The sequence below is a fragment of the Mytilus galloprovincialis genome, chromosome 11 (genome assembly GCF_965363235.1).
Source record: "Mytilus galloprovincialis chromosome 11, xbMytGall1.hap1.1, whole genome shotgun sequence".
NCBI classification, from domain to species: domain Eukaryota; kingdom Metazoa; phylum Mollusca; class Bivalvia; order Mytilida; family Mytilidae; genus Mytilus; species Mytilus galloprovincialis.
Window position 1 is genome coordinate 22,954,484 of NC_134848.1, and position 144,179 is coordinate 23,098,662.

The following is a 144,179-nucleotide window of genomic DNA, read 5'->3' on the forward strand; positions in this document are numbered from 1 at the left end:
AATTTGGGATTCACTGTTGACATTATAAACATTTTGAGGAAGTATGAGTTATCAACCTATTTTAACGATTTCTGTGAAACAGGTCTTTTTCCAGCACCTCTAATATGGAAGCGTATTGTGAAAACAGCAGTGGCCGCTTTCGAGATCCTTAATTGGACAAGACGTATTAACAATGATGATGATTTTGTTGCTTTTAAAATGATAAAAAAGAATTTGCACCTCACCCTGCATGGACTATATAGCATTGAAGCATCCAAACCAAAGAAAACAAGCACATTATTTAATTTCTGTTTGCTTTTTAGTAAGAGACAATGACAATGGGCAATACATTTTCTGTGACAGATGTGGTAAAATGTTCTTGGATCCATTAGTTCACGCTATTGCTTCATGTGACTATCTTGACGAAACACGTGTTTACTTTTGGTGTGAAATTATAAACATCAATCCAATTACTTTTAGTATCTTCCTAGCAAACATGTCTGATGAAAAACTATTTTATTACTTATTTTCTTGCAATTCGGACAATTTTCCACTAGAAACCGACCAATTAGAGACATTTCAAGCTATATGCGTTCGATATATCCATAAATTTGGAACTTTACTACAAGATTAATGTATCTGTAATATCCGTTACTGACAATTACTCACTTCAACTGATCATGACATTTTCTGATTTAATTTGCCTATGTTGTTCAATTGTTTATTTTTTTTTGTGTTTATCATGTTTATTATTTTCACTCTCCTCCTGGAGGCAATAAATTATTTCTTGATATTGGAGATCAACATCTGGAATTATTTGATTTTTTCGACTGTAACTTAATATTTATTAAGTGCAAAATTTTTGCTCACCTGACCAAAGGGCCAGTTGAAGTTTTAATACATGTGTCACTTGGTGTCAATGATTGATGTTTATGTTGTTTTAAACTGGATAATTTGATAGGATGCATGCATTCGGCAATCCTCGGTTGAATCCGCTAGATGAGTGTACGGAATCGGCCGAGTTGAGACGAATGAGGATGTATGTCATGTAATTTCATTTCATCAATGTTTTCTGTTGTCAAGATATGCAATGTCCAATAAGGACTCTGATGCATTAATGTCAGTTTGCACAACAGTTTGTATGAAATAATTATGCATTTTAAGCCTCAGGGACACAAAAGTGTGTGAGGGATGTGTATGAGTAACTTGTGAAATAATTGCTGTCTCTCTATTTTTTATTTGTTTTTCAGTCACATTATTTTTATACATTTAGTTGTAAAATGTCAATAAAACATGTCAATTGACAATTGTTATTTTGACAGTTTTTGACAATTTTAACAGTTACAGCTCATGATCAATAATTATGCCATTAGCTTTATTTAAAAATTTTAAAAGAAGTATGATTGTTTGCAATGATGAATTGACCAGTTTGACAAAATCTTCTTGGATTTAAGCAAATTTATTGTAAACCAAAAAATAAAGGTCAAGGTTTCGGCATTTTTAATGCAAGAAATGACTTGCTGATGGTAATATTAATTGTGTATCACTAGATAATATTATTGTACTTTTTACTGTGTTGTAGTTGATATATTTGGCAAAATATTGTATTTTTACATGTATTAAATTGTACTTACCATCAATTACTCGTATTTCTTGTTTAGTTGATTTACTTGTTTTTCTGGTTGGTGTTTTCTTTTGATGTGGGAACAGAGTAGGTGGTAACCTTTTTCTGTTGATGATGTGGGAACAGAGTAGGTGTGTAACCCTTTTCTGTTGATGATGTGGGAACAGAGTAGGTGTGTAACTTTTTTCTGTTGATGATGTGGGAATAGAGTAGGTGTGTAACCTTTTTCTGTTGATGATGTGGGAACAGAGTAGGTGTGTAACATTTTTCTGTTGATGATGTGGGAACAGAGTAGGTGTGTAACCGATGTGGGAATAGAGTAGGTGTGTAACATTTTTCTGTTGATGATGTGGGAACAGACAAGGTGTTGGCGTCTGTTTTATGCCTATAAGATATGCAACAATCCGTACTTTAGAAACAAATAGATAACTTCCTGTTAGACTTGAAACTGACATCCCTTAATGAAAAGGTATCACTAAGTGTACGTCCTTGTACTAAGAAGGCTTTCTTAAAAAAAAACAAGTACTTTACTGTTGCAATCTCTAGCATGTCTAGTTATGAGGAAAATATATTTGATATATTGCCTCCACAAGTTACAATCTGGTATGGAAAATTATGCACTGATCTATATTATTGTTCAAAGATATCAAAAGACTTTCTATACTAATGGGACTGGTCACTTATAACGATGTCTTTACAAATTATCTAACTGATCTCGGCCGTAGCTGATAGTATAGAAAGTCGCTGTATAAAGCTATTCAAGGTTAACAAGCTGGCTGGTCCTATAGTTTTGTTATTATTAAATGAAAAACAAACAATAAACCAAACAATTGACAAATCATCAGTAAGAAAATAAGTCACCATTTAGTTGTGTTACTCAGATCTCATTTGTTTATAACTTCCCATATAATCATAAAATTAGCAAGTGGTCAAGACTATTTGTAAGTCTGAATTCAATCACTCATCAGCTATTAAACCCTGTCTGAAAACTATGTGTCGCTGCAATTAATTTTATATTGTTGGTATACAAACGTAACTTGCCTCCTTCAAAATGATTGGAACAAATCCGATCAAAGGGTCTTCGTTCCCAATGATCTCTCCTAATTGTTTTGGTCCAGGTACTTTTTGTTTCTCGTTTTTGGGAAACCTGTAGTACGACCTTTCTACGTCACTGTCCTTGCCTTTTCCCCCTTTGATTGCTGCATCCAGGGACACAACAATAATCTTCATAATTAATCTGTTTCTTCCCGCATAATTTGGGTTGCAAATTCTCAGACTCGGAGAACTGGGCGTTTTCCTTAAGATATCTATAAACCGGAACTCCGCCACTACGCAGCGGTCTATGGGTAACAGTGAAAGACAGTATTAGTCTTTTCAACTCGATTGCTTTTCTCGCTTTCGCTGTACTGTTAATTACGTTTGATAAAATATGTTGATTTGTGAATCTTGTTATAAAAATTGAGATGGTATTTGCGCCTTAAAGTACCTAAATATGTATTTAGTTTTCTAGTATGGCTATCGTATAAAGGTACGTGTTGTACTTGTCTGACTGTGCTCAGATATGTACAGGTATGCCATACAAAAATCTAGGGAGATTTAGCACATAAATACTTTATGTTCGTTTGAACACAGTGAATTTAGAACATAAGGTTCCATATACAACTTAATAAGTTTTCTCAAAACATGGAAATCATAGATGATGAATTCTAATGCAATTATTTTGTATCAATAGTTCCGATAGGATGACAGTATTCGTAAAATTATGCGTCGCCAGGTAAACTAAATTTGCGACAGTAAAACTACCAATGGACGTCCACAAAGCTTCAAATACAATACATTGATCTCTTAAATATTTCTTTTGAGACCAAAATATAGAAGTCAATGAAACATTGAGGAGAAAAATATGTAAAAATACAATTTTAGAACAATTACAAGAATGTGTCCATAGTACATAAATGCCCCAATGGCACTATCATTTTCTATGTTCTGAGCACCGTGAGTGAAGTTGAACAGATCGATCGAAGGCTAAGCTGTTAACCAACCAATGTTTAGTACAATAAACTTTCTTGTTTTTCATTAACAAATTCTACTACTGGATACTATCTAATGATCATAGACAGGCTTTTGCCCAAGTTTGATACAAATCCAGGATAGTTTAAGAAAACACAGTGAATATGTACGTTTCATGTGTTTCCTCAGAGTTTAGTACTTTGTAGTGTGATTTTACTTTTTTCGTATTGTCAGAGAGATGGAATGTTTTTGAATCATTAACGTAGGCCTAACTACAATTTACTGTCACCTTCATGTTTAAAATACAAGTTTTGAGTGGTGTTTCTCTCAAACGTACATTTTGCGTGAACCCATTGAAGGGCAAAAACAAATTCAGCAACATTATGTTGGTGACTAGTCAGCGGACTTGAGTTCAGGCATTGCTTCTCTTTTTTGTTTTTAAAGAAAGTAACTTGTTTCTTGTTTATTGTCCAGTTAAGGGAAAACTTATGATTTAGCCGAATTGTGCTCATGATTCAAGATTCTGTAAGATAGGTGAACGATACCAAAGGGACATAACTCATTATTCGAGAATAAACTTCATTTTTTTTATATAAATAAGGCCGTTAGTTTTCTCGTTTGAATTGTTTTACATTGTCTTATCGAGGCCAATTATAGCTGACTATGCGGTATAGGCTTTACTCATTGTTGAAGTCCGTACAGTGACTTATAGTTTTTAATGTCTGTGTCATTTTGGTTTCTTGTGGACAGTTGTCGCATTGGCAATCATACCACTTCTTCTTTTTTATATTACAATCACGCTGTTGTAAAATAGAGAATGGATATGGTTTTTTTCTTGTTATCTCTTTATGTAGACGGTACGTTTTTCCAAAATTCATTCCCGCCGAATTCTAGTCCTCTAAATACAACGAAAATATGATGCACGATGGACGTACCACTATCGTACGACAGACAACCAATGCTGTGCGATCATCGTACGAAATTTAGTATTCGTGAGACAATCGTGCGACTGTATAACGAGTGTTTTGCGATAGTCGTGAGATTATCGTACGACAGCCATGCGATGGTTGTTTGAATAAAATGCATTATATTGATAACCACGACAATGTGTTTATCGCACGACTGTCGCACGACGATTGTGAGACACTTTCACGACAGCCACAAGACAGTGACACGATTAAAAATCTCACAGCAAAAAAGGTGCATGTCCAATTTTCGTCCCACGACACACGACAGCGCCACGATGCTCAAAATATCGTGCGACTGTCGTGCGATTGTTGTACGACGATCACCGATGACCTGCGATTTGACCAAATTTCATGTGGTGGCGCTGTATAGATGTGTCGAAGGTTTGTTGTGACCAGGGCTTTAGGGAGAAAATTACAATTTAGCCGGGTTGTGCTCATGATTTAAGATCGTGAAAGATAGGCGAACGATACCAAAAGAACATTGAAACTCATCAGCTGAGAAAAAAAGCGACAACGCGATGGCAAAGCATAGAAAAAGTAAAGTGGTCAATAGTTCATTTGGTCTCAGGTGAATACTTGTTATATCGACAATTATACCACATCTCCTTGATCATATATTTTATGCTTTTGAAAAGCATGTTAAACGCAGTGTATCCACCTTTTTTACGACATATTGGTGTAAATGTTTATATTCTCAAGTTTATTCGTTTAATCGCAATTTCGGTGTACAGTAGTTGTCGTTTGTTTTTTGTTTATGTAATCAATACGTGTTTCTCGTTTCTCGTTTTTATATAGACCGTTGGTTTTCCCGTTTCAATGGTTTTACACTAGTAATTTTGGGATCCTTTATAGCGTGTTGTTCGGGGTGAGCCAAGGCTCCGTGTTGAAAGCCGTAATTTGACCTATAATGGTTTACTTTTATAAACTGTTATTTGGATGGAGAGTTGTCTCATTGGCATTCATATCACATCTTCCCATATCTATTTTAAACCAACCGGTTTATCAGAAACATTACACTGTTTAGTTATATAGCAGTTTGACAAACACTAATTTTGATCATTGAGAAGTTTACAGAGTTATCTCCTTATAGTGTTATGTACCACCTTTTAAACAGTCTAGTGATATTTATTTATTGTTGTATAGAAATATGATACTTTACATTCATACAATGGACAAAGCCTCAACTTTTTACACGTTTTTTAAGTGTTAACCAGAGATAAGCTTCTGACACATATATACGTATATATCATGTATATCATAGATTAAGATTTATACTCTTGTTAGTCGTTATTGATCTAATCGCAATATGACAATATTATATATTATATTAGAAAAGAAATGGATGTAGGCTATCCATCCGTGACACAAAATCAGTATATGAACAGTTAAAAGAAAAGCATAGGAGCAGTGCTTGTATTGAGGTTCTTCATCTCAACATTATGTATCCTTATTAACATGCTAAGAATCATACACTTCAAATTTTCCTTATATTGTGAAAGCCTCGATTCTCATTTTGACTGACTAGAATTGTCAGTTTTCCTAGCGACGGTTGGTGGTTCTTTCTGGGCACTCCGGCGTCCTCCAATAAAAACTTACCGAATTTCATTATAGTGCTGTATGTGGCGTTAAACTCCAATTAATAAATCATTCTGTTTATTTTAAACAACTTTCATTTAGATAAAAAAAAAATTCTTCATTGGACTTGACCATCAGACGAAAAGTGTTAGAATGTGTTATAAATGAAATTACAAGACATTTAACAGTGTTGTTCGGATAGGCGGAAGTAGGAAAATCGCCCCATTAACAAATCGCCCTATTAACAAATTGCCCCACATCAAGTCATGGATTCTGATCAGCGAATGAAGCCTTTGATTACAGATTAATCATCGCATAACTATATTATATCACACTTCAGTACTGGCGGGTTCAGGCATTTTCATAAGCGGGACCCACTGCCTGTTAAAAAGGAGACCCGCTCCAGTCATGCTTCAATAATTCCCCAAATAATCAATATCATCTTCTAACAAAAGGGGACGGGCCCACTAGCTCCCTCCTACATCCGCCGCTGCATTTAAAATAAATATCTAGGAACATATTGCTGTTTGTCCCTCCACAGGTATTTGACTTGTAACCCTCTAACTTGGCAATGTGATTTAACGCCTTAGATTATCATGGCCGCATGCGTGCCCTTCTACGGAGCCATTCTATAAAATTATGTTTAAACGACTTTTAAATATTACATTTAATTCTTTGCAACTATTTCAAAATTCATAATAAGGGCGCATCATACATTCTGGGCGAATTTCAGTGCTGATTCCATTAGTCGCGTACTAGATGAGCAACATATATATTAAAACTTCTTTTATTTAAAGTGGTATCAAACAACTTGACTTAAAAAAAGCTGATGTTTATAGAGTTATCTCCCTGTAGTGTTAGGTACCACCTTAAGAAGCTAATGTTTATAGAGTTATCTCCCTGTAGTGTTAGGTACCACCTTAAGAAGCTGATGTTTATAGAGTTATCTCCCTGTAGTGTTAGGTACCACCTTAAGAAGCTGATGTTTATAGAGTTATCTCCCTGTAGTGTTAGGTACCACCTTAAGAAGCTGATGTTTATAGAGTTATCTCCCTGTAGTGTTAGGTACCACCTTGAGAAGCTAATGTTTATAGAGTTATCTCCCTGTAGTGTTAGGTACCACCTTGAGAAGCTAATGTTTATAGAGTTATCTCCCTGTAGTGTTAGGTACCACCTTAAGAAGCTGTTGTTTATAGAGTTATCTCCCTGTAGTGTTAGGTACCACCTTAAGAAGCTGATGTTTATAGAGTTATCTCCCTGTAGTGTTAGGTACCACCTTAAGAAGCTGATGTTTATAGAGTTATCTCCCTGTAGTGTTAGGTACCACCTTAAGAAGCTGATGTTTATAGAGTTATCTCCCTGTAGTGTTAGGTACCACCTTAAGAAGCTGATGTTTATAGAGTTATCTCCCTGTAGTGTTAGGTACCACCTTAAGAAGCTGATGTTTATAGAGTTATCTCCCTGTAGTGTTAGGTACCACCTTAAGAAGCTGATGTTTATAGAGTTATCTCCCTGTAGTGTTAGGTACCACCTTAAGAAGCTAATGTTTATAGAGTTATCTCCCTGTAGTGTTAGGTACCACCTTAAGAAGCTAATGTTTATAGAGTTATCTCCCTGTAGTGTTAGGTACCACCTTAAGAAGCTAATGTTTATAGAGTTATCTCCCTGTAGTGTTAGGTACCACCTTAAGAAGCTGATGTTTATAGAGTTATCTCCCTGTAGTGTTAGGTACCACCTTAAGAAGCTGATGTTTATAGAGTTATCTCCCTGTAGTGTTAGGTACCACCTTGAGAAGCTAATGTTTATAGAGTTATCTCCCTGTAGTGTTAGGTACCACCTTAAGAAGCTGATGTTTATAGAGTTATCTCCCTGTAGTGTTAGGTACCACCTTAAGAAGCTAATGTTTATAGAGTTATCTCCCTGTAGTGTTAGGTAGTGTTAGGTACCACCTTGAGAAGCTGTTGTTTATAGAGTTATCTCCCTGTAGTGTTAGGTAGTGTTAGGTACCACCTTGAGAAGCTGTTGTTTATAGAGTTATCTCCCTGTAGTGTTAGGTACCACCTTAAGAAGCTAATGTTTATAGAGTTATCTCCCTGTAGTGTTAGGTACCACCTTAAGAAGCTGATGTTTATAGAGTTATCTCCCTGTAGTGTTAGGTACCACCTTGAGAAGCTGATGTTTATAGAGTTATCTCCCTGTAGTGTTAGGTACCACCTTAAGAAGCTAATGTTTATAGAGTTATCTCCCTGTAGTGTTAGGTACCACCTTGAGAAGCTGTTGTTTATAGAGTTATCTCCCTGTAGTGTTAGGTACCACCTTAAGAAGCTAATGTTTATAGAGTTATCTCCCTGTAGTGTTAGGTACCACCTTAAGAAGCTAATGTTTATAGAGTTATCTCCCTGTAGTGTTAGGTACCACCTTGAGAAGCTAATGTTTATAGAGTTATCTCCCTGTAGTGTTAGGTACCACCTTGAGAAGCTAATGTTTATAGAGTTATCTCCCTGTAGTGTTAGGTACCACCTTGAGAAGCTGTTGTTTATAGAGTTATCTCCCTGTAGTGTTAGGTACCACCTTAAGAAGCTAATGTTTATAGAGTTATCTCCCTGTAGTGTTAGGTACCACCTTAAGAAGCTGATGTTTATAGAGTTATCTCCCTGTAGTGTTAGGTACCACCTTAAGAAGCTAATGTTTATAGAGTTATCTCCCTGTAGTGTTAGGTACCACCTTAAGAAGCTGATGTTTATAGAGTTATCTCCCTGTAGTGTTAGGTACCACCTTGAGAAGCTGTTGTTTATAGAGTTATCTCCCTGTAGTGTTAGGTACCACCTTAAGAAGCTAATGTTTATAGAGTTATCTCCCTGTAGTGTTAGGTACCACCTTAAGAAGCTAATGTTTATAGAGTTATCTCCCTGTAGTGTTAGGTACCACCTTAAGAAGCTGATGTTTATAGAGTTATCTCCCTGTAGTGTTAGGTAGTGTTAGGTACCACCTTGAGAAGCTGTTGTTTATAGAGTTATCTCCCTGTAGTGTTAGGTACCACCTTAAGAAGCTAATGTTTATAGAGTTATCTCCCTGTAGTGTTAGGTACCACCTTAAGAAGCTAATGTTTATAGAGTTATCTCCCTGTAGTGTTAGGTACCACCTTAAGAAGCTGATGTTTATAGAGTTATCTCCCTGTAGTGTTAGGTAGTGTTAGGTACCACCTTGAGAAGCTGTTGTTTATAGAGTTATCTCCCTGTAGTGTTAGGTACCACCTTAAGAAGCTAATGTTTATAGAGTTATCTCCCTGTAGTGTTAGGTACCACCTTAAGAAGCTAATGTTTATAGAGTTATCTCCCTGTAGTGTTAGGTACCACCTTAAGAAGCTGATGTTTATAGAGTTATCTCCCTGTAGTGTTAGGTAGTGTTAGGTACCACCTTAAGAAGCTAATGTTTATAGAGTTATCTCCCTGTAGTGTTAGGTACCACCTTAAGAAGCTAATGTTTATAGAGTTATCTCCCTGTAGTGTTAGGTACCACCTTAAGAAGCTAATGTTTATAGAGTTATCTCCCTGTAGTGTTAGGTACCACCTTAAGAAGCTGATGTTTATAGAGTTATCTCCCTGTAGTGTTAGGTACCACCTTAAGAAGCTGATGTTTATAGAGTTATCTCCCTGTAGTGTTAGGTACCACCTTGAGAAGCTGATGTTTATAGAGTTATCTCCCTGTAGTGTTAGGTACCACCTTAAGAAGCTGATGTTTATAGAGTTATCTCCCTGTAGTGTTAGGTACCACCTTGAGAAGCTGATGTTTATAGAGTTATCTCCCTGTAGTGTTAGGTACCACCTTAAGAAGCTAATGTTTATAGAGTTATCTCCCTGTAGTGTTAGGTACCACCTTAAGAAGCTGATGTTTATAGAGTTATCTCCCTGTAGTGTTAGGTACCACCTTGAGAAGCTGTTGTTTATAGAGTTATCTCCCTGTAGTGTTAGGTACCACCTTAAGAAGCTGATGTTTATAGAGTTATCTCCCTGTAGTGTTAGGTACCACCTTGAGAAGCTAATGTTTATAGAGTTATCTCCCTGTAGTGTTAGGTACCACCTTAAGAAGCTAATGTTTATAGAGTTATCTCCCTGTAGTGTTAGGTACCACCTTAAGAAGCTGATGTTTATAGAGTTATCTCCCTGTAGTGTTAGGTACCACCTTAAGAAGCTGATGTTTATAGAGTTATCTCCCTGTAGTGTTAGGTAGTGTTAGGTACCACCTTGAGAAGCTGTTGTTTATAGAGTTATCTCCCTGTAGTGTTAGGTAGTGTTAGGTACCACCTTGAGAAGCTGATGTTTATAGAGTTATCTCCCTGTAGTGTTAGGTACCACCTTAAGAAGCTAATGTTTATAGAGTTATCTCCCTGTAGTGTTAGGTACCACCTTGAGAAGCTGTTGTTTATAGAGTTATCTCCCTGTAGTGTTAGGTACCACCTTAAGAAGCTAATGTTTATAGAGTTATCTCCCTGTAGTGTTAGGTACCACCTTGAGAAGCTAATGTTTATAGAGTTATCTCCCTGTAGTGTTAGGTACCACCTTAAGAAGCTGATGTTTATAGAGTTATCTCCCTGTAGTGTTAGGTACCACCTTAAGAAGCTGATGTTTATAGAGTTATCTCCCTGTAGTGTTAGGTACCACCTTGAGAAGCTAATGTTTATAGAGTTATCTCCCTGTAGTGTTAGGTACCACCTTAAGAAGCTGTTGTTTATAGAGTTATCTCCCTGTAGTGTTAGGTACCACCTTAAGAAGCTAATGTTTATAGAGTTATCTCCCTGTAGTGTTAGGTACCACCTTGAGAAGCTAATGTTTATAGAGTTATCTCCCTGTAGTGTTAGGTACCACCTTAAGAAGCTGATGTTTATAGAGTTATCTCCCTGTAGTGTTAGGTACCACCTTAAGAAGCTGATGTTTATAGAGTTATCTCCCTGTAGTGTTAGGTACCACCTTAAGAAGCTGATGTTTATAGAGTTATCTCCCTGTAGTGTTAGGTACCACCTTAAGAAGCTAATGTTTATAGAGTTATCTCCCTGTAGTGTTAGGTACCACCTTGAGAAGCTGTTGTTTATAGAGTTATCTCCCTGTAGTGTTAGGTACCACCTTAAGAAGCTGATGTTTATAGAGTTATCTCCATATTGTAACAGCACAATCTAACATTGAACGCTACATGTATGAGGGTCTGGATGGGAGGGGTCTGTTATTCTGTAAACATTCAATTTTCACCCCTTTTTTCTCTAATTCTCAAAAAATTAACCCCTTTTTTTTCTCTGATCTTCATTTTTTTGCCCGTTATTCTCTAATCTTCATTTCTAAGGGCATTATTCTTTAATTATTTAACCCCATCCAAACCCTCATGTATGTACAGGCGATGACAGAGAAACTGTACTTTCGTCCGAAGAATGATGAACTAATATATTTGTTTTCATACAACCGAGGCATGGCATCGGTACAAAGATAAAACAACAATACATATTAACAATATATACAGAGATGTGTTGTTAATAGCAAGAACATAATTAACCAAAATTATGAATCTAATTGAAAATATCTGTAACACGAAAAAGGTGTATCTAACCTTGTGGAGGAGGCGACATCTACCTGTTTTTTTTTTTTTGGTCTTGTCTTGGTGGATCCAGAGGTTATAATCCCTCTTTTTCTCGATTTTCGTTTATCTTTTGTTTGTTAAAAAGTTTTCACACTCGGGTATAATTATAAAACTATTTAAAAAATATGAGAAAATAGATCATATCTATTTTGAAAGAAAAAACAAATTAATTCCTTGATTTTCCGACCGATAATTTTCATCTGTATACATGTGATTTCACGCTTTGGGTTTCATAGGACATGCGCAAGTATCAATGATCGGTCACCCAATGATCGTATACTTAGTAAGATTACACCTTGTGAAGTCCGTTAACGGTTTATAATTTCACAAGTTTCATAGATTTAGATACTGAAAAATTGCAGCACTTTCAAGTACGGTAAGATATTTTTTTTGTTTTATATTTTTTTCTTCTTCATATGTTATATCTGAATATATTCAAGGGAATACCCAACACTTGGATTAAACTACATTAAGCAAGTTTAATTTTCAAAAAATTTTGACAAAATATTTGCTAAGATATGTTGATAAAAAGGTAAAAAAAAATTAAAATAACTTAAATCACATACTGGAATAATGTTTGGCTTTATAGCAGTTTTACACACGCGAATTTTATATTTGAAAAACTTTATTATCTTTACTAATTAAAAGAGTTAACTCTCTTAGGTGTTCTATAACACATTGCAGAAAATATAGTCAGTCATATTTTAGCTATGTTTCTTAATTGAAAGAACGAAACAATAAGTAATTGGTTTATTATTTCAAAATAACTGCGAAAAAAGAGTGTATTGCAGTTCTTTATCTCCGTTCCTTTGAGGCCGTTTATGGTAATTTTTAATAACGAATATCGCGAAATTAGTCATTTTACAGTATCACCACCAAACGTTAACGTAAAAAAATTAGAACAGTAAAGATTGACAAGAGAACAGTCACTTTAAAAATATTTTGTATTAATTTTTGCTATTTTCCTCCAGATCAATCAAATCAAATACAGACGTAATAATGATGTGTGTTCTGCCTGTGATGTTGTTGTTTATCTCTGTTGATATGGTGATTGGCTGTCCAGAATTATGTGAGTGTGTCGATTACAGGGTCTACTGTAATAAAACTGGGTTATCTACCATACCAGATGATTTACCGCCAACAACAAAAGTTCTGTAAGATTTTACTTATATGTATTAGGCGTAGATTTAGACAAAATTATTGTATTCAAGGGGATCCTGGAATAGTCCGCCCGGGATCTTCATGTTGTCCTGATGGGGTTTATCAATTTTGTATTCTTTTTTTCTTATGCCACTTTTCTCTATCCTTTATATATCAGCGGCCTATTATTCTCTATTTCTTATTGCCAGATCTGCGTGAGGGTTTGAATGGGGTCTCTTTATCTATACTATTAAACGAGAAGACCTCATTTTGGGTGTCGCTTCTCTTCCTTCCACAATAAATTTTTAATTTGATTCGACTTTTACCAAACAAAAAGCATTGTAGCAAAGCAGAAGAATAATTGTGGTCTGAGGCCAGAAACACATAAATAATTGAATTTAACAGAAAGGAAACAAATATTGGACTTTGGAAAAAGGGACAGGGCTTTTGATACCTTTTATGAAATTCTCCATACATAACATCTTTTACAAAAATTCTCCTACAACAGTTCACAAGCTGTATATGCCCGCGATTTCGCGGGTGTGTTCCAGTTCTTTATATTTCAGCACCCCATTATTCCATATTCTTTATTTATAGCCTTATCTGCGCTTATGTCTCATTATTCTATGTACACCCCATCCAGACATCCTCCATAAATGAAGTCAGGACGACGTTCACACTTCTATTTGAGATTTCCGCAATTCGATTTCGAGATAAATTTACCTTAAGTATTTATAAATATTTTGACTAAATTCGCGCCTCACATGTTTGCACAAATAAACAAATTTATTTATTGTACATTGTTTTTAATTAAATTTTATTTGAGATAAGCAATCATTGGTGGATCCAGGGGGGGTCGGGGGGTTGGAACCCCCTTTTTTTGACGACCAATGCATTTGAATGGGAGCATACAGTTGGACCCCCCCTTCCCCCTTTACTCTGGGTTGCAACCGCGGCTGATGCATGAAACCGAGGCTGATGCAACTTACACTAAACATGAATATTGTTTTTTTTTTATTTAAGTCTATGGTTGAATGTGTTTTAGTTGTCTTTAAACAAGATACCAATAGTATTGATAGAAAGAAAACATCATAGAATTTATAGGAGAAACACACAATATAACTTAAAGTAAGGATGTTCGCAACTCTATTTCAAAATAACAATTTTTTTAAAAGACTGTTATAAATTGATAGTATAAATACAAAGGAGCTTAGATAACCAAAATAAAAAAAAGGGTCATGCTGAGTGCTTGTTCAAGAGATATGAGCCATTAAAAATTTAGCGGGAACTAATTCTCTCTAGACTTTTCTTACATGTAACATTGGCACCATTTTTCTTTCAAAATTAGGAAACATAACAAGGATTTAATAGCATTTTCAAATTTGACTTTCTAAACTATATGTAATAAAAATATAAAAAAAAAGTAGGGGGTAGCAGGGAAATCTCTTTAACGGCACAACATGGATAAAACCAGATGATTCCGAATATCTGGCGAATATTCACACAAACAAGAGGAGAGAACATCCTTTATTCATTAAAGATTTTCAAACTGAAAGCACAGTGGCGGATCTAGAAATTTTCATAAGTGGGGCCAACTGGCTGCCTAAGAGGGGACCCACTCCCGTCACGCTTCAGTGATTCCCTATAAAATCAACCAATTTTTTTTCTCAAAAGGGGGGGCCCGGGTCCCCTGATAAATCCGCCTCTGAAGCAAACTACTAAGAGGATATAATTTTACAAAGCAGTTTAATGAAATACTTTTGGAAATAAGATACAATACAAATAATCTCGAGAGATTTAGAAAGTGAGATTGTGGAGAGATCAGTATCACTCTAATCACTTTACTGTCAATCACCGATGTGTTTATCTGTAAATGTAAAATGAGACAATTTTTACACATAAAAATAGCCAGAGGTTTAAAATTTATTAAATAGTATTTTTGGAACAGTTAATGGACCTAAACTCCTCACTACTGATTTTGGTCTTATTTTAAAGATTATTAAATTTTCGTTGAATAAAGCCTGTTGCAGATTTTTAAAAATTGTGATTAAGCCCCAGTCCCACTAGACCACGATCGCACCACGCTCACCGCGATCTAAAATAAATTTAGATCGTGGTGAAGTCGCGGTATGAGCGGCATGAAAATGTAAATTTTCGTTGCTTTCACGATGCTACTACGTCCTCTCTACGCTTCTACAAAGATCCCACTACGATTATACCACGTTCTCACCGCGCTTATTCTGCGACCTCACTACGCTTATCAAGATCTTTCTACGCTCTTCACGTTCTCACTACGACCATACCACGAGTTATCCGATTGCAACACGATCTTACTGCGATTATTACACGTTCTTACCACGATTATACTACGTTCATAGCGCGATCTTACTACGTTCTCAGCAATAACGTCAACATCGTGTTCCATATCAATACAGTTCAATTCCTTCTATTTCTGATTAAATCGTAAATTTCTCGGAAATAATACAGTCATGCCACCAAAATCTACCAGAACACGTGGGCATAGTGGTAGGAGTTGATGTAGAGGCAGAGGGAGCAAAGTAACGAATCCTGATCAAGCAGAGATGTCGGACCGACCAATCCAACCTAAATTACAACCTATTGCTGGTCCATGAAGCTCAATGACGATATTTTAGTGAACGATAGCAGAGATGACATAGATGTATCAATATATATATATATAGGAAGATGTGGTATGAGAGCCAATGAGACAACTCTCCATCCAAGTAACAATTTATAAAAGTAAACCATTATAGGCCAAGGTACGGCCTTCAACACGGAGCCTTAATTGGCTCACATCAATCAGAACGTTATAAAGGACCCAAAATATTACCAGTGTTAAACCATTTAAACGGGAAAACCAACGGTCTAATCTATATAAAAACGAGAATCATGGTTGAGCCGTTAGAGCAAATGGATAATTACATTCAAACAAACAAAATCTATGGAGCTTTTTTTATATATTTTATGTGAAAATGACAATGAGAATGATGGTCGTAGTGTGAACGTAGTCAGGTCGTAAGAAGAGCGTGATGAGGACGGCAAGGGCGTGCTAGAATCGTACTATGGTCTTGAAAAGCGTGGTATAGTCGTAGTGGAAGCGTAGTTGGGTCGCAGTGAGAACGTGATGGTCGTAGTGAGGTCGTGATCACGTCGCTGTGCGATCGTAGCGCAGTCTCTCCGAATAGAATCACGCTTTCGCTACGCTCTCGCTACGCTCTCGCTACGATTGTACAGCGACCTTTGCGATCTTACTACGATCTCAGTGCGCTCTCACTACGCTTCTACTACGACCTGATTTCGCCACGACCGCACCACGATTGTTTTGAACATGTTCAAAGTTGGCCACGCTCTTCACGATCTTGAAGACCTCACCACGACCGTGATACGACCTTACTGCGATCTACACGATCGCACTACGATCATCAAAATTTGCATTTTTTTCACAGATCGTAGTGCGATCGTGGCCTAGTGGGACTGGTCAGAAGGTTTTTTTTTCCAAAATCGCATTTTTTTAATCATTTTGACAATTTTTTCAGAAACCCGTCATTCTGATTTATAAAAAAATTAAATGAAATCATGGTCTGGTAATGTTGATTTAAATAAGCTTATAAAAAGAAGATGTGGTATAATTTCCAATGAGACAACTCTTCACAAGAGACTTATAACAACGAAGTTAACAAATATAGGTCACGGTACGGCTTTCAACAACGAGCCAAGCCCGTGACGCATAGCCATGGCAGCTATAAAAGGTCCCGAAGTTACACATATAAAAAAAAAATCAAACGATAAAAATAACTGCATACCTGTTTTAATTTAAAATAATGAAAGAAAAACAAATATGTAACACAGCAACAATCGTCAAACACTGATTTACAGGGCTTGGAACTGACACATACATAACGTGGCGGGGTTAAACAAGTTAGAAACCCCCCCCCCTCCTTTTTTTACTCGAGACAGAGGTGTAATTTTGTTACGTTAATTAACAACTGGTTATCATATTATTATTGTACAACCCCCACACCCCCACCCGCTCCTTACATGTGAGAAATTTCGAAAAAAGATATCTACAGAAATTTTAAATCAAATTTTATAAATCTTAGATTTAGATATTATATAATGCAATGATTCTAGGCATCATGAATTAAAAAAGAACTCAAAGATACACCTATTCATTTTATACTTGGTAGTAAATACAGATAAATTGTATGTGTAACGTGGTCAGCGGCAATCGTGCTGTATCGTGTCAAATAAACATATTCTACGTGAGGTATATAATAAAGTGTATATGATATTATCAGATTATTACATGGCATTTTTCATATCGCATGTATTATCAGCCCTAGATTTAATATCAGCCCAAGAGCCGCATGTCTCGAGGGATGATAATACATGCGATATGAAAAATGACATGTTGCGATCTTTTTATCATATGCTTCAACATTGGAGAAAAATGAAAAATTAATGCATTGATCCTTTTGCGTTTTTCTCAAGTAGAAGTTCAAAAAGTTCACGGACGTCGGACCCCAAATGCATTAAATTCGATACGAAATATTTCTAGCATATGTCTTCACAGAAAAGAAAAACAGCAGTATGATATATTTTAATATGGACGATAAATAAAGATAATTCAACAATATATATGAATATTGAACACTGTTTGGAAAAGTCAACATTTTTAAAATAACTTTCTAGATTATGTTTGAAACTTTTAAAAATGCATTTATTTTATCCTTTGTTTGTTGGTTTTTTTCACATTTTACACAATATACTTTCCAGTATCTCAATAATTTTGTACCATACTTTGTAATGTTTTTTCACTGAAAACGTACCATTGAGGTGTATTTTCCGGAATTTGCCGACTATCGCCAGAATGCCATGTGATAACGTTACGGAAAGGCATGTGATAATTTTTTCATATCAGCCCGCTAAAAACCAATTCGGAAACATATGGAGTTTACGTTAATTTGATGCTTTTATCATACAGTAAAATCATATGTTATTTTCTCTAAGTATATGATCAGGCTTTTTCTTCAATATTACCCACCGTATCAATGCACAACTATTATAATCCCTCGAGCAAAGCTCTCGCGATTAAAATGGTGTCTCGGGTTGATAAAGGTGTGATATTGAAAAAGTCCATATCACATTGTTTTATAAATATAGGTGTTCATATTAAATGTATTGTTTGATATGCGAGAAAAATGTTTAATACAAAAGGTATTAAATGGGTTTGAAAACCCCGACCGTGCAAGGGCTGTATAGTCAGTCAAGGTCGTTAAAAATTTCCATCGTTGAAAACCCCGAACAATGTCTAGTTCGGAGACGACAGGCAGTTTTGAATTTTAGAGAGACAATTAGTTCAAACCTATCACTATCAAGTCGAGGCCACAATAACAAAAAAGTTGAAATGTTAAGAATTGTGTCTTCTGTGTATCAATTAACCGGAACAATCTTTTAAAACAATTTCTTAGTTTAAACATATCTTATTTGCTTAAATATGCCAAAAGGATGTGACACAAGATGATAAATAAGTATAGTCTCCTCCCAATTTGTTGAGTAAGCTGTTCAAGTATGCTCACTTCATTATGTATGACCTTTAATTTACAGTTATATAAGAATTAAAAAAAGAAGATGTGGTATGATTGTTATTGAGACAACTCTCCACAAGAGACATAAATAATACAGAAATTAACAGCTATAGATCACCGTACGGTCTTAAATATTAAGCAAAGATCATACCGCATAGTCAGCTATAAAAGGCCCCGAAATGACAATGTATTACATGATTGTCACCACTACATAATTTAAGGTAACATTATGCGTTTTTAGTCATTGTGTATTAACATTGTTTCAGGAGTGTTGCAAGCAATCAGATGACTAAGATAAACAGTAATGCACTCAACAATTTGTCAAGTCTACTTCTTTTGTAAGTATGTATGTGTTTTGGAAAGATTTAAGTCGAGTTAAAGTGTTTTATAAATATTCATGTATTTTAGTAACAAGTTTATATCATCTCTACGTGTTTTTTAAGTTTGTTTTTTTTAAAGTTAATGCCAAAACTACGTGTTCTGTAAGTATTTACGGGTTTTTGTTGACAAGTTTATGTTAAGACTTCTTGTTTTGTAAGTATTTATGTTTTTGGACAAGTTGGTTCAAAGCTTTCTTGTTTTGTAAGTATTTGTGGGTTTTTTAACAAGTTTAGTTCAAGCCTTCTTGTTTTGTAAGTATTTATGTATTTTAACAAGTTTAGTTCAAGCCTTCTTGTTTTGTAAGTATTTATGTATTTGGACGAGTTTATGTAATAAAGCTTTCTTGTTTTGTAAGTATTTATGTTTTTGAACAAGTTTATGTAAAACCGTCTTGTTTTGTAAGTATTTATGTTTTTTTGACAAGTTTATGTTAAGCCTTCTTGTTTTGTAAGTATTTATGTTTTTGGACAAGTTTATGTTATAGATCTTTCTTGTTTTGTAAGTTTAATGTTTTTGGACAAGTTTATGTCAAGCCTACGTGTTTTGTTAGTATTTATGTTTCGGAAAAGTTTAAGTTACCTACGTATTTGTAAGTATTTATGTTTGTTTGACAAGTTTATGTTATAGAGCTTCTTTGTTTTGTAAGTATTTATGTCTTTTTGGGGTCAAATTAATATCAAGCCTACGTGTTTTGTAAGTATTTAAGTTTTGGACAAGTTTATGTAAAGCCATCTTGTTTTGTAAGTCTTTATGCTTTTTGGCAATTTTATGTAAAGCTTTCTTGTTTTGTAAGTATTTAATGTTTTTTTGGACACGTTTATGTAAAGCTCTCTTGCTTTGTAAGTATTTAACATTTTTTGGACAGGTTTATGTCAGTAAAAAAGCTTTCTTGTTTTGTAAGTATTTATGTTTTTGGACAAGTTTATGTTAAGCATTCTTGCTTTGTAAGTATTTATGTTTTTGGGCAAGTTTATGTCAAGTCTTCTTGTTTAGTAAGTACTAGAACACACCCGTGATATCGCGGGTCCGTGACTGAATTAAAGTATATAACTATGCGCAAGCCTTATTTTAGTATTAGTATTGTCATCTGATAAAGTCATGCCGATTATAAGATACACAATTTTCTCTGCTTTCAAATCTTTCTGTTTGAACCCGTCGAACTGGAACTTATCAATTATTGGTAATATTAATTATTTGGAAAACAAAAGGTCCTGGAATGGAGTATTTTTTAATCAACAGCATTGTCCTATATTAGTTATGAATAAAGTTGAATTCTTTGATTCGCTGTTTTACGTCATGCCCGCTAACAACTTGAAACTTATTTTTAGTCCAGATTTTTAGTATTCGTATTGTTATCTTAGAAAGTCTTACGGATTAAAATACTACAATAGGTAACAATTTGACAATTTAGTAGTGTCAACCCTGTGATTATGACCCGTGTATATAGCATATTAATCCTGAATACACCGTTTGGTGGTGCGCCTGTCAGATGCGGAACGTACAGATAAGGTAATAGGTAACAGGTGATTATACTATTGGTATCGGTATCGGACTCGACCCGGAACTTCCTAATTATTGGCAATATTAATTACGTGGAAAATAAAAGGGCCTGGAGTGGTGTAATTTTTAATCTACACCTTTGTACTATATTAGTTGTATATAAAGTTGAATTCTCTGATTCGTCGTTTTTACGTGATGACGGCTGACAAATTGGACTCCGTAATTTTAGTATTATAGATTTAAGTGTTTCTGACAAGTTTATGTTAAGCTTACGTACTTTGTAAGTATATGCTTTTTAGACATGAATAGATTTTGTCAGTAACAGTAATTTATAAATAATCAAAATTGATAAGCAAGACAATATATGACAAAAATAATCATTAGAGTCCCTATGGAAACATCATTTTAATTAATTTTTTTGTCAATTTGGCTGTTATAAATGATAATAAGGGACGCTCTCAATAATTCAAATCATTTATTCGTCTTTTATTCGTTCGTTCGTCCGTCCGTTCGTTCGTTCGTTCGTACGTTCGTTCGTCCGTCCGTCCGTTCGTTCGTTCGTTTGTTCGTCCGTCCGTTCGACCGTGCGTTCGTTACGTTCGTTCGTTCGTTCGTTCGTTCGTTCGTTCGTTCGTTCGTTCATTCGTCCGTCCGTTCGGTTATTCGTTCGTTCGTTCGTTCGTTCGTTCGTTCGTTCGTTCATTATTTATTCATGTATTCATTCATCTATGTGTCCATCTTCTTGTTTATTCGTTTATTTAATTTTCTTATTCATTCATTTGTTCGTATTTTTGTAATTTGATTGTGACTTAAATTCACTTTTTATGTTAAAATTAATAGACCTCTATAATCATATTTCAGGGACTTGTCAGATAATTTGATCTCAGTTATAAATGGATCAATGTTCGAAGGCCTCAACAACTTATCGACCTTGTATGTACTTCTATACACTACATATATGTTTAAAAATATTCTAATTTGTTAAATGTTGGAAATGATTAAACAATAGATATATGAAGATGTGGTATGAATGCCAATACGACAACTCTTTATCCAAGTCACTATGTTTAAAAGAAAAACTACTAAAGGGTAAAATGCAGTCTTCAACACAGAGCCTTGGCTCACACCGAACATTAAGCAATAACGGGCCTAAAAAATGACTAGTGTACAACCATGCATTCAAACGGGAAATCTAACGGTCTAATCTATATAAAAAAAATCAGAAACAAGAAACATCTTTAGATATAAGAAATAAAGTAGCATGAGCATGTTTTCTAGCTGGTAACAGATGTAGATTAACATTGTTGCTTATAACCTTTAGTTGTAATGGTCGCTTCGTAGTCAAGAGTGGCATTCAGTTTGTGAATTGTCCGTCTATCCGTCTGACATTACCACTATACGTTTCGGAATATGTTTAACTCAACCAAATGTTATGAAACTTATACACAATGATTCTAACCACAAAACTCAGACGCAGTTTGAATTTGAATGGCGTCATTTTTAATTTTCAAGAGTTATGCCACTTCATTTTCTTTCTACAAGAATTATCACACATCGTGAATTCTAGCGACAACCTATTTGGAAAATCAAAGGACTAATGATGGGTATTTTATTGATCAAAACATAAAATGTCAATGCAAAACTGACCCCAGTTAAATAAATTAGTTTATGTATGTAATGATAAAGGACTTTCCGTTTTGAATGGACTAATTTTCATTTTAAGAACTTTTGCTTCCGCTAGTCCGAATTATACAATTTTTCAACAGGTTACATATTCTGTGGTAAGGCATCCTGGTTCCAAGACTAGTGAGAACAACGTAAAGAGGTAAAAATCCAGCTTTTAATCGGTACAATTTTTGGGGGTAATTAACTGAGTTACAACATATAAATTCCGAGTCAAACGTCGGTGATGTTTTACTTTTTTGTATATTTCAGGAGGATGGACTCCAACAAATTGACGACTATTGACGAATATACATTTATAGCTTTGACTGAATTGGACGTTTTGTATGTAGATTGTTTTTATATATATATAAAAAGAAGATATGGTATGATTGCCGATGATACAATTCTCCACAAGAGACCAAATGACAAATAAATTAACAGCTATAAGTCAACGTACGGTCTTCAACAATGAGCAAAGCCGATACTGTATAGTCATTATGAAAGGCTGCGAAATCACAGATGTAATGCAATTTAAACGAGAAAAATATTGAACGAAAACCAAATGTGTCATATAACAACAAGCGACTACCATTGAATTACAGGTTTGGGACAGACACATACATACAGAATGTGACGGGGTTAAACATGTTAGGGGGATGTTTGGTTACATCAGAAAACCATGTCCCAGTTCAATCTATGTATCATATGTATTCAATGGTTTAAAATCTAGCTGTATCACAGTATAGTTGTTATTTTTGGTTTTTTTTGGGGGCTGCTTTTAAAGAAAATATTAATGAATTAACTGAATTAGAGTATACCGCTGTTCACAAGTTACAAATCAATTTAACCGAAACAAATCCGTGTCACAAACCAACTGAGGTCAGCACACCAACTATAAGAGGAAAAAAACGGAAACACAGAAATACCGAACTGCTAAACAAACAAACGTCAACATACATAGAAACGGACTATTTGATAAATTCCTTCCTTGGAACAGGACATTTTAAGAAAAAATGGTGGGCTGAACTTTGTTTTATGGCTACCCAAACCTCCCTCTAATATATTGCAATGTTAAAAATACCTATTAAAAATCAACATTGCGGAACAGAAATAGAGTTCAGATTAATGCAAGACTAAGGACAGAAGAAGACAGAGAAATATGTAAATAAATAATATAAAAGTACATTTCAACATGTAAACCACATATTAACATCGAACACGTAAAATTAATCTACGACAGAACACAGTTACAGCACAATACGTGTATGAACTGTGCGTCACACAAATGTACTAGCTAGTTATCTATGCTACTGGTAAATTATTGTATTATTATGACTTTTTTTTAATTTTAGGCGCCTTGAAAAGAACAAACTGTCAGAAATTAGTCCTTTTGCATTTAAGAATCTGATAAGTCTGAGAACATTGTAAGACATTTATGGTGTTTCTTTCATATGTTTAGGGAAATTAATGCAGAATTAGATATGATTCGTTGAAAGTTAACGATTATTGATCACAGAAAATTGAACTGTATTTTTCATGAGTATATAAAATAACTAGATTTCTCATGAGTATATAAAATAACTAGACTTATCATTAGTATTACTATATAAAATAACTAGATTTCTCATGAGTATATAAAATAATCAGATTTCTCATGAGTATATAAAATAATTTAATTTATCATGAGTATATAAAATAACTAGACTTATCATGAATATTACTTTATAAAATAACTAGATTTCTCATGAGTATATAAAATAATTAGATTTATCATGAGTATATAAAATAACTAGACTTATCATGAGTATTACTATATGAAATAACTAGATTTCTCATGAGTATATAAAATAATTAGATTTATCATGAGTATTACTATAGAAAATAACTAGACTTATTATGAGTATATAAAATAATTAGACTTATCATGAGTATTACTATATAAAATAACTAGACTTATCATGAGTATATGAAATAATTAGGCATATCATGAGTATTACTATATAAAATGACTAGACTGATCATGAGTATTACCATATAAAATAACTAGATTTCTCATGAGTATATAAAATAATTAGATTTATCATGAATATATAAAATAACTAGACTTATCATAACTATTACTATATAAAATAACTAGATTTCTCATTAGTATATAAAATAATTAGATTTATCATGAGTATATAAAATAACTAGATTTATCATGAGTATTACCATATAAAATAACTAGATTTATCATGAGTATATGAAATAATTAGATTTATCATGAGTATATAAAATAACTAGACTTATCATGAGTATTACTATATAAAATAACTAGACTTATCATGAGTATTACTATATAAAATAACTAGATTTCTCGTGAGTATATAAAATAATTAGATTTATCATGAGTATATAAAATAACTAGATTTATCATGAGTATTACCATATAAAATAACTAGATATCTCATGAGTATATAAAATAATTAGATTTATCATGAGTATATAAAATAACTAGATTTATCATGAGTATTACCATATAAAATAACTAGATTTATCATGAGTATTACCATATAAAATAACTAGATTTATCATGAGTATTACTATATAAAATTACTAGATTTCTCATTAGTATATAAAATAACTAGACTTATCATGAGTATATAAAATAACTAGACTTATCATGAGTATATAACATAACTAGATTTCTCATGAGTATATAAAATAACTGTTCTTCCATTGAGATTCTAACATAACTTCTTATGACGATACAAAAATGTAGATAGACCGTTTCTGTAGTAACGTTCTGGATTACAATGAACAAAATCGAAGTAAAAGTTTACTAATTTCTTACTTAGATACTACGATTTGATTGAAAGCGTTGCTGCACATAAACATTTTTATAACAAACCTAGCAGCACATCTGAACCTTTACGATTATGGTGTTTATGCAGGTCGTAAATTTAGACAATCCGAACCTTCAAATACTAGTAAACTTAGTTCAGAAGAATACTAATTAAAACTGTTGATACATTTTTATGCCCCATTTATGGGCATTATGTTTTCTGGTCTGTGCGTCCGTCCGTTCGTTCGTTCGTCAGTTCGTCCGTCTGCTTCGCTTCAGGATAAAGTTTTTGGCCGAGGTAGTTTTGGATGAAGTTGAAGTTCAATCAACTTGAAACTTAGTAAACATGTTCCTTATGATATGATCTTTCTAATTATAATGCCAATAAGAGATTTTACCCCACTTTCACGGTTTACTGAACATAGAAAATGATAGTGCGGAAAGGACATCCGTGTACTTTGGACACATTCTTGTTAATATTTTTTTTATCAGTATACATATTAATTTTGTTATCAATAAACTAAATTATATTGTTGTACATTCACGGTCCTATAATGTTTCGATACCTATATTTTGACAAAGCAAAATTGCATATAGCTGCAAGTACTCCTATATCTGTACTTTGTGTATTTTGTGTTTGTTCTTTAAAGTGACACAATATCCAACATTATGTCTTAATATGGAAACAAGAAATAAATTTCCTTGTCAATTTCCACAAGTATATTGTCAAAATGGCGCCAATTTGCTTTCATAGTCTTTTGTGATTATATCCTTGTAAAATGTATTATGTTCTATGGTTGGGTTGTTGTCGCTTTGACGCATTCCCCATTTCTATCCTCAATTTAATTATTGTATATGGGACGGCCCAAGCTCGTTTCCGGATGAAGGATCTCCTCACTTTGTTGATTTGATTTTGATTTTTGGTGTTTTAACGCCACTTTTAAGCACTGCATTTAGGCTATTTCGTGGCGGCCAGTTTTTATTGGTGGAGGAAGCCGGAGTGCCCGAAGAAAACCACCGACCTTCGATAGGAAAACTGACATTCCTAGTCAATTAAGATGGGAGTCGAGTGCACCCACACGAGCGGGGTTCGAACCCACAACCTCGGTGTTGACTGGCTAGTGATTACTGTAGTAACTACTTAGACCACTCGGCCACCGAGGCCCCCTCTCACTATGTTGAAGAATCATGTATGGCATTTGGAAATTATCTTCACTTTAGAGACATTCGTCATTTTCATTCTCTATAATGAGGATATTTAAACCTCGAAAGTTTAGCTCTGTTTCAAAAAAGTAAAATCACAAAAATACTGAACTCCGATGAAAAATTCAGTCGTAAAGTCCATAATCAAATGACAAAACACATGGAAAATGTTGGATTGAACCTGGTTTATAGCGCTAAACTTGTACGACAGTTGCATCAAATTACATTGAATTGACAAATGTTACAAATAGGGGCACAACAACAACACGGAGCCCACCAAAACTAGGGGAGATTTCAAATTATTTCATTTTGTTCTACTTGTGCTAGAGATTACAAAAATCCCAATCCAGTTATAAAACTCAAAGTCTCATTCAATAACATAAACGGTACCATTTTATTCTGCACCATATGCGCATTTCGACAATCAATGTCTCTTCAGTGATGCCTGAGGCCATGGTGTTTGAAAATCCAAAGCTTATTTTAACAATAACCCGGTTAATCTAGTCTCTCCCTATAATCGATATATCTCACTTGTATGGACCTGCACTTTGATTATACCAAAAACTTTTTCAAAAAAGTTTTGGCTTGAAGTCATAATACTTTGCTCAGTGCTTGGAGCACAAAAATCATGCTCCAAACATGAAATTCCTCATTTTGATTGGTTGATTTTCGAGGACGAATACAAAAACCGACTCGTAATTTTTATGACTTCGGGGCCATGTGTGCAGAAATAAAAAAAAAAAGGTATCTTTGATGTGTTTGTTTATTTGTATATTTCAGGCGAATTGATTTCAACATGTGGACAACAATTGGCGATTTCACTTTTGAGTCTCTGACCGCATTACAGATTTTGTAAGTATGCTCTGAAAACTGCATTACATATTTCGTGCAGAATTGCTGTGCCAATCAGTCTTGTAAGAACATTAAAACATATTTTTATAAAAATCAGTTTAAAATGATATTTTGTATAAAAAAAATGAAATGGTAGGCAAGTGACACAATCTTCATTCAGAAGGCAACACACAATCTCATACCAATAGCTGAAAGGACATGAGTAATGAAAACATTGCGAATAAACAATCAAAGCACTAGCATCACTTCTTTTTTGCAATAAAGAAAAGATGAAGTTATGACATACCGGTACAACAACTACATACAAGTAGTTTGGCTTGGGACAATGTGGCAGTGTTAAACATTTTTTTAAACAAAAGAGCAGGCTAATGCCGCTACAAGGCAGCACTCGCACCCTCAAAGTGGAAAGGGGTTAATATAAGTTGCAAAACTTGTTTCCCAATCCACTATAAATAAATATGTTTAAACTAAACAATTTTTTATGAGATCTATACTCTTTCTTTTTATTCTTTTTAGAGAATGGCAGTTTAAAAAATTGAATCATGGGATTTTATTCGTCAGTTTTTGTATTTATAACTCTACTGTATTGAATTATACCATACTGGTTTGACTCCTCCTATACTGTATTGACTCCGCCTTTACTATATTGACTCCGCCTTTACTGTGTTGACTCCAACTTTACTGTGTTGACTCCTCATATATATACTACTAGAACACACCTGTCATATCGCGGGTCCGTGACTGATATATAACTATGCGTATGCCTTATTTTAGTATTGGTATTGTCATCTGATAAAGTCATGCCGATTATAACATGTATAAGGTGCACAGTTTTCTCTGCTTTCAAAATCTTTCTGTTTGAACCCGTCGACCTGGAACCTATCAATTATTAGTAATATTAATAATTTGGAAAACAAAAGGGCCTGGAATGGAGTATTTTTTACTCAACAGTATACAGCAAAATTCTAAATACACTGTTTGGTAGTGCGCCTGTCAGATGTGGAACGTACAGATAAGGTAATAGGTAACAGATGAATATACTATTGGTATCGGTGTCGGACTCGATCCGGAACTTCTTAATTATTGGCAATATTAATTACGTGGAAAACAAATGGGCCTAGAGTGGTGTAATTTTTAATCAACAGCATTGTACTATATTAGTTATATATAAAGTTGAATTCTTTGATTCATCGTTTTTACGTGATGACGGCTGACAAAGTGGACCTCGTAATTTTAGTATTATAGATGTTGACTCCTCTTATATAAGGTTGACTCCAACTTTACTAATTTCAATCCTCCTATACTGTGTCGAATTCTACTATACTGTGTTGACCCCTCCCTGACTATAAACTCCGTCTTAACTGTATTTACTTCGCCTTTACTATGTTGACTCCTCTTATACTAGGTCGACTACACCTATACTGTGTTAAATCCTCCTATACTAGGTTGACTCCACCTATACTAATTTGAATCCTCCTATACTGTATTGACTCTGCCTGTACTGTGTTGATTCTTATACTAGTTTGACTCCTCCTATATTGTGTTGAATTATACTGTATTGACTCCTCCTATATGGTGTTGACGCCTATACTATGTTGACTCCTCATATATTGTGTTGACTCCTCCTTTACTGTGATGATTCCTCCTATACTGCGTTGACTCTGCCTATTTTATGTTTACTCCTCCTATACTGGTTTGACTCCTTCTTATATGTTTTGACTCCTTCTTATATGTTTTGACTCCTCCTATATGTTGTTGACTTCTTTACTATGTTGACTCTTCATATATTGTGTTAACTTTTTATATATTGTCATGACATCTTTTAGATAGTGCTGAGCGAACTGGAACAATCAGCCAACATCTTGTTTGTAGAGGATTTTTCTCTGTGATAATATGTAGAACTTTTTTGTATATGTTTGAGTTACTATTAGTTGATCTGGCAGAAGTAGTTAACAAAAAACAGAAAACAAAGAACTTTTTCGGACCTTTTGGATTATAGCTCTTCATCTTTTATATAAGCTTTGGATTTCAAATATTTTGGCCACGAGCATCACTGAAGAGACATGTATTGTCGAAATGCGCATCTGGTGCAAGAAAATTGGTACCGTTAATTTTATTATTATTGTTCAAAGTTTAAACTATTAATAGATGTGTTTCGTCTTATTTTTTCATTTTATTTTACAGACGATTAGACAACAATCGGCTTTCCAGAATTGCCGAAACTGCCTTTAACGATCTATCAAGTTTGAGAATCTTGTAAGATTATAACACTGTTTTTTAATTGACCTTTATTGTTTTAATACAATATTTTTTAAAAGGATAAGACGCAAATATGATCAGTTTCTTTTAATGGACAATGTCTTAATATGTGTATTGTTTCAATACATGCATATAAGACATTAGCAAGAAAAGATATGTCTATGCCTTTATGCATCATCTCAATACATAAACTGATCATAGATATAAGGATAAATATTGTTTTTATAAAAGACTCATCGTGCAGTGACGCTAGAATGAAAAAGGGGAACGTCCCAATAAAGTTCAAAGTTAAATTGAAGGTAATTGAATACCCAAATTTCGGAAAGGTTTTTCGAATGCAGCTAATGTAGTCCATTCCTGGGGTAGAAAATAAACATATTTGTTTTAAATTCCATGTTTTTAAACAGTTAATTTCAAATTATTAACATATCAATGATAATCCATGTCAACACGCAAGTGGGTGTAACATTGTCTAAATTAACATGTACCAATTCAGGAATATTACAATTGTTAGCCTTTTGTTTGTTGTGTTTGAACTTTTAATTTTGCTATATGTTTATAGACTTTTAGAATGATCCTTGGAGTTCGTTATGTTTCTTATTACTTTTTTAGTAGTTTCTTTTGCGTAATGATGTTTTATGGATCCTCAATGCTCTTCAACTTTGTACTTGTTTGGTTTTATAACTATTTTGATCAGAGCGTCACTGATAAGTCTTATATAGACGAAACGCGCGTCTGGCATATTAAATTATAATTCTGGTACCTTCGATAACTATTTTATGTTTTTATAAAAAAAAATGTTATTCTGATAATCGGACAAGATATTTGTAAATATTGACTCCGCCTTTACTGTATTGACTCCGCCTTTACTGCATTGACTCCGCCTTTACTGTATTGACCCCGCCTTTACATGTCATTGCAATTGAGATTTGATTATCAATTCTGATAATACAAAATACAATTTCTTCGAAAAGTCCTCTTGATTCTGAATAAAGACTTCAGTCACTGCATATAAATTTTGTACAAAACACAATTAAAATAGTGTAGCCAACATTGAAAAAAAATCAGATAAAATACCTATAAAATACAATTAAAGAAAAACCAGAAATTGAAGCAAGACATCATACAATGTTGGGTCGCTAGATATCTATTGTGATAGAAATTCAATAGTTCTTTTTAATCACGATTATATGTAAATTATCAAAGCTTTAGTTATATATCATTTATTCTGGTATCACCTAAGTTGGACAAAGGTATACAGAAAAACACATTAGTTTACATTACATTACATATAAGTATATTTGTGAAACGCTCAAAGATGTGTTATGCCAAAATTAGACACATTTGTGCTAATTTGAATAATTATGAAAGAGAAAAAAATCATAAGTTGAACACGGAAAACATGAAAAACAAAAACACACATGGAGACTTATAAATAAGTCAACATTACAGTTTATCATGATCACACATGGACAAAACAGTCAGTTTTTGTTGAGTTCTTATTTTCTAATGTTAATGTTTATTAAAGGTACCAGGATTATAATTTAGTACACCAGACGCGTGTTTCGTCTACATAAGACTCATCAGTGACGCTCATATTAAAATATTTATAAAGCCAAACAAGTACCAAATGGGAGAGTATTAAGGATCCAGAATTCCAAGAATATATATTGAACAAGTTTCCTCGAATTATACAGTTAAGAAATTTATTAAAACAACACATGCATTGTATACAACTGTTTACATCTATAGATTGTTATTTTCTGTTGTAGACGGTTAGATAACAATTTGCTTACTTCAACCAGTGGCCTTCAAAATTTGACAGCACTGCAAGTACTGTATGTATATAATGCTTTCATATTAACATTAACATCAAGTCTATGCTGCTAGGGATTTTTTTTATGGCGGCCAAATGCTAATGATTATCAAATTAACATATTGTATCTGGCTGTTTTGCTTATCAATGTGACAATAAACTATCTAGTAAACCAAGTTCTATTACTGCAATCACTAGATATTCAACACTGAGGTTGTGATTTCGAACCCCGATCATGCGGGTGCAATCGACTCCAATCTAAAATTACTAGGATTGTCGATTTGCCTATCGAAGGTCGGTGGTTTTCTCGGCACACTGCGTCTTCATCTACCCGTAAAAAATTACCATTACAAAGTAAATTGGCGCTTAAAAGTGGCTTTAAACACCAACAATCAATCAATCAATCAATTATATGCAAATCAAGATTTTGATGATTATAATTTCATTCATGCATAGCTGGAAACACTTAGTTTACAAAATATTAGAAATTATTATAAATTAAGGAATGTATCTCCCTCATGCAAAGCTCTGATTCCTTTTACGGATTTGGCTATACTTTTTGGACCTTTTGGATTATAGCTCTTCATCTTTTATATAAGCTTTGGATTTCAAATATTTTGACAACGAGCATCACTGAAGAGACATGTATTGTCGAAATGCGCATCTGGTGCAAGAAAATTGGTACCGTTAATTTTATTAGTCTATCAACTCATCCGGTCGCGATCCTTCTGAGGTTCTAGCGATTACATTATTCTAAATTATTACCTTGATTATAGTGCTAACTAACTTACAAAAGTGGCCTCGTTGTCCATGAAGTCTAAGTAGTCCAACGAATGTAGTGTTGCCTTTAATGATATTTATCCAATTACAGCTGCTTGAATGGTAACAAATTGACAGCCATTGACCAGTTTTCCTTCAAGAATTGTGTTAATCTGGAAACACTGTAAGTTTTGAAGTAGTACATAACTTGTTACACAACAACGACCATACAAGTGAGAGGTTCAGCTAGCTATAAAACCTGGTTTTATCTACTATTTCTTGTTTAGAAAATGCCTGTACCAATTCAAGTCAGGAAAATGACAGTTGTTGTCCATTCGCTTGATGTGTTTGAGCTTTTGATTTTGCCATTTGATTAGGGACTTTCCGTTTTAAATTTTCCTAGGCGATTAGTATTTAAGTGAATTTACTTGTAATAATACTATATACAACATGTGTAATTGAATAAGCCAGATAACATAATATTGTTCATTTCTTTGTATGATAGAACAATATTTTACTATCTGTCACTGTCATATTTTCCACGATCGATAACAAAGTAAGGCGAAGGATAACAAACGAACGTTCAAACTTACAAGATCGTATATTCGAAAACAAACTGACAATACCAATGCGAAAAGACAAATAGAAAAGCAACGACATAGTAAAACCAAATACTGAGTTACACACACTCCACCGAAAACTAGTGGTAAATGAGATTATATGATATATGATTGACAAGGCGACAACTGTATTTACAGGTACATACTAAATGTCTTTGTGAGCGCTCGATCCTCTCCTAACCAGGAACAACGGTCTAACAGCACAACACAAGAATAAAACCTGTAAAATCCAGTTGTAATTGGCATAACACATATGATCGATACGAGACACACAAACAACTTACACAAAGACACAAAGCGCCGCAATAAAAATACACGCGGATAATGAAAGTTCTAAGCCAATGACTAACTAATAATTTAGGTTAAATAAAGTAAAATTTGTTGATTTTTTTCAGGCGGTTGGAAAAAAATCTTATTACATCAATTCACAAGAGATCTTTTGAGAGTTTAGTCAAATTAAAAATTCTGTAAGTATTGAGTTTTTGTGTTCCTGTTGTCCCTTTGTTTTCCACTCATAGATGATCATGTTGATGTGTTATCCTGGGTTTTAGTTTGTGGCCCGGATTTATGATTTTGATTATTGGTATACTGCTGATGCTTTCATGGAAGTGAACTGTTCAATGACCACCTACAAGTTCCACAAACGGAAATACCAAAATACTGTATCTACATTACTGTATATTCATGAACACCGTATGATAATTGATATCAATTTGTTTGATGTGCTTAAGTTTTTGATTTTGCGATTTGATTACGGACTTTGCGTTTTGAACTTTTCTCGATATTTGGTATTTTTGTGATTTTACTTAACATTATTATTCGTTGTATATTGATGTGCGTGTGTTTAGTGGGTAAAGTTAAGACGAATGAAAATGTCCATCAATGTACTAATATGCTTAATTATCTGTATTGGCCAAAATGACGATTTCATTTCAATATCTTTTCCTTTTTTATGTTGCTTTTATACTAGAAAGTGATTAAAGATTTATTAATCGGCCTATACTACCATGAAATTCAGCATCAGCAACCGAGGTTAATGTTTAATAATAAGGTAGTTAAATGTATCTGATAAATACAAATCAGGCGCCTATAGCGATTGTCAATTTTATTCATGTATTTCATATTTGTTTCTTGTAAATTGATTTGCTATAGATAAGGCTGTTGAACACTATTCGTTCACATCGAAAGTCTGGTTAATCATTGAAAAAACGCGTTTAACAAATGTCACAAATTCGTTGTAAACAGTTAAACAAGAACATCAACATGTTTAAAATTGTTGTCTCATTTTCACATCTAAGTGTCTGTGTATTGTAAATAAAACCACAACCGATTGTTTGTTTTAAGGAATTTCTTGTCACAAACCTTTTATATAAAAACTGAATGGAACAAACATGTATCAAATCATTTGTAAACTTTTTTAAATGTTTCAGGCGAATAGAAAACAACAAGTTAACATCAATTGAGACCCCTACATTTACGTACCTGGTCAATTTGAAAACTCTGTAAGTTTGTATGTTAACTTAGGTAAACATGTGAAACACCACGACATTCTGTATGGTATGTCGTAAAACTGTGGGTTTATGGTTGTCGTTAGTTATATGGCATATTAGTTTTTCGTAAATTGTTTTATTATAATTTAGATTGTTATTTCTGTCAATTAAATTGTCCTTGTTAATATGGTTACCTATAATTGCATTGGAACTTGGGTGTTTAGTTGTCTCATTGACAATCGTACAAAATATGATAGGTTGAGTATTTTGAAGAAACGTTTTAATGTTTCATTTGTTAGAAAATTTTCCCATCTTATCAAAAGAGAGGCAAAAATACCGACTGAGAACACCATTGCAAAAAAAAAAAATACGACACAAAAAACAAAAAATAGAAAACTAAAGACTGAGCAACATGAACCTTAAAAATTAAGGATTGATCTCAAGTGCTCCGGAGGAGTAAGCAGAAATTGCTACACATAGTGCAACCAGCATTTTCTTGATGCAAGTACAAACCCGATGATAAGTTGTTCTGTAGGTCACATTCTATGAGAGGAGGACGAACTTGTAGTTACGACAAGTGTATCATTTCCGTCCATATCTGTGAATCTAATATTTTAAAACGGTCAACCAACTTTGATGGTGTTCGTCAACTTTTCAAAGATATGACTTCAACTTCACCAATTCGAACTCTTAGTTCAATATATTCTTAGTAAGAAGAAATCTATTATCATGGAAGTCATGATAGGAAATGAAAGCTATGTAAAATCGTTTTAACAGGTAGATAGATACGCCATATACAGGCGCTGCAGGAATGTTGCTAAAAGGAGGATGAAACTAATTCTTAGATATAAGATGATACTTTTAATTTAATACTTTACATTAACACAACTTGACCATGTGAATATTTCGTCAGCTCTTCGAGTTTTTTTCAAAAACATGGGTGTTATAGTTGTGTTTTCCTCCGTTTGAGTTTGTAGTCCGGATTTGTTTTCTCTTTATCGATTTGCGACCTTTGAACAGCGGTAAGTATAAAGGCCAAAGTAGTTTACCACTGTTCGAAAGTCATAAATCGATTGAGAGAAAGCATATCCGAGTTACAATCTAAAATTGCGAGAAACACGTCAAATAAAAGAGGAAAACAACAAAACAACAGAAACCTCAAAGTGCAACAGAAAAAAACACAACGAAACACAGACGGAAACAAACTATAAGAAAACAATTGTCATTTCCCTGACTTGGTACAGGACAATTTAAGAAAATTGGTGGGTTGAGCTTGGTTTCTTGTCTATCCAAACCTCCCGCTTTTATGGCAATGTTAAATATAACACTAAAATAACAACATTACATGACAGGACTACAATACATATAAATAAGAACATTCAGGACAATTCAATGCACAAATTAACAATACAATAGAGCATTACGACGTATATATTTTTAAATTGTCGAAATGCAGATTTGATGCATTTAGATGATTGCTATCATTATGGGAGTTCTCTTCTTAGTTTCAAAATAAGTAACTTTTCAAAACACTAGTTTATATTGATAGGTGATTAATAAAGGAATCAAAAGAGAAAAAAAATATATATATAGCGAACTTCCTAAATGTTATCAGTAAATAGTTATCAAAGTATCAGGATTATAATTTTGTACGCCAGACGCGCGTTTCGTCTACATAATACTCATCAGTGACGCTCACAAATTGAATACAATTTCGTGAATTGATCATGGCAGTAACTAGCTGTTTGAGAACAATTATTTTGAGCTTGAACATCACTTCCTACCGAAAATTACAATTTAAAGCAAGATAACTATTCTAGTGTAATGGCATAAACGGTACCAATTTCTGTGCCCCAGATGCGCATTTCGACAATGTGTCTTCAGTGATGTTCGAGGCAAAAATATTTGAGAATCCCAAGTTTAATGTGAGTTGCTTAAATTTGTATATTTCCAGGTATTTTTTCGACAATAGGTTGGAAACAATAGACGAAGATGCTTTCTCAAATATGGAAAAATTAGAAATCTTGTATGTATTCAAGTATGCTATAATCTTTAGTTATTTCGCATAAATTTTAAATCTGTATGAGATAGTATTCAAACGGAAATCTATCTATATGTATGCTATACTATTCCAAATTATTCTCATCTGTCCTCTGCAATCATGTTTTGAATAGCGACAGGACGCATATAAAAAATCATGTATACCACCGTCATTGTTGGCTTATTATTATGGTTCAGCAATGGCTAAAATAATGTTCAGTTATTCTTAATATGATTTTGTCACTTATAAGGCTTAATGAAAATGAAAAGAAAAAATGGGGTTACCGTTCTTGTGTTCTTGCGACATGTAAAACAATTATAATTCACTATCATTCGAGTATAAAAAAAAACTACTATAAGAGTTATCTTCCTTTGCATTGCTAAGTTGAAATGAAAAATAGCATCAGATTTTTGTTATTTGTTTAAACATTTTGGATAATGTTATGAATAATTTATTTTCTTTATACAAATAAACAGTCAAACACAAAATTGCAAATTTTTCGGAATATTTTCCGATTAAGGTGGTACCTAACACTACAGGGAGATAACTCTGTAAAATCAGCTAAACGTTTTAATTACGTTGGCTTGTTAAGGTAATTTTAAGCTTCTCAATGATCAAAATAAGTGTTTATCAAACTGCTATATAACCAGTGTATTTTTTCTGATAAAACGGTTGGTTCAAAATTTTTGAATTTTTTATATTTTTGTAAAAGGGTCAAAGTAAATACTTTGTCAAAATTTTAAGAAAATTAAACGAGCCAAATTAATTTTAGTTATTAAAGTGTTGGGTACCACCTTAAGGCCGAGGACTTGACTGATAGTGTACTGCTATTGTTCAATTTAGGGTAGCGATATATAGTTAAACTACCTATAGGAAGGGTGATGTTCTAATCAAAACCTATAGATTTAATACTTATACTGTATTTTAGACGTTTGACTGGCAATAAGTTAGTGACTTTAGAAGAGAATACCTTTCTGTCCCTGAAATCACTACGAATTTTGTAAGTTTTGAATAGTTAAACCTATTTCAAATCATATATATATTTATATCGGTTTCTCTGAATTTATAAATTTTACTTTCTTTTGAATTCCTCAATCGTTAATTATAAAAATGGACAAAAGACACCTTTTCTATGTAATAAAATGTACTGCTTATTGTCCGACATGTGACACTGCCTATAGACATTCGTATAAACAATTGAAACGTTTCAGTCCTCTTTTAAATAATTAAAGTTTTAATAAGTGACAGGCATAAACATGATGGTGACGGAATTCAAGAAATCAGTTTCTTTATTTTTTACCTCATTGTGTGTTTATATAATAAAATAAAAAAGATAGATATACATACAATATGAACTTTCTATGATCAACAGAATTGAACGGCCATGCCCATACAGATACAAAATTTACTTGTTATTTTAATGAAAGGGGACGACTATTTGAATTTCCATGGAGAGATAAGGACTTTTAGCAAACAGAAAGTTTCTTTATTATTATATGAATTATGAATAAACCCAGGCAAAATGTTTGTTTTTCAAATTAGTTTGTAACCACATTTCCGATATTTAATTCATACCTCAGTTCTCATTGTATTGTAAAACATGGTCAGGATATTAATTTTATTTATCCGCTAAATTCCTCAGGCATGAAAATATCTACTAGTATTCATTTTTTTATACTTTCAAAATTTCTAATTATATGATAATTATCATTTATGTATTTGGGACGACATCAAAAGATCGATGTAGGATATAAAAAAAAACTTAAATCAAATACTTGGGGGTGGGGGTTAAAATTTTGCATGTTTTATATATCTTAAATCGATTTTTACATATATTCCTATTGGTAAATCAATTTTTCCCAAATTAAGTTAAGTGGGATGGCGGGTCAGTGAAAAAACTATGTGAATTGAGTTTTTTTTTTATCCTACATTGAACTTTTGATGTCGTCCCGAAGTGTGTGTTGGAAAGATCTTTCTTCATCATTTGTGTTACTGTTTGTTTGGACAATTTGGTTTATTTAAGGGAGTAGACCTTGGTTCAGGGAGACAACTCTTGAAATCAGTTAAGCGTTTGTATAAGTCAAGTTCATCAATGTATTTTAAGCATTTACCTGAAACAGATTGAAATTAATCTATGTAACCTAGAAGCTTAGAATATGTTTTTGGAAATGGTTGACACAAACGTACTGATGATTTTTAGAGTTATTTCCCTTAACCTAGGTCTACCTCCTTAAGTTATTTTTTTTCAGGCATTTGCATACCAATCAACTGACAAAATTGGGCGGCAACACTTTCCAGCCTCTGACTAATCTAGAGGTATTGTACGTATTTGAATAATTATTTATTACATTTATATTTCTCATAACATACTCGTATGTTTTTCAATATTTAATATATATATAACAGAATTGTAAAGAGATATTTTTATATTTCCTTGATTATGTGTGTTAAAATTGAAGGTTTAAATGAAATAACAGATGATGCTAGAATAAAAGTAATATTTTATTACAATCTACGTCCCTTAGGGCTGTGGTGAATACTTGTCTTACTGGCAATATAACTCCATCTCCTTATGTTCGGCAATACGCTTTGGAAAATAGTATTGTTTATTGCGTTTACGCCATGCACAGCCGCTCTTCTAGTCTGCAGCACAATATTTCGAACTGGAAATGAGTCGAATCATTTTTAGGGTGTTGTTCTATATTTGTAAGCATAACATTCTTGCTAACACATCGTTGTCAATACAGCTTTTGATTTAGTCATTTCGTAAAGTATATTCCGTTTTGAATTTTTCTTAGAGTTTTTTTGGTATTCTTATTAAAAAAAATGTTTATGTATTGATGTCATATTTCAGGACATTATACAATAACCTGTTGGTTTGTGAATGCAGTCTTCATCCATTTGTCGAGTGGTTGAATCAGACAAAAAGTAATGTGATCGGTGCCACCTGTAATGATACAAATATTCAGGTCACAGATTTTCCGTACAGCAAATGCTATGGTATGTTTTATGCTTTTGTTTTGCTGTTTTTATGCCCCATTTATGGGCTTTATTTTTTCTTGTGTGTACGTCCGTTAGTCCGTCCGTCCGTTAGTCCGTCCGTCCGTTAGTCCGTCCGTTCGTTCGTTCGTTCGTTCGTCCGTCCGTTAGTTCGTTCGTCCGTCCGTTCGTTCGTTTGTTCGTCCGTTCGTTTGTCTGTCCGTTCGTTTGTTCGTTCGTCCGTCCATCCGTCCGTCCGTCTGTCCCGCTTCAGGTTGAAAATTTTGATCGAGGTAGTTTTTGATGAAGTTGAGGTCCAATCAACTTGTAACTTAGTACACATGTTACTTATGATATGATCTTTCAAATTTTATGCCAAATAAGATATTTTCCCCCATTTTCACGGTCCACTGAACATTGAAAGTGATAGTGCGGATGGGACATCCGTGTATTATGGACACATTGTATGTGTTTTACATGTTCGTTTTTATTCTGTGGTTAGCGTGTCGAAGTGTACAATTGTATTGTTTATTTGTGTATTTATCTGTGCTGAATGTTCTTACATTTTTACATTTTTTGTACTGTATTCCTGTCATTTTTTTGTTTATTTAACATTGCTATAAAAATGCCAGGTTTGGCTAACCACAAAACCAGGTTGAGCCCATTATTTTTTCATAAAATGTGTGCGTTGAATTGATTGTTGTTTATTTTTGTTGCACTTCAGTGTTTCTGTTGTGTCGTTGTTTTTCACTTAAAAGTTGATGTGTCCATCCGTTTTAGTTTGTAACCCGTAATGGTTTTCTCTTAATCGATTTTGACTTGCGAACAACGGTATATTACTGTTGTCTTTATTTACCAGATGAACTTTTTATTCTGTTAGCAACTTATCAATTCTATAAATAGGTTTTGAATGGCGTAATTTACTACGGGTTATTTCCCTTATTGGAGTACCCAAATTGTAACATGAGATACATACAAGCCTTTTAAAAAAATATCTTACTAGTGGTGAATCAAGCAAGGACAAAAAAACATGTACAGAAAGACCCAAGTTTAGCAATCAGTAATACAAGTGAATTTACCTGAACTATAAAGGAGTTTGATGACTTTGTCCTCCAACATGGCGACAAAATATAAGTAACTCTTGGTCAAAATATGTCAACCGATTTTTTTAATTTTTTTTTATGATAAAAATATTTCTTGTTTATATTCGGTAGTCTAACTTGTTAAATTCAGGTCTGATCAGATAAAAAGAAATAACATACAGCATATTATCACACATTGTATTCTTCAATGAATTATAGTTTTTAGCAAATTATCATTTATATCGGTTTAAGACTAACCACCTGCTATGGATACAGTAGTTCGATTACCTAAACCGTCGGCCACCAATGTCCCATCCTTTATTTATTACTCCTCAACAGTAAAATAACTCCTTCTGATGAACCATATAATTTCAAAATACTAGTATTTAAACATTTTAACTATTTCTTTCAACAGGTCCATTAAATATTTGTGTGTGCGTGTATATACTAGTATATAAACGCACACACACAAATTTAATAAACATGTTTAAAGAAATGTACTATATTTTCATATTTTTATCTGTTTTTATTTATATAATTTGTTTTAGGTAAACAAAAGTTTTCACATCTAAAATTTTGTTTGCATGTTTTTAACTTCTGCAAGTCTTGTGCTTGCATTAGTTTATGAGATTAACTGTATATTGGTATTATAATCATAATTATGTTGATTTTTGTTTTAGATGAAGGCGTGAATGCCACAGAGATAACAGAATTTGTTCCCGTAGCTGGTATGTTGAAAACATAGCTTGAAAAAACTAGAGTTATCTAACTTTGAACATATTATAACCATGGAAGAGTTTCTTGAAGTTTTCATTAATTTTATCAATTATAAAGGATATAAATCAACTTATCATATACTTATTTATTTTTTAAATAGGGAATGTGTAAATAGTTACAAAAATTACCAGGGTTATTATTTAGTACGCCAGAGACAATCCGACCATAGAGCCGAAAAGAGAGTCGAGATTCAGCTGACCCTTACATAAAAATGTGTACTAGTTTAGTCGTATTATTAAACAAAATCAAAATCATAAAAGACTTAGAAATGAGTGAGGATCCTGACTTGGGACAGGCGCAAAAATGCTGTAGGGTCCAACATGTTTAGTGAGTTCTCAACCTTCCCCTATAACTACCTAATGTAGAAAAAAACCAAACACACAACAAAAGGATATTTATTAAATGCGAATAAACTCATCATAGATACCAGAATTGAATTTTTTATCATCTATAAGTTTTGGATGGCAAAGGGGAATGTGTCAAATAGACAACAACCCGACCATAGAACGGGACATTATTATCTGCGTGTATATAACTGTAACATCAGACAGACTTAAATAATTTCAAAAAAGGTACATAAATAGAGAGCATTATAGAATGTTTTTCTTTTATCAACTTTTAAAACTTTTCATAATCTGGAAACAAAAATATCTGTAAAACGCTATTTGCCTTAAAAATGTTATATCTTACATATCCTGGGTAACTTTTTTGGATTCGAGCGTCACTGATGAGTCTTTTGTAGACGAAACGCGTGTCTGACGTAAAAACAAAATTTAGTCCTGGTATCTATGATGAGTTTATTTACATATCCTGAGTATGTCTTGATTTATTTAACATATGTTATCATTGTTCTAGATGATGATAGCATTGGAATAGTTTTACTTACTATGATCATGGCTGGATGTGTGTTGTTTATTATAGCAGTGTGTTTGTGTATCAAGTGCAGAACAAACCGTGAGTACTTTTTTATACAGAATAATAAGTTGATAAGATTTGTCACCTCATATTGTACTTGAATGAAATCTCCCTTTATCATTAAACATTTTCATGACACTAATAGAAAGATTTTTTTTTAATTTTATTTCAGGAAAAGATATGTTCGACCATAGCGAATTAACAAATTCCAAAAGCTTGGACAGGAGTTTAAGTGGTACTCGTAAGTAATATAGCTTATGTCCATTTTTGTCAACACAGGGTTGCTCTGTTTGGTGGGATGAAAGAATGACAAACAAACATTATGTATGATAAATACAATTTCAGTTCCATTTTTTCCCTGCCACTTTCTATCTGCACTAAAGCGCCTTCTGTGATCAGATTACACGATCAGGGGAAAGAACTAAGTATTAGCATTTCTCCAATATAAAGTCAAAGAGTTATTCCGCTTTCTATAGTACCACCAAGTTTGCCAAAAAATCATTTTTAATAAAAAAAAATAGCATTTATTTAAGAGCTTAAGTGGTACTCATAGTAAAATAAATTGTTATCAAAGGTACCAGGATTATAATTTAGTACGCCAGACGCGCGTTTTGTCTGCATAAGACTCATCAGTGACGTTCATATCAAAATATTTATAAAGCCAAACAAGTACAAAGTTGAAGAGCATTGAGGATCTTATGTTCAGTTATGTAATTGGTTTTGTTGATTTAAAGACTCTTTTTAATGAATTGGATTCAGGATTTTGCTTTCATCATTTTTCATGGTCTGATATAAAAGGCGAAAGATACGAAAGGGATATTCAAACTCCTAAGTCGAAAAAAAGTAAAATCACAAAAATACTGAACTCAGAGGAAAATCAATTCGGAAAGTCCATAATTACATGGCAAAATCAAATAACAAAACGCATCAAAAACGAATGGACAAGAACTGTCATATTCCTGACTTGGTACAGGCATTTTCAAATGTAGAAAATGGTGGATTTAACCTGGTTTTATAGCTAGCTAAACCTCTCACTTGTATGACACTTGCATCAAATTCCATTATATTGTCACCGATGCGTGAACAAAACAAACATACACAATAGGTAAAAATGTCAAAAATAGGGGTACAGCAGTCAACATTGTGTTATCATCTTAATCACTATAAAAACAACAAATGTAACGAAGAAGCACAAAAAGGCATACATCAAATTTAACATCCTCATTTTGCTTATATTATACGATTTTATTTATCTATGCAAAATATACCCATAAAGGATGGAGAAAATAAACTGACAAAGCGATGGCTAAAATATTAAAAGACCAACAAACAACAGTAAACAAAACAGTATATAAAAAACTAGAAGTTGCACTTCTGTTTATACATAGGAACTCCTTTTACGGCTAGAAATGAGACACTTAAGTTTAACTATGAAGTTTCATAAAAATTTATATCCTGAAATGTACTTATGTATTTCTTAATTTTCTTAAAGATCAAAACTTGAACTGTGTGGCATATTTTCAACATTTTCAACATGTTAATGCCCTGAACTTCTAAAAGTGCGTGGAATAAAATTATGTACATTCTCTCTTCACTTTGGGTCTTTCTTAGAATTCAATTTGGCCGCTATTCATGTGAATTTATACTGGTTACATTTCCAAGTTCTTTCTCTATGAAATGCAGAGATCACATCTGGAAACCAGCATGTAAACAAACAAAAGAACCTATGAATTTTTATATATAAATAGGCGCTTAGTCATTTAACGAGCTTTATTTACAAAGTGCAATATATACGACTGAGCAACCAGAACCCAACCGAAAACTGGAGGTCATCTGTTGTGTCTTTTTGTTTTGTTCCCAATCCTTGTCAAGATAATGAAATTTTATGCGACTGTCATACAAGTGAGAGGTTTAGCAGGCTTTAAAACCAGGTTAAATCCACAATTTTCTACACCAGCAAATGCATGTACCAAGGCAGGAACATGACAGTTGTAATCCATTCGTTTGAGATATTTGAGCTTTTGAATTATCCATTTGATTAGGGACTTTTATTTCAATTTTTTCCTCGAAGTTCAGTAGTTTTGTGATTTTACTTCTCACTGTATTATCTTGTTTCCCGTACATGCTCATAGTGGTTGTACAAATGCTTATCCGTTTTACACTTTAAAAGTAGAGGTACTCTCCTGCGTTATTGATCTATTTGGTTATTTTAGCGCTTATCTTCTATGTTTTACCCAAATACTTGCAAAAGTCAATGCAGTGCAACACATAATGTAAGAAATCAATTAAAATTTTCTATCATATTGACAAATTCGCAGATATTTTCTCGTTCATTATTTTTGCTATTCAAAATTTGATTTATCTAGATTTATCTAGCTGTAAAATCCGCTTTAACTAACCAAATGCCTGTACGAAGTCAGGAATATGGTAGTTGTTTTTCAATTACTCCGTTGATTGATTGCATTTTGTAAAGTTTTATGGACTTCTGCATTCCGAATTTGCCTTCTGTCTTTTTAACCTTTTTTTTATCTAATAATCTTTTACCCAGTATACAAAAGTTGAGAAAATCATCCGGTAAAGAATTATAAATTGTCTGAGATTATACATGATATATTATGATAAACTCCTTTTTTAATTGCAGAGTCAAAATCAGCATCGTGAGATGGATTATACGGGAAGCTGAAAAAGTTGATAAACACATATATTAAATGTTTTGTAATATATTTTATTTTGTCATTAAAGAAATGAAGTGCTGTCTTATCTGTTGTTATATTTTATTCTAAAGAAAGACATGGTGTATCAAAATGTTTTTCCTGACATATATATTTTTAGTATCAATCTTCTTTTAAAAGACTAATTCTTTGTTATCACCAAAATGTTATGAAACACACCAAAAAATATTTCGCAGAAACTAGAATTATATGAAACAACTTCCTACACAGAGCAAAAGATTTTGGTTCACGTTACCAATTCATTTTCTCTTTTCAGTCGAAACGGTGTATCACTCTTATAAGCAATGTTTTAAAACAATGTAGGCTTTCACACTGTGGTTAATATCCGATCGTATGTTGTTTTCTGACTTACCTTTAATAACATACAATCAATACACTTGCCCCGCACTGAGGCATTTATTTTATAATAAATATTTTTTACCTCATTTTCTCACATAAATTGCTACTAAATGAATACTAGTACATCATTACAAGCTATTTTAAACATAAATTGGAATGTCAATGAGACAACTCTTTAAAAATAAAAAGTCACAAAAACACTGAACGCCGAGGAAAATTCAAAATGTACCTAATCAAATTTGCTATATCAAAAGCCAAGTAAGAAATATGACAGTTGTTATCCATTCTTTTTTATGCGTTTTAACTTAAGATTTTTCCTTTTTCCGTTTTAAATTTTTCATAGAGTTCGATATTTTTGTGATTTTACTTTATTCTAAAAGAAAAAAAGAAACTCGAATACAAAAGTTATAATAGCCAATAAAGTACAAGGTTGATTATCATTGAGGAACAAAATTCCTAAAGGTTTTGGAAAATATAGCTACGGTAATTTAAACTATTCTTGGAGTAGAAAATCCTTAGTCTTTCGAAAAAATTCAAACTTGTAATTCATAATTGTGTTCTTATGAATAATAATTCAAGTCAGACTACTAGGCTGTTGTTACTCTCCGGAATAAACCTTCACTAACAGTGGCAAGAACAAAGTAAAAGCAGAGGAAAATCCAGAGCGGAAAGTCCCCAATCAAATGGCAAAATCAAAAGCTCAGATACATCAAATGAATTGACATCAATTGTAATATTCTTGACTTGGTAAAGGCATTTTCTTATGTAGATAAACCCATCATATACCAAGATATAGATTTTGTGCACCAGACCCGCGAAGACTCATCAGTGACGCTCGAAAGAAAAAAAAATAACCACTTAGAAGTAAGAAAACAATATTATGTCAACGTTAAGTATTCAAAATTGATAAATATACTCGTCATGTCAAATATGTGTCAAGATTGAAAATATATATGACTTTAACATCCATGATACCTTTTCTTGTTACAAATGACAACCTTGCTTTAAAATACTTAAAAGATAAACTGTTCCTGTACTAGCGAGGACAAATGTATACTTCTAAAGCTAAAGGAGGAAGTGAACTGTTGACTTAACAGTATTCCAACATATCAGATATTTCATGTTTAACTTTTATGTTGCATGCAGTCTATATGGCATTCTTTTTTTCTGTTTTCTTAGGTGCATGTATTTCAATGCGTGTTTTAATATCTATAAATATAAACCTGCCACCTTCTTAATATTTACATCTGGTTTCACAAGAAACAAGTGTTTGTTTACCCATAGCGGAAATGATGTCTGTTTTATCATTTAAGAGAGGCAAAAATTACCAGAGATATTCAAATTCATAAATCGTAAACAAACTGACATTGTCATAGTAAAACGACCAAAAGACAAATAGTTTACACAACAAAGTAAAGTAAAGACTGGTGAACCACATCAACAACTGTGGGTGATATCAAGTGCTCCGGAAGGGCAAGCATATAAATAAAGGCAACAATAGTATACCGCTGTTCAAAACTCATAAATCTATGGACAAACAAGAGGCTCTCAAGAGCCTGAATCGCTCACCTTAATTCTTTTGGTTAAATCTCTCATCAATGATTATTTTGGCTTTTCAATTTATTTTTAAATGTTTTTTGGATCGTCCTATTTTCTTCAAAAGCCAAAAAAAATAATCATTTTCTCCTATGTTCTATTTTAGCCATAGGAGCTATGTTTCTTGAAATACAAGGAAATAAAATATAAAATTTATACTAGATACTCTGAAACTCATTTAGCCTAAGTTTGGCTGAAATTGATACAGCAGTTTCAAAGGAGAAGATTTTTTAAAGTAAGTCAACATGATGAACAAATTGTGAAAAAAGTCTTTAAAGGGCAATAACTCCTTAAGGGGTCAATTGACAATTTTGGTCAAATTGACTTAATTGAAGATCTTACTTTGCTGAACATCATTGCTGTTTACAGTTTATTTCTATCTATAATTATATTCAAGATAATAAACAAAAACAGCAAAATTTCCTTAAAATTATCAATTCAGGGGCAGCAACCCAACAACAGGTTGTCTGATTCATCTGAAAATTTCAGGGCAGATAGATCTTGACCTGATAAACAATATTACCCAACGTCAGATTTGCTCTAAATGCTTTGGTTTTTGAGTTATAAGCCAAAAACTGCATTTGACCCCTATGTTCTATTTTTAGCAATGGCGACCATGTTTGTTGATAGATCATAACTTCGGATACAATTTACAAACTAGATACCCTAAGGAACATTCAGTTAAAGTTTGGAAGTATTTGGCCCAGTAGTTTCAGAGGAGAAGATTTTTGTAAAAGATTACTAAGATTTACGAAAAATGGTTAAAAATTGACTATAAAGGGCTATAACTCCTAAAGGGGTCAACTGACCATTTCCGTCATGTTGACTTATTTGTAAATCTTACTTTGCTGAACATTATTGCTGTTTACAGTTTATCTCTATCTATAATAATATTCAAGATAATAACCAAAAACAGCAAAATTTCTTTAAAATTACCAATTCAGGGGCAGTAACCCAACAACAGGTTGTCTGATTCATCTGAAAATTTCAGGGCAGATAGATCTTGACCTGATAAACAATATTATTCCATGTCAGATTTGCTCTAAATGCTTTGGTTTTTGAGTTATAAGCCAAAAACTGCATTTGACCCCTATGTTCTATTTTTAGCAATGGCGACCATGTTTGTTGATAGATCATAATTTCGGATACAATTTACAAACTAGATACCCTAAGGAACATTCAATTAAAGTTTGGAGGTATTTGGCCCAGTAGTTTCAGAGGAGAAGATTTTTGTAAAAGATTACTAAGATTTACGAAAAATGGTTAAAAATTGACTATAAAGGGCAATAACTCCTAAAGGGGGTCAACTGACCATTTCCGTCATGTTGACTTATTTGTAAATGTTACTTTGCTGAACATTATTCCTGTTTACAGTTTATCTCTATCTATAATAATATTCAATATAATAACCAAAAACAGCAAAATTTCCTTAAAATTACCAATTCAGGGGCAGCAACCCAACAACGGGTTGTCTGATTCATCTGAAAATTTCAGGGCAGATAGATCTTGACCTGATAAACAATATTACCCATGTCAGATTTGCTCTAAATGCTTTGGTTTTTGAGTTATAAGCCAAAAACTGCATTTGACCCCTATGTTCTATTTTTAGCAATGGCGACCATGTTTGTTGATAGATCAAAACTTCGGATACAATTTATAAATAAGATACCCTAAGGAACATTCAGTTAAAGTTTGAAAGTATTTGGCCCAGTAGTTTCAGAGGAGAAGATTCTTGAAATAGTTTACGACGACAGACGACGACAGACGACGGACGACAGACGACGGACGACGACGGACACCAAGTGATGGCATAAGCTCACTTGTCCCTTCGGGACAGGTGAGCTAAAAACAAAATCGGGATAACAAACTAAAACTGAGGGAAACGCATTAAATATTAGAGGAGAACAACGACACAGCATTAAATGTAACACTCACATCAACGGACTAAGCATTAGACAAAATCCGATGAGAATAACCAATATAACATCAAAACCAAATACATGAATTTGGGATAGAAAAAAACCGTGACACGTCTATATATATATATATATATATTGCATTGTTTCATATCCTTGGAACTGTTTTTGAGTTCAGTGGTGATATCGGATATGGACGTTTCACTATCAATGACAATTAGGTGTGATACGTCAAAGGTCATCTTTTAATCAAGTTTGCTACAAAATTGTGTCTTTTAATAATACGTGTTAAAATGATGACAACTGAAATTTACGTTAACCATCTTAATATGTTTTAAATGAATGTGTTCAAACAAATAATATCGAAGATAATTCAATTTGATACTACAGGAAACCTGCTGTTGATGTTGATTTGGAATTGTATTTTACTGAAATCAGACTAGTTGCTATTTACCTGAGGCAATTAGAGATGTGTTGGTCTGTCAAACAACGTGACAAGAGAAACCTAAGGTTATTTAAAGATGTGTTGGCTTGTCTTGAAAAAGAAACAACATATTTATTCACTGTTATAGTCAGTATAATGGCAACAATGAATAGGTTTGGCATGCCATTAAACAAGGTTCAACCAAAACTTTTTTTGAAAATTTCCATTTCCTTGCATGTGGCATTTTTTCGTTTGTTTTTTGGTAGATGTGTTTCCCTCGGTTTTAGTTTATATTCCAGATTTGATTTCTCTCTATCGATTTATGACTTTTGAACATCGGTATACTGCCGTTACCTTTATCTGTCTTAAGTCAAGAGTATGGCAGTTGTTATCAATGTTTCTTTCTATGTTAGCGTTTGTTTTTGTTGCACATCGATGTTCCTGTTGTTCCTTGGTTTTCCTCTTATGGTTAATGCATTTCCCTCAGTTTTGGTTTGTAACCAAGATTTGTTTTTTGCTCAGTCGATTTATGAGTTTTGAACACCAGTATATTGCTGTTGCCCTAATCTATTATGACAAATATTTCTGATTTGATGAGGTTAGCCTGAGGCACATAGAGATGTGTTAATCTGTAGGTCAGCGTGACACATAAAATAACAACATATTGATTCACTGTTATAGTGAGTATTTTATAACAAGTATTTCTGATTTGCTGAGGTTAGCCTGAGGTAGATAGAGATGTGTTAATCTGTCGGTCGTGAAATAAAAATAACAACATATTGATTCACTGTTATTGTGAGCATTTTATTATTACAAGTATTTCTGCTTTGTTGAGGTTGACCTGAGGTAGATAGAGATGCGTTAATCTGTTGGTCAGCGTTACATAAAAATAACGACATATTGATTCACTGATAATAGCTGTATTGGGCAACTTTTAGGAATTTTGCTCTTCAACTTCGTACTTTATTTGGCCTTTTTAACTTTTTTGGATTCGAGCGTCACTGATGAGTCTTTTGTAGACGAAACGCGCGTATGGCGTATACTAAATTTAGTCAAGGTATCTATGATGAGTTTATTTATAGTGAGTATTTTATTTCCAGTATTTCTGCTTTGTTGAGGTTGACCTAAGGTAGCTAGAGATACTTTTGGTCTGACGGTGTGACTTGAGGTAAGTTGCTTGGTCTGAGAGGCTACTTTAGAAAGAAACAACATATTGATTTACTGTTATAGTGAGTATTTTATTATTACAAGTATGTCTGCTTTGTTGAGGTTGACCTGAGGAAGATAATGTGTTGGTCTGACGGTGTGTCTTGAGGTTAGATGCTTGGTCTAAGAGAGCTACTTGAGAAAGAAACAAGATATTGTTTCACTGTTATAGTGAGTTTTTTTTATTATTACAAGTGTTTCTGATTTGTTGAAGTTGACCTGTATTATGTGTTTTCTTCTGTACAATAGAATAATGGATATGTGTTGGTCTGAGAGGGCTACTTGAGAAAGAAACAATATATTGATTCACTGTTATAGTGAGTATTTTATTATTACAAGTATTTCTGATTTGTTAAGGTTGACCTCAGGAAGATAGAGATGTGTTGGTCTGAGAGGGCTACTTGAGAAAGAAACAAGATATTGATTCACTGTTATAGTGAGTATTTTATTATTACAAGTATTTCTGATTTGTTGAGGTTGACCTGAGGTAATGTGTTTTCTTCTGTACAATAAAATAATGGTACACCTCAACAAACTAGACAAAGAGGTACATGTATAATGATCTACCACTTTACAAACAAGGGGGCATCATGAAGGGACTGGAGAATGACCAAGCCTTTCATCATACTGCTTCTGTTCACTATGGTATATTAGGTGATGATGTGAAATGACTTTTTAACAAACAAAAAGGATAAAATCATAATTTAAGCATTTTGAATTCTCCAGATTCCCTTCAAATGGGCCCCCACTGATTTTGACAATTAAAAAAAGCAAAACATGATGGAAATAAAAAACAAGATGCAAAAGAAGAGACACATAAAAATATTGTGTATTTTGACTCCTGAATCCAGTGACCTTGATTCTTGAATCAGTCACCTTGACTCTTGAATCAGTTACCTTGACTCCAGAATCAGTGACCTTGACTCCTGAATCCAGTGACCTCAGTAAATACAACCTACTTTCCCTGTATATCATTCGGTCATTGTACAATAAAATTGTTCTCTAATAACATTCTGATATATTTATATATATAATGTGATAAACAGTGGTTTGTGATAAAAGTAACTATTTAAAATGTTTGGGGTCATTAATAGCTGACCTAGCACTTTTTTTTTAAACTACATACGTTTTTCCCTACAGCACCTCATTGCTTTTTCCTTTATATTTGTCATTTAGTTCCACAAATTGAATACTATGATCTTATTTATTATTAACTATCTTGATGAAAATATACACTAAACAAGAAAATAACCAAAAATATCAGGTTTTGTATGAGGTAAAACAGAAAGTTGGTTTTACACGAGGTAAAAAGGTTAATTACTTTTACAGGTTTTATGAGAGGTAAACAAAAAGGTTTATTGGTGTTATGAAAAGTTTGTATAGAATCTACCAATAGGGTGCTGCATAAAAATCATTCAATAAATTATTTCATACAAATGTTAAAAGACCATTCACAAGAAACCTTCCTCTTAATTTTAAAAAAACATTGTTTTATAAAAGTTAGTAAATTCTACAAATTTAATGGTAAAATTTGAAGACTTTGAATTGCTCAATTCTAGTATATATAATTTATTTCTGTCTCTTAAAATTTTCAAGGAAATATGCAAAATTGCATAAAAAAGTAAGGGTAACATCTCCTGTTAAATATCAATTGATATTTTTGGTGAAATATCTGTCTTAATAACATAAAGGCTATCTGCTCCTCATAACTCTAGTTACTACTTTACTATCAAAGTAGTAACGATTGAAAGTTCAAAAGTGGAAGAAATTTTGAATAGATTTTTTGGTACAGTCTTGTATCAGAATACAACTGTATAACGAGAAAGAGAAATTCTGTTGAATGTTTGAAGAGAGAGAAGATTTCCGAATGGTCTTTCATTAATAATGAAATTATCAGATCTAAAATCCACAACATTTAATAGCACTATCTTGCTTTGGGGATTTCAACAAAAAAATAGATCTATCTTCAAAAGGAACTTTCCCTTAATGTAACACAAGTTTCCTAAACAAAAATGAGAATTCAAAATTTAGTACATAGAAAAAACTGAAATACACTATTTATAAACAGGTTTCTTGGACATGATTCATTAAACTGTTATGTTAAAAGCAATGTGTCCAAAAAAAACCAGAGATTTTTAACCATACAAAGTGTTTATTTTACAGATCTTATTTATGACAAGTGTAAATAGATTAAAGGTCAGCTGCAACTGATGCACAGTATAATTTTCTGACCAAAAAAAAAAACAACAAATATAATTATCATGCCACTTTTTAACAATTCACTATTTTGCTTCCTTAATTTTTATAAATTGATTGAAAAATACAATAAAAGAAATATTAAGGTTCCATTTTTTACCAAAACAGATTATTTCTTATATAATGAAACGATCCTAAATTTTAATACATATTGCATGTGACAAAAATTTTGAACAAAAGAATATTGTAATTCATAATAATGCTATTAGATATGATAAACAATCATGTATAAATATTTACATCAAAGCAGATCTTTACTATCCTGATATAAATACAAAATTTTTCACTGAAATGATATTGGTCAGATTAGAGTTGTAAAATGAGGCATTTAATAGTGTAGACCTTAGTTCAGGGAGATAACTCTTTAATTCAGTGTTGCGTTTGTAAAAGTCAAGTTTCATCAATGTATTTTAAGCATTAACCTGAAACAGATTGGAAATAACCTGTTACCAAGAAGCTTACAATATATTGATGAAGATGGTGGGCATAAACATACTGATGATTTTAATAGTTATCTCCCTTAACCTAGGTCTAGTTCCTTAAGTTTATATTAATTGTATACAAGCACCTGCGAGAAAAAGAACAATTAAAATAAATTGGATTTTAAGATTACATGTCTAAGATTAAACAAAATCACTGAAGAAAAACAAAAAAGAGGTAGATAAGTAAAAAAAACCACTCCACACAGTTTGTGTATAGAAAACAGGCATGGTTGTCTCTCTTATAATCATCTCCATTCCATCCTACTAGATTTTGTATACCTGATTTTTTATTATAGATTTCGATTCCACTAAAAACTTTTCTCATTTTGACAAATTAACAACAATTCAGATTCTCTTTGCCTAACTCAAATAACATCTCATTCTGACAAATTAACGACAATTTTGATCATCTTTGCCAAACTCAAATAACTTTTCTCAATCTGACAAATAAACGACAGTTCTGATCCTCTTTGCCAAAGTCAAATAACTTTTCTCAATCTGACAAATTAATTGCCATCTAATTTATCATTGCCAGACTGTATGAATCCTGTTTTCTATACACAAAAGTTTCTAATGATAACAGAAAAAACAAAAATGATCTATGATTTCTGTAACAACATCCCTACGGTATGATTTCAAATGAACACATATGCATAATATATAGTAAATACCAATCTATACAAATAAACAGCTCCAGGACTGACAAACTAGTCGTAGCCTTGGCCAAAACCTGTCTTCAGCTCCAGGGCTGACAAACTAGTCGTAGCCTTGGCCCAAACCTGTCTCAATAGGCGTGAAATGTCCACAACAATCTCTGACCAAGCTTGACCAAAACAATGCATATCTCTCTGACCAATCATGTGACAAAAATTTCTCTTTATAATTCTAAAGCGTTGTTACAAATCAACCCCTTAACACTTTATATACTTTTTGTCGAGCCTTCGACTTTAGTCGAAAAAGCGAGACATAGCGATCCTACATTCCGTCGGCGTCGGCGTCGTCGTCGTCGGCGGCGTCCACAAAAATTCACTCTGTGGTTAAAGTTTTTGAAATTTTAATAACTTTCTTAAACTATCCTTGAATTGTACGAAACTTGGACAGAAGCTTGTTTATGTTCATAAGATAGTATCCAGAAGTAAATTTTGTAAAAATAAAATTCCATTTTTTCCGTATTTTACTTATAAATGGACTTAGTTTTTTCTGCCAGGAAACATTACATTCACTCTGTGGTTAAAGTTTTTAAAATTTTAATAACTTTCTTAAACTATCCTGGAAATGTACAAAACTTGGCCAGAAGCTTGTTTATGATCAGGAGATAGTATCCAGAAGTAAATTTTGTAAAAATAAAATTCCATTTTTTCCGTATTTTACTTATAAATGGACTTAGTTTTTTCTGCCAGCAAACATTACATTCACTCTGTGGTTAAAGTTTTTAAAATTTTAATAACTTTCTTAAACTATCCTGGAATTGTAAGAAACTTGGCCAGAAGCTTGTTTATGATCAGGAGATAGTATCCAGAAGTAAATTTTGTAAAAATAAAATTCCATTTTTCCCGTATTTTACTTATAAATGGACTTAGTTTTTCTTCCAGTTAACATTACATACAGTCTGCAGTTAAAGTATTTAAAACATTTTTAAGATTCTTAAACTAGCCTGGATTTTTACCAAACTTGGACAGAAGCTTCTCACAATCAAAAGATAGTATCGAGAGGAATAATTTTATTGATTTTTTTCATCATTTTTGATGAGTGTTTGATTAACAGCAAAAGTAGGCGAGACACTGGGTTCCATGGAACCCTTACAAATTTTTTATAAGGATGTTTGCTTCTTTGGTTTTATTTTACTATTATGTCTAATATTTGGAATCCTCTGGTTTTGTCAATGTAATACCAATAAAAAATTCCCCACTAACCCATATTTTTCTTTCATAATTTTATAGTGTTCAAAGCTATTCTTAAATATTTTGTATAATCGGGATTATTTTTTTAGTCAGATGGAAAAAAATTGCCAATGTTAAATGTATGAAAAATCTAGAGAGGATTATGTCCCACCAGATTTTCAATTCATTGTATTTTAAAAACTAGGACACAGGCATATCATTTTTTTCTACTTCTTAAGGTGGTACATAACACAACAGGAAGAACACTCTGTAAAATCAGCTAAACGTTTTAATCATTCTGTATTGTTAAGGTAATATTAAGCTTCTCACTGATCAAATTTAAAAAAAAAAAAAAAATTTTCTAAGGGTCAAAATTTCATGAAAATTAAATGAGCCAAACAAATTTTAGCCAGGGTATTGGGTACTACCCTAAGTTCCTTTATAAAAATCTTGTTATTTTGGAACAGAAGAGCAAACATCCTTATACATACAATAACCTTATTGTACGAATCACAAATGGAGAAGTTGAAAATTTAAACATATCTGTATACTTTGGTTGTTTCAATGTTCATTTTATACAAATAATGATAAGAAATAAGTTCCTACAAAAATGTTCTTAAGATATAAATAGTGTGTTCTATTTCCCCTCGTAATTTACTTGTGAATAACCAGCTTCTAGCATGATTTAATTCTGTTCTGGATTTCACACGAAAATTGTCACAAAATAAGTTTCAAAAAGGATTCACAACTAAAACATACACTGGTGAACAACAATCAAATATCAAGAGTATACATACATTAAAAGGGAGATAACTCTGTAAATTATCTAGCATTTTAATGAAATCTCTAATAATGAGATATTTTTTTTAAAAAGATTTTTTTTTTTTCAAATCTGAAAGAAAAATAAATCACTCGACTTATCTCCCCTTTTTTACAATTTCCTAAGATGGGCTTATAAAAAGATAATACATCGATTTCGTTCAAAAAACAATCACCGGGTTTAATGTCCATAACAACCAAAATGAATTGCCATGGCAACAATCATGTCAACATGCAATAAAAATTTCAATCACAGTCTCTCGCAGGTAGTAATCAGAAATTGATAAATATCATATAACAAACAATAGACGTAGACTTTGTCCTGGTTATTAACCTTTCTAATCCTGATAGAGCATGCAAGAGCATACATAAAATATACTGTTTCAAACAAATAGGCATTTTATAATCATGGTTTTGATCAATAAATCTAAACAAATAAATAATAAATATATGGAGAAAATAAGTGCATTTAATCCTCGATGAAACAAAAAGGTTTTTAACATCATAAGCAGTGACAAATTTTGAGTAGGGTCTTTCCATGTTTCTTAAAAAAAAAAAGTTTATGGTTTGAAGTTTCAATGATAAATGAATTTCGCCTGTTTATCTAACATCAATAAATGTCACATATTTTAATAGCTGTGATAGAAAAATGTCACTTTTTTATCTCATCTTTTATAAGAACTTTGATTGTTGATATAGACTAGAGCAAGATAATATTGATAACACAGTCTTAACTTCAGCCACAAGTTTTGTCAGTTTTCACTTTTAACAATCTTTTCAGAGGTTTTCTCTAAATGGTAGAGCAGTTTGCATTGAAGATATCTTTTTATCAAATTATCTTCGAACATGTCTTTTTGAGGTGAAAGTGTTCTAGCAATGGAATCCATTAGACAATTTATTCAGTAATAAGTTATTTACTAACAACATCATTAACAAAGATAAAAATAGATTAACCATGATGCAACATAAAATAAGAAATCTGATTACTTATGACATGATAAATACCCATTCTCACATATCGACCTCAACCTTCTATATAAAATCCTCATAGTTATATTGGCCACAATATTCTCAACTACCGTATCAAGAGGAGTATAATCTGCATTTTGATGGGTTAGAAAAATGCAGACTATACATGATACGGTATAAGAGGTTGTTTTGAATTCAGAGACAAAATGACTGTGAATATATACTAATCATAACAACAATTTATATGTATACACAACAATTACATTAAAAATATGATACACATAAAAATATGACCCGCATTGTTTGAAAAATGTCATTTCCTAAAATTAATGCCTCTTAACCGAAGTGAATTGAAAAAATTTAACCAGTGCCTGTATGTTATATAAAAATTTGTCATCATTTTTCAGGATGACTTCTTTCATTATCGTTTCTCTAGTTAAAACTCCCATGGACATAGCAATTCAAATCCTGTCAAAAGTATGACTCGGCTACTTAAAGAATTCATCAATGAAAAATTCTAACAAAAATAGTTTATCAGACTAAAGAATATAAATTTCAATTTGTTTATTAATGCAAAAATGATGCTCCCCATTTAATTCACTCTATGGTGAAAAGGAATAAAATTACATAAAATATTATCAAATTTGTACAAAATTTTAAAATATGCCACTAAACATGAAAACCAGCAGGTCCATGTGGCAAAAAGGGGGTATATATTTTGTTATAAATTTAGAAGTTGATTATTATCTACAGGAGATTAAAAGCTTAACAAAAGTGTCTGTTCAAAACAAGATTTTCCGTCTCATTGTAATTGAATTGTGTATAATTTGTTAATATTTGTCATCTCTTTCAGCATTCAGAATGATAAGACAAATTTATATATTTTGAATAAATAATGGAGGTTAACTTTATTATAATTCATCAACTGCTTGGTGTTTGGTACCAGTCAACAGGCCGTAACTCTATAAATAGTTCTCAGAATCATGAAAAAAATCTTAAAGTTTAGAACAAATATTCTGGCAAGAACAGACTGTTAATTTTTAAAATAGAATTTAAAATAATTTTGTGATTGAAATAGCATAAGTACAGGACAGGAAAACAGCAATTTTTTAAATCACAACATTTATGCTCATAAAAATGACGGCTCCCTGAGTAGACAAACATTAGGCAACTTGGCCCTGTCTTAACAAAGTGCCTCCCTCAAATATCATATCAACTCAATAAAGATTCTATCAGATGACAATAATAGCTTTTACTGGGAAATGACAAAAAAATGAAAAAATGTTAACTTTGCATTGGAAAAAGTTGTGTGTAACAAAACATTTTTGAAGATAGTTTTAATTTCTGGAAAAAAGTTTTATGTTATCAAAATTTTATGGAAAAAAGCCTGGAATAATTTACACCCACCCTGTGCACAAAGATCTTAATATAAAAAAGAAATTGTTTGTTGCTTTTTTAAAAGGTAATCGTGTAAGTTTTATTTTCTCATCAAAAAGTTTAAGTACCACATTACACTGTATATACATGTAAGTCATATAAGTCCCCCAGGGAAATTTTATATACAATTCTCAAAAAACATAATGCTGTGATGTGTATCTACGGGAAATCACTTATTCTTATAAAAAGAGGGAGTGTGAACTAGAACCAAGATGATGCCAGTAATTGTTCCCCTATCAAAAATGAATAAAATTCCCCATCGATAATGGAAATTAGTATAACACAATTTAGTGAAAGAGGTAGTTATAATAAAATGAGGTATTATCTTGGAAAATAAGGTCATTGTGACCTATTTACTTCGTCTGTAGATTAATGCCCTACACAGGTATTTTTTTTAATAAATTTGTTTTGAAAGTTTTTCTTTTTTCTTAAATGAGTAATGTGTATTGCACAATTACTCAAAGGAACTCAGAAAATCAAATCAAGTAACTAAAACACCAACAACATCTTATATATACATTTTTAAAAGAAAACAAATGTTTGTCAAATGGTAGAGAAGTTTAAAGTGAAACAGAAGGACATTTAAGGGGAGATAATTCTTTAAATCAGTTATGTGTTTGTAGAAGTCAATTTGCATCAATGCATTCTAAGCATTTACCTGAAACAGATTGAAAATAATCTATGTAACCCAGAAGCTTAGAATATGCTTATGAAAATGGTTGATGCAAACGTACTGATGATTTTTAAGAGTTACCTCCCTTAACCTAGGTCTACATCCTTAACTTGAGGTGGCCATGATAGATAACCTCTATCCTGCATACATTGAACTCAGCTGCCTTGAATGTGATGAGAAAAAGTGGAATTAATGACACGTCCATCATTCAATTGAAACATTAAATCATCACTTTAACACAGAGGGATAAAAACATCAGATCCACACTTTAGTACAAAAACAGATTTACAGCTAATTTCTGAATGCTTGTAGAATAAAACTGTAGCTGGCTTGCTTGCTTTGTTTGAATAAATGTTAGCTCAAGCAGTGTAATTAAGATTGACATCTGCACACAATATAGACAGGCATTATTACACCAGTATATATTAAATTTGATAGAAAGTTATCCAAATTACATGTCATTATACAAATAAAAGTAAGCAGGTTAACCAAAGTCTTACCCTACATGAAATGGGAAATTAGCTGTAACATCAGTTTCTATTTCCTTCTTAAATATTGAGGCTTTCGCATCAAACAAATCTGGTTTTGAAAAATGTCATTATTCTAGATCTTTTTTCAACTTACGAATTCACTATTTCATATAACATATATAAAAATGAGCAACAAATTAAATGGGGCCAAATATATATTTAGAAATTATTAAATTGAATTGTGAAATTAACACGTCTTTCACAGTCTTATGAAAATTACGATTCATTCCGATTGATTTACAAATAGCACTATGAAACAATAAATATAATAATTTAAATATCTCAAAATCATAAGTCATAGTACAAAATATCAGATGGTTTTGCTACTATTTCCAATAGTAAAAAAGAAAACTATAATTTTAAATGATATAAAATTCCATATACATAATACTAGCCACAGGTCAGTTATTTCTAGCATACTACTAATAATAATTTATCAGTTTATTTATACATTTGAGGCATTGGTGAACATAAGTTTATCTAAAGCTTTTAAAACGAATCCCTGATTATCCAGACTTACAACAAATACATATATTGCTGGTCTCAACCCCTAAAAGCTGAGCAAAAACTTAATGTTTGATCAAATTTTTTTTTTTCCTTCAAGCCTTTTAGAAGGGTTAGCTAAACTTTTTAGTAAGGATAATATCATCGAAAATCTATTAGAACCTCTCTTGATGTTTACAAAAGAAAAACTTGTTTCTTTTAATTAAAAACTGCAATTTCTAAAAATAATCAAATCTTTAACAGAATAAACTCATCAAAAAGTTATTAAAATTTTTTCAGTTTTCAATAACCACTGAGAGTGCCACTGACAGTGGTAAAATGTTTCCCAAAAACTGATAATACACATTAGAAAAAAGACTTGTGGTAATTTTGAAAATATTACAACTGGACACCAAAGTGTCAAAAGTAAAATCTACAAAATTAGTCTTCAACAAAAACAATTCTACAAGTTGAGTTAAATATGAAATACAGTCCATAATAAAATAAACAAAATATTTCAAATAATTCATAAAATATTTTCTATCTTAAAGTTATTGGCTAAAATAAATTTTTGGGCTCTTGTATAATTTAGCTTTATATAGTGATGGTCATTTAATACCAAGTGTAATGCTAATATAAAATTTTAATATAACATTAAAAGACAATTGAGGCAATATAATAATTTGTATGCTGGACCAAAAATCACCGGTTATCTTTTGTCCACAGCTCACTTGTTTTACCCTGTAATTCTTTTTCCTGCTTCATATGTTTTCACTTCCTTGTTCTACTTTCACTTTCACTTAACATCACTGCGAGGTCATGTGACTCATCTGAAGCTACTTTCACTTTTCCTCCTCCAAACTGATTATAATGTGGGATGATAATTAAATAGTCACGTGACACCTGAGGTATTTCACTATTTCGATCACATGATCGAGTCATGTGATCCTTGAGGTATATAAATGAATAATAACAACGATTATTCATAAAAAATGCAGTCTTTGTCTGCTAATAATAATATATAGGTAGATAAACGTCAGTGAGGTATCCTGTTTTTACGTATTCGACCAGGGAACAAAAATTATCAAGAGCTTATGTGTAAAACAAAGAGTTTACCCGCATCATACCGAAAATATCATATAATAATATTCCTAAAATAACACACTATGCCAACCAACTTAAAAAATATGTCGTTAAAAACTTTTTTAAAATCGTTTTGAAAAAAAGAGAAAAAAAATGCATGTTAAAAAGCTTAACATACAAAACCGCTAAAAAATTTGTTCATAAAATCTCTGAGTTGTCTGCAAACAACTGTTTTTACTTAAAAACAAATAATTAAAAAAAAACATTAACCAGTCTTAACAAAAGTTTGAAAAAATCAAAAATCATAAATATAATAATATGAAATTCATGCATCAATTACTTGTTGTGAGTTGACACGATGTTCCTGAGGCGATGTGTTGGCATAGCAACGCTTTTTCCCTGGGTATGGCGGAGGAGGCGGTTGATAAGTGTACGGCAACACGACCTCCTCCGGAGCCCTGATTCTACCATTCCGTAATGATGGAATTAAAGAGTCTGAGGTATTAGATTGAGGTTTGTCCTCGTTTAGTGAGGTATGGTGGTTGCTGCCGACATCCGAACAGTCCTCCACGCTGCTAACGGACCCCTCTGTCTCCACTGGCGATGGAGGATCCTGACATGACGGGGGACAGGAGGTAGACTGTTGATTAGGGGCAGAAATCCTGAGAGATGATGGAGGGAGACAACTCCGTGAACTACTTGAGTTATTTCCCTTTGGTACATCCTCTTCAGATGTGTCGGGAGAGGTATGTTCTTCACTGTTTTGTAAAATGTCTGAGTTCTGAGGTAGATCCTGGCCCACGAGGCTCTTATCATCTAAAGAACTTGTTTTGAGTCCTTTAGATGAATCTTCTGATGTATGGCTTCCATCACTTGACGCTAACATGGAGGCTATAAGCCCTCTTGTTTCCTGAAATATTGATCAAAAAGATTAGCATGGAGGCTATAAGCCCTCTTGTTTCCTGAAATATTGATCAAAAAGATTAGCATGGAGGCTATAAGCCCTCTTGTTTCCTGAAATATTGATCAAAAAGATTAGCATGGAGGCTATAAGCCCTCGTTTCCTGAAATATTGATCAAAAAGATTAACATGGAGGCTATATGCCCTCGCGTTTCCTGAAATATTAACCATAAGTTTAACATGGAGGCTTTAAGCCCTCGAGTTTCCGGAAATATTGATCATAAAGATTGAACCAGGTCTCATTTTTATTAATAGATAAGGATGTTCTGTGGTTGTCAATTGTTAATATGGTTCATACTGATTATGTGTTTCTCCTTTTTTATATAAATTAGACCAATGGTTTTTCTGTTTTTAATGGTTTTACACAAGTCATTATTGGGGTCCTTTTATAGATTACTGTTTGGTTTGAGCCTAGACTCTGTGCTCATACATTATTGGGGCCTTTTATAGATTGTTGTTTGGTTTGAGCCTAGACTCTGTGCTCATACATTATTGGGGCCTTTTATAGATTGTTGTTTGGTATGAGCCTAGACTCTGTGCTCATACATTATTGGGGCCTTTTATAGATTGTTGTTTGGTTTGAGCCTAGACTCTGTGCTCATACATTATTGGGGCCCTTTATAGATTACTGTTTGGTTTGAGCCTAGACTCTGTGCTCATACATTATCGGGGCCCTTTATAGATTGCTGTTTGGTTTGAGCCTAGACTCTGTGCTCATACATTATTGGGGCCCTTTATAGATTGCTGTTTGAGCCTAGACTCTGTGCTCATACATTATTGGGGCCCTTTATAGATTGCTGTTTGAGCCTAGACTCTGTGCTCATACATTATTGGGGCCTTTTATAGATTGCTGTTTGAGCCTAGACTCTGTGCTCAAACTTTATCTCCTTCTACAGGATACAGACAAAATACAAATATTATGTACAATTATAAAGTTTTGAAATCACAAAATTAGAAATGTCAATAGCTTAATGTTTTTAATGGAAGAGTGAGTATTTACAGTTTACAGTATTTTAGGAAGGAAAATCCTTCATTAATGAATTTCAAACAATCTTCTGGTATCAAAATGTCACAGAGATCTTCATGACTGCCAAGCAAAAGATCTGAGATCAAACTCAACTAACTTGTCATTATTTTCTCTGACTTTTAATGAACTCTTTAAACTAAATTTGTTGTCCCATGTTCGGGGAAGGTTTTCTGCCTTCAAACCTCTTTAACCTGTCACATTCGTTAAGTCACAATCCTGTAGCTCAGTGGTTGTTGTTTGTTCATGTTTTTCATAAATAGTTTTGCTATAAGTTAGTTTCCTCAATTGAATTGTTTCATATTTTTCATGTCAGGGTTTTTATATCTGACTATATGGAAGGTTTTTTTTTTCTCATTGTTAAAGGTTGTTCAATTGCCAAAAATTGCTTATATCCACTTCATTTGAACTTTGGTGTAAAGTCGTTTGACTGGCACTCAAACCACATTTTTTAATTGCTACAAGAATTTGTGTATAAAATAAATCCTTTACACAGATCAATAGTTTGCATTCATTCCATTAAAAAATAAAAGGGTATATATTTACGATAGTGATTGTCTTTCCATCCTTATTTTCGAATTAAATGATTCAGATGCTTAATTATAATGTTAAAATCGGTGTCAGGAATCAAAAGTTGTTATGAAATTGTAATACACAGAAACGAATGCGGCATATAGAGAATCAATGATTTTAAAGTCGGCACCATTGGCCTTCAGAAGACTTGAAGTCTTCTTCCACCAAAAAGAGCAAATATGTAAAAGGATAAATCACCATGATCAAATGTGTGATTCTATAGATTAACAAGGATGTGTCAATAGTAGTAGTAGTAGTACATGGATGCCCCACTCACACTATCATTTTCTATGTTCAGTGGACAGTGAAATAGGGGTAAAAAATCTTATTTAGCATTAAATTAGAAAGATCATATCATAGTAAACATGAGTACTAAGTTTCAAGTTGATTGGATTTTAACTTCATCAAAAACTTTGATCTGAAGCGGGACAAATGGATGGACGAAGAAACGGAGGCACAGACTAGAAACATAACTCCCATAAATGAGCATAAAAAGAACAAAAATACAGATCTCTGTATTAGTTCCTAATCAAATGGCAAAATCATAACCTCAGCTTATCAAACTAATGGATAACAACTGTCGTATTCCTGACTTGATACATGTATTTTCTCATGTAGAAAATGGTAAATTAAACCTGGTTAAACTTAAAATACAAACCTCTGGATTGGCTATTTCCCCTCGTCCAGGGAAAGCTGTGACACGTCCATTCGGCACATGACCATTTCTCATGCCATTCTTAAATGGAACATAGCCATTGATTCTTGTTCCATTAGGTGTGACGATCAAATTCCCACTGCCACATCCCTATAAAACATATCATACAACACATTAGGTGTGACGATCAAATTCCCACTGCCACATCCCTATAAAACACATTGTTTCATACAACACTGTAGATTATTCAGCTAGTACCAAATTCTGAGGCAGAATTAGTCTTTACTATTTATAGAAAACTCCACTTTGTATCTTTTGTGTTTTTTTTTTAGTGTTTTAGGGTTTTAATGTCATATCTTGGCATTGCAATAGGTCAGGTTTGTCTCTGTTTGAAACGTTTTTATCCTAAATCTATTGAATGTTGGATGTGTACTGATTGATACTATAGTCTTAGATGCATAATTTTTTTTTTTATTAGTTGTTATTGGTTTTGAACAAGCTGTCAGTAACTGTTAGTACTCTCAGATCTGTGTATTTTTGTTTTTTTTTGGGGATGTACAAGTACATGACCATGTCCACTCTGTTTGTATCCATCTGATGAGTTGAGCCTTTTTCAACTTATTATTATAGTTTATTATTATGTAGTACTGTTACAGCACTGTCCTATGTTAGGGGAGGATTTGCTGCTAACAAACCATGTTTTACCTGGCCACATTCTGTTTGTCCCTATTATCCTTTCCAGTCTTTTATACCTTATTATGCAATATGAGCTTTGCTGAAGGTTGCCTATAGCTGTTAATTTCTGTGTCATTTAGTCTCTTGTTAAGAATTGTCTCATTGGCAATCATACCACATCTTCTTTTTTATATTTGTATCTTTTGTATTTTTGTTTTCATGTCAACAGTGCTTTGTATGAATTAAGCCGTTTTCCGCTGGTTTTCATACTTTGTTTTTATGTTGTATTTTTATACCAATGTTCAATCTGTTTTTGCCAGGTGACCTCAAACTTTTTTTTTCTTTATGTAGTTGTTGAAATATATTCTATGTAAACTGACCTTTGAGTCACAATTTTGATTCTCTGTCAGAATTGGTGTGAACTGCTCCATCTGGTGGTGATCCAATAAACTCTGTTCTGCTGGACCAGTCACATGACCGTTACCATGGTTTGGTATGTGGCCATTACCATGGTAACAAGTTGTTTGTGTCTGTGGATAACTATTCTTAAAACATCTAAAAATAAACAAATAAATGAGGAATGTGTCCATGGTAGAGGCCAACTAAAGTTAGAGAACAGAAACTAATCAAAGTGATGGAAATCACTCATGGAAAGATTAGAAGAGTAGTTTGGATTATTTCATATTAAGGTATGGTGGGGAAACATGAACATTTATAAAGCACTATTGCTGAAAATTGCATTTACAGCAGGTCTTTAGAACGAAACTTGTTTTTCCAGTATGAGGATAAAATGAGCTCAAATTAAATAATATGGGTCTCTTAATTTGCACAATTTTATTTAAACTGCAATTTATATCTTATCGAAATTAAGTTGCTGGTTCTGAACATGTTTCAAAAAAACAAAAAAATGCAAAAATTCTTCTAGTAAATGTTACCAACTATCCTTGTAAGACATAAATCTGGACCAACAGCTTAAAACTTTAAAGTGTCAACAACAAAAATTGAAAAATGTTGTTTTGGGGCATTTTGTAAGTTGAAACAGAGGTTATATGGCAGATTTTACAATAAGAAGGAATTATTGTTTTTTGTATCCATCAAAAAAGCAATTGCTGAAACTGTGAAACAGACTGTGTAATGGAGTAATGCATTATGTTATTGAATAAAATGTGTCTTTCTGAGTAAATAAAAATAAAAATTACTCTGTGTTTGTGTTTTATGTTAGAATTAGAGGGTTTTCAATTTCAAAATATTGGACATGGAATAGACATCATGACCTACTTTACTGACATCCAGCTTATTTGGAGTGGAATTTTGAAGTATTATTTATAAGTGGAGCCTAATAACATGGACTTATATTTTAATAAAAAGTCTTCTTTTGTGTTTTAATCATAACTTTAAGGCAGATTTTTATTGGTAAAGGCTAAAAAAGGTAATTTAATAATATTGTTGCTAACGTCACGTCTTTTCCGTCCATTGTGGTATGTCACGATCGCAATTTTCTTGTTAGTTCTCAGACAGCCCATTGTAGTTATTTTTATCCCGGGTTTTATAAATAATTGAAAATAGCAATCATATTAAATTTGGATGACGTAAGGGGGTCAAAGGACTTGAGGAATCAATATCATTGGCTGTTTTATTTTTTGCGAACGTTACTGTTCGAGGTTTCCGTCCAAATCAGTGTCACGTGAGCAACATATATTTATATCTGTAACTCTCCTGTATAGGAGTTACAATATCGCCCTTTGCAGAAATAGATTCGGAGTCAGTTCCTTCACATGATGGGGAAGCAAAGAAGGTAAGTTGTATGTAATATCGTTACAAGAGGACCTTAAATGTATTCCGTCCATCAAAAAGACGTTCGCAACAAAACATAATGTCATGATAGTAGATGTTGCTAATGTTACTATTACGAATTGGTTTCTTGTGTATTCATTTGATATAAAGTACACCTGCAAATGACATTCTGTATATTTAGAAATTCTAAACCAGACTGTACAATTTTATTACTCCAGGCATATTTTAAACATCACTGTGTGCATACATTTTAACTTTTAAAGATGTTGTTGCTCATGTGACATGTCCAAATGTCGCTAACGTTACTAATTTTTTGGTTTCTTGTGTATTCATTTGATATAAAGTACACCTGCAAATGACATTCTGTATATTTAGAAATTCTAAACCAGACTGTACAATTTTATTACTCCAGGCATATATTAAACATCACTGTGTGCATACATTTTAACTTTTAAAGATGTTGTTGCTCATGTGACATGTCCAAATGTCGCTAACGTTACTCATTTTTGTCTCCGTCACATTAGCAACATGAAAGTAGGAGACAGAACACAATACTGTAAAATCTGCCATATGGCATTGAAGATAAAAAGTTTTAGAGTGCCATTTGATCAATTTTTAAAGTATTTTTCAACACAGGGCATTGAAAATGTACTTTTTCAACGTAAACCAATTAAAAAACTTATCTTATTGAAATGTGGATTCTTTCTTGATTGCAAAAATATATATTCACTTCTAATAAAAATTCAAATGACTAAAATAGACATAATGATTGATGGGAAATAAGCTAATAAACAATGGTTTGTTATAATTAAAAGTTTGAAAATTTTAAAACTGTTTCAAGCCAATTCCTGATAAAAAAAAAAGTGTACTAATTTAATTGTTGATTAATTACAGATGATAATTGGAAATTTATCAAGTAAATTATAGGACTTACTTGAATACCTTTTATTTATTCATATTTCGTTTTTTTTTTAAGATCTTGTTAATCCATTAATCATTTATCTTTCAGATATAATTTACAGAATCACTTTATGTAATGTAGATCAAAAGTAATTGGCAATAAATAAATCTATCATCCTTATAAATATCAAACATCTAATATACACATTTGTATATTCAATTATGAGGTCAAATACTTGTGTATTAAGAATTATATGTATATAGAGTGGTCTGTATAATTATGTAAGACTGAGGTTGATAGGTAATGTGGTCAATTTGATTGGCAGTTTAGGAGGTGGGGCATTGTAATTAAAGGTTCACCTTGTCTATAATTGTTTAGTGATAATGACAGTTGTCAATCATACTAGTTAAAATCAATACCCAGTTACCTAATCAAAATGTTTTTTAAAAAGCCTGCACATCAACACACCTTAATGGCATACATTCTTGAATGAACTGGTCCAATATATACCCAGTTTTTTTCAGTTTATATGTGTATTATGTGCACATACATGAGAACCATAGGGAACTATATTTCAGTGTGAATACATTTAGTAACAGTAGCTAACCTGTCCTGTTGTTAGGGAAGGCGGTGCCTAAGTAAAGATTTAGAACAAGTTCTAATCGTTCCAAAAATTCAGCAATTTTTATGTTTATAATGGACATAATTCAAGAATGGTAAAAGTAAAAAAGACTGAATTTCAAACTTGACTTTATGTAGTAGTAAGCATTCTGTACAAGATTCATAACATTAGGTTGCAGCAAACTTAAGTTAGAGAACAGAAACCAAATTTGGGATGTACTGGAGTACAAACAACAGTCTATAGTACAGACCTACCTTTAGGGTATAACATATGCTCCCTCTGCTACAGCAGGGGCATAAAAACAAATAGACAAGCATTTACTTACAAACAAGAATGTGTCCCAAGTACATGGATGCCCCATCCGCACTATCATTTTCTATGTTCAATGGACCGTGAAAATGGGATAAAATCCCTAATTTGGCATAAAAATTAGAAAGATCATATCATAGGGAACATGTTTACTAAGTTTCAAGTTGATTGGATTTCAACTTCATCAAGAACTACCTCGACCAAAAACTTAAACCTGAAGCGGGACAGACAGATGGAAGGACAGACGGATGGATGCAGACCAGAAAACATAATACAAGCCTTTCAGACCTTTTGGATTATAGCTCTTCATCTTTTATATAAGCTTTGGATTTCAAATATTTTGGCCACGAGCATCACTGAAGAGACATGTTTTGTCGAAATGCGCATCTGGTGCAGGAAAATTGGTACCCTTAATGTTATTTCAAAGGTACACATAAGAGAAATTGTACTAAAAATGCATGTGTAATGTTTCCCAACTCCAGGTGAGGGATTTTTGCTGTGTTGAAGACAAATTTTTGCATTGAGCTAGCATTTTCTGCTCTTTGGTCAGGTTGTTGTCTCTTAGACACATTCCCCATTTCCACTCTCAATTTTATCATTAACCCTGATAACAAATCAGAAAGTTATATGTTTTTGTTCCCTAGAAATAGTTCATAAACATTTCATACATGGCTTTGATGAGTGATGTAACTAGATATCATTGAGATGAGAGCCATCTCTGTGGGCCCCGCTGTGAATAATGTGCATTAAAAAATTGTATCTTTACCATAGGACATGGGTTTGTCAACTGAAATCAAAGTTTTTGACCTTGACCTTTGACCTAGGAAGTTGCACATAAATTATGACACACCCTTTGGTGTTGGTTTATACACATGTCAAGTATAAACTTTGAAATGATAACTGTTCTCAAGATATAGAGCGGACACAATCTTTACCATAGGACATGGGGTTGTCAACTGAAACCAAAGTTTTTGACCTTGAACTTTGCCCTAGGCAGTCGTTCATAAATTATGACACACCCTCTGGTGTTGGTTCATATACATGTCAAGTATAAACTTTGAAATGATAACTGTTCTCAAGATATAGAGCGGACACAATCTTTACCATAGGACATGGGGTTGTCAACTGAAACCAAAGTTTTTGACCTTGAACTTTGCCCTAGGCAGTCGTTCATAAATTATGACACACCCTCTGGTGTTGGTTCATATACATGTCAAGTATAAACTTTGAAATCATAACGGTTCTCAAGATATAGAGCGGACACAATCTTCACCACAGGACACAGGGTTGTCAACTGGGTTGTCAACTGAAACCAAAGTTTTTTTACCTTGACCTTTGACCTAGAAAGTTGTACATACATCATGACACGCCCTCTGGTGGTGGTTAATAAACATGTAAAGTATAAAGTATGAAATCATAATGGTTCTCTAGATATGGAGCGGACACAAAGTGTTACAGACAGACGGACGGACAGACTGATCACTATAGGGGACCCGCCTTTGGCGGGGCCCTAATTACCTGTTTTGATATAGTATTATCAGGGTTGGCAAAGTATTACCCACCCGGGAATTCCCGGGCGGGAAAACCCGGGTTTTCCCGGGCTGGGCAATACTCCCAGAAATGGGTAATAGTGGGCATTACTGGGCAATATGATTTTTTTAAAGGTTATTTCAACACAAAATAGTAAAGACTTGTTATAGTTTCATAGTATAACAGCTAAATATATACTTTTTATACAGATAACCATTGACAGTCATTTCTAGAAAAATCAATTTCATTCTCTTCTCTATTAATTTTATATGTAGGCAGAATACAAGATTTGCACATTTAAGATACCTTTTAATTACCAAGTATTGTTTAAATAATCCAAACTTTGAAAAATGCATTTTATTACAGTGTTTAAGTGAATTGTTAATTTTAATTGTTATACATTCATATTGCTAAATAAACACCCTACAGGGTCATGCTATTAACACTTATAAAATTGAAAGGACTGATTATTGTTACATATAAAACAAATCTGTGTTCTAATCTGAATAATTACTTATTAATTAGTGATAGTACATATACATTATTTAAATGTGATGTTTCTTTAATACATGTAATTGTTAATTCTTAATAGGAGCTATATTCATTTGAAAAAAAATGATCTATTTGCTTTTTATTTACAGTTTGCCAATCTAGACAAATGCTAAACAAACAAAATAGGGTATAAATATCTTATTAAATGTATTACATTTCTGTTTATCACTGAATCCTCTTTAAAATTCAGACAAATATTTTATATTACCCAGTATTGCCCAGTATTACCCACTAAAACCCTGTAAAACCCGGGTTTTCCCAGTATTTCCCACTGGGCTGGGTAATACTCATAAAACCCGGGTTTTTGCCAACCCTGAGTATTATCAGTAAAGAGTGATGTAATTACCTGTTTCGACATAGTATTATCAGTAACGAGTGATGTAATTACCTGTTTCGACATAGTATTATCAGTAAAGAGTGATGTAATTACCTGTTTCCACATAATATTATCAGTATAGAGTGATGTAATTACCTGTTTCCACATAATATTATCAGTATAGAGTGATGTAATTACCTGTTTCGACATAGTATTATCAGTAAAGAGTGATGTAATTACACATAGTATTATCAGTAAAGAGTGATGTAATTACATATAGTATTATCAGTAAAGAGTAATGTAATTACCTGTTTCGACAAAGTATTATCAGTATACAGATGATGATACACACAATTCCTATTAGACAGCCAATAATTATACCAATCTTCTGGTCTTTAGGACTACCACTTGGAGATACAACTGTAAACACAAAAGCAAAATTAAAACATCATAAAACTAAAAGTAAATAAATATAAGATCTGATTTAAGTTATAATGCTCTCCTAGAAGATCAACCATTGATATGCAATTACTGTTTCTTTCTTAGTTGAATTTGAAGTCCATGAAGTTGTTAATTCTAGAATAATAATGACAGGAGCAACACAACAGGTGCTTCATGTGGAGCAGGATCTGCTTATCCTTCCGGAGCACCCAAGATCACCCCTAATTTTTTGTGTGTCTTTTGTACTTTTTATTTCTCTGTTTTTTCTTTTTCTTTTTAAGCCATGGTTTTGTCAGTTTATTTTTGATCTATGAGTTGGAATGTCCGTCTGGTATTTTTCAGCCCTTTTTAAGCAATATACATACCAGTTTCCTTCTCAGGGACTACAATAGTAATTGTAGTATTACCAGGTCCTGCCCCTGTGCATGCTAACATCTTCAGATAATAATATATGCCTTCAGAATACTGTAAACTCCAGGATGTTATAGTTCCTACAAAAGACTCTTCCTATTATTCAAATTGTCACATATAAATGGTTTTAATGTAAATGTAACGGAATTTGATGAGACTGTCATCAAAGTGAGAGGGTTAGCGCTATAAAACCAGGTTTAATCCACCATTTTCTACATTTGAAAATGCCTGTACCAAGTCAGGAATATGACAGTTCTTGTCCATTCGTTTTTGATGTGTTTAGTTATTTGATTTTCCCATGTGATTATTGACTTTCCGAATTGATTTTCCTCTAAGTTCAGTATTTTTGTGATTTTACTTTTTATATATAACAAACTTTAGGTTTCACTTTGTAAAAACAACCGTATCACAAACTGTATAACAAAAACTTGTCTCTTTTGTGGAGATTTCCTATATTCATAGATATTTTGTTACATTTTCCATATCAGAGAGACAAACAGGAATTTTACAATTATAAATAAACATGGATAAAAGCTAGATTGAATTCTGAGGAAACCTAAGTGAAGGGAGGGGTAGAACAGAATATTACTCTTGAAGTTCAGGCATCAAAGATATGCCCCACTGTCCTATGTTTTGACATTTGAAAATGAACTTTCCATTCTACAATATAATTTTTTACCTTACTTCATAGTAAAAAGTGGCATAGATTTAGCCATAAAAGGTGTTCCTATGGGAAATTACATTGTCTATATTTCCAAAAGTGCAACCTTTAATGAAATTTCAAAAGGTACAGAAAGTGTTTCAAAGGATGTAAACAAGCTCACTAAAAATGGAAGAAAACTAGGGTATGAAAAGCTTTATAACATTTGACACAGAAATTTGTAATACATCATTTTAAGTTACAAGTATAATATCATTTCTGAGAAAACTGATTCATTGATTGTTGTTTTCTCATTGTCCAGTGTTATAATTCTCTATACTATGGATTATTTTATTTTCGTGTATACCTATTTTAGTGGACTAAGGAAACTTGCATGTTCGTGGACATTTAATTTTGTGGTTTGCTAAAGTCTTAATACAAGCCTTTAGAAAAGAGGTCATTACTTGTACATTAAATTTTGTGGTTTGCTAAAGTCATAATACAAGCCTTTAGAAAAGAGGTCATTACTTGTACATTAAATTTTGTGGTTTGCTAAAGTCTTAATACAAGCCTTTAGAAAAAGAGGTCATTACTTGTACATTAAATTTTGTGGTTTGTTAGTCTTAATTCAAGCCTTTAGAAAAGAGGTCCTTACTTGTACATTAAATTTTGTGGTTTGCTAAAGTCTTAATACAAGTCTTTAGAAAAGAGGTCATTACTTGTACATTAAATTTTGTGGTTTGTTAGTCTTAATTCAAGCCTTTAGAAAAGAGGTCCTTACTTGTACATTAAATTTTGTGGTTTGCTAAAGTCTTAATACAAGCCTTTAGAAAAAGAGGTCATTACTTGTACATTAAATTTTGTGGTTTGTTAGTCTTAATTCAAGCCTTTAGAAAAGAGGTCCTTACTTGTACATTAAATTTTGTGGTTTGCTAAAGTCTTAATACAAGTCTTTAGAAAAGAGGTCATTACTTGTACATTAAATTTTGTGGTTTGTTAGTCTTAATTCAAGCCTTTAGAAAAGAGGTCCTTACTTGTACATTAAATTTTGTGGTTTGCTAAAGTCTTAATTCAAGCCTTTAGAAAAGAGGTCCTTACTTGTACATTAAATTTTGTGGTTTGCTAAAGTCTTAATACAAGTCTTTAGAAAAGAGGTCCTTACTTGTACATTTAATTTTGTGGTTTGCTAAAGTCTTAATACAAGCCTTTAGAAAAGAGGTCATTACTTGTACATTAAATTTTGTGGTTTGTTAGTCTTAATTCAAGCCTTTAGAAAAGAGGTCCTTACTTGTACATTAAATTTTGTGGTTTGCTAAAGTCTTAATACAAGTCTTTAGAAAAGAGGTCCTTACTTGTACATTTAATTTTGTGGTTTGCTAAAGTCTTAATACAAGCCTTTAGAAAAGAGGTCGTTACTTGTACATTAAATTTTGTGGTTTGCTAAAGTCTTAATACAAGCCTTTAGAAAAGAGGTCGTTACTTGTACATTAAATTTTGTGGTTTGCTAAAGTCTTAATACAAGCCTTTAGAAAAGAGGTCATTACTTGTACATTAAATTTTGTGGTTTGTTAGTCTTAATTCAAGCCTTTAGAAAAGAGGTCATTACTTGTACATTAAATTTTGTGGTTTGCTAAAGTCTTAATACAAGCCTTTAGAAAAAGAGGTCATTACTTGTACATTAAATTTTGTGGTTTGCTAAAGTCTTAATACAAGCCTTTAGAAAAAGAGGTCATTACTTGTACATTAAATTTTGTGGTTTGCTAATGTCTTAATACAAGCCTTTAGAAAAAGAGGTCATTACTTGTACATTAAATTTTGTGGTTTGCTAAAGTCATAATACAAGCCTTTAGAAAAAGAGGTCATTACTTGTACATTAAATTTTGTGGTTTGCTAAAGTCTTAATACAAGCCTTTAGAAAAAGAGGTCATTACTTGTACATTAAATTTTGTGGTTCAACTGTAATCAGGAAATTCTTAAAAATTGGTACCTAACAAATAAATATTGAATCTACAGTATGAAGAAATAATAATAAAACCTACCATTGACTTTGATTGTATACCAGTCACCCTGAGGTTCCTCATCAGATCCAAGCTGATATTTGATGATGTATGTCGTGATTTGACCGTTTGGTATTACCGGAGGTTTCCATGTGACCACAATATTACCATTCTTCATCAAAGCAGACATATTTACTGGTGGAGAGGGAACTAAAATAAAAGTCAAAAATGTTAATCAAGTACATACACATTGTTGGAAAAGATATAAATTATTTTTACAAGCTTTAGAAACAGAATGAAAAGAAAACCCTGACTTGAATTTTGGTTGTTCAAAATTCAAATACTTTTTGTAGAAATCGACATAGTGGAAACGTGCCAAATGAACTGCTAAGCCAAAAAAATATCCACTTTACCACTAACAGACTTCATTTGTAGTTGGCAGATTTCAGGATACATCTGTAAACAAGATAAATATCCATTGACCAATCAAACCTATGTTTATAGTAAACAGACTCCACCTACCCACTGAATTAAGGTGTCAATCTTAATTACAATGAATGAGCAAACAACCAAACAAAGTTGGCAAGCAAGGCATTTAAATTCTTGGATTACATGCTTTAATATTTGAACTGTAAGACATTTACTGAACTATGGTGTTATCAGGACTTTGACAAATATAGTTGGTCATGGTCAAATAATTTGAATGGAAACACAGCTTCAGTGGAATACATGTTTAATGCAGGACCATTTCAGCTAAATCATCCTTATTATTTGCTGGTTATTACTTAAATATAATAAGTAATAACGTTTGCAGTAATATTAAAAGTTATCAATTTCAACAATTTTGGACAAAAATTAGAACCTACCATCTTCCTTGGTCCTTGTGAAGACTGGTTTACTGTAAGGACTAGATTTACCATCTCTTGTGTGTGCTCTTACATCAAACTGGTATGAGGTGAAAGGATGCAGTTTATCAATGGTCACAGTAGTCCTGCAATCATACAATCAAAAATTGGAAATAACTTCTAGTAACAGGATTCTCACTAAGGATTATTGTAACATTAATATGGGGGAAATTCAAACATTGAAAATTTAAAATAATCACTGCCTACATATGAATATCTTTGACTCTCTTTGAAACTTTTTGTTAGATATTGAAGGCCTACACATGAAGATTATAACTTTTTTTTTAATTTAAAGGCATATAACATGAAGATCTTTGGTAATCCTTGTGAACTTTTTAAAAATATTACTATAAGGATAACTACCAATTGAGAAACCTATCTGTCAAACTCATTGCATGGATAAGGCTATACTTTAAAGTCCTTTTTGATTTTATCCCCTTTTCAACATTTGTATTAAAATTTGGATATAAACACTTTTGGCTTCAAGCATTGCTTAAGAAACATAATTGTTACTGTTTTTGTAAATCAGCCTCCTCATGAAGATTTTTGATATTGAAGGAGAAATACTCAATCTACAAACCTAGTGACAGTGATTCTCTTCTCGTCCCTCTCTGGATTGGTATGGTAGTACCGTACAGTATAAAAGGCCACATCAGAACCAGCATCGGGCTGTATCCAGGTCAAGGTCACCTTGGTTTCCATGGTAGTATTGATCTTTACATCTATCGGTGGTTGTATGGTGGAGTAGCCAGTCTCAAACTCGTCTACCACTGGGCCAGAAGTACCATGTTGGTTTTTGGCTACAAGTGTCACAACATAAAAAGTGTTGTTTTCTAAAGGGTAAAACATATAGATATAAGATGATGTACAGTTAATCAAATTATACATCAAGGTAAAGACAATAAAGCATTATACCTGAACTTTACAGACATTTAAAGTTGGATGAGCGTTATGGAATAACACAATTTATTGCTTGATGTTCAATGCATTTTTCACAATCTGCTTCCCTACCTGGAGCACGCGAGACCACCCCCTGTCCTGTTCCTGTTGCTCTATCTTATCAATATATTTATCACAATTTGCTTACCTACCTGGAGCACGCGAGACCACGCTTACCTACCTGGAGCACGAGAGACCACCCCCTGTCCTGTTCCTGTGGCTCTATCTTATCAATATATTTTATATACGTACCACCATGGGTCTTTGGTTTTGTATGTTCTATTTTAGAAACTGTTTTGTCTTTTGATAATTATTTGTGTTTTTTAATTTTTGCCATGTATGTATGTACTTCGAGATTCCGCCAATATAGACGCAGCCTTGATTGACTGCAAGGTACAGCAGATCCATGTACACTCCCTAAGAATTAATGGAGATGTGTCCTTTACAATGCTGTGGTGTTGTCTGTTAAATAGTTAGTTTTTAGCTTATGAGTTTGATCGTTCATTTGGTATCTTTTGCCTCTTTTCTAAAAGAAGTAAATAGGGAAATGATAGTACTTTTAAAATTGCAACTCTTTGCCAGTTAAAGCATGTACACATAATTCATGCATATAAATATTAGTACCTATGATTATAAGAAGTTCAGACCTGCAGGTCAAGTCATGTCAGGTCTGTTCAGGTCATAAAATAGGATGAAAACTCAGATGAATTCATGAGTTTGAATATATGAAAGATGAACGACGCAGATATGATCATGAGTATGAGGAAATGAATGCATATGAAAAGATCATTAAATATTGTGACAGTTTAAATTTCTTGCAAAAAATCAATGCAATATTGTGCAACTCCTTCTATCAATTCATTCAGACCACAAGAAAACAAAATAAATTTAAACAATTACCACAAAAAAGGCTTGTAAAAGTTCATTTAGAAGGTGTTATGTTGGTAAATTTATCACAAGAAAAACATCAACCTTATCCCTCCCTCCTCCCTGAAGTCTCCCTTTTGAGTCTTCATTTCTCACCATTTAGTTGACATTGCATACAATTTTTTTTCTCTGTAACTAGCTTAAAATGAGTACAATAAACTTTCAAAAATTTTGTTTTAAATATTCATATTTCAACAAAACATCTGCAACAATATCAACTATAATATCTGTTTAGATTCTTTTGTAGGACAGAAAAAACATTTCTCATGAAGAAAATCTTAAAATCACTTTATGTGACTATATAAAAGTGTAAAACATGATTTAAGGTAACAAATACTAACCCAAATCAGTGAGGACATAATTCCTCCTGTAAGCAGGCAGATCGAACTCCTCCGGAGGCTCCGTGCTACTGATTTTATTGAGGGACAACAGGTAACCAGTTGTAGGTAGCTCTTCACTACTATGTTGCCAGGTAACATTCACCGAGGTAGAATTAATCTGGTTTACTTGTATCGTTGGGACTGAAAAAGAGCAAATCATATTCAATCCAAGATTCTGGACTAAATGTTAAAATTATGTACAAAAGTTTTGTTACTATTCATTAGGTTGTCCTTTTTTAGCAGATTTTGTAGGATTTTCTAGCTGTGTTGAAAACGGGGCTTAAGGTGGTACCCAACACCTTGACTTAAATTTATTTGGCTCGTTTAATTTTCATAAAATTTTGACAAAATATTTCTTTGACCCTTTGACGTAGTTAAAACATTTTGCTCATTTTACAGAGTTATCTCCCTGTAGTGTTAGGTACCACCTTAACTCTAGAACAGAAAAAGTGATGCCACCAAAATTCAGACTTAATCTGTATTTAGTGGCAATAAGCATTGTGTTTAAGTTTCATAACATTTGGTTAAAACAACAAAAATTGGAAAAATGAAACTAAATTTGGGAGGTACGAACTGATTTGATACATCTAAGATATAAAGAAAACTTACCTGGGTTATTGCCGGTTGAAGTACGGTAGTCAACCCACGGCCAGTCCTTGTTTTCAATACGACAATAGCCAGCCTTAGTGGATGCCAAGACTCTCACACGATAGTCTGTGTCAGGATCTAAACCTAAAAAAATATAACATAGACAGATGGTCATTTATTTATGCCCATTTATGTCAATTCACTTTAAAAGAATTTCTAAACTTTGCAAGTTTTTCTCTTTTTTTCATTCAAATTTATTAAATATCTTTAGATTACAAATTCTGTCTTGCAACAATAATCTGTTTGACATTTTTATGACCTCAAGGCTTGAAATAGAATAAGGGCAACATTTCTGTACACATTAAGGGAAAATTATCAATATCGCATCTTATAAACACGAAAAAAACTGTTTTAAACAACACAAAAATGAATATAAAATAATAACAAAACTATGAATGCATTCAAGAACAATATACTTACCAAATTGCTGTTTCAGGGAAAAAACTTTTCGGTTTTAAATAAGCATATCTAGCTGGCAATTATTTTGTATGCAATTAACCAAACGGCCGCTTGATGGCAATGGAGGTGACCAGATTTTTAAAGGTGGTACCCAACACCTCGACTTAAATTAATTTGGCTTGTTTAATTTTCATGAAATTTGGACACAATATTTACTTTGACCCTTTGAGAAAATATAAAAAAATCAAAACAACTTGACCCTATCACTTTCTTGGAAAAATTTCATTGGATAGATAGCAATTTGACAAACACTCATTTTAATCATTGAGAAACTTAATATTTCCTTAACAATACAATGTGATTAAAACATTTGGCTGATTTTACAGAGTTATCTCACTGTATTGTAACCAACTTAACAGAAGATGTACAGGAAATAGATTGTGCTGGAGAAAATTATGGAGATATCTTGTATTCGTACGAAACAGTTTCGATCCTACATGTAATGATTATTTTAGGAAAATTTGCATACAAGCTTTTTTTTATTTAGTTAATTCAAATATGTAATTATAGATTATTGTTGATCATCTCAACGAGATTGATTTTCTCGCTTGAGCTGGTACAGCGAAAGTGAGAAAAGCAATCGAGTTGAGATGACCAATGATAATCTGTTTATCGCTATTTTACCTATGACGACGTTGTCAATTTCATGTCAATTTCGTTAGCAACGCCGTGTGTCCTTAGTTTCTAGCGATAATTTTTCCATCTCAAGCGAGTAGCATGATATGAGAATTATCACAAAAAAAGATCAAAAGAAAAATGCACATAATAGCGATAATAAAACATATACCTTCATGTGCTAAATTTGAAGATAAACAGGGTAGAAATGTTTACTTAAAACTTTCGGTTTCTTGGGCTTTCTATCCTTTGGACAGACATACTTATTTTTCTTATTTCAGAAGATAAACAAATACAGAATTTTGTTAAACAATTTTGAATGCAGGGATCTCCATGGATGAAAATTGAACCATGGAGGAACTTTCACCATTACAAACCGTGTCTACGCTGTACAGTGTAGCGCGATCAGAATTATTTTATCCCTCCATACAAGGAATGGTGAACATGCTAATTCATTGCTTATTTAAATTATATTTATTTGAATTTTCATTATAGAATTAGAAGTATCAATATGTTCATTTATTGCCGTTTTTAACCATTCAAATGCCAAGTCTTCATGGTCCCCCCCTTAGTCGAGAATGACCAAAAGCTGTCATGAAGGTCCCCATGTAGATTTCTTGTATTTTTGGTAATTGTTATGGGGGTTAAAAATCATATGATGTGGAGCTTATTTTTCATGGACACTGTCAAATTCAAAACCCATTACCGGTATGGCTGATTTGCAGCAACAACAAAACGATTCGTACGGGTTATGTAAAAGGTTAAAGAGATTTGTAAAGCAAATGAAAAGGTTTTTAATGACTTTATCTGACAAATTGATGCTGTGCAACAGGCATCTTTCGAGTCTGAATAGAAACCGGAAACGGGGATGTATCAATTTGATTGTAATATACGAAATGAATTCGGAATTACGATCCGATATTTCTTTACAGGAAATATTTATAAGTTTTTACTTTTAAACTTTTAAAGTAATTCTTAATTATCGTTACAGCAGTACTCGAGTTATTTGCGATGAAATAATATTTACTGTTTTGCGTCTTATTTTGTTCTTCTTAAAAAAAGGGGGATGCTGATTGCGCAAGTCAAAATAAAGCACGTGTTCGACTTGTTAAACTGTTTTCTTTGTAACTGGATTATTAATTTATTTATTTAATCTAAATTATCATAATCATTTGCTGAAACTTAGTTGATTAATTCGACAAATGGATCGTCTATCCTCAGATAGTATTCTCCTGTCTGGTTTGTTAATCTACCTGTACAAGCTCAGGTACAAGTGATTAGCGATCTTAATCCGGATATCCCTCAGGCGTTAGAACTGTGTTGGATTATAACATAAAAAGCCTAAGGGTTATGCAATTACATGCATTTGATTATAATTGAAAAAAAAAATGGCGTCGGGCTACAAAAAATGATGAAGTTTTGAACGATGGCGGAAGACAATTTAACGATGGGGCGAGTCATTTGACGATGGCGCAAGACATTTGAACGATGGCGGGGCGCCATCGTTAAACAGGCCATGGAGATCCCTGTATCTGAGTTATAAAAGGATGCTTCTTAATTTGTGTTTAACTGTATGAGTTAAAACATATTTATTTATAGTGGATTGAGAAACAAGTTTTTGTAATTCATATTAATCTATCTCCACTTTGCGGGTGTGAGGGCTGCCTTGTAGAGACATTAAGCAGCTCTTTTTCGAAATCTACAAGGGTGTCTTTGACCTGCAAGAAATATGACTCTCTGCCTGAAATTTTCTCCCTGGAATAGGAATTGAACAAGGAACCTTTGTGTTAGTAGCCTAATGAGCTAACCACCACACCACGGCTTTAACTGTATTGTATGCCCATAAGGATGTACTTAAGTGAGGTTAGGTAAAATTTAAGAAATTAAGAAATTAAAATTGATACTATAAGCTGGTAGAGCATCAATTAAGGACAAAGATAAGCTAAAAATATTGATAAGTCATGGACCTCCTTTTCGAGATATTTGAGATTTAAAATATGGCGGGAAAAGGCTGACTCTGACTTTTACCTTATATTTGCATTGGTATTATTTGGGTCTCGAAACAAAAGAAAGAAAATCAAGAATCTTCTAAAAATTTGGTAAATGACCTTTCATGAGCTATTAAATCTTATATGAAAAAATAAATGGGTGTTTTGGGGCAAAATATTTTACATTGTATTGTATGGAAAAACACAAAGGAGTCCGAACGTTTGACACATATTCCAAAACCTCACCTAAGTACATCCTTAAATGTAGTAGACTGTATTACCTTTTTAATATATCTATAGGTACTGAAGGGATAGTAAAATTAAATAATGCATTGTTTTAAGCATTGGTTGTAGTTGATTCAACTACAATTCTGGACAAAGGAAGATAACTCCAACATTAAAGACGACTTTAACAATGACATCATTAATATTTGTTTTGTATGAATTACCTGTGATAAGGAAAGACGTAGCAGTCCCTAATGTTCTTTCCTTCATGATGATTTTACTCTCCACTTTCATGTAATAGATTGAGTACTCGATAATAACTCCATTTCTGAATCTCAGTGGGAGGGGATCCCATTTTACTGTGATGGTATTAGGTGTTGTGCTAACCAGTCTTATCAATGGTGCTTTGCAAGGAACTGAAAACATAGAAATATAAATAAGATCAATAGAGGCTCTCAGCTCACAATTTAAAATTCTTGTTTAAATTGACAATCAAAGTGTTTTTAAGTACTGAAGGGATAGTAAAATTAAATAATGCATAGTTTTAAGCATTGGTTGTAGTTGATTCAACTACAATTCTGGACAAAGGAAGATAACTCCAACTTTAAAGACGACTTTAACAATGACATCATTAATATTTGAAATATGGATATAAGATTCCTTCACCTTGCACAAGTCATGTAATTCTCTCGACAAGTATAACATCATTTGTCAATATTCTACAGAAAATCTGATTATGGTAAACTTAGCTATAGGTGAGGACTCTTATAATTGATTGGAACTAGAAAGTATTACAAAAAAAATTAACTCATGGATAGTTTCTATCATAATATTCTATGAAGCCTTTTTCAATAAGGCCTAAAATAAAATATAATTTGTTCCCCAATCCTGACCAACACTGCGAAAGCATAAAATTTTATTGTCAAAACTCAGTTAAATATTATTCTATTCGTTTCCAATTTCAGGCCTGCCAAATGGACTGTATTGTTCTAGCTTTTTGGTAAAAATAAAATAATTTCTCTACCTACCCACTCCTGGTTTGGCAGGATCAGGACTAGGGAAACAAACAATATCTTAATTTAGGCCTAACCCTGCTCTGAAAGGAGAGAGGGTTTTACCAGTTTATATCTGTTCCTCCTTAAAATGGTATATAAATTAGAGTAAATGCTTACCATCTTCTAATGTTGCCACTGTGACTGGATCTGACTGTTCCCCTGCCCCACACAATGATGTATAGGCTAACACAAACACTGTATAATTAGTATAAGGTACCAGATCTGTGAACATCTTCATTGTATCTGTTGCTTGCATCACTTGTGTTTCTACATTACCTGAAAAATAATAAGTATGCTACTGTATTACTAGATTTATTTCACTTGACTGGGCGGGGTTTAAGAAGTTCTCCTATTTAAGACCAGTCCATCTATAGACAGGAGTTTTGGGATGAACTCATCAAATACGTATCCAGTAATTTGTCTCATATCATACACTCAATTCTTAATTTTGTATATGTGTTTGGTGACACTGATAGGTGATTAGAATTCAATAAATATAACGGCAATCATCCTTATTACACACATCTTCAAATGGACAGTGCTTATGCAAATTAAAATCTCAGCTCCGCCCGATCAGTTGAAATAACATTGGTAATACCTATTTGATGAATCTGTTTATTTCACATTAGCTCGAGGTTGAATAAGGTTGAGATCTCACAAAACATGTTTGCAGTCAGACTGCCACACTCAAGAATCTTCAGCCTTTGTTTGATAGTGCTTTTGCAGTCAGACTGTCTCACTCAGGAGTTTCCAGCCTTTGTTTGATAGTGATTTTTTGTTCGTTAAGTATTTAGTTCATTTGTATGTATTGGAGTTAAGTGTGGTGTTCATTTGCTGAACAAAATATACAATATTATTGAGGGGCCAGCTGAAGCCCAGCTCTGGGTGCAGGATTTTCTCACTGCTTTCTAGACCCATTGGTGACCTTAAGCTGTTTTGAGGTCTTTGGTCAATAAATAAACTCATCATAGATACCAGGATTAAATTTTGTATTACAGCTGATTCCATTGAGTGTGTAGCCAAAGGTAATATCTATGATTAGCTTGCTTGTTAGCTGAACTATTAAGTCAGTGTTAGGTTAGGTAAACTACCCTACTTTAAGAATAGACTAGTCCGACATGGAAACTAATCGATCTGTCTGTTGGACTATGCTACTTCAAAAGGAGGGTAGTATACCTGACCTAATAATGACTTCACAGTTCAGCTAACAAGCAAGCTTACCAAAGATATTACCTTTGGCTACACACTCAATGGAATCCGCTGTAATGTCAGACGCGTCTTTTCGTCAACAAAAGACTCATCAGTAACGCTCGAAACCAAAAGAGTTAAAAAGGCCAAATAAAGTACATAGTTGAAGAGCAGAATTCCTAAATTTGTTGCCAAATACAGCTAAGGTAATCTTTTTTTGAGGTAGAAAAGCCTTAGTATTCAAAAATTCTGAAGTTTGTAAACAGTTAATTTATAAATATGACCATATCAATGATAAGTAGTTTATTCTATGACACATTTCTGGTTTCCCTTCTCTTTTCTATTGTACCTGTAACTATATCATGAATATCAAATTGTTTAACAAGTTATGCACCAATTTCAAGCTTTTATCTCATATTGAGTTCCAAATTTTTCTTTTATCCTTGGAATTCCCAACCATGAGAATGAGATAAATATGTTCACCTTACAGCAATTAAAGACCAATTAGCTGTTTCAAAATCTAATGATTTCAGGGTAAGATTTCCAAAAGTGTTCACCAAAATGTTGTGATTGGTTTAAAACGTGATAAACAATAGAAATTCAACCAATTAAGTAATGTTATTTTCATTTTACCCATAGTCCTTTAAGTTGACTTACTTCCAGTGTCAGACACTTTCATTGTGACAGAGTACGCCAAAATGGGACATTTCTTGTTGTCCGGTCTATACCAGGAGACTTTTATGCTTCTACTGGACACTGCCTCAGCGCTGACATTTGGCTTTCCAGGAGCTGTGTCTGTAATACCAAATAATCAGTAAATGTTGAGAGTGATTCACATGAATTAACTAAAAAAAAATAATTTGGCTTTCCAGAAGCTGTGTCTGTAATACCAAATAATCAGTTAATGTTGAGAGTGATTCACATGAAGTAACTAAAAAAAAATAATCCTATTTCAAAGTGGGTCTCATTGGGGTCTAAGCGTGACGCAGGATTGCCGATTTTTTGTAAGTGTGATACGGGAAAGTCAAATTATTGTGCGGTGAAAACGGGAATTAAGGTCTAGCGGGACACGGAAATTACAAAAAAATGAGAATTGCTTAGGTACATAGTATAAATAATTTGTATACATGCACAATTACTACTGAAACTGCACTGTTTGGGAAAAAAGTTGTCCTTTTGGGAATAATTTTCAGCCATTTTTTTTTTCAAATTTGGATTTCTCCAGGGGAAAAAGCCTTTATCCTCCGTTAATTTAAGGCAAACAATATCACTGATCAATGAATTCACAGTGTCTACTATTACGATACAAACCGTTCCTGTTTACATAATTGGCTTGAAAAAATCTTATTCCAAAAGGTTATATATTTAACACTGCAGTGAAATCTTTCAAACTTTTTATCAGGAGTACAAACATTGATTTGAAAGGATAACACTTTTTTTACTTTTAAAGTCTAGTTCTACTGGAATCAATGAAGTATGGATTTTCTGCACTCTCACAGCAATTATTTTCATTTGCATGTGCTGTTCAAACATCCACAAGTTTTTCAATTGTATTTTTTTATTTGGTGATTTTGACTCATTTTAACACTCGCAAAGTGTTTTAGAATTGTTTGCCAGCATTTTCAACTTCTATTTAATGGGATGGAATATCAGCTATAATTATACATTTCCTAATTTGTAAAATGTAGTTAAGTGTATTATGTATATTAAAGAAAAGAACAAACATTTTATTGCATATAAATATAAAATAATAAAATATTTGGAATGAGTTGGCTAAGGTACGAGTTTACATATATCAACACCAACCTCATCCAGAATATTCTGGAACTAGTTAATTCTACAATTGTAAAACTTCTTGAAATGTAGAAATTAATGAAACGGATGTAAAAAATACATGTTTCAAATTACAATATTACATTTTTACAAATTAAGAAATTGCATGTTTCAAAATAAGAAATGTATAATTATGGCACTCTATTCAACCTACCGTCTTTTTCAATGAGAAGCCTGGCAAATGCTGATACAAAGTCAACACTGTTCTCTGCTATACACTGATAATACCCAGAATCCTCCACTACCGTCTGCTCTATCACCAGTTGTCTCCCTTCATCTTTTATCTGTAACAAATTAAATTGGAATAAAAATATTGTATCCTTTTTATGAATTTGACTGAAAATATATTATTGCAACTTTTATTGTATCATAATACAACATCACACAGTTTTGAGGTTTTGAACTATGTATTTTCATGTCAGTGGTAATGTTGGCTTTTTTCAAAACTAACTCTGCCCTTTTTTATTGGGAAAATATGCTTCATTTTTAGAAAATTGGGAAATTAAGAATAACCCATGAATTTTGACTGAAAATTCAATTTGCAGACCCCCTTTCACGAGTCAAACCCTACTTTGAAATAAAACCTGCACAAAGGTCATTTTATGCATGGCAAATGTATAAATGAGTGTTTTTCAGTTTGTATTAATGCACAATAACTACTGAGATTGCACTGGGAAAAAAAATTGTCTTTTAAGCCTTTTTTTTTTTACAAGTTGGGGTTTTTCTCCAGGGGACTTGGTCTTTATTCTCCGGTAATTTAAGGCAAACACTGCAAGTATTTAGAAGATGATTTTTTTACTCATATATATAAGTCAGTGAGTGATAAGATTTCTACTCAACGGAACAATAGAGCAAACAAAAGTACAAACAGATTGACCAATCAGAGACGACTTTGGAAAAATTTGAATTACAATGACTCTTACTTTATATCTGCCATGAGTGTTGCTGATTAGAGTTGTCTGTCCATCCTTGTACCATGTGATCTTAGGCTTGGGAGATCCTTCTGCATCACACGTAAATATAATAACACGTGACCGGGGAAACTTCTGGTTTTTAGGTTTCTCTAATATAACAGGTGGTGCTACAAAAAAATAATAATAAATAATTACTTGTTGTTTCTGAAAAATGATAAATAATTAGTTGTTGTTTCTGAAAAATAATAAATAATTAGTTGTTGTTTCTGAAAAATAATAAACAAGAATGTGTCCATAGTACACGGATGCCCCACTCCCACTATCATTTTCTATGTTCAGTGGACCGTGAAATTGGGGTCAAAACATTAATTTGGAATTAAAATTAGAAAGATCATATCATAGGGAACATGTGTACTAAGTTTCAAGTTGATGTAACTTTAACTTCATCAAAAACTACCTTGACCAAAAACTTTAACCTGAACTTTGCACTATCATTTTCTATGTTCAGTGGACCATGAAATTGGGGTCAAAACTATAATTTGGCATTAAAATTAGAAAGATCATATCATGGGGAACATGTGTATTAAGTTTCAAGTTGATTGGACTTCAGCTTCATCAAAAACTACCTCGACCAAAAACTTTAACCGGACGGACGCACAGACCAGAAAACATAATGCCCCTCTACTATCGTAGGTGGGGCATAAAAATTAGTTGTTCTTTCTGAAGGTAAATATATATATATCCATTTATTGTTCCTACATGTATTACCAATGTTATTTCAACTGATTGGGCAAATAATTTGCATTAGAACAGTCTATTTGAAGATGTGTGTGATAAGGATGATTGACATTATAATTATTATTGAATTCTAATCACCTATCAGTGTCACCAAAATGCATATACAAAAGTACTGAGTGTTTGATATGGGACGAATAACTGGACACTGCATTGATGAGTTTATCCCAAAACTCCTGTCTATAGATGGACTGGTCTTAAATAAACGACTTTCTTAAACCCCGCCCAGTCAAGTGAAATAAATCTAGTAATACATATTTATAACAATTTGAAATCTGTTAATTTTTTTAGCAGCGACGAAAATGATGAAATAAAATACGGACATGATAGATAATAACTTTCTTTAATTCAATCAATTATGACCATGTTATGCTGAGAATACATCTTTAATTTCATATGTGAACAAAAGCATCTGACCAGGTTTCAGTCTGTACTGTAAGTAACTAACTTGTCTGATGTCCTACACTAGGAATATTCAATTCTTGATACCGTATACGGCCGTGTATTGTCCGCATTTGTGTATAGTCCGCACCCCCTCTTCATCCCCAAATATCGAGGAAAAAGTCTAGTTCGCTTGTATAGTCAGCACCCCTTCCATCAATTTCATTCCCAGGGTAAAAAACCGCGGACTATACACCCCTTTCTACGATTTATCAATTTTTATTAGATAATGAGAAAAATGTTGAAATATTGGTCTTCTGACTAATAGTTCGACAATATTTTGGTGTAGAGCTTTCTATCGCCTTACTTGTAACTACAAGGTTAGCCTTAGCAGTAATGAAAGGTCCATTTTGACTAGAATTTAGGAACTTCACTTACTTGTACCTACAAGGTTAGCCTTAGCAGTAATGAAAGGTCCATTTTGACTAGAAACTTCACTTACTTGTAACTACAAGGTTAGCCTTAGCAGTAATCAAAGGTCCATTTTGACTAGAAACTTCACTTACTTGTAACTACAAGGTTAGCCTTAGCAGTAATCAAAGGTCCATTTTGACTAGAAACTTCACAAATATAACTGCCAGTGTCTTTCTCTTCCAGTTCTAACAATTTAAGATTTGTCCCCTGCAACATGGCTTTCGTGATGTTTTTACCATCTGAAAAATAGAACATAAATGAGCAACAAGTTCAAGGTTCAATGTCCTTTTCTATAAATAAATATTTTACATCATTTTGTTTCTGGTAGAAAGTTGTCTCAATGTCCATCATACCACATCTTTTTTGTCTGATTTGTTTTTTATTTTGGCTATCATCATTAATGCATAATTAATGCAGAAATATGCAACTGTAGGTTCAAGGTCTGAAAATGATATAAAAGGGTTTTGGTTAATTTATTTCAAGACTTGGAGATAAGCTCTTTGTTTTTCTAAGTTTATGTTCCTGATTCGTCAGAACTGCTCCTTTTAAATAGGCATAGATGCCAACCCCCTTTTGACACAATCAGTAACAAACTATCAAATTTTCCGTAAAAAAAGTTTTCAGTAATCATTCATAAACGTGCATTTACCAATAAAAATTACTGACGAGTGGTTGCAAAGTGATGTACACTAAAATTTGTCATTTAACATGTTGTCTGTAGTATGTATTCCATTCATTAATTGTTCAGATGTTCTCGACTCAAACATTTTTGTTTTGTCAAGGAGAAGTAGAGAAAGGGGGAAAGCTACTTAATAAAATGCAAGTTTGCCTCTTCGGAAGTCAGTTAGTTACCCAACAATAGGTTGATAACTCCCGAGAAACCGGAAGCATTTCATTGGCGTTTCCTAAATACTGGACCAGGACGGAAAAGTAATGATAAAAATCCGCGTTTTACAAAATTGAACGTCGATGATTGGGAATCCGTCACTATTCGACTTTGACCGTAATAGCGTAGTTTTTATCGCAAAATCGGAAAAACTACGGAAAAATCGTAATGGTTGGCATCTATGAATAGGTTTCAATCCATTGTCACTGAAAATTGTGACAACTGCCTGTGTTAGGAAGAGTCCAATATATGAAGGAAATATGAATGAGGATTAGGATCAGCTTGTTATCAACAGCTGATTATTTCATAGAGGTGCCTATTAGACCATGTCTTACTGCCATTTCATGCTTTTCAATGATAAATGTTTATTTAATATATTTTTGATTGAGATTGACCATTTCTATTGATATGTAATAGTGTGCCTTTTTATGTTGTAATATTACACTACTGTCTCAGGTTAGGGTGAAGGTTGGTGTCTGATAAGACATTCAAACCTTGTGCATTTTTATGCACCTTTCCTAATTCTGGAGCCTGTTGTTCAGTGGTTGGCACAGTCCATCAGACTTGGGGTCAATTACATTGGAATGTAATTAATTAAATTACACATTACATTGCAAAAATGATCAATTACATAAATTACACATTACACTGTTTTTTGAAATGTAATTAATTAAATTACAATTACTTTGTATATATATATATATATTAGACCATTGGTTTTCCTGTTGAATTGGTTAACAAAAGATATTTTGGTGTCCTTTAAAGCTTGCTGTTAGGTGTGACCCAAGGCTTCATCTTGAAAGCCTTACTATGACCTATAATTGTCTACTTTTACACATTGTGACTTAAATAGAGAGTTGTCTCATTGGCACTTATACAACTTCTTTTCTATGTTGTTTATGAAACTTTTTATTTAATAACCTTCTCTTCTCCATTTAACAATAGGTCTGGGACTACCATCGACCAGACATTCTAGCACCACTGTTTGACCAGACTGAGCAACTGTATCTGATGGTCCAGCAACTATCTTTGCTGGTCTTGGTTTATTCCCTGTAATAAATATTAAATTTATTCTTTCAGTGTATGTTCACTTGTTTCTAATTGGTTTTAATTTTAAGTCCATTTATAACTTGCTGTTGAGTGTGTACTTGTTAACCTATAATTGTTTACTCTAACAACATCCGTCATCGTGACTTTGATGGAGATTTGTCTCATTGGCACTCCTACATTTGTCATACCACATCTTTTTATTTCAACAAAATTTGTGTTCAAGGTAGTTAATCTTACAATAACATAATCAACTGGTAATATGTTGTACCTGATTTGACTGTGAGGTAGGCTTCAGAACTTCTTTTCCAAGTAATACTATTAACTGTATCGGGGAGGTGATGTAGTCCCCCTGAGGTAGCATGACAACTGTATTGGCCCGCGTCGTCTGCAGTCACATGTAAAATCTGCAGAATCCCTGAGTTTATAATGATATACCTGAAAGATAGATACTGTATCAGGCCATGTATAGTATGCAGTTATGTATAGTATGCACCGTCTTTTCATAAAGATAAAACTAGATATTTATATATCATGTAAAATCTGCAGTTTATAATGATATACCTGGAACAATAGATAATTAAAGGAGTAAGGGCAATAAGGCAGATTTTACAATAAGAAGGAATTATTGTTTTTTGTATCCATCAAAAAAGCAATTGCTGAAACTGTGAAACAGACTGTGTAATGGAGTAATGCATTATGTTATTGAATAAAATGTGTCTTTCTGAGTAAATAAAAATAAAAATTACTCTGTGTTTGTGTTTTATGTTAGAATTAGAGGGTTTTCAATTTCAAAATATTGGACATGGAATAGACATCATGACCTACTTTACTGACATCCAGCTTATTTGGAGTGGAATTTTGAAGTATTATTTATAAGTGGAGCCTAATAACATGGACTTATATTTTAATAAAAAGTCTTCTTTTGTGTTTTAATCATAACTTTAAGGCAGATTTTTATTGGTAATGGCTAAAAAAGGTAATTTAAAAATATTGTTGCTAACGTCACGTCTTTTCCGTCCATTGTGGTATGTCACGATCGCAATTTTCTTGTTAGTTCTCAGACAGCCCATTGTAGTTATTTTTATCCCGGGTTTTATAAATAATTGAAAATAGCAATCATATTAAATTTGGATGACGTAAGGGGGTCAAAGGACTTGAGGAATCAATATCATTGGCTGTTTTATTTTTTGCGAACGTTACTGTTCGAGGTTTCCGTCCAAATCAGTGTCACGTGAGCAACATATATTTATATCTGTAACTCTCCTGTATAGGAGTTACGATATCGCCCTTTGCAGAAATAGATTCGGAGTCAGTTCCTTCACATGATGGGGAAGCAAAGAAGGTAAGTTGTGTGTAATATCGTTACAAGAGGACCTTAAATGTATTCCGTCCATCAAAAAGACGTTCGCAACAAAACATAATGTCATGATAGTAGATGTTGCTAATGTTACTATTACGAATTGGTTTCTTGTGTATTCATTTGATATAAAGTACACCTGCAAATGACATTCTGTATATTTAGAAATTCTAAACCAGACTGTACAATTTTATTACTCCAGGCATATTTTAAACATCACTGTGTGCATACATTTTAACTTTTAAAGATGTTGTTGCTCATGTGACATGTCCAAATGTCGCTAACGTTACTAATTTTTTGGTTTCTTGTGTATTCATTTGATATAAAGTACACCTGCAAATGACATTCTGTATATTTAGAAATTCTAAACCAGACTGTACAATTTTATTACTCCAGGCATATATTAAACATCCCTGTGTGCATACATTTTAACTTTTAAAGATGTTGTTGCTCATGTGACATGTCCAAATGTCGCTAACGTTACTCATTTTTGTCTCCGTCACATTAGCAACATGAAAGTAGGAGACAGAACACAATACTGTAAAATCTGCCATAAGGCCCTTATTTGGCCCAAAAATTACTGCAAATTTAAAAGTTATCATACATATTTTTAAATTACTGAAAAGTATCTCAGGTAGAAGGTATTCAGAAAAACAAAATAATTTTGGACATTGAACAAGTTACCATGGCAACAAATCATGCCTTAATTTGCATAGTTTGTAAAATTTTGTGATTTTCCTTGTTTTTTATCAAATTTTTTTAAAAGTATATTTTCGATTGGAAAAGTATGTGCCAAGAAACCATATATTTGGTGAGATTTTATCAATAGTAATAATAAAGCTTCAGTTAAATTATTCTGTTGTTTCTTGGCCACACACGATGTTTCAACAACAGAAATAAAGATAGAAAACTGCATACATTCTGGATTTTCATCGTTTTTGTGAAAACAGTACATATTATATATGACATAATTGTGAAGTCATCACATAAGAATCTTAATGTTTTTCATTTATATTTCTTGACCCTATGCATTTCTAAAGATTATGTGCCAATTTGAAAAAGTTATCAAACATTTTATTTTCTTGGGCCAAAACCAGGCCTTAATGCCCCTACTCTTTTATTGTCTTACTCTTCTTGTTGGATTGTAGTCATTTACCAATTTTTCTCTGTAAAAGTACAATGCAAAGGTCATGTTGCTTATTATACTACGACGTTTTTAAGGAAATAAAATATTTTTTTGAGGAAACAAACTAGATGCTGTAATGAGCCTGTGTCGCTCACTTTGGTCTATGTGTATGTTCAACAAAGGATACCCTCCAATATTGTAGATTAGAATTTATGACAAAAATCACTGTTTTGTTGATCTTGTATTGATTATCATTTTGTCTGCTTAGTTTCTCTCTATCTTCCTCAGTTTTTGGCTCGCAACACAAGAGGGTAAAAAAAAATCCTCATTTAAGGGCAATCACTCCTATAAAGAGTGACAGTCTACTAACTATATTGTCAAACTTTGATTTGTTAGTAGATCTTGCCTTGCTGATCATTTTTGTGATTTTAAGTATCTATATTAATTTTCAAAATTGTTATATAAATGTCAAAATGATGAGCACTATCAAAATCACTACAAGTCAAAGGAGTATATATAGAATGACGTATTTACCTGTCATTTGTTGCTAACTGGACTTCATCTTTGATCCATGTGTACAGAGGAGGGGGCACTGCTTTGATCTTACACTCGAACCGTGCCACACCCCCCTTGTCAACACTTTTATCTACAGGTTCAGAGCTATACTCTTTTGCTATGCCTAAAAATAAAATAACAAATATATCTAACTCTTTTATCTACAGGTTCAGAGCTATACTCTTTTGCTATGCCTAAAAATAAAATAACAAATATATCTAACACTTTTATCTACAGGTTCAGAGCTATACTCTTTTGCTATGCCTAAAAATAAAATAACAAATATATCTAACTCTTTTATCTACAGGTTCAGAGCTATACTCTTTTGCTATGCCTAAAAATAAAATAACAAATATATCTAACTCTTTTATCTACAGGTTCAGAGCTATACTCTTTTGCTATGCCTAAAAATAAAATAACAAATATATCTAACTCTTTTATCTACAGGTTCAGAGCTATACTCTTTTGCTATGCCTAAAAATAAAATAACAAATATATCTAACTCTTTTATCTACAGGTTCAGAGCTATACTCTTTTGCTATGCCTAAAAATAAAATAACAAATATATCTAACTCTTTTATCTACAGGGTTTCACAACTTTTGCTATGCTGAAGACAGTACTTTGACCTATAATGGTTTACTGTTACAGATTGTGACTTGAATGGAGAGTTGTCTCATTGTCACTCATACCACATCTTTTCATATCTACTAAAAAGTATCTTTCTTTTTATATTACCATATTGCATATCATGTCTTCTTAAAATTAGAAGGTCTTTCTAACATGTCTAAGGAAAAGTTGAAATAGAATGGCACATGTCATACTTGTGAGAAATTAAGCAAGCTATAAAACCAGAATAATTCACCAATTTGTACATAAAATAATACCTGAGCCAAGTCAAGAGTATGAAAGTTGTTCATAGGCGGATCCAGGGGGGGGCCTGGGGGGCCTGGGCCCCCCTTTCGTGGGAAAAATTTGGTTGATTATATAGGGAATCACTGATGCATGACTGGAGTGGGCCCCCCCTTAGGTCAGTCAGCGGGCCCCCCCCCTTAGGAAAAGTTCTGGATCCGCCACTGTTGTTTCCATTTGTTTGATGGTGTTTGAGCTTTTAAATTTGCCATTTAAATTTTCTTTAGTTTGGAAGTTAGTATTTTTGTAACTTTCATTTCCCTCAACTGTTTTACAATAGCAGCAAAAAATCAATGTTAAATAAAACTAAATAATCATTCTCATCTTTTTCTCTTATAATACTGGTAAAACAATTAAATTAATTATAATGATGCACCCTCTATTTCTATAAACACCCACAAGGTCACATGTCAATCAGCAATCTTTGAAGGTCATGTTGACATCAAGAAAATAGGCTTGTGGTACAAAATGTGTGCAATCATTGAATTATTACATATTTACATGCAAGTATAAAAAAAAACAAAAATTCCTTAATAAGTACAACCTGTATAATATTACCTTTCATGTAGTTTTTCACAATGTTCAATATTAATATTTATTAATATATTATTATAATTCATGAAAATAAAAATGTCAAATTATGCATTTTGACATATTTATTTATTCAATTATTTTTTTTGTTACAGCTGTTTAGAATTTACAGATGGTACGAACTATACAAAACACTCAATCACACATTTCTAATGTTTTTAGTGACCAATCTTCAGAAAATTACTAGCAAAAAAATATTTTCAACTATTTTTTTCTCCTAAAAAGGCCTCAGAACTACTTAATTATTTATCCCATGAAGACTTGAATATTTTTTGTGGCTAAAGAAAAGATGTTGTTATATTAACCTCTTTATTAACTAATGAACATGTTTTTGTTATTTGAGCCAACACCTATTCCCTACCAGTACCTCAACACCTTGGCACTATTTCAGCCATAAGCTGACCCACAAATAAAAAAAAATAGTCCCTTCTCTGTGCACTGGAATATTCTGCAATCTATATCAGTTCTATCCTAATTATGATGTTAATCATTACAGAAACATAAATAAAATACCCTTCTTTCTTTTTAAGTTGCAAAAAATGTTCTATTTACAAATGTATTATAAATCATATTCTTCTTCATGTAAATAACCTGATGTGACCTTTGCTGAATGGGTCACACATCAGAGAATTATGGGGCGACATAAAGGGCAACTATTTACTCTTTGTTTACAAATATTTGATTTAAGATTATAGAGGTTTAAAAATTGAAAATGTAAAAACATAGCTTAAAAGGAATTAAACTTTATGTTTGCCCTTCTAATCCGTTTAAGAATGTTCGGATAGAAAAATGTGTTAATTTATAGGATTTTGACTTGGGAGATGTGGTATTGATTTTTCTTAGGCTATAAAAATTCCAATTCAATGTGATTTTAAAATAAAATTCAGTTGTAAATAAAGAATGAAACATCAATTAAAGGGTTCATTCAACAATTTCATGCATTTTGGATTTTAACCTCAACAAATTATATAAACACTATGAGATAATAAGGATCGTCAGTTCAACCACTGGTTAAAGGTTTATTTCAACATGTTCAGTGAAGATAAAATATTTTTTAACGAAAATGTTTTGCAAAAACATTATAAAAGGGGGTTTTGCAAATCAGTTTAAGTGTTTGACGTCAGTTTGGTCAATATCATTAGAATTAAATCCAAACTCGCCCAATTTAAATTCATAATGGCCCTGTTTTTAATTTTTGTTTTTGATCGACTAATCATTTGGGTTAATGTTTTGAAATGAACAAGAAAATGACATGAGCCATGATCACTGATGATGAGATTAGATAAAAGATTTTTTTTAAAGTTAGGGTCAGTTGGAATGGCCAACCAGAAAAACACTAATATTTTTTCTTTTGCGTAATTGTGTAGATTATCATTGATTTAATAAAATATTTTTCTTAAATACTTTTTTCCATTTTTCTGGGTAAGAGTTGAGGGAAAAGATGATGAGGGTGATTTCTGACGACCTTGACCATGTCGACTATCCCATTTCATGCCTTTGCATGAACAATTGCTTGTTTAACAAAAAAAGATCTGATTGGTCAATAATAAAAATCTATTTATAAACATGACAAATACATGTTGTATATATTTTCATCACACTTTAGAACTTGAGGGAGAATTAACTTCTCCCTGGATCTGGAAAGGGAGACTTCAAGGAGAACTATTTTCCTAACATCTCTACCTTTTAAGATGTATTTGTTAAGAGCCTTTTGTATGACAACTTCTACATGTATGTAAGGTGATATTTTCTTTCCTTGAGGTCGCACGAGTGAACTCAAAATAATGTAAAAAGGAAAATTACAAAAATACTGAACTCCACAGAAAATTCCAATTGGAAAGTCCCTTATCAAATATGGCAAAAAGAAAGCTCAAACATATCAAACGAATCGAAAACAACTGTAATTTTTCTGACTTGGTACAGGCATTTCCTTATGCAGAAAATGGTGGATTGAATTAGGTTTTATAGCTTACTAAACCTCTTACTTGTATGAGATTCAAACAAAATATCATAAAATTGCAGGGGTGTGGAAATGCTATGCCCGACTCGCCCAACTTGTACAGTTGATCGACCGGACAAGCAATTTTTTGTGTCTTTAATTTGTTGCCCATGGACAATTAAAAAAATTATGCTTGACATTATTGATTCATATAATCATATAGAAAAGTCCCCAAAATCCATTCACAAAAGTAGAAAAAATATCAAATAACAAGAAGAAAACAACATGTTTTAGTAAAACTCAATCAATTATCAAGACAGATCGATTATCAAACAAAAAAAATAAGTAAGAAAATCCAGGTTTCATTCATATTCTATATTTTTTTCCCATTGATCCGGGATTGACGTTGAACAGCTTATAGCAACGGGTCACCAAAAATGGTCATTATTAATTTCGAAGACTGATTTCTCAAAATGAAAACTAAATGACCGGTCGAGATGGATAAGCATCTTAAGATAGGTCATCGCTCGGAATTCAAGAAATGGAAATCAGAGGCGGCAAAGTGCAAATATCATGAGAAAAAAAAACGAATAGAGGATTTTAAAGTTCTATAAAATTTTGATTTCGCTTAGGTATCTAAAATAAATCTCAAATTTACAATTGGTCCACCAATAGTTTTTTTGGGGGTACAAACAACAATTCAGTAATTCATCAATTATTTGGTTTTCATCCCTTCATTAACTTTAAAACTCTGCACTGACTCACAGTAAAGAAAATATAAGCCATGATATAATCTCCCAGGTTCATGTAAGCTAGCATTGAAAAACATTGCAATATTTGCCTCTAGATTCTTTAATTTAGAGCTGTTTTTTGTTGTTTTTTTTATAGCTCATAGTGGTCTACTTATACTCCACTTATCTTTTGATCACTCTAATATACAAACAAAGACCATGAATACCATTTCAATTTTGTTTAAAAACTGTTTAAGAAACATACACGTTTACAGTAAAATACATCTTCCACTTTCTAAATTCATTAAGAAATCAGGGCAAGTAATTTTTCTTCCGGACAAGTAAAATTTACAATTTCACTTGCCCGGGGACAAGTGGTTACAACAAATATTTCCACACCCCTGAATTGACAACAATTGGTAAACAAAAGAAATAGACGCTGCATTTGTTTGCACCTGTTGTAAGTCAGGAACATGATGTTCAGTGGTAGTCGTTTGTTGCTGTAGTTCCTAAATGTTTCTCTTGTTTAATATAGATTAGACTGTTGCTATAATATATGCTGCCTATTTTATTCTGTACTTAACATTGTAGATAGATGTACTTACTTGCTACTTCAAGAGTGACCCGTCTAGCTATAATGCTGCCTATTTTATTCTGTACTAAACACTCATACATTCCCTCGTCAGATATATTCTTCTTCTTTTTATGCCATACACGTTTAAAGTACAGGGACCCATTCTGTACTTTCTGTATACGATTGTCAAAGTCTAATAAAACACCATCCTTCCTCCACGTTATATTAGGAACACCATTCTCTGAGGACTTCACCTCCACCGAACAGTTCAACAAAAGTTTGCCGTTCTTCTGTGCCACAACATGGTGGCCGTCCTGACTGTTGACCACTAACCCTGATAACAGTGGTTCATCTTTCCCATTGTTCCCTGTGATACAAACAAAAATAATTAAGGTTAATATTTGCATAACTAAATACAAAAGTTCATATCATATTTAACATCTGCCATGATCTGGTTGATGTTGTCACGAAATTAATGTAAGTTTCAAGTGGAAAAAATATTCTCTAATATTATTTCCAGTGGGACAAATATTGCAGCAGAGTTCTCAAAATCTTTTTTCACCTGGTGGTACATGAGAGAAATACATGTATGCTGGCTTACACTTTCATTTTTATTGTAAAATACTGAAATTGTGCCAGTAATATGCAAATTCTGGTGTTCAAAACCTTAGGAACACCCCTTTATAACAGTACTTGTTCCTAAGGCCAAATAAAAATATATGTGTGGTTCCAGTATTGAGTAACCCTACCGTCCCTACTTTTTCGGCTTAAAAATAGCCTACCCTAAAGATTTTATTGTCATTTTTCATTAAGCACTGTTAAAGTCAGAATGTTGCTCCCATAGACTCAATGTAAAAAAAACAACATAAAATAAAAAAAATCCCCTACCTACCCTAACATTTTTCAGATGTAACTGGAACCACACATATACTTTTTTATTTGGTCTTAAAGAAAAAAGGCCTAGGGTAAAGAATATTTGTTCCAACTGGAATGTATATCATGACATTATTTATAACTAAGTTCTGGTAAAATTTCTGTTAGGTGGTCAAATATACAGCGTGAATACAAGTTCAAGACAATATACATCAGCAATAAATATTTAAACAAGAAGAACAGTTTGCACTATTAGTCACTAGTCAAATGCAAAAGACTAGAAAAATATTGGACCAAGAGTTAAATACAAAAGACCAGAAAAATATTGGACCAAGAGTCAAATGCAAAAGACTAGAAAAATATTGGACCAAGAGTTAAATACAAAAGACCAGAAAAATATTGGACTAAGAGTTAAATGCATAAGACTAGAAAAATATTGGACCAATAGTCAAATGCAAAAGACTAGAAAAATATTGGACCAAGAGTTAAATACAAAAGACCAGAAAAATATTGGACCAAGAGTTAAATGCATAAGACTAGAAAAATATTGGACCAAGAGTTAAATACAAAAGACTAGAAAAATATTGGACCAAGAGTTAAATACAAAAGACCAGAAAAATATTGGACCAAGAGTTAAATGCATAAGACTAGAAAAATATTGGACCAATAGTCAAATGCAAAAGACTAGAAAAATATTGGACCAAGAGTTAAATACAAAAGACTAGAAAAATATTGGACCAAGAGTTAAATACAAAAGACTAGAAAAATATTGGACCAAGAGTTAAATGCAAAAGACTGGTACAATTGTGGACCAATAGTCAAATTATATATGCAAAAGACTAGTAAAATTTTGGACATATCTGCTATATGACAATGAAAAATCCATTCATTTTTAAATATAATTAAATCAGCTCCAAAATAAATGTACTAATTTGAAACATGGATTAGAAGTGAAAATCTACACAGAACAGCCCAAAAGCCACCTCCTGCAATCTGCAAACTACATCATTTTTTGTACAACATAGATGTACAGTACTACAACATGACAGCACTGAATTTTTAAAATAGCAAGGAGCATTTTGTGCTTTATATTTCATATGCTTTATACTAATATAAACTGTATATAGATAAGATAATATTTATTTCTATTTGAGGATAGATTACCACAAAATTAGGTTCAATAGGAAAACCAGATGCTCCGCAGGGCGTAGCTTTATACGACCGCAGAGGTTGAACCCTGAACGGTTAGGGCAAGTATGGACACAACATTCAAGCTGGATTCAGCTCTAAATTTGGATTGTGATTAAATAGTTGACACAGCATAGGTTTCTGACACAGAATGAATGTGTTCTAATGAACTTAAAATTTTTGTTTCTCTTAGAGCAATTCACTATGCTGTTGAATATTAATCCTCTCAAAAAAATGTTTGAAGAAATTTTCTTTTTTATTTATGAAATTTCAAATGAGAAAAATTGAACCCAATTTTTTTAATCACATCCCCCTTTCCCTTATTCCAAAACTAATCTCAATTAAAATTTCTAATGGAGTTTGCAACAATAACTACTCATTTAAATACATCATAAAATATTAAGATGTAAAAAAACTGCTTGTTATCACTGAATGGTAAAGATTATTTTAATTTATCAGTTGGTAGTAAAAAGTGAATATACATTGTATATTGTATATAACAAAGATTTAAGTTGATTCTGGACAAAGAAAGATAACTCTAATTAAAAAAAAATTTGATATTTCACAATATTGTGCAATTAGATATTTCTTGTCATTGCGCAATACTGTGCAATTGAAAAGACTTGCTATTGCACAATACTTAATATAATAATTTTAGATCCTGATTTGGACCAACTTGAAAACTGGGCCCATAATAAAAAATCTAAGTACATTTTTGGATTCAGCATATCAAAGAACTTCAAGATTTCAATTTTTGTTAAAATCAGACTAAGTTTAATTTTGGACCCTTTGGACTTTAGTGTAGACCAATTTGAAAACAGGACCAACCAGGTGCTCCGCAGGGCGCAGCTTTATACGACCGCAGAGGTCGAACCCTGAACAGTTGGGGCAAGTATGGACAAAACATTCAAGCATGATACAGCTCTGAATTTGGATTGTGATCAAATTTTTGACATTACATGGTTTTTTTTTACACAAAACAAATGCCAAGATTTTACAAATCAATTAAAGATTTCTTCTTCAAACTTTTTAAATCTAAAATTAAATAGTTGACACAGCATAGGTTTCTGACACAGAATGAATGTGGTCTAATGAACTTAAAAGGTTTTTTTTGCCTTTGAGCAAATCACTATGCTGTTGAATATTAATCCTCTCAAAAAAATGTTTGAAGAAATTTTCTTTTTATTTATGAAATCTGAAATGAGAAAAATTTAACCCCCCCCCCTTTTTTTTCACATCCCCGTTTCCCTTTTTCAAAACTGATATCAATTCAAATTTCTAATGGAGTTTGCAACAATAACTACTCATTTAAATACATCATAAAATATTAAGATGTAAAAAAACTGCTTGTTATCACTGAATGGTAAAGATTATTTAAATTTATCAGTTGGTAGTAAAAAATTGTATATACATTGTATATTGTATATAACAAAGATTTAAGTTGATTCTGGACAAAGAAAGATAACTCCAATTAAAAAAAATTCTTGCTATTGCACAAATAGGATATTTCTTGCTTACTATTCTGGACAAAGAAAGATAACTCTAATTAAAAAAAAATTTGCTATTTCACAATATTGTGCAATTAGATATTTCTTGCCATTGCACAATACTGTGCAATTGAAAAGACTTGCTATTGCACAATACTTAATATAATAATTTTAGATCCTGATTTGGACCAACTTGAAAACTGGGCCCATAATCAAAAATCTAAGTACATGTTTAGATTCAGCATATCAAAGAGGCCCAAGAATTCAATTTTTGTTAAAATCAAACTTAGTTTAATTTTGGACCCTTTGGACTTTAATGTAGAATTTGAAATTTGAAAACAGGACCAAAAATGAAGAATCTACATACACAGTTAGATTTGGCATATCAAAGAACCCCAAGGATTCAATTTTTGATGAAATCAAACAAAGTTTAATTTTGGACCCTTTGGACCTTAATGTAGACCAATTTGAAAACGGGACCAAAAGTTGAGAATCTACATATACAGTTAGATTCGGCATATCAAAGAACCCCAATTATTCAATTTTGATGAAATCAAACAAAGTTTAATTTTGGACCCTTTGGGCCCCTTTTTCCTAAACAGTTGGGACCAAAACTCCCAAAATCAATACCAACCTTCCTTTTATGGTCATAAGCCTTGTGTTTAAATTTCATAGATTTGTATTTACTTATACTAACATTATAGTGCGAAAACCAAGAAAAATGCTTATTTGGGTCCCTTTTTGGCCCCTAATTCCTAATCTGTTGGGTCCTAAACTCCCAAAATAAATACCAACCTTCCTTTTGTGGTCATAAACATTGTGTTTAAATTTCATAGATTTCCATTTACTTAACCTAAGGTTATTGTGCAAAAACCAAGAAAAATGCTTATTTGGGCCCTTTATTGGCCCCTTATTCCTAAACTATTGAAACCAAAACTCCCAAAATCAATCCCAATCTTTCTTTTGTGGTCATAAACCTTGTGTCAAAATTTCATAGATTTCTATTAACTTAAACTAAAGTTATGGTGCGAAAACCAAGAAAATGCTTATTTGGGCCCTTTTTGGCCCCTTATTCCTAAAATGTTGGGACCAAAACTCCCAAAATCAATACCAACCTTCCTTTTATGGTCATAAACCTTGTGTTAAAATTTCATAGATTTCTATTCACTTTTACTAAAGTTAGAGTGCGAAAACTAAAAGTATTCGGACGCCGGACGACGACGACGACGACGACGACGCAGACGCCAACGTGATAGCAATATACGACGAAAATTTTTTCAAAATTTGCGGTCGTATAAAAATGAAGAATCTACATACACAGTTAGATTTGGTATATCAAAGAACCCCATTTATTCAATTTTTGATGAAATCAAACAAAGTTTAATTTTGGACCCCGATTTGGACCAACTTGAAAACTGGGCCAATAATCAAGAATCTAAGTACATTTTTAGATTCAGCATATCAAAGAACCTAACTGATTCATTGTTTGTCAAAATCAAACTAAGTTTAATTTTGGACCCTTTGGACCTTAATGTAGACCAATTTGAAAACGGGACCAAAAGTTAAGAATCTACATACACGGTCATGACAGTTAGATTCAGCATATCAAAGAACCCCAATTATTCAATTTTGATGAAATCAAACAAAAGTTTAATTTTGGACCCTTTGGGCCCCTTATTATGTTGGGACCAAAACTCCCAAAATCAAACCCAACCTTTCTTTTATGGTCATAAACCTTGTGTTTAAATTTCATAGATTTCTATTTACTTATACTAACGTTATGGTGCGAAAACCAAGAAAAATGCTTATTTGGGTCCCTTTTTGGCCCCTAATTCCTAAACTGTTGGGACCTAAACTCCCAAAATCAATACCAACCTTCCTTTTGTAGTCATTAACATTGTGTTTAAATTTCATTGATTTCTATTTACTTAAACTAATGTTATTGTGCGAAAACCAAGAATAATGCTTATTTGGGCCCTTTTTTGGCCCCTAATTCCTAAACTGTTGAGACCAAAACTCCCAAAATCAATCCCAACCGTTCTTTTGTGGTCATAAACCTTGTGTCAAAATTTCATAGATTTCTATTAACTTAAACTAAAGTTATAGTGCGAAAACCAAGAAAATGCTTATTTGGGCCCTTTTTGGCCCCTAATTCCTAAAATGTTGGGACCAAAACTCCCAAAATCAATACCAACCTTCCTTTTGTGGTCATAAACCTTGTGTTAAAATTTCATAGATTTCCATTCACTTTTACTAAAGTTAGAGTGCGAAAACTAAAAGTATTCGGACGCCGGACGACGACGACGACGACGACGCCAACGTGATAGCAATATACGACAAAAATTTTTTCAAAATTTGCGGTCGTATAAAAACAAGGTATTTTTTTTCAATACGTAACCCATGTAACACAAAACATGGCCAAAATGTATCCTGGTATATGGTTTATATCACAGGATGATAATTTAGAGTAATATAACTGGAGATATATATATAAGACAGACCATTGACAACTTTGGGAATTTTAAATAATGTACAATTCCTATTTTTAATGATGCATATTCTAATACAATAAAATCCCACCACATATAACTAACTACATGAGTTATCTTTCCTGATTGTGAACAATGTACTCAATGTCCTAACATTCTTCATCACAGAGATGCTTCTGTCTAACGGTCAAGAGGTCATTATTCAAACTGAGGCTAAGGTGAATGACCAAAGCTGTTTCTTAATGGTCATCCAATGAGCAAAGGTCAATTTCAGGTTAAAATCAATTTTGAACACTGAATACTACTAATAAATTGCATAACTTGTCCCTTTCACTAACCTTTTAACCCTATTATAGAGTTCTATTTATAGACCTCATTGATTATTGAATGAAAATACAGAAAGAAAATGTTTTAAATGATATAATCTTTCCTTTTAAATGATACTTTCACAGATAGAATGAATTCTGTTTCAAAACTTATTCCTTGCTTACGAGATCACCACCCTGGTTTTTGGTGGGGTTCCTGCTGCTTTTAAGTCTTTAGGCCATAGTTATTATATTTTTAGTTTTACGAAATTTTCTTACAAAACCAATGGGTAGGAGGACGAAAAAAAAAAAAAAAAAAATCAAGATTTTCTTTTTTTTTATTTATTTTGTTTTACGGACACCTATTAAGAAAAGAATGGGTAGGAGGAAGAAAAAAAAAAACTTCCAAAACAAAACACATTCCAAAAACAAACTGCAGAACTTCACAAATGATGACATGCGCTTGTGCTGTGACCATGGATTGATTTAATACTCTTTAATATGTCAGTATCTATGTACTTTATCTGTTAAAACAACTTTTAATTCAAGTATAAATACTTTTTTTATTTATTTTTTACAATACAACAGACATGTATGTCAGACAATGACAGTTCAATGTTCATTTTTGGACTTTTTAACTTTTTTGGTATTCCTGGTCGCAGGTTTCATTTTCTTCCAATGCATCCTTTGTATATGGGCCGCACAATACTGAAGTCTTCCTTCAGCTGAACTATTTCAGGATTGTTTGCAATGTCTTCAAAGTCCCCGCAAAAAAGCAAACATCATTGAAAACCTGTGTGATACCTATTTAAAATAAAAGATGAAAAAAATCTCAGAAATTGTTTCATTCATGCCAGTGATTCAATCATATCATACCACTTTTTCTGCCTTGTACACTTTTAATATATTTATATATATATATAAAATAGGAATTTTGTTTTAAACTGAAAAATACAATTTAGATTCCAAAATTGTTTGAGACTCCAATCATGTTTGTGTATGAGGGTTTTGATTCCCTCCTCTAGGAAAAAATACAAATGTTATCCTGGGGCCAGGTTGGACAGACTATCCTAAGTAACTAAGATTCAGTCACAGTGGACTGTTTGCTATTGCAGTATTCGCTACTAAATTAATGTTTTTTTTTTTCACATATAAGAAAAAAATCTCAGATAGAAACTACTACAAAATTACAGCTATAAATATTGTTTTCATGCATTTCACCAACACATAAATGTTGCATACTTTCATATTTAAGAATTGCTTTTCATCTTGATGAAATTCTAATTTAAAAATACATACCTGGATAAATGATAATAAGTCACCTCCATAAGACTTTCACAGGACAAGGATTCCCTGACAATGACTTTATCTTGATACAAATTTGGCCAATAGATGTATCAGACTCCCCTTTTACTTTGTTTTTGATAACCGCAAGTTCAAAATCAAAACCAACTATATACGCGGAACCACCGCACCATGGTGGCCAAAAACATTCAAGTCCTTTCTAACATCGATCGCTAAGCGTAAATTCCTATTCTTTCAAGCGCTGTGCAGAGTCGGATCGAAAAATACAACTAAAAACCAAATTATTTTATTTTTATAACAAAGCACCGCGGCGGGCGGAAAAAAAAATTAAAAAAAATTGTTGTTTTTCAATTTTATTTTTTTTCCAATTCGGCAAAAGTTAGGGTCGGCGGATTCGTAAAACTAAAAATAAAATAACTATGGCCTTAGTGTTCCATGTGGATATTTGTATACTATTGTTAGTCTTTTGGTTTGTTCTTTGTTTATAATCAATTGTTTTCACTTTATTTTGGACTTGGGTCAGTTTGAATGTCTTTTTATTAAGAGTGTCTATGTCAATGAAGTTATTATTATGTCTTCCTACATGTATATATATATATACAGTATATAAATCTTTTCCCTCATTTTCTAGTAGCAGGCTGTTTTGAGAAAGAAAAAAAAAAGATTCTTAGGGCCAATTTATTATAACTATTAATACATGCATGACATATATGCATGTATGTAAGATATAAAAGGCCCAAGAGTAAGTTATTTCTTTAAAGCATATCTGGTTCTTAAACAGGGATTAACAGAGAAATGTCAAAAGGGGAAACCTTAAACAGCAATTAAAACCATTAAAAAATATCTATTTATTATTTTTTTTTTGCAGTACACTTTAAAACATGCAGGGTTCACACTACTTCAAAATCATAGGGTAGACGATAGGGAGAAGTGGTGACACTTCAAAGGTGGTCAATGGCACACCACACTATGATGTTTGTTTTTTTACAATGATACAAAAATATACATCTTACCATAAATACCTTTTTTAATTTATTACTAATAAGGTTTATCCATTTTCTTTGAAAAGAACATTCAATTTTGTTCTGATAAAAAAAATATTCCCACACTGTAGAACTGTTATTTCGCAATATGTCACTTACATATTTGTTGCAATGTTTATGATTGATATTGAAGAGGTTAGGTACCTTTTCAGGCTTTTGAAAGTAACCCTAATCTACAGAACACTTTCCTTTCATAGTTATCCCCCAAAACACTGGGTTTCTTGTGATCACTTCTTCGAGGCAACCGTTATGACCTTAAAATTCAGGTAAATTTGACGTTCAAGTTTTTGAACTTTGTTATAACTTCATACTGATATGCTTATTAACATTAAGTTCAAAGACAAATTAACTTAAAAGTGACCTTGTGTATACAATGTAGTCTTCACAATAAAAAGAGCCTAGACCTTTTTTTTTTGGGAAAGAGGAAATTCTAAATAGATTTTATTGGCCTGTAGAGGTAAATTTTACAAATCGAATAATGAAAACAAATTAAAAAGCCAGGGCTGCTGGGCATGAGGTCAAACTTGGGCAGGAAAAAAGGGATTCTCTTATGAAAATTTACTAACAGAGTTTGAGTGTTGTGTTGTAAGAAGATAAACTTGATCGCTTTGTTGAAAAGTTTAAAACAATATTAAGGATACATTTATTTTCAATTACAAAATATTAAGGATAGAAATATAAAATCATAAATAACAATTATGTACAAAAATCTACATGTTGAACATGTACACAGTGTTCTCCCCAGGATTTTTGGATAGCACCAGGGTAACGTGTGTCGAAATGATTTGTACAATATGTTGTGTCGCGTTGCATCGCTTATTTTTTCTTCGTTAGTTTTTTTGCCATTACCTTTTTGTCTTTTGTTTTGTTTACTGTGTTATGTAGACTTTGGGTAAAAAAATACTGGTAAAAAAAAAGTAAATCAAACTGTTTGTATACTTTAATATCTTTTAAGAATAAATAACAGAAAGCACTTTTAGTCTTTAAACAGTCATTTTTATACTTTGATCAAGCCAATTTTGTCCTGATACTGTCCTGTTACACTACACATTCCCCATTTTTGTTAGATTACACCATAACAATTAACTTTAAACAAGATCAAATTTTATTGCAGAACCTTTAATAAATTAAATACTATTTTCCATAGCTTTAGACACATCAATAAAATTATTATCAGAATCATTATTGTGTTATTTCATGATAGACATAAAAAGTATACTTATATTGTCTATGTGGACACTGGTGAAAGGTTATCATGTCTAGCTGAGTTCCAATCATTGTAAAGTTGTTTCTTTTTCTTTTAAAAATTGAACTTCTTTAATACTATTCAGCTATATATCAAATGGAAGTTTTAAACAACCTTGTTTGAATATACAGCCGTAGCTCAGTCAGTATTAAATAAATGGCTACACTACCAATTTAATATAATATGTCTGTGCTTTAATTAAAGTATGATTGTCAAAAATAATTTGCAATATATTTTTGTTGGTATGTTCCAAGAAAGTTTTCATCCTTGAGGTAACATCCTTATATAATTTTGCATTCAATTTGTATTTTATTTCTATTTTAAATGATGGATAATATTTTAGGAGCACATTTTTGTAATAAGCTAAATCAGGGGAAGTAACTCACGTTTATAAAATACGCAAATCATTTATGACCAAAGGCTGGAATAATAGAGTTAATTACCAAATGTCTGCTTGTCCCTCAAAAGTCTCATAAGTCTGTGATCATTAAGTTATGATCTCTAAATTAATTAAAACACAACACAAATGGAAGTTTTTAACGACCTTGACTGGCTATACAGCCCTTGCACGGTCGGCTAAAACACAAGAATCATGTACATCGATTAAATCCAATCATCAAGGTTAACCTCAAAAGTTAAATCGATCACGTGGTGTAAACAATCTTTGTTGTCAGAACTGGATTGAACTGGTTTGAACTGGTCAATTTTCATCTGAAATTTAATACCCCAAGGAATTTATGATTTTTTTACCGAAAATTTTAGCACCGCGGTGAAAAATTATACATCGCGGCAAGAACGATACCACCACGGTAGAAAATTATACATCGCGGGCCCGCGGTCCTTTAAGGGCCTGGGGAGAACACTGTGTACATATGTAGTTTCCTATTTTTTAAGGCAAAAAAATATTTCTGATGAACTTTTCACACTAAAACTCACATCTGGTACATATATATTTGTTGCTTTTCAATTACATGTAACATTGAAAATCATGGTAACAAATTCAAAAAAATCTCCAGGGTCCTTTAAAACAAAACACTGACATGTAACATGTTTGTACATTTAAGTATTGGGGTAATATAAACAAATTATAAACTGTGCAGCTAATTTATCGAATAGCAATTTCTCTAAAAATCTCACAAAAAAATACAGAAACAATGCTGACATTCAGAGCCAACCGTTCCAGCGATTGAGCACATCAAGTGAAGTACTAGAAAACTTGTTTTGAAATAATGTGTAGAACAGATCAATGTGTTGGACAGCAGTGCTCACTCTATTTTACAAACTGGCAAGATTAAAATATTGAAAATGAAGTACAGTTAGTACATGTACCACCATACGTACATGCCATATCTACTTAAAGTTATAGCAAACATTAGGAATTTCTCAAGAATAAATATGCCAATTTACAGTAAATTGTAAAATGTAAGAGCATATATTTGGTACCAAATACATGTACAAATTTATAAATCTTAAAGGTACTTTATGTTCTTTCATTTGTAGTTGCCACCATACATCATGTAGTGTGAACCCATGATAAATCTGATGAGAAAACGAATTACATCTGCCACCAAAACCTTAAGTAAACTTTTATGAACCCTGTAGGTGGCAGGACACAGTGCAGGTGGTGTTGCCATGATGTGAAATGTATCAGAAGCAACGGCTCAAATCTGTCATTGTTGGGCTTATTTTGACAAGTGCATTTAGCATATACACTTTAAAATGTTGGAATCACAGAAAACCTACATGAAAGCAAGATCAATGATTGAATAATTGACTGTTGGTTGCTTTAATGTCCAGTGGCAAATAGTTCATGCATATTTAGGACAAGAACAAATTTAATAATAATAGGTAGGTCCTGTAAAAGTGGCTGTCCAGGATGCAGGTCAGGAAAATTTAGACTGCCACTGGAAAATGATGGAAAATTGAAGCAAGATGAGTAGTCCCTTTCAAATGTAAAAGGAATTCTATTGGTTTCCATTGTCATCATGGTCATAGCTACAATACTGTCTTCTTTTCCTTAGATGTTACATTACATAACCGCAATCTTGCCATGAGCAAAATATCCAATCGGTCCTGTGTTAATTTCAAGAACTGCACATGTGGAGCAGGATACCCCTACCCTTCTAGGACACCTGGGATCCTTTTAGGTCAGGTTAACTTAGTCTAATTATAATGTTTAGTTTTAACTTACATTGTGTACATGTAAGCTTTCAAGGTTTTCTGGACTTTTGGTTTGTCTTTTTGAGTTGTCAGGTTATTCTGACTAATGAGTTTGATCTTTTTTTAGGTGCGTTTTTGGAGTCTGTTTCAAAATAGTACCAAATATTATATGATCTGATTTAGACAGTTGTTTATCATGCAACAATGTAATTTGTCGCTTAATTGTGTTCTTGAGTTTCTGTCACATTAGAAAATAACAAACATGAAGAATAATAAGTCACTGAAACCATATTTTACTTTAAAAAAAAGATACATGTACCAGAGGGACATTTATTAATTATTTTTATAATAAAATGCAGTAAAATCTGTTGCACGACTTACAAAATGAGATATATAATCATTGCAACCCCACCACATTCTGCCAGTCCCAAGTCAAGAGCCTCTTATTCAGTGGTTGTTGTTTGTTGCTGTGTTAAATAATTGTTTACATAATTATTTTTTCATTATTTTGGACCTTTATAAATTAGGCGGTTTAAAAAGTTTTGTTAAATCAATTGTTTTACATCTTTTATTTCAGAGCCTTTTATAGCTGACTCTGCAATATGGGCTTTGCTCATTGATGAATGCCTTACAGTGACCTACAAATGTATAGTTGTTAATTTCTGTGTCATTTGGTCTCTTTTACCAAGTTGTGGAGAGTTGTCTCATTGGCAATCATACCACATCTTCTTTTTATGTTATACAAATTGTATGATGTATTAAAACAAAAGGTGATGTTCTTATTTCATTCTGCTTATATATCAGATAGAAGTATATATCGATGAATAATCTACAATTAATTATAATAAAGGAATTGGAAGAAGATGAGTAGGATAATGTAATGTTTTTTTCCAAGGAATAAATGTATTCTAAATTTAGCATTGTAAACTAATATTGAGTGTACATGTAAACAATATTTAAATTATTATGAAATTTAATACAACTTATATAATATACATATAAGCAAATAAGACTATTAAGAAGCATTTAATTTAATAATAAAAATATAGTTAATTTTTATTTTATTTACTGATAACGTTCAACAGATGATCTTTATCAACGCCAAAAAAAAATTGCACTTTGTTAACCAAAATTCATTTGAAATTCCAGAAATCTTTTTTGTTCATATATGCAGATTAAAAAAAAACAATAATAATTCTTGTCATTTTTTAAAACTTCATTCTGAAAAAAAGACCTCAAAATGGCTTCTTTTATACCAAGGTCACCAAGGCCATCTATGATGACCTATATAACTGTAATGAATTAATATGTGGATAACCAATCATCTTCCAGAACATCACAAAAACGAAAAATCTTTTATTTTATTAACAATCTTTGTAGTAAAATTATCATGTAAACAATTACCCATGTAAAATTAATTTTTTGTTTATTTCTTCAATTCTTATATAAAATACACATGTTTTTTGTAAATTCGTAAATTTTTATTTTTGTCAATATAAACAGTTCAATTTTAACATAATCTTGATAAAAATGTTAATCATCACACATAATAATCTTGTTTTGTTTTCAACCATTTGTTTGTATAGCTCTTTCGTCATATCTTTAATATTTGTTCATCTTGACCCCATTTTCGCCTCTCGACACCGAGATCAAGCACAAATTCCATTCAGTGGTAAAAAAAAATCGCGAGAAAAATCAAAACATGACCCAACAAAATTGGCATAAATTATTACAAAATGTTCCGAGTCATGTTTCGTGTCCCAGAATAATATTAGTAATATGACTGGAGTAAATGTTGATGTCTTTGGTGTGGTCAAACTCGGACAAGCCAAAAGGTGAACAGAGAGGGCACAAATAAACTGCGGCCATGTTGATTTTGTTGGAGCGGGGTGACCGATATCAAAATTTCATGTAAACATTATATTCATTATTTAAATAAGTAAATTCTTACCATTTGCAGGTGTAATCCAAAAAACTACATATAGAATACCAACAATATACAAACAGTGGGTCGCCATAAATGAGAAACCATGAGGATTTAAAAAGAGTTTACATTGTTGTTGTGAAAAAGCTGCGAGCTGTGCATGAATACACGCACTGAACCGTGTCACAACCCGTAATCTTTTAGCCTTGCGCTGTTCATTGAGATTACCGGAAAGTACCACCGGATTATCATGAGAAAGATAGAAATTAGATAAAGATAGCGATATGAAATAATATATACTATTTTTTTGTAACGATTTATTTCATAAACAGTCATAATAACATTGAATCATAGTCTTTAAGCATGCGCAAAATATTGTAAACATAAAATAAGCAATACACAAATATTTGGGTGTGTCAGTGTAATGGAACAGCCTCGGTGATATCGGGTCAAGCTACTGTACTGTTGAACTGACCATGTAATTGAACGACTTTCGATTAATTTGCTAATTAATTCTTGAAACCATCGAAATCATCCACCAATGTTTAACGTCAATAAAATTCAAATCAATGCACTTGGATTTAAAATTACAACTGTGTTTTGTAAGTCCATTCATAAAATTCTTTATCTGACTGTTTTTACAACTATTTCTAACAGGTATTCATTACGTTAGTACCCACTAGAGCCAGAAATGTACAGTATATGTTTTATTTGTATTATACAGACTGTTAACTTAAATTTATCTGGTATAAGTCAATTTTAGTAAATCTTTTAGGAGCTAGATATTTATATAGTAACTTCCAAAACGTTTTTTTTTTTCTCGAATGAACTTTTAAAACACTGATTGAATTTCGTAATTTCACATAATAGTAAAGATAGGAGTCTGAATACTGGGTTCAACGGTAAAAATCTTTTGATTCTAGTCATCCTGATTTCGGAGAAAAATATTGTGGAACTGTCGACTCGCATTCGGGATGGTGCAATTTTTTATATGACTGATTATTTTCAAGCAAATCGCACAGATGTGTTGCACTAATCTCTGATGACCTTTGATAAAAGTATTCGATCATGATAATGTATTTTAAACGTGCAAAACCATACGTGCTCTCTTTCTGACGATCATATATATATATATATATATATATATATATATATATATATAACTTGAGAAGAATCATCAGACATAATTTTCAGATTTCGAAATCACATGTATCATGTGTATACGGTGTAAAGTAGGTACTTCTTTTTTACCTTCTCCACTCTGCTAGTTTAATGTAATTAATTATAATTACAATTACACCTAATTCAAATGTAATTTGATTACATTAAATTACTTATAATTACTTAATTACTTTGTATACTTTAGATTACTTATAATTACTTTGTATACTTTAGATTACTTATGATTACATTGTATACTGTGGTATTACATTAAAACTTTATAAACATTTGATCCTCACATAAAAAAGGTGATCTGAACAAAAAAATGTGTTAATATCTTAAATATATGAATGAATGAATACTTTATTCTCTTAAAACAATTGTTACAGAGAACATATACATATTAACAATATACAAACTTATATAGCATGTGTGAATTACATATACATGCAGTTTTTTGTACATATATAAAGTGATACTAAGAAGTTCTAACCTGGAGGAACGACCTTCTCTTGGACGTTCTTACTAAATTTAAATAGTTTTTTCTAATACAATTACATTGTAGGAAGCAAATAGCTGTTCAAACTTATAAATGTTAACATTTTCGTGACAAAAAGGGGGAAGCAGATTTATTCTTTCATTGATAAAGTAGCTACACGTCATAATATAGTGCTATTCATCACCGATATCCATAGAGTCACATAAAGAGCACACTCTTTCGCTTCTTGGCAAATTGCTCCATCTCCCGGTCTCGACTGGTAATCTGTGACTACCACATCTAAATTTACAAAGGATGTACATATAATAGGGTCATAACTCTGAGATATATTTTTCAAAACAAAAATGAGTTTTAAATAATATATAAACATGTTATTTATAAGAACGTAGAAAAAAGTAAAATCACAAAAATACTGAACATAGAGGAAGATCAATTGGGAAAGTCCATAATCACATGGCAAAATCAAATAACAAAACGCATCAAAAACGAATGGACAAGAACTGTCATATTCCTGACTTGGTACAGGCATTTTCAAATGTAGAAAATGGTGGATTAAACCTGGTTCTATAGCGCTAACCTCTCACTTTAATGACAGTCTCATCAATTTCCGATATTTTTACATTGATGCGTTAATTAAACAGACACAATAAATATAATAGTCATAAAAGTAGCACTGTAATATGAGTATTGTTTGGTGACATAATTTATGTTATTTTATTTGACAGATTGATTCAGTTAGTTATCTTTTCTCTTTCAATCTTCCCCTAATTCATTCTCATGTTTTTAACTGCCTTGTCAAATTCATCACTTGAAGATAAAGAACTTGAATCGTTAATCTGACCAAGGAGACATAATTCGGGCAATTTTAATTTGAATAACTGAACTGTCGCAAAACAGGGTTGTTTCATTATCTGTATCAAAATGGATTCTGTAATCTTTAACGTAGTTTTGTCTTAGAATTTGTATTATATTATCACCTTTCTTCTTCTTTTGGCTCTTGCTGTTTCATTTTTCGTTCTGCATTTTCGATAGCCATTGAGGTGAATGCATAGCTTATTAGTTGAATACAGTAGACTACAAAAATAGCATTATGACCAAAACCATCGGAAGACCTATTATCGAGTTATTCCCCGTGTATGACGATTTTTTACTTGTTTTAGTGTTATTGAGTTTTTTTTAAAGCTATATGCGTGCCTCCCCTTTCCACAGCTGAAAACATAAGAGGCTCCCGCAGGGTCAAAAACGACCTGCGACCTATGGGCTTTTTAGAGGCGACTTCCGACCTGAGGACCTAGCTTCTAAAAACGACCTGCCACCTGTAAAATTTAGAAAAAACTACCTCCGACCGACTTCCGTCCTCTGTGTTAGAAAAAAACGACCTGCGACCTGTACATTTCCCTTAAAAACCACCTCTCGACGAATTTTAAAGCGACCTTGCGACCTAAGGGGGTACCCTGTGGGAGCCTCACATAACGTAAGGGTAAATGCACTCAACATTGTGAATAATTCTGTCCCAAAATACTCGACCCCACTTTTTCCCCCTCAACCTTGATGTAAGAGAAACCATTTTTTTTGTGTTGTATATTAAATAAACTCATAAGAATAAATGGGTACGTTTTATTGTTAAATATTGACCCTGCAAAAAAAAAACTTTTTATTTCTCAAGACCCCATCAGGGGTATGTGAATATAAACAATAATAACAAACAATAACATATATACAAAATAATGAGATCATAGAATGACATGGTTACATATTCAATGGTATACATAAAGTACATGATTTAAGGAATTTGCAGTGGAAGGCAAATCTAATTTATAACAGACAGAACAATTTTACAAAATTTGGCAAGTTTGACAATTAAATTGTAGTCATCAGAACAAAAAAGTTCACCATATTTTATAGCATTTGGCTTTTTATACACATTACAGGGCAAAAGCCTTTTTCTTTCATTTGAAAAAAAAGTACATTTAAATAGATAATGAAATTCATCACCAATTTCACATAAATTGCATAAATCACAAATGCGATCATCACGTTCAACACCCCAAAAACGACCTTGTTCTATTGGCAATTTATGGTTCATACATCTAAAATTACAATATGCCTTTCGAAGATCATATGGTAGATCAACAATATATCTTTCAAAATTATGAATGGTTTTGAAAATTCTATAATTTAAACATTTAGCTGAATCATAAACAGTAGTAACCCATGTTTGTTTGAACTGATCACAGAGACATTGTTTGACTAGATTTGATATGACTACATTTTTTGGTACACTCTGTGACAGCCAGTACTCTGAGAGACCACAATTATTAAGGGTTTTTTCAATACAAACAATCCATTTAGAATGGAAAAAATTCTTGATATGCATGTTATATAATAACTTGTACAAAGTAGCAGCAATTTTATCTTGCTTATTACAAATAATTCTTTTCCAGAATGCAACCATTCTACTTTTGATAAAAATATCAATAGGAAATCTTCCTAGTTCACCATACATGATACAATTTGGTGTACATTTCTTCAGACTTAGTATATATTTATAAAATTGCAGACAAAATGATTCTAGTATACTGTTATTAGTAGAACCCCAAATCTCACAACCATACATTAATATAGGTAAAACCATTACATCAAACATCTCAAGCTGTATATCAATAGGTAAATTTAGTTGTCTACTTTTTTTCATTATACTAAACATAGCCTTTCTAGCTTGACAAACTAATCTTTCTTTATTTTTACAAAATGAACCATTTGAAGCAAAAATTATTCCAAGATATAAAATCATCAACAATATCTATATTTTGACCATCATAAGTGAAAGCAAGGTTATTATTGCAATACTACTACAATTCAGTATAAAGAAAGATAACTCTATTCATTTTAGATACCAATATCCGAAATAATCAAATATTTCCTACTGGACAACTATGGTTCTCTATGATTTTTACTTATAAAACTAATTAAACAGGAAAGTTGAAATCGAATTTTGAAGGTCATGAAGTATATATGTTGTGTACAAGTTATCATTTTGTACAAATTATAATTTGTACAAAAATATTGTACAAATTATAATTTGTATTTTGACTTTGTACAAATTATAATTTGTACAAAACGTGCCTGTACAAATTACAATTTGTACAAAATTTGACCAAAATTCACTTATAACTTGTACAACAGTTTTAAATATGAATTTTGGTGAAAAATGCATTGATTCACACGATAGAATTGTAATTAACTGACCACACACTAAACTTAATTAACAAAATACACCGTTTTTTCACAACTACAAAAGGCAGATTGATCTTCGAAATTTTTGAGAGAAAAAAGTAAACAAATAGGATTTTTATACAAATTTTTAATACATAAACTACTTTTTCTTTAAAAAAAAAAAGAGATCATTCAATAGTACTGCTTGATGAGTTCTTATCGTTATTTTGAGGATTTTTGTTTTATTTAGAAAGTTTGCAAAAACGATTATAGTTGTAAAATTTGATATTTTGTATCGTGAAAGATCGTGCATAGCATTTTGATGATCGTGAAAAGGATCTCAAAAGATATGTTGCCACTTATTCGTTATTTCAAAAATTCCATGAAAACAATCAAATCTTTCTTTAAACAAGTTATAGTTTATATTTGTAATTGGTACCTCAAAAGATTGGATTTATATGACTTGTTCAGCTTCACTTTTGTTTGTGAAAAGATTGATGGTTCAATGCCATTGGGTCTGATGATTTTATAATACTACACCAACTATAAAATAAAAGTCTGTCTGTCTGTTCTGCATATGTTTAACGTTGTTTTTTCAAGCTTAGATTGTCTCAACTGATTTCCGTTAAGTTTGATATTTATAAAACAAAGATCCTTGTTGAAAAAAACATTGATAAAAAAACGGCAGAAAAACAACTGACATATTCCTGACTTTAGTATAGTCATATTCCTTAACCAAATGGGGTGTTTAATCTCGCTTTCTTTCTTGGATATTTATTTGTCTAAAAGTCCAACTGAAGCAGTGAAATACACATGTTTATTCACAGCAACGGTTCTTGAGCTTCAACGTTCGCTATGTGAAGCAGTTAAAATGCCAGTAAAACAGGTCGTCATCGATTTGGGAGTCAAAAGATGGTTTGTAATACCTGATTCCATAAATCACTAGATCAACTGCTCAAACGAATGATAAAGAAATAATGTTTGATTTTGTAACTTAGGTGTACTGTGTGGTCATTTAATAGCATTTCAATAATGTGTATCGATGCTTTTTTCACCAAAATCCATATGATAAATAATTGTACAAGTTATAAGTGAATTTTTGTCCATTTTTGTACAAATTGTAATTTGTACAAGCACTTTTTGTACAAATTACAATTTGTACAAAGTCAAAATACAAATTATAATTTGTACAATATTTTTGTACAAATTATAATTTGTACAAAATGATAACTTGTACACAACATATACATAGAGAATAATACATGGCAAAATCCGTATCATATAGTGTATCATCCCAAGGGCCTTTAGGCCCGAGGGATGATATTGGCTGAGACATGTGATACGGATATATTTCAACAGGAGAGTATTATATTATATGAACTGTTTTCTGATCCATAGCACTATGTTACCTTCAGTTCTACTTGCTCAATTACTTATTCGAAGCACCTGGGTTACCTTACAATTTGCGTGCTGTTGTTTTAAAAATTGTGTTTATTGGTTTTTTTTTTGTGTGCTTTGTATTTTTTATAATTGCATTAGTGTGCCAAAAAATATGAAAACTTGACGTTCGTGACGTCATTCAATAAATTGCGTCACGACCGAATGACCGTTCATTTTGAATCTATTTTGAGGAATAATATTTCTAAGCTTACATAAATAAAAACTGAATTTATGTAGAAAAAGAAAAGAAAAGTAGGGTTGTGATAAAGGGTATGGTAAAGGGTGCGCATCAAAGTTGCGCGATATGGATTAAACAGCAGGCTATTTATCAAATATTCAAAACTACTGTATTTACTACTAAAAATATGCTAAAGGTAGTTATGGAACTCCATCTACATTTAGGAAACTTTGAAAAATTTACAGGAGTTCCTGAATAAACAATTTTAATTGATTCAGTATTAGTGGAAGTCGTGTAAAATTTCATGATAGCTTGAAATCGATTTTAAGAGGTCCTTTATTACACTAACTTGGACCCTTACATCTTCTAACTATAACATTACGTTGATAAGGTGTTTTCTGGTGTCTGTGGTATTCCACCAGGTAAAGTGTGGAACTTATTTCATAGAGATGGAACAAATTATATGGAAATTGTCTGTGAAAAAAGTTCTCCCAGAACAGATTTCATGTGAAATTAGTTCCACTGGAACTTTTTTCACAGGAACAAAATTTGGCTCACATAATCTCCTGTAACGCTCAATCCTTTTCCACAAACATCTCATTTTTAATGTGTATTTTTGTGTGTGTAAGATCAAACACTGGTCAACGAATTTGATCACATACACCACACTGACATGGTTGAGCATACATGTGTGTTTTCCCTACCTAACCCCTTTCCATAACATCTTATTTATATGGGACAGAGTGTGTACTTTTGTATCTTTAAGATCTAACACTGACTAAACCATGAACCATGAGTTTAAAATTGTTCAACTGATTTTTATAGGCTGTTTGTCATGTCTGAATTTTACTCCACTGTCCCAGGTTAGTGTGTGGGGGGGGGGGGGGGGGGAAGGGGGAAGGGGTTGACACAAGTAAATATATTTACCCCACCTGTCCCAAATTAGGAGCATTCTATTCAGTGATTGTGATTTGTTGATGTATTTCATACTTGTTTTTCATTATTGTTTTGTTCATAAGGGAGCTACCATTTGATTTTTATGGGGGGGCTAGGATGAAAAATTTTGTCCTGCATTTTTTTAGCTGTATTCTCTGTCCTGCCTTTTTATTTTTCACTCTGTTCGGTCCTGCCTTTTTTTTTTTAGTTTATCCTGACTTTTTTTTACCTAAATTGTCGTCCTGACTTTTTTTTTTGCAAGTGTCACATCCTGCCTTTTTTTTTACTCAAAACTCCTGTCCTGCCTATTTTTTTCAAATTTCATCCTAGCCCCCCCCCCCCATAAAAATCAAATGGTAGCTCCCTAAATCAGACCTTTAGTTTTTCTGTTTGATTTGTTGTTCATATCATTTCAGGGTCTTTGATAGCTGACCATGGGATATGGATGTCATTTTTCTCGGGTGGAAAAGTGTCTCATTGACAATGATACCACATCTTCTTTTATTTACATTTGATCTCATGTTTATAAGATTTATTGACAGTGTGTTTTCATGTTTTTCTGTGAGCTCAGACTTGACCCTTTTCCAAAATATTGCATTAATATCAATGACCTTTGTTTTCTATTATGTATGTGTGCATACATCACACTCATAAGGTTTATTGCCAGTGTACATACATCACACTCATAAGGTTTATTGCCAGTGTACATACATCACACTCATAAGGTTTATTGCCAGTGTGCATACATCACACTCATAAGGTTTATTGCCAGTGTACATACATCACACTCATAAGGTTTATTGCCAGTGTGCATACATCACACTCATAAGGTTTATTGCCAGTGTACATACATCACACTCATAAGGTTTATTGCCAGTGTGCATACATCACACTCATAAGGTTTATTGCCAGTGTGCATACATCACACTCACAAGGTTTATTGCCAGTGTGCATACATCACACTCACAAGGTTTATTGCCAGTGTGCATACATCTCACTCATAAGGTTTATTGCCAGTGTGCATACATCACACTCATAAGGTTTATTGCCAGTGTGCATACATCACACTCATAAGGTTTATTGCCAGTGTGCATACATCTCACTCATAAGGTTTATTGCCAGTGTGCATACATCACACTCATAAGGTTTATTGCCAGTGTGCATACATCACACTCATAAGGTTTATTGCCAGTGTGCATACATCACACTCGTAAGGTTTATTGCCAGTGGTCATACATCACACTCGTAAGGTTTATTGCCAGTGTACATACATCACACTCGTAAGGTTTATTGCCAGTGGTCATACATCACACTCATAAGGTTTATTGCCAGTGTGCATACATCACACTCATAGCCAGTGTGCATACATCACACTCATAAGGTTTATTGCCAGTGTGATCTCAGATGTTCCGATGAGCTTATTCTCTTGCTCAATCCTTTTCTACAAACATCTTGTTACTATTGACTGTTGAGTTTCCTTTTCTACAAACATCTTGTTATTAGTGACTGTTCTAGTGTGCATGTGTGGCAGATCTAACTCTAACAGAATAACTTTCCAAACACTTTTAAACTTTATAATTACTGCAGACAAGCACATGACTCTTGGAAGAAAATAAACCCTGATGAACTTGCATGGAATCAAGATGGAGATTTCTGCTTTATACTGGGTTTATACTATCATGAGCAACATGACAGGTGCCACGTGTGGAACAGGATCTGCTTAGCCTTCAGGAGCACATGAGATCACCTCCAGCTTTTGGTAAGGTTCCTGTTGTTCAGTCTTTAGTTTTCTATGTTGTGTTTTGTGTACTTTCGTTTGTCTGTTATCTTTTTCTTTTTTAGCCATGGCTTTGTCAGTTTATTTTCAATTTATAAGTTTGAATGTCCCTCTGGTATCTTTCACCCCTATTTTCTGACAGCAAAGTTTAGTATTCACCCATAAATAAACAATAATAGTACCACCTAATAATTTTGACTTTCTGAATATGGTTGATTGGTTATTTTTTCATTCATCCAACACCCTAATGATTGTGTGCCTTGAGCGCATTATACACAGTCGCCTTTTCATTCAATTGTAATATCACAAATTTATAAAAAAAAACAACAACTATCAGGAGATTGTTTGTATAAATATAAACCAGTCGCCAAAGCTTCATGAAAACAGCTCAAGACACTTTTGAGTTATTATCCTAAAACTGAAAAAGAACTCCTTTTTTTATGAATAACAAACAATTCACCAAAGTTTCTTGAAAATTGGCTTAAGGTGGTACCTAACACTACAGGGAGATAACTCTGTAAAGTCAGCTAAACGTTTTAATTACGTTGTGTTGTAAAAGGAATATTAAGCTTCTCAATGATCAAAATTGGTCGTTGTCAAATTGCAATATAACCAGTGTAATTTTTCTGACAAAACGGTTGGTTCAGAATGGTTTTTTTTTTTATGTTTTTGTTAAAGTGTCAAAGTAAATACTTTGATAAAATTTTATGAAAATTAAACGAGCCAAATTAATTTTAGTGAAAGTGTTGGGTACCACCTTAAAAGTTTTTGAGTAATTGTTTGACATGTTGACGATAGACAGATGGACAAACTTCATATAAACAAAACAAAAACATTATAAAATGTAATGAAATTTAATGTGAACTTGAACATTATGAAGATAAAATCATATATACATTAACAAATATGAAACAATTATAATGTAAATATAAAATTCTACTAAATATAAATAAATACATAAATATATTAAAATATAACTATACTCTAACTGAAAGTTTACACGATGACAAATACCTTTTAGTTAAAGGGGCATTAGCTGTTAAATTCATCATCACCGATTTGACTCAAACTCCCATATTTGATTTATAAGATACTGAAACGTACATATCCAAGTAACCAAAATTCAAAATAAACAATTAACATGAATTCAATAATAATGTTAAAATACTAGACAGAACCTTTAAGCTAAAAGGGCATTTGCTGTTAAATTCATCATCAACGATTTGACTCAAACTTGCATAAACTCAAATATTTGATTTATAACATACTAAAACATAAGTCCAAGGAATAAAAAAGTATCAAATAAACCATTTACAAATCATAGACTCAATAATAATATTAATACTTGAAATAAAAAGAACTGTATTCTATTTTTTTGTCTTAATCAAAGCTTATGCCCGTTTAAGCTTATATCATTCTATTTTCAAAATGGTACCTGAATTATGATTTAAAAATGGTATGACAACAAATTAAAACTGGTAAATTCAAGATTTATAATCAATATAGTTAGAGAGGACTAAACATACACTTAAGGATGTTTGCTGCTCAGTTTCAAAATAAATAACTTTCCATAAAACTAGTATATATTGATAGGGGATTAATTGAGGAATCAAAAAAGCAAAAAAAATATAGGGGTCAATTTGTTTGTTTTTGATATATTAGCCAGTGGAATTTTGGCGGGAAAATGTTCTCTCTTAACTTTTCATAGCTTTATCATTGCCCAGTTAAAGTTCTCCAAAACTATTAAAAAATAAATAAGATTTTATAAGACTTTTACAAATGGTTTATAATTATCATGTAAAAGATTTATAAAAAGAAAATGGGGTTTCATGGGCAAATTTTTTTTAAGGCATTCAAATGGATAAAACCAGAGGATTTCCAAAATTTGACAAAAAATCCAAAACATGACAAGCAAACATCCTTGAAGAAGAAATAAGTACCTCATTAAAAGTTTGTGAGGTCAGTTAAACTTATATTACCAAAGGGTGAAATTGCAGTACTAGTAGCATACAAGACTAACGTTAGATATATGTAGTAGTTATCTGATCTCCCACAGGGGTGGATTTGGAGGGGGAGTGACGGCCGCGTGCTTCTTTAAAATTTGCAAATCATTGATTTTCCTCAGCTTAACAAAGAATATTTCGATAATTTTGCCTCAATATTTTTGTCACCTTGCTACGCTCGGCAACAATTTAAGTTCCTGGATCCGCACCTGCCCCCAATCCTTAAAATTTTAATCAATAAACCATGAAAAGGTCTAATCATGTCAGAAATACTGTCAACTGACAATTATAATTGATCCATTACCTATAAATACTGAGTCAGCAGTATAATTCAATCAAGAAACAGCAGTACAACTTTGTAGAAAAGTCATCAGCACCATAGGGCAGTATTGCGTAAGGACCTTTGATACTAGTTCAATAATGGCGGTACATCCAATGTAAATGTAGTAGTTTATAAAAAAATCCCCAACTAAAGAATGGGTTTATATGTATAGCACCTAAGCAACATATATCATCAAAATGTTTATGTTATTCAGAGTTTTATTTCGTGCTTTGGTATTTGAGTAAAACTATGATTGAAACATTAAGGCATATTTATGAAAAATAGGTAAGGTGCCTGTGCCTGGGGTCTTGTGGTCACCTGGGTTCCTAACAAGTCCAATTTTGGTTGAGTGCACCAAATAATAATTTGCAGATCTAGTATTATTTTGTCAGTCATAGAGTTACTTTCTTTGAACGTAGACTATTTTACCTTGGAGCAAAGTCATGGGACTTATTCAAAGATTGGACAACATTGTGCAAGGACCTTTGTGCTTTGATACTATTTTAATGAACATCCATTATCACCGTAAAGATTGGACAATATTGCAAAAGGACAAGTAAAAATATGAGCACCATAAAGATTGTCATACATACAACCAGTATAAATAAATGAGGATGGTAGTGGAATATAAAATAAATTGATAACATGTCCATGGGACACAGATGATACCCCATATGGCATATACCATTATAAAGGGACATAACTTTAAAACTGTTAAAGGGACATAACTTAGAGAATTGTTACAGGGACGCCACCCAGATTCCATTTATGGTAATAAGCATCATGTACAAGTTTCATAACAATTTGTTGAGGCAAACTAAAGTAACAGAACTTAAACAAACAAGAGTGCACACGCTGAAATGTCTCGCCTTCTTTACTAATCATTGATTTTATGTTGATAGTCCTAAATATAAAGCTTTATTACAACTGTCACATAAACTTAACATTAACCAAAAAAACTAAACATTGATCAATGAACCATGAAAATGAGGTCAAGGTCAGATGAACCCTACCAGGCAGACATGAACAGCAAACAATTCTTCTACACAACAAATATAGTTGACTGATTGCCTACAGTTTAAGAAAAACAAACCAAAACACAAAAACTTAACACTGACCAATGAACCGTGAAAATGAGTTCAAGGTCAAATAAAACCTGCGGGACTGACATCACAAAATATTTCCATACACCAAATATAGTTGACCTATTACATATAGTATTAGAAAAAAAGACCAAAACTCAAAAACTTAACTTTGACCACTGAACCATGAAAATGGGGTCAAGGTCAGATGACACCTGCCAGTTGGACATGTACACCTCACAGTCCTTCCATACACCGAATATATACTAGACCTATTGCTTATAGTATCTGAGATATGGACTTGACCACCAAAACTTAACCTTGTTCACTGATCCATGAAATGAGGTCGAGGTCAAGTGAAAACTGTCTGACAGACACGAGGAACGTGCGAGGTACGCACATACCAAATATAGTTATCCTATTACTTATAATAAGAGAGAATTTAACATTACAAAAAATCTGAACATTTTTTTCAAGTAGTCACTGAACCATGAAAATGAGGTCAAGGTCATTGGACATGTGACTGACAGAAACTTCGTAACATGAGGCATCCATATACAAAGTATGAAGCATCCAGGTCTTCCACCTTCTAAAATATGAAGCTTTTAAGAAGTTAGCTAACGCTGCCGCATCACTATCCCTATGTCGAGCTTTCTGCGACAAAAGTCGCAGGCTCGACAAAAAATTAGCATAATTTGAGACTGGTAAAAAAGAGGACTAACTAAACTCAAACTTGTTACCCTTCTTACTTGATTTATAAAACAATAAAAAATAATTCTGATTGCATAGACAAATTACTGGTTATTTTCATCCTACATTCATTCTGTCAATATAAGTTTTGAGTTCACGCTAGAGACTTCGTATCACGTACAATTGAGGAAAGTGTTTCCATGGCAGCCTCAAAATTATTTCAAACATTCATTTTTGCAAGTGGCGGTGACAATACTGCTTCTCAGAAGATAGAGAAATTGTATTGAAACTATGAAAAATATTTCATTTATAAATTAAGAATCATGGAAGATTTTTGTTAACTAAACCTTAAAGGAAAGAAGACGCATGCACACACCGGTATAATTTTTTATCACGACCAGTCAAGTGACCTTATTAGCAGGATCACATTAAATGTACAACCTACAGATAAACAATAATATGGCAAGAACAGCAGTGAATAATTGCACATCATTATATACATAGATTTCCAATGACATTGTCTGAGTTACTTCCCTTTAAAGCCATTTCAGAGGGATAAATGGTAAATTTTCTTATTTTCTAACCTAATTGGCCATTTCAGAATATAATGCATTCTCTGTAATATTTCAAAAACATACATCAAAACGTTGTTGTTGGTTTAAGGTGGTACCCAACACTTTCACTAAAATTAATTTGGCTCGTTTAATTTTCATAAAATTTTGTCAAATTATTTACTTTGACACTTTAACAAAAATATAAAAATTTAAAAAATTTTGAACCAACCGTTTTGCCAGAAAAATTACACTGGTTATATAGCAATTTGACAAACACCAATATTGATCATTGAGAAGCTTAATATTCCTTTTACACACAACGAAATTAAAACGTTAAGCTGATTTTACAGAGTTATCTCCCTGTAGTGTTAGGTACCACCTTAAAGAGTTCTAAACCATGGAAATTCAATAAATGTTGTAGCATATTTTCATATTGGTTAATAAACAATGAGATTATCCATTCCTTTTAATACATTCTGAAAAGGTGAATTGAAACACATCTGACTAGAGATTCTTACAAGGTTCAAGTAATGAATAAAGTTAACCTTAAGGTGGTACCTAACACTACAGGGAGATAACTCTGTAAAATCAGCTAGACGTTTTCATGACATTGTGTTGTTTAGGGAATATATAGCTTTTCAATGATGAAAATTAGTGTTTGTCAAACTGCTATATAACCAGCGTAATTTTTCTGATAAAATGCTTGGTTTAAATTTTTTGAAATTTTTATATTTTTGTCAAAGGGTCAAAGTAAATACTTTGTCAAAATTTTAGGAAAATTAAACGAGACAAATTAATTTTAGTGACGGTGTTGGGTACCACCTTAAAGTATACAAAAATGTTCAGAAAAGCCCTAGCATTTCAATTTGCCTGATTTATGGAGGAGTTTGTGAACTTAGACACCCAAGAAAAGGGAAGTAACTTTTGTTCAATTTGTGTCAATTGAAACATATCTATTACACATCAACATTCTTATAACATAATAATTGTATATTTACTTATACACATCTTACAATTTCTCAGACATTACATAGAAATAATTTAACTTTTGATTTTGAATTCATTTAAGAATTGCACATATTTTGGGACAATAATATGGATTAAATTTTTGATTAGAATTGCATAGATTAAGGGAGAAAAATATGGATTAAATTTAAGTTCATAATTGCACATATTATGGGACAAAAATATGGATTAAACTTCAGTTTAGAATTGTTCTGATTGAGGGACAGCAATAAGGATTAAATTTTAGTTAAGAAATGTACAGATTGTGGGACAACAATATAGATTAAATTTTAGTTTAGAACTGTTCAGATTCTTGGACAATAATATGGATTATATTTCAGTTTAAAATTGTTCAAATTGTGGGACAAACAAAATGGATGTAAATTTTAGTTAAGAATTGTAGATTGTGGGACAACAATTTGGATTTAATTTTAGTTTAGGATTGTACAAATTATGGGACAACAATATAGATTTAATTTTAGTTTAGGATTGTACAAATTATGGGACAACAATTTGAAAAAATTTGAGTTTAGGATTGTACAAATAATGGGACAAAAATATAGATTTAAATTATAGTTTTCAATTGTAAGTTTTCCATGTTTACTACATGTATTGATGTTAGGAAATTTGAACTCCATTTATTAAATTTTTCTTTGCTTGAGTAATGGTAACTGCTGCATTGGCAAACTCAATGATGGCTCTGTCTAACCAGGTAATTGTGTCAGGTGTAATATATCCTCCTTCAAAAAATCCAAGATGGCCGCCATGCTTAGTTATCATCAGTATACAATTTTCATGAGTCTCTGAAATACAGGATACATTTAAATGTTTAAATCTCCAATCAAAAGTTCAATAATTCTCCAATCAAAAGTTTGATAATTTGATAATTTGTTCCATATATGCAGGATATACAGAAAATTAAATAAAGAACTTGATCAGCAAAACGGTAAAAAATATGTGTATGTAACAGTGGTCTCATTCCATCAGTGTACTTTATCCCGAGGAAGAAAATCCCTAGTGTTTTATTATCCACCAACAAAAATTCACTAGGGTTTTTAATCTGAGTCCAGTGTAAAATATCAACCACTCTTGAGATTTTAAAGAGTGTTTTTTGAAGGGGAAATAGTTAAGAAATGGGGCTTGGTATTTTTTTTGGGGTATTTGAAAAAAAAAAATCTCTATTTTGGCATTAAAATTAGAAAGATCATATCATAGGGAACATGTGTACAAAGTTTCAAGTGGGACAGACGGAAAAACAGACAATGATATCAAGATCAACGCTTTCACACTTTTTACATCCAATATTCTCTAGTGAAAAACAGTTACCGGTACTCAGAATGAAAACAGGGTGGAATAAAATTATGCTTACATCTACACATCAAAATGTCATGCCTCTTTAATTTATGATGACTGAATTTTTTTCATTCTTAGCAGACCATACCCGTAGCCAGGAGGGGTTCGGGGGGTTCGGACAAACCCCCCTTGAAAACAAATAAGCACTGTTAAAGTCAATGTTCTGTTTGAATTGTGACTGTTTAAGTCGAGTTTGTGAGTCCAACGAACCCCCCCTTGGAAATTCCTGGCTACGGGCCTGCAGACTTAACCCTTCCTGATAGCTGTATATACTTTTTAAAATTTTATACCTGACATTTTTCTTATAAGATGTGCACAATTCCTACTGTTGGGTTTAATTTCCACCAGTAGTTTAAGAGGAGATATTCTTTGTAATAGTTAATGGCAGTCAATAAAAGAATGGAGATGGATGCCAAGTGATTGCAAAAACTATCATAAGCTACAAACATTGATGATATACCTGCATATTGTGTAGCACACTTCAGTAACGGTTGAGGTACCAACGGGTCATCTCTAGCATTCAGTAAAAACATTGGTATTGTTATCTGAAAATAGACAATGAGAATCTGTATATCATAAAAATATGAAGATCAGGTATAATTGCCAAGAGACAACTCTCAACAAGAGACCAAATGTCACTAAAATTACCGAAGGTCACCATACGGCCTTCATCTATAAGTAAAACCCATACAGCAGTCTGTGTACACATTATATGAACAGAACAGATGTAGCAATAACTATACACATCTGTACATTCCAATATGATGAGCTTCTTAATTTGTGGTTTTAAACTATGTAATGAAAATAAAAACAAGATATATGCATCACATGGCTTTACTTTGACCTATAATGGTTTACTTTTTACTAACTGTGATTAGGATGGAGATTTGTCTCCAGGGGTTAAAAAATCCACTAGTCTGACGTCCGGGACTACAGCATTTAGGCCTCGGGCAACCAAAAATTGTAACCCAATATGCCCGACGGACTAGTAACAAAAAATTCTTGGCGTTTCCAAAATAGAAAGTGGAAAATCCCCTCATCACTATTCTATCTTAGCCAAATGCGCATCTGGTGCAAGAAAATTAGTACCGTTAATTTTATTATTAGCCAATCAGATTCGATTACGTCATCCGGGATTCCCAGAATTTGAACTGATTTTGTAAAAGTTTTAAAATAGAACAAATAACTCGTGGTGGATCCCGTACTTTCAATATCGATTTGTCAGTACAGGGGGTATTGTACATTGCTTATGCAACCAGAGAAATATAATGTAACCTGATTGTACCAGTAACCTCCTTCTGAATAATTTATTGCAATATAAATGTGAATCCCTTTTGGCAGCAGAAACCTGACTTTTGTCAGATATAAATGTTTAACATGTGCACATGTTATGGATGCTATTTTGTTTTTGTTTACATACTGTGAAGCCTCCAGAACCAAGACCTTAACATTAACAGTCTTCAGAAAACTTAAACTTGATGCAATAATATTTCATCAATCATGTTTATCTTCATTTATATTCAAATTTATTTGATTTTTGAAGAAGTAAAATTTATAAAAAATACAATTTCAGTTTAGAGACTGTGCTCAGTTTGTTATCTATTTATAGCCCACAATTAGCTTAGCTAATACATAAATGTAAATATGGATATTACTGCACTTCATTTATAAAACAATTATAAAAGACACAAACTCTGGAAGGTGATATTTATTCATATAAATATTTGAGGTCATTTGACTTATTTTAATATAGAACTTTAAAACTGAAAACAAATATGAGCATTACATATAACCAGCTGATAATTCTTTTACACAAACGTAATGATGTATCTCAAAAATCACTCCAATCCTCTTTTATATAACCATGTATAGCAGTGGCCAAGACTTGTGCCATCTCAGGATTTGGTCAACTCATTATTACATAATATTGAATTATCGATTAATTGAATATATCTGCTAATGGGATATTTTTTTGCTGACATAAGTTTTGGGTATCCAATTTGCTAAAATCTACTATAAAAATTGTTAAGTTTATAGAATTCATTGTATATTGCAGCAAACTCTGAATTTGTACGGCATACTCGGGCTAGCAGGTCAATTTCGTTGGGCTAGTAGTTCTTCCAACAGGACTAGTAAAATCCTGCTACCAATTAGCCCTGGGCTAGTGAGCTATAACAAAATTTCTTAACCCCTGGTCTCATTACCACATCTTCTAATATCTATTCTCCGGAAACTATTCCATTGTATGAGTAAAGTAGAGAATCTAAACAGAGATGGGTCCGATTACTTTCAATGTAATTGATTAAATTACAATTACTTTGTCATTTGTACGATTAAATTAAATTAATGATTACATCTTTTCTGAAAGTGTCTGATTAAATTAATGATTACATTGGCATCTGATTACAATGATTAAATAAAACACATTTTAAATGATGTGAATGAATAAAAGTTTAATACAACTATAGCACTTTTACAAGAGGATTTCGTTGTATATATATAAAATGATTACAGTGATTATTTGAAAAATTGTAATCAATTACAGCTGATTAATGATTACAATTACAATTTCCCCAAGTCTGAATCTAAATGAATATTTACATTGTTGATATAATTACAGCTGCTACATGCTTCATAATACTCTTCTAAACTCTTGTATCCCCAACGTTTTCTGAAAATAATTAAAGATTATAAATTAAAGTGCTTGTGAGTACTGGGGGGTTAATATTGCATAAATTATGCAGTTAAAATTTTTAAAACTTAATCGTTGCAATTGTAGTGGGCATAGTGACTTTTAGATGAAGAACTCAATAAAAGCTCTGTTCCTTAGCTTTTTGTGTAATTTTTTGCTGTGCATGTACTGATTTTGTGTCAAGGATGGATACCCCATATCCTTTCTTTTTTCTTTTATTTGTAATCATTTCAATTACAATTATGCAAAAAGGAAGATAACTCCAATTTTAAATATATCCTTAACAATGGTATATTGTACAGAGATGAAAATAATGTTTAAAAGGTGCTAAAATTTACAAGTATACAACAGGTATTCATTCACCTGTCAACTTTTGTTAAATTTTAAGTGATTTTGAAATGTAAAGTGGGAATGATTGTATGTCAGAGTAAATTTTTCAAATCATGTTTTTATTTATTAACTCTATTCAAATTCATAGCAGTATGAAAATTTGCTATCTTAAATGCTGAAGAATTACCCAAGAAACCATTAGTCTTCAATTCAAAAATCGGTATCCTGGAAGAGGAGTGGAGGGTTTTGTTTGTTCCAGGGTTGGACACCCTCCCCCCCTTTTCAATTTCTATTTTGGAAATAATCATTTTGATCCTATTATTTGAACTTTATATGATGTTCCATGCCTTGAAGCCTCTCACCCCCAGACCCCCTTTTTAAAATATTTTGATTCTTCAAATTTAATCTTTTTTTTCATGATGTTCTGGGGGTTTAATTTAATTTAAAATGGCTGGATCAGCATCCGTTAACAGACATCTTACATAGTATAAGACTGATCTAATTCTGCCAAAGATGTGGCAGCAAATATCTTGTCTTCATCAAGCTTGTGTTTACTTTTGACATCCTCAGACAATACCGTGTGGTAATGGTGGCGCAATAAAAACTTCTGATACGATGTCATAAAATACACATACATTCTCCTCAGATGACTCCATTCTAACAGCAATGGAAAGGCCCTGAAAAGTTTTATGGAAATAAATAAATAAATAATTTTTATTTCAAGAGGATAATCCCATTAGTAAAAACTAATCTAATAATAATGTATTCAAAAAGTACATACAATATTATAATGATATATAAATAAAATACAATTGCTGTGTTTTGTTAACTGTTGTTTGTTCTTTTTTAATTTATGTGTTTGGTGTTTTTTCTAAAACAAGTTTGATTGTACTTTTGGTATCTTTCAAGCCTCTTTTACATAGTTTAATTGATAAATATAAGAAAATATACACTTATATATAACAATAAAAACAAGAGGCTTCCAAATACCTAAATCACTCATCTGGTAAAAAATATCCCATTTGAAAAAAATTATATTCTCTTATTGGAATTGGTTAGTTTTGCTTATTTTTTCTCGGGGTTCTGTATTTTTGTGATTTTACTTTTTCTTTACTGTAAATTCAGAAATGACTGCAAAAAATATGACAGGGTTATATTCTCAATAATTTTAACTCGCATTTTAAAATGTTGTATATATGATTTGAACAGGAATTTTTCTAAACACCACAAATATTTAAATAGCAATTTACACTCAAATGCGAAATCACAATATTTAAGGAATGACTGTAATATTTTTTCTGTCTATGAAGAAATAACATCCAAAATTTGGTGCACACTGAATATTTCTTATAATTTAATACAAATTCCATTTTAAACCGTAGAAAACCATGAAAAAACGTTGATGACGTCACGGTCACATGACTAAATTATGTCTATGGGCTCATAACAAAATAAAGTCAGCCAATCAGAAGACGCGATACATCCAAAATTTAATTATAAAAAAATGCAATTGATAATTTCTTAATTTACAGTATTTAGTGCCATATTTGTAAGTCTTGTATAAGTGTAATTTTGACTGTTTACATTTTATAAGAAATCAGTCAAAACTATCAACCTTTAATGAGGTTGAATCTTAGTAACACCCTCTTGTCTGAAAAAAAAACTAAGATCTATAAACACCAGAGCCTACTACTCACTTTTGAATATCATATCCCTGACATATTGACATCCCACATATAAACTTATGTTGGTGACTGTTGTCCTCTCCTAGATATTTAGTTACTATATTACCCCCCATACTGAACCCCACAGCTAGGAACTGACTATCAGGATATAGTTTCTCTATGTCTTCAACAATAATCTTTAACTCATCTGTATGCCCTGTAATAAGAAATTTTTTCATTGTACTAATGAACTCAAAATCGTTAACTTTTTTTAATTCCAGCATTTACATAGAGATCTACTTCCTTCTTTCTGTCTCGTTGTCATGAGACTTTGATTAGTCTAGTAAAATATAGGAACTCAATGAACACAATACTATTAATTTCATTTTCAATAATTCTTTGTTTTTGATATGAATAAACATTACCTGATGATCTCGTTTCTTTGTTTACATTGAACATGATGTCATAACTTAAATAACGTCACAAGTAAAATCCCTAACAACAGAACCAAAATCGGAAACGTTACAGTATTTCCGTTTCTTTTTTAACAGATTTTGGATTTACAAAAAAAAAAAATCATACAGGTATGCCTGCCTCATATTAAGAAATTATAATCTCTGTCAAGTGTATAGGTACTCCATAAAGGAGTTTGTTCACTCACTCATAGTTTTTGCCCTAAAAGCCTGAATGTTTGTTTTAACTGCAATGATGTTGTTATAATTATATGAAAACATGTCTTAAAATGTCCAATTGTTAAAGTTATAAAAAATTTTTCACTGATCATGTCATTTGCTATGTTTTTGTGACGCCTTAAATGTAGGTGAATTTATGAACAACTAACTTTTGGCATAATTTTGTAAAAATTTATGTCAGTTTTCTAAAAAAAAATCAATTTAACAGTGGTGCCCTGCCCCCCTCACTCACAAATACTTTTGTTGAAGTTTTTAAATATACAAGGTTTAACCCACAAATTTCTTCTGAAAATGTCTGTACTAAGTAAGGAATATGGCAGTTGTTTGACACTTCTTATGATTTATGAGTTTGAACAGCGGTATACTACTGTTGCCTTTATTTACTTCCATTGATTGATAGCATTTAATTTGTCAGTTTTATCTTTTCTTTTGATATATTTAACTAGAATCATCCAAATAAACTTAAGAAAAGGCTTGTAAACTTATCTTACAAATATGACACTTTTTCTAGACCACAAAACAGCATGGCAAAATACACCTCAAAGAATTGTAACCTTTGAAAATTGTTGTCGCACACTAAAAACCCCCATGGGAACTTTCAAAAGATGGTAAAGTATGTTTACACTGTAAATTCAGAAATTATTGCAATGTTTTGATCATTGCAAAAAATGTGACAGGGTTATAATAGCAATAATTAAAATTTGCATTTTGAAATTTTTTTGTATGAATTAAACAGAATTTGTATAAATGACGTAAAAAAATTATAATTGCATTTTAGTCTAAAATCATTGAAAATGACAGAATTGCAATAATAAATGCATGCAGTAATTTCTGAATTTACAGTTATGGTTATTTCTGTGTCATTTGGTCTCTTGTGAAGACTTGTCTCATAATTTTTTTGTCGTTGGCAATCATACCTACATCTTCTTTTTTATATCTATACTGAGAAGTACTGTATGTGAACATTCTAGACAAGTTTAATTGTGTAACAAAAACATACCATAGGTGAACATTCTAGATGATGTTAATTCTATACTGAGAACTGCTCCTAGATGGTTCTGTACCACTACTCTGTAACCATTTTCTTGAGCATAATGTACAAATGTGCAGATATAGGCAGTCTCACTACTGTTAGCTATACCTGGGCTGATCACTATAGTATAATCTCCTAAAAAAGCAGAAAAAAAGAAAATGAAGTCACTTAAAAATTGCACATCACTTTTTTCATGTCGTAAATTTATGAATGGAATAAATGCTAATGTCCTGTGTGTGTCTTTTTGTTCTCATATTTTTCAACTGATCTTTATAGTTTGTTCTGATGTTGTGCTGTCACACCACTGTCCCAGGTTAAAGTGTCACAGAATAGAAGTTCCTTCATAACATTAAGTTCAAAAGGAAAATATATTCTGGAATATTATTTCCACAGGAATAAATATTACAGTATATGTTCCTAACGGAATAAATGGTATAGAATATTTGTTCCAACAGGAATAGATATTATGACAATGTTTATAACAAAGTTTCCCTTGGAACTTCTGTTAGGCGGAACAAGTATATGTTGACAACAGCAGGGTTAATAGCTCACAAACATGTTAAACTGGTGACCCTCTGCTGTTGTTTTTTATTTGGTCGGGTTGTTGTCTCTTTGACACATTCCCCATTTCCATTCTCAATTTTAAACTGGGAGTGCAATATTCTTATTGTGCCTGTCCCAAGCCTGTAGTTCAGTGGTTATTGTTGGTTCATGTGTCATGTTTGTTTTTTTGTTAAAATGTTTTGTTATAAATTAGGCCTTTAGTTTTCTCAATTAAATTGTGTCATTCTTTTTATGTCGGGACTTTCATAGCCGATTTTACGGTATGGCTTTTTCTCATTGTTAAAGGTTTTGGTTGCAAATAAGTGCTTACAAGTTACATCCACTTCATTTAAACTTTGCTGGATAGTTGTCTCATTGGCAAGCATAACACATATGTCCTTATTTTTAAATAAGATATCTATAAAAAAAATAAAGCATCATTTTATGGACTTCGTTTTTTTTATTAGATATATTATCTAAAAATACTTAATTTTATATTACATGTATGACCATTTTTATGTACAATTTTTTATGATTTAAAACTCCAAAATATTATTTTTATAAAGTCTACCTTACATATATATATTATACAAACCTCTAAGATGAGGGGATATAGGTTCAAATACATCATATGTCAACGTAGCTCCATCTTCAAGTTTGATAAAATATCTCTTCCCCTTTGGAAATGGAGATTTAATTCTACCTAATTTCCCATACACAATTGTTTGCAGATGTCCACTTTTCCCCCAAACTTTTGTAGGTATATAACTGAAATAAATTAGATAATTAATTATGATCAAAGATTTCAATAGCAGGATATACATGTACATATATAACGTCACAGTACCCAAACTGCACCTATTCAACATAAACAGCTGAGAAATCGTAAAAGTTTTCTTTGAGACTAAACAATTTGTATTTTGATTATTTGACATTATACACAGCTTATAGGTCGATATATTCAAATATACACTAAACATTCACAGTTTATATCAAGAGATGAAGCTTTCACTGGAAAAGAAAAATGAACGAAAACACCGCCATGCCACATTCACAAAAAGTCATCTTTTAAAACAAACAAAATATGTTTCAAGCATCAATTTAAATAAATAAATTAGTGAGCATGTACTAATGCCTAGTTGTTGTAAATATTTGAAACAAGAATGTGTCCCTAGTACACGGATGCCCTATCCGCACTATCATTTTCTATTTTCAGTTAACTGTGAAAATGGGACCCGCAAAAACTCTAATTTGGCAATAAAATTAGAAAAATCATATCATAGAGAATATGTATACTAAGTTTCAACTTCATCAAAAACTAACTTGACCAAAAATGTTAACCTGAATCGGGACAGACAAATGTAGGGACAAAGGAACAAAGGAATGAATGAACAAACGGACAGACGCACAGACCAGAAAACATAATGCCCATAAATGGGGCATAAAAATAAAACAAAACCTGTGTTATTTGATGTTTAATGATGTGAATTTAAGCACTGATGTAATTTGGGTACTCCTCATATTACGGAATCATGGATAGTTGGAAGTGGAATCAAACCCATTTTTCTGACTCACAGGGATTAAAAATCATATTGGTGTATTCCTGTAATAAAGGAGGATACAAAATAAACACAAAATGGATTTTTTTTTCTTTATCATAAAAAAAACGTAGGTGAAAAAACTGTCTTTGGATACCGTCACATTAACATGTATAATCAATTTAACTATTGTCAGTTTATTGTTTTAATTTTGTATGCCATAACCATTTAATGTAAATGTGTTTGTGCGAATAAAATATTGTCTATTGTCTATTGTCTATATTGTCTATAATGAAGAGCTGAGCGCATCATGAGCACATGATACAATGTACATTTTTACGTGCAAAGCTTTTTGAAAGAATAAAGTTCCAATACATCTCAATATCATACCCCCCCCCTTTTTTTTTATGATCAATGCATTTACATGAGGACATATGGTTGGAACCCCCTATTTATCCCACAGATTCCCCAGCACCTGGAATAGGTAAGTATTATACATGATATATAATATATTTACTAGAAACTTTGAGGCAAATTCAAGGAATTGATTGGACCAAGGATTTGTATAGTAAATCTATTACTATACAAATCCTTGATTGGACAAGAAGTTTTAAGATTGTGTTAAATGTATATTTCTATATATATTTACCTGTTTTAATGCTTTATCCCACATCTATTCATTTTTATATTGATAATGTGATTTTTATTGATAGATAGACCCTTTATTGGCTTAAATTTCAAAAATTACAGAAATTCTATCTTTAAATAATTGCCAAAATTGGGGTGTTTTATTTTGTGCCCAAAAATTATATATAACTTTTGGCCTACCTTTAGGGTCACACATTAAATAGGACAGTGGTACATTTATACTAAATTGTCCATACCTATAACACGCAGTAAAGTTTAAACCGGTGCGCAATAACCCCGAATTTGTGTATGGCCTGAACATTTAAGTTATTTCGTTGTAAATAATCATTTGAGGGTAACATTAAGTTATCATACTTACGGTTTTGAGAGTATAGAACACATTTTAAGAATTTGGCTGGCAAAAAACGAGCCATCTTTGTATTTAAGTTCTGGTGCAGATGACGAACTGGCCAAATGAAGCAGACGAATTGTTCCGTAAATTACAACTCCCGCCACACACGCAAGAAGAAAACTCATTCTGACACTATAAACGCGTTTTTATAATGTGTAGATTGTGTGGATTGCAATACACTAACTGACCTAGTTTATAAGTTCTGCATCCTGAGAATAAATGGTTTCTGGAACTGCGATCATGCGATCATACGATGATAAATAGTAAATTTGGAGTTGCGTCCCTTGTAAAGTCGAAACGGAATGGGGACACGACAACTTCCGGACTGTCATATTTCCTTGTTTGATATTAAATATTGTAATCTGTTAGCCTTGTTATGATTGGGAAAATAAAAATATTAGTATTAGTTTACTAAATATCCTGTAAATTATGCAAATTTGTTCTACCTTTTTGAAACATTTATGATTATTGGTCAGGTATATTATTTATATATATATTGATTGAAAGTAACTTCCATAGTAGAGGGTCCGGATTGGGGGGGGGGGGGGGGGGGGGGGGGGGGGTCTAGCTGTTATTCTGTAAACATTTAATTTTCACCCCTTTTTTCTCTAATCTTTAAAAAAATAACCCCTTTTTTCTCTAATCTTCTTTTTTCTCTAATCTTCATTATTTTTTTGCCCGTTATTCTCTAATCTTCATTTTTAAGGGCATTATTCTTTAATCATTTAACCCCATCCGAACCCTCATAGTAGTCAATGGGACTCTATTTCACAAGGTTCTGTGAAATATGGAACGGAAAATATATACTGTTACATAATATCCACGGATAGATTTTCACTCCTCAGGAAAATATCTACCTGTGAAATTCCATGTCTGGAAAAACATTACTGTGACAAATTATCCTCAGGATAATATATCACAGAGGAAGAAATAAACCGTTACATATTTCCTAAGTTAACCCAAGTTTTTTTTAAAAGTCCTATAATGCTATATGCAGCTTTTATACACACGTGTTATACTAAGGTATATAGAATATTTTTTTCTGAGACAAGTGCCTGTGTGTTTTGGTGGGATCGAACCATGTTCCGGGTTAACAATTGAGTATAAGAGTTTACCATGTCTATGAACAGTATTAGCAAAACATCGATTTATTAGAAATAAAAGAAAACAAAGATTACAAAAAGCCGGTGTTGTATACTGGCAGTCAGAGCTAGGTCAAAATTGTTCTCACTTGGAAATTCCTCTATATATTCATACAAAACCACACATGTCCGTGCTTGATTATGCTTGTATTTGGTAAAAAGAAATATATATTACTAAAAAAAAAGAAGTATTAGTTGTATCTCCCGTATTTTATATAGTCAGAGGTCGAAAGTGTTTCAATATTCGGAAATTCCCCTAGATATTCATATACAAACATTTATTTAAACAGAGTCCAACAATTATTTAGATTCAATTAAATTCATAAATATTTTGGTGTATCAAGTTCGCAGTCACGTACGGTCAGAATGGGACGTTAAATCCGATTTCTCGTGTAGAGAGAGTGCCACGTTCTTTGCACGTTAAGAACCCTTGCAACAACTCTTTGAGGGGTCCGTAGGTGGCCTGTTGCAAGGCAAAATTTCTGTCCCTATCTGTAATCTAAACAAACAAAATATCAAATATGAAGTGTGTTTATTTTAATTGTTTAGCTTTTATATAAAACGGTACAATGTTTAGGTATGCAGTGAAATATAGAATCATATATGTTTTATTTTTGATAGTATCTTTTATATTCAGAATGACTCTAACATAGCATTACGTAGGTGTAAATGAAAAGTTTCCAGCGAAAAGGAAACAAAAGTATATTTTAAGTACAGATTTCCTCCGAGTTTAGTATTTTTGTGTTTAAAGCTAAACAATTAAAATTTCAAATATGAAGCGTATTTGTTGAAATTGTTTAGCTTTTTATAAAACGTTTTGGTTTACAGTCAAATATAGAATCATATATTATGTAAAAAAAACCCAACACCTATACACGCCTTAATTCGACCTTGTGGTGATACAGAAACTGTTAATATTGTTTTCGTTTCTTTAATTTTTACAACATTTATGACTCAAACATAACATTACGTATGTGTCAATGAAAAGTTCCTTCGAAAAGGAAACGAATATAAATTCTAAGTAGATACATAATTATCACTTAAACCTTAACAGGCTAACAAGATGGAAGGTAAATAATTATTTGTTTATATTTAAAAAAAAAATCCTTACGTATTAATGGTATCCTTCGGTGTATGTATGTCTTATTATGCTGATCTTTGTTTACTTAAAGTTAGATAGGAATTCAGTATGTTAATGGAGCACGGTTCTTGTTATTTAAGAGTTATTTGTAAAATGTTACTACACAATTTGAAGAATCTTTAAAAGTTTAGTATATAGTAAATAGGTTCAACATTTCAAGACGAAAAACGGGTTGTTCTCTTAATAAAACTGAAAGGTAGCGAGACACTCCATCAAGTCAGCAATACAGTTAATAGATAAAAGCAAATAGAGATGCGGAAATAAAAAGTTAACTTTACACTAAAAAAAAAAACACGGAAGAAACTAAATGATTAGTAGTTATGTTCTGCGTATAGAATACATAACATGATATAATTCATTTTCATTCCCCCCTTTTATCGCTTGTTTGTTTTCCTACATATAAATAAATCCTTGTTAAGGTCTTTCCCCTACATGGAATGTAGGTCATGATGAAATTTCACCTTGACCTTCACATTATACTATGACCTTGACCTTGTGATATTTGAAAGCTTAAGTGGTCATGAGTTGAATGGTGGTAATCCCATGTCTCTACGACTTCCGGTTCTCAAGTTTGGTATTGCATCATATATTTGATGATCAATTGTGACCTTGGTGAACTTTGAAATTGTCCCGATTCTTTTTCTATAATTTTGTCCTTTAACTGTAGATCATTCACCATTTAACAGATTTGAGATATCTATTGTCGTTTTAGAGATAATGCAGTTAGAAATTTTGCGAGCGGCGGCATGTATTTCTGAATCAACAACAGCTTACCACTTAAAATGTTTAAGAAATTGAAGAGATTAACATAGTTATATGTTTGACCAAATACCAAAAATATTCCATTTAAAAAAACACCAAAAAATCATTTTGAAATTTTCATGTTTTGCATTGACTTTGTAAATTTCATAACTTCTATTTATATCGTTGATATTGCATCATTTTTGGCACTTTGTCAAATGAGGTCATCTGATATATCAAATTGAAGGTCTCAATAAACTCTACTTAACAATGAAAATTTTAAACCTCTTTTTCATCCCAGGCGGAAGGGTGGGGTCATTTAGTGCAAAAATTCAAATTTCTCAGATGGTAAGGTTGTCGCATATCAAATGAAAGAACATAAAGCGTACATTTCAAATTTCAAATTGACGTCCCCCAAAAATTGGTTAGATGGGGTCATTGAGTGCAAAAAACAAATTTTTCTTTTACTATAGGGTTGTTGTATATCAAATGAAAGGTCATGATGTGTACATTTGAAATATCAAATTCCAAACCTCCAAAAATTGGTTGGATGGGGTTATTAAGTGCAAAAATCAAACTTTTTAGAACATGGCGTTGTCGCATATCAAATGAAAGCTCATCTACCCTGTGTTACATATATCATACTGCCGATCTCAAAAATGTAGGCGGATGAGGTCATTAAGTGTAAAAAGCGAAAAGTTTCAGAAGGTATGCTTGTCATATATCAAACGAAAGGTCGTACAAAGAACATTACGAAAACATCACTTTTACAGGAAAGACCTTTCAATTGTTTTACAAACAATTGAGATACTAGTTATTATTGTTATTATATTTATCTATTTCAAACTTGTATAACTTGATGGGCAGTTTAACAAATGTTTTAGTTTATACATAGTTTACTTATATTAACACATCAAGGGCATCATTGGGTTTTTACGCTGATTTTTGTTTTCTGAAAGTATTATTGGAAATCAGTCTGTTCATTGTGCACGATACTATAGCCGCTTTGAAGTAATTTGTAAAAAGTTGGCTAACGGCTCTGTAAATCTTTAAACTCTAAACCGGATTTTTTTAAATAAAAAAAAACACCCTTGTTAGCATGATGTACCAGTATTTGTATATGATTAGTCCTTTCAGTTGCTTTATTCACATTTCAACATGTTGAAAAGTATTTGACCTGATTTCCAAAATAATATCAACGTCGACAATGAAACGAAATCAAGATACACAATGCAGTAAAGATAGGTATTGATAAATATCCTTTATGATTTTGCCTTAAAAAAATTGAAATAGGACGGAAATAGATATATCCCTCATTAAAAATCAAAAGAAGTTTAATACAATTCCTATCACTATTCCTTAACACTTGGTGTTCCTGAAACCGGAAGGAGTTTGATACAATTCCGGTTACTGTTCCTTCACAATGGGTGTTCATTGAATCAAAAAAGTTTGTTATAATTCCTCTCGATGTTATTTTCAATTTTGCGTTCATGAAGCTGGTAGGAGTTTGATTTAATTCGTGTCATTGTTCCTTCGACTTTGGTGTCCCTAGAATGGGAAGGAGATCTATGGGTTAATTCATATCAACATATGGGATTTTATTTGATTCGAAGATATAAAAAATCTTTATTACTAGTACAAAATTTCAATCATGGTATATATGATCAGTTTATTCATATTTGAACGGGAAATGAGTCCTCGATTATATTAAATAACACCCTTGATTGTCATGTGTAAAAGGTTTTATTTTCTTGTATCAATGATTTCACAAGTAAAATGAAAGAAAGTGAATTTAAAATTGCTGATAAATCAAACAAACAACGTTTCAATAAAAAAGGGGGAGGGGGTATTCCTTAGGTCAGGGCGATAATTCTTTAAATCAATCACTTATACGTTTTTAAAGTCAACTTTTATCAATGTAGTTAGTGCATTTATCTGAAACAGATTTGAAATAATTTATGTTATATTCATTTGATAAAATTTACTGTTTGCAATAGCATTAATTGTTCTAAATAATAAGGATGTTCTTATCCCAAGCATAAAAACATAGCCGTATTTGACACAGCCTTTTTCAACTTTTGATCTTCAGTGCTGTACAACTTTGTACTTTTTTTCACTTTCGATCTTTTATATCTGGGCGTCACTGGTGAGTATTGTGTGGACGAGGCGCGATTTTGACGTATTGAATTTTAAACCTGATGCGTTTTGTTATTCATTAATCATGTGTTTCTTTGTCTAATACGTTCTCCTATTTATTTGTATTGTAGTCCTGTAATATTATGTTGTCATTTCAATGTTATATTTAGCATAGCCATTAAAGTGCGAGGTTTGGCATGCCACAAAACCAGGTTCAACCCACCATTTTTTTCTTTAAAAATGTCCTGTACCAAGTCAGGAATATGGCCATTGTTATATTATTGTTCGTTTCTGTGTGTGTTACATTTTAACGTTGCGTCGTTTGTTTTTCTCTTATTTTTGTGTATAATTTCACATTTCGATAAGACGTGTCACGGTACTTGTCTATCCCAAATTCATGTATTTGGTTTTGATGTTATATTTGTTATTCTCGTGGGATTTTGTCTGATGCTTGGTCCGTTTCTGTGTGTGTTACATTTTAGTGTTGTGTCGTTGTTCTCCTTTTATATTTAATGCGTTTCCCTCGATTTTTGTTTGTTATCCCGATTTGTTTTTTGTCCATGGATTTATGAGTTTTGAACAGCGGTATACTACTGTTGCCTTTATTTATGTAACCTACAAGCTTAAAATATCTGTATGAAAATGATTGACACAAACATACTGATGATTTATTTCCATTTAATTAAGGTGCACTTCCTTAAGTGCCTGTCTCAGACAAATCCATTTAAAGTCAACCCTAACCAAAATAAAGGATACATCACAATGATATTCACCGTAGAGAATCTCGTGTTTAAAATAAAATCTAAAAAAAATTAAGCAATTTTGTAGCTTATATCACAGCAAAAATGAGGTTTTATGAAATCATTTTCGTATGTACCTATCTATTTTGTTTAAAAACATCGGGTATGATTAATCACTTGGTTCTCACTTGACACAGAGGGACGACAGATACCAGAGTAACACCCACACTCGTAAATCGAAAGTAAACTGACAACTAAATGGCTAAAAAGAAAAAAAAAAGACAAACAATATTACACAATCATAATATAGGAAACAAAAGACCCAGCAACACGAAGCCTGCCAACAAACTAGGGATCTCTGAGGTGCCTTGCTACACATGTGGCATCTGTCGTGTTAGTACAAACCCGGTAACAAGTCTAATTAGGTAGGTCACATTCGTACAAAGGTTCTTTAATCCCAAAAGATATCAATATACTCGGTCTTGCACCGTTCAGATTTTATTTTGAGTGAAATTTTATCAATATACTCCGTTTTGTTCCGTTCAGATTTTATTGATTAAAGTTTTATCAACATACTCCGTTTTGCTCCGTTTAGAGTTGATTTATTACTACAATTAATCAACATACTCGGTATTGATCAGTTCAGAGTTTATCTAATCCAACAGATTATCAACATGTTTGGTCTTGCTCAATACATAGTTTATTCAATCCCACAGTTCATTTACATACTCTGCTTCTTTTAGAGTTCATTTAATTCCATAGTTAATCAACCTACACGATATTTATCAGTTTTGTGTTTATTTAATCTCATAGCTTATCAACATATTCGATCTTGATCCGTTCAATTTTTATTTAATACATCAGTTTATCAACATACTCGGTCTTGCACGTTCAGAGTTTTTTTTTAATCCGACAGGTTATCAACTTACTGTCTTGTTCCGTTTAGAGTTTGATTAATTTCAAAGATTATCAACAAACTAGGTCTTGTTCCGTTCAGAATTTATTTATTCCCAGTCTATCAACATACTCTGTTTTGCTCCGTTCAGAGTTTATTTACTCCTGCAGTTTATCATCTTGAACCTCGGCAAATTACCATGATAATTTATTTCTGATCTTATTTTTTGAAACCAGTTTTTTTTCAAATTTGA

At 32.3% G+C, this 144,179-nt stretch overlaps 3 protein-coding genes across 5 annotated transcripts; 1 reads left to right on the forward strand and 2 right to left on the reverse strand.

Moving 5' to 3' along the window:
* Positions 1-12,090: 12,090 nt before the first annotated feature.
* Positions 12,091-44,448, forward strand: LOC143051887 (uncharacterized). 3 transcript variants are annotated; one of them, XM_076224882.1, is made up of 20 exons: positions 12,091-12,157; positions 12,753-12,935; positions 18,797-18,868; positions 21,273-21,344; positions 22,347-22,418; positions 23,429-23,500; positions 26,884-26,955; positions 29,140-29,211; positions 30,987-31,052; positions 31,902-31,973; positions 32,805-32,876; positions 33,840-33,911; positions 35,854-35,925; positions 36,869-36,940; positions 38,190-38,261; positions 38,795-38,940; positions 40,682-40,729; positions 41,634-41,732; positions 41,866-41,934; positions 44,335-44,448. In XM_076224882.1, the coding sequence occupies exons 2-20, from the start codon at positions 12,781-12,783 to the stop codon at positions 44,352-44,354; spliced, it is 1,467 nt and encodes a 488-aa protein (XP_076080997.1). In that variant the 5' UTR covers positions 12,091-12,157; positions 12,753-12,780; the 3' UTR covers positions 44,355-44,448. The 3 variants fall into 3 exon arrangements, with proteins under 3 accessions (XP_076080997.1, XP_076080998.1, XP_076080999.1); XM_076224883.1 differs by having other exon boundaries at positions 41,700-41,732; XM_076224884.1 differs by lacking the exon at positions 36,869-36,940.
* Positions 44,449-54,881: 10,433 nt separating this feature from the next.
* LOC143051888 (protogenin B-like) lies at positions 54,882-111,573 on the reverse strand. The gene is made up of 21 exons (XM_076224885.1): positions 111,412-111,573; positions 97,396-97,731; positions 92,599-92,743; positions 89,850-90,016; positions 89,453-89,581; positions 87,738-87,884; positions 86,005-86,162; positions 85,236-85,365; positions 83,906-84,043; positions 82,178-82,336; positions 81,230-81,421; positions 77,680-77,802; positions 77,032-77,211; positions 75,405-75,657; positions 74,786-74,910; positions 73,962-74,129; positions 71,237-71,362; positions 70,739-70,850; positions 64,787-64,961; positions 63,735-63,881; positions 54,882-61,428 (listed from the first exon to the last, which is right to left on the reverse strand). Exons 1-21 carry the CDS (start codon positions 111,476-111,478, stop codon positions 60,844-60,846), a joined length of 3,762 nt encoding a protein of 1,253 aa, XP_076081000.1. The 5' UTR covers positions 111,479-111,573; the 3' UTR covers positions 54,882-60,843.
* Positions 111,574-123,152: 11,579 nt separating this feature from the next.
* On the reverse strand, positions 123,153-137,390 carry LOC143051889 (monoacylglycerol lipase ABHD2-like). Its single transcript, XM_076224886.1, has 8 exons — positions 137,099-137,390; positions 135,150-135,322; positions 133,979-134,146; positions 132,320-132,503; positions 131,105-131,299; positions 130,202-130,271; positions 128,061-128,145; positions 123,153-127,050 (listed from the first exon to the last, which is right to left on the reverse strand). The coding sequence occupies exons 1-8, from the start codon at positions 137,254-137,256 to the stop codon at positions 126,866-126,868; spliced, it is 1,218 nt and encodes a 405-aa protein (XP_076081001.1). The 5' UTR covers positions 137,257-137,390; the 3' UTR covers positions 123,153-126,865.
* Between the last annotated feature and the right edge of the window lie 6,789 nt (positions 137,391-144,179).

Bases quoted from the DNA above. Each gene is read 5' to 3' on its own strand.
- LOC143051887 (XM_076224882.1), top strand. From the start codon at position 12,781: ATGATGTGTGTTCTGCCTGTGATGTTGTTGTTTATCTCTGTTGATATG. The intron at 18,869-21,272 runs GTAAGTATGTAT...ATCATATTTCAG, and splicing joins TTGTCAAGTCTACTTCTTTT to GGACTTGTCAGATAATTTGA. The intron at 31,053-31,901 runs GTATGTATATAA...ATCCAATTACAG, and splicing joins TTGACAGCACTGCAAGTACT to CTGCTTGAATGGTAACAAAT.
- LOC143051888 (XM_076224885.1), bottom strand. From the start codon at position 111,478: ATGGCGACCCACTGTTTGTATATTGTTGGTATTCTATATGTAGTTTTT. The intron at 77,803-81,229 runs GTAATTCATACA...ATATTTTTTTAG, and splicing joins TACGTCTTTCCTTATCACAG to GTTTAGATCCTGACACAGAC. The intron at 71,363-73,961 runs GTAGGTTTTATT...AGTCTTTTGTAG, and splicing joins GTATACAATCAAAGTCAATG to GAACTATAACATCCTGGAGT.
- LOC143051889 (XM_076224886.1), bottom strand. From the start codon at position 137,256: ATGAGTTTTCTTCTTGCGTGTGTGGCGGGAGTTGTAATTTACGGAACA. The intron at 135,323-137,098 runs GTAAGTATGATA...AATTTATTTCAG, and splicing joins TGTTCTATACTCTCAAAACC to TTATATACCTACAAAAGTTT. The intron at 132,504-133,978 runs GTATGTTTTTGT...TTCTTATTACAG, and splicing joins ATCTAGAATGTTCACCTATG to GGCATACAGATGAGTTAAAG.